Source organism: Loxodonta africana, chromosome 9 (assembly GCF_030014295.1).
Source record: "Loxodonta africana isolate mLoxAfr1 chromosome 9, mLoxAfr1.hap2, whole genome shotgun sequence".
Classification (NCBI taxonomy): Eukaryota; Metazoa; Chordata; class Mammalia; order Proboscidea; family Elephantidae; genus Loxodonta; species Loxodonta africana.
Genome location: NC_087350.1, coordinates 75,263,381 through 75,387,260, shown reverse-complemented (window position 1 = coordinate 75,387,260; position 123,880 = coordinate 75,263,381). Strand labels below are relative to the sequence as shown.

Sequence of the window (123,880 nt, the reverse complement as noted above, 5' to 3'; positions counted from 1 at the left end):
TTCCATAACTCAAGAAAAAAGCCAAGAAAAACGTAACGACTCAACTAACATAAAGTTAAACATTATGAAAATGAGGATCTCACAATCTACTAAGAAAAACGTCTCAGCACAAAAAAGTATGTGGAAAAATGAAATGGCCAACAACACTCATGAAAAGGCATCAAAATGACAGCACTAAAAACATATTTATCTATAATTACGCTGAATGTAAATGGACTAAATGCACCAATAAAGAGACAGAGAGTCACGGACTGGATAAAGAAACACGATCCATCTATATGCTGCCTACAAGAGACACACCTTAGACTTAGAGACACAAACAAACTAAAACTCACAGGATGGAAAAAAATATATCAAGCAAACAATAAGCAAAAAAGAAGAGGAGTAGCAATATTAATTTCTGACAAAATAGACTTTAGACTTAAATCCACCACAAAGGATAAAGAAGGACACTATATAATGATAAAAGGGACAATTGATCAGGAAGATATAACCATATTAAATATTTATGCACCCAATGACAGGGCTGCAAGATACATAAATCAAATTTTAACAGAATTGAAAAGTGAGATAGACACCTCCACATTTATAGTAGGAGACTTCAACACACCACTTTCGGAGAAGGACAGGACATCCAGTAAGAAGCTCAATAGAGACACGGAAGACCTACTTACAACAATCAACCAACTTGACCTCATTGACTTATACAGAACTCTCCACCCAACTGCTGCAAAATATACTTTTTTTTCTAGTGCACATGGAACATTCTCTAGAATAGACCACATATTAGGTCATAAAACAAATCTTTCCAGAATCCAAAACATCGAAATATTACAAAGCATCTTCTCAGACCACAAGGCAATGAAGCTAGAAATCAATAACAGAAAAACTAGGGAAAAGAAATCAAATACTTGGAAACTGAACAATACCCTCCTGAAAAAAGACTGGGTTATAGAAGACATCAAGGAGGGAATAAGGAAATTCATAGAAAGCAACGAGAATGAAAATACTTCCTATCAAAACCTTTGGGACACAGCAAAAGCAGTGCTCAGAGGCCAATTTATATCGATAAATGCACACATACAAAAAGAAGAGCCAAAATCAGAGAACTGTCCCAACAACTTGAACAAATAGAAAGTGAGCAACAAAAGAACCCATCAGGCACCAGAAGAAAACAAATAATAAAAATTAGAGCTGAACTAAATGAATTAGAGAACAGAAAAACAATTGAAAGAATTAACAAAGCCAAAAGCTGGTTCTTTGAAAAAATTAACAAAATTGATAAACCATTGGCTAGACTGACTAAAGAAAAACAGGAAAGTAAACAAATAACCTGAATAAGAAATGAGAAGGACCACATCACAACAGAGCCAAATGAAATTAAAAGAATCATTTCAGATTACTACGAAAAATTGTACTTTAACAAATTTGAAAACCTAGAAGAAATGGATAAATTCTTGGAAAAATACTACCTACCTAAACTAACACATTCAGAAGTAGAACAACTAAATAGACCCATAACAAAAAAAGAGATTGAAACGGTAATCAAAAAACTTCCAACAAAAAAAAGTCCTGGCCCGGACGGCTTCACTGCAGAGTTCTACCAAACCTTCAGAGAAGACTTAACTCCACTACTACTGAAGGTATTTCAAAGCATAGAAAAAGACGGAATATTACCCAACTCATTCTATGAAGCTACCATCTCCCTGATACCAAAACCAGGTAAAGACATTACAAAAAAAAGAAAATTACAGACCTGTATCCCTCATGAACATAGATGCAAAAATCCTCAACAAAATTCTAGCCAATAGAATCCAACAACACATCAAAAAAATAATTCACCCCGATCAAGTGGGATTTATACCAGGTATGCAAGGCTGGTTTAATATCAGAAAAACCATTAATGTAATCCATCACATAAATAAAACAAAAGATAAAAACCACATGAGCTTATCAATTGATGCAGAAAAGGCATTTGACAAAGTTCAACACCCATTTATGATAAAAACTCTTACCAAAATAGGGATTGAAGGAAAATTCCTCAACATAATAAAGGGCATCTATGCAAAGCCAACAGCCAATATCACTCTAAATGGAGAGAACCTGAAAGCATTTCCCTTGAGAACGGGAACCAGACAAGGATGCCCTTTATCACCGCTCTTATTCAACATCGTACTTGAAGTCCTAGCCAGGGCAATTAGGCTAGACAAAGAAATAAAGGGTATCCAGATTGGCAAGGAGGAAGTAAAGCTATCACTATTTGCAGATGACATGATCTTATACACAGAAAACCCTAAGGAATCCTCCAGAAAACTACTGAAACTAATAGAAGAGTTTGGCAGAGTCTCAGGTTATAAAATAAACATACAAAAATCACTTGGATTCCTCTACATCAACAAAAAGAACATCGAAGAGGAAATCACCAAATCAATACCATTCACAGTAGCCCCCAAGAAGATAAAATACTTAGGAATAAATCTTACCCAGGATGTAAAAGACCTATACAAAGAAAACTACAAAGCTCTGCTACAAGAAATTCAAAAGGACATACTTAAGTGGAAAAACATACCCTGCTCATGGATAGGAAGACTTAACATAGTAAAAATGTCTATTCTACCAAAAGCCATCTGTACATATAACGCACTTCCAATCCAAATTCCAATGTCATATTTTAAGGGGATAGAGAAACAAATCATCAATTTTATATGGAAGGGAAAGAACCCCCGGATAAGCAAAGCACTACTGAAAAAGAAGAAGAAAGTGGGAGGCCTCACTCTACCTGATTTCAGAACCTATTATACAGCTACAGTAGTCAAAACAGCCTGGTACTGGTACAGCAACAGGCACATAGACCAATGGAACAGAATTGAGAACCCAGATATAAATCCATCCATGTATGAGCAGCTGATATTTGACAAAGGACCAGTGTCAGTCAATTGGGGAAATGATAGTCTTTTTAACAAATGGTGCTGGCATAACTGGATATCCATTTGCAAAAGAATGAAACAGGACCCATACCTCACACCATGCACAAAAACTAACTCCAAGTGGATCAAAGACCTAAACATAAAGACTAAAACGATAAAGATCATGGAAGAAAAAATAGGGACAACCCTAGAAGCCCTAATACAGGGCATAAACAGAATACAAAACATTACCAAAAATGATGAAGAGAAACCAGATAACTGGGAGCTCCTAAAAATCAAACACCTATGCTCATCTAAAGACTTCACCAAAAGAGTAAAAAGACCACCTACAGACTGGGAAAGAATATTCAGCTATGACATCTCCAACCAGCGCCTGATCTCTAAAATCTACATGATTCTGTCAAAACTCAACCACAAAAAGACAAACAACCCAATCAAGAAGTGGGCAAAGGATATGAACACACATTTCACTAAAGAAGATATTCAGGCAGCCAACAGATACATGAGAAAATGCTCCCGATCATTAGCCATTAGAGAAATGCAAATTAAAACTACGATGAGATTCCATCTCACACCAACTAAACTAGACTGGCATTAATCCAAAAAACACAAAATAATAAATGTTGGAGAGGCTGCGGAGAGATTGGAACTCTCATACACTGCTGGTGGGACTGTAAAATGGTACAACCACTTTGGAAATCCATCTGGCGTTATCTTAAACAGTTAGAAATAGAACTACCACACAACCCAGAAATCCCACTCCTCGGAATATACCCTAGAGATACAAGAGCCTTCACACAAACAGATATATGCATACCCATGTTTATTGCAGCTCTGTTTACAATAGCAAAAAGCTGGAAGCGACCAAGGTGTCCGTCAACGGATGAATGGGTAAATAAATTGTGGTATATTCACACAATGGACTACTACGCATCGATAAAGAACAGTGACGAATCTCTGAAACATTTCATAACATGGAGGAATCTGGAAGGCATTATGCTGAGCGAAATGAGTCAGAGGCAAAAAGACAAATATTGTATAAGACCACTATTATAAGATCTTGAGAAATAGAAAAAACGGAGAAGAACACATACTTTTGTGGTTACAAAGGGGGGAGGGAGGGAGGGAGGGAGAGGGTTTTTTATTGATCAATCAGTAGATAAGAACTGCTTTGGGTGAAGGGAAAGACAACACTCAATACAAGGAAGGTCAGCCTAATTGGACTGGACTAAAAGCAAAGAGGTTTCCGGGATAAAATGAATGCTTCAAAGGTCAGCGGAGCAGGGGCTGGGGTCTCGGGAACATGGTTTGAGGGGACTTCTAAGTCAATGGGCAAAATAATTCTATTATGAAAACATTCTGCATCCCACTTTGAAATGTGGCATCTGGGGTCCTAAATGCCAACAAGTGACCATCTAAGATACATCAATTGGTCTCAACCCACCTGGAGCAAAGGCAAAGGAAGAACACCAAGGTCTCACGACAACTAAGAACCCAAGAGATAGAAAGGGACACATGAACCAGAGACCTACATTATCCTGAGACCAGAAGAACTAGTTGGTGCCCGGCCACAACCGATGTCTGCGCTGTCAGGGAGCACAACAGACAACTCCTGAGGGAACAGGAGATCAGTGGGATGCAGACCCCAAATTCTCATAAAAAGACCATACTTAATGGTCTAACTGCGACTAGAGGAATCCCGGCGGCCATGCTCCCCAGACCTTCTGATGGCACAGGACAGGAACCATCCCCGAAGACAACTCATCAGGCATGAAAAGGACTGGTCAGCGGGGGGGAGAGAGATGCTGATGAAGAGTGAGCTAATTAAATCAGGTGGACACTGAAGAGTGTGTTGGTAGCTCTTGACTGGAGGGGGGATGGGAAGATAGAGAGAGAGGGAAGATGGCAAAATTGGCACGAAACAAGAGACTGAAGGGGCTGACTCAATAGGGGGAGAGCAAGTGGGAGAAGGGAGTAAGATGTATGTAAACCTACATGTGACAGACTGATTGGAATGGTAAATGTTCACTTGAAGCTTAATAAAAATTAATTTAAAACAACAACAACAACAAAAAAACATATTACTAAAAATTTTCCAAACTGATGAAGCATCAATTCACAGATTCAAGAAACCCAGTGAATGGAAGCATATATATAAATACATATGCTTATATATAAGCCCGTATATAAACAGTTTATAGTGAAACTGTAGAATGACAACAAAGAGAAAAATCTTAAAAGCATCCAGAGAAATTTGATGACCTTCAAAGGAGCCACAGTCAGACTAAGCACTGACGTCTCAACAGCAACATCAGAAACCGGGAGAAAGTGGGATGGTATCACCAATGTGACATCAGAAACCGGGAGAAAGTGGGATGGTATCACCAATGTGACATCAGAAACCGGGAGAAAGTGGGATGGTATCACCAATGTGACATCAGAAACCGGGAGAAAGTGGGATGGTATCACCAATGTGACATCAGAAACCAGGAGAAAGTGGGATGGTATCACCAATGTGACAAAATAACTGCCAACATAGAATTCTATGCCCAGTGGAGATATACCTCAAGAATGAGGGAGAAATATTCTATTCAAAAGAAGGAAGGAAGGGGAGAAAAAGAAACATTGAAAAGGCAGAATAGATAGTACAAAAGAAGATGGTAGAAATAAATACAAAAACCCTAATTGTAAATGATTAAGATCTTCAATGAATATATCCTCAGTCTGGTTATAAAAATATATATATATATATAGTATATGCTGGTTATAAGCCACAGTTAAGACGTAACGAGTCAGAAAGATTCAGAGTAAAAGGATTGGAAGAAGTTGCCAGGCAAATAGTAACCAAACTAACCTGATATAGCTATATTAAGTTCAAAGTAGACAAAAGGTCTCTTTTCACCTGGAACAGCAGAGGAAGAAGTAGAGGAACAAAGAAAACATACACACATGTGCAAAGGCATTAATAGAGCTAGGGCTGGGTTACTACATAATGATAAAAGGATTTATTCAACATGAACAAGTAACTTTTACTTTATATTTAATGCAACTAATAACAGAACCTCAAAATACATTGAAAAATAGCTATCAGGGCAAACTGATCAGGATCTCAGTATAGATTTTATTCATACATTTTTTAGTAATCTTTTAAGGGTAAGGAAGATTTGACAGCATAGTTAGCAAGCTTGACCTAACAGAGCATTCACTCCATCCAGTAACACTGGAATACGCTTATTTATTTTTAGGGATGCTTAGAGCATTTACAAAGGAGCCCTGGTGGCACGACAGTTAAATACTGGCCTGCTAACCAAAAGGCTGGCGGTTCAAACCCACCCAGCAGCTCTTTGGGAGAAAGACCTGGCAATTTGCTCCTGTAAAGGTTATACCCGAGGAAACCCTATGGACAGCTCTGCTCTGTCAGGTGTGGTTGCTAAGAGTCAGAATCAACTCTACAGCACCTACCAACAACAGAACATTTACAAAAATTGACCACATCTCAGTCCATAATGTATGCCTCAGTAAACTCCAGAAGCCTGGGATATCATACAAAACCAAGTTCTTAAACTCAATACAAGTAAGATAGAAATCAATAACAACAACAACAAAAAAATCTATGCATTTGAAAATGAAGAAACATACTTCAGGATAATTCAGAGGCCAAGTAAACAATCAAAATTGAAATTAGAGAATATTTTGAACTAAATAATGAAAATGCTATGTATTCAAGGAAGAATGAAGAAAACTAAAGATACAAGGGAAAAATTACTCCAAAGGACTAATAGACCACGTCTACCATGGCCTCCACCCGACTGAGCCCAGTACAACTAGATGGTGCCCGGCTACCACCACTGACTGCTCTGACAGGGATCGCAATAGAGGGCCCCAGACAGACCTGGAGAAAAATGTAGAACAAAACTCTAACTCAAAAAGAAAGACCAGACTTGCTGGCCTGACAGAGACTGGAGAAACCCTGAGAGTATGGCTCCCAGACACCCTTTCAGCTCAGAAATGAAGTCACTCCTGAAGTTCACCCTTCCTCCAAAGATTGGACAGGCCCATAAAATGAGAAGGGGAGTGCTGACATGTTGTGGGGTCGTTAACTAATGTCATAAAACAATATGTGTACTAACTGTTTAATGAGAAACTAGTTTGTTCCATAAACTTTCATCTAAAGTACAATTTAAAAAGAAAAAAGAAAGAACATGCTGTGTATTAAAACTTTTGGGATGCAGCTAAAGTAAATAAATTTCTTTTTGCTTTAAATGCTTATATTAAATGTTTAAATGCTTATATCAAAAAATTAGTTGCAATAGAGGCACTCTCCACTCATGGTGACCCCATGGGTGTCAGATTAGAACTGTGCTCCATAGGATTTTCAATGGCTGATTTTTCAGGAGTAGATTGCCAGGCCTTTCTTTCAAAGTGCCTCTGGGTGGACTGCCAATCTTTAGGTTAGCAGCTGATGGCGTTAACCATTTGTACCAGCCAGGGACTCCAACTAACAAGAGCAACCTTGATACTGGACTGAAATGTCCTTGGTCGTGTATTATTATTGTTGTTGTTGTATGTCATTGAGTCGATTCTGACTCATAGTGACCCCATATGACAGGGCAGAGCTGCCCCATGGATTTCCTAGGCTGTAATCCTTATGGGAGCAGATCAATAGGTCTTTCCTCCTGTGGAAAGCTGCTGGGTTAAAACTGCTGACATTTCGGTTAGCAGCCAAATGTTTAACCACTGCACCACCAGGGCTCCTTGTATTATTATTAGTGTAATGCTATATTGTATCTATAATGTGCTAGAATTTTAAGTGAGGTTTTTATTAAGTGAAACTGGTCTATGCCTTTCTTTATTTGCTATCTTTGACAAGGTTTAGCATCAGGATTAGCTTTGTTAAATGTCCTGGAAAACTTTGCTTTTAGAAGTTGTGTTTTGAAACAATTAACATAAGTATTCCACTGGGGTGGGAGAAGTCAGTGGGACTACAAATGAAACAGGGTTGACCAAAAACTGATAAATATTGAAGATGTGTGAGGGCCAAACTGGGGTGGGAGAAGTCAGTGGGACTACAAATGAAACAGGATTGACCAAAAACTGATAAATATTGAAGATGTGTGAGGGCCAAATAGAGGGCTATTATGCTATTCTCTGTTTTTATATGCACTTGAATTTTTCTGTAATAAAGTTTCTTTAAAGACATAGGACTTATCTAGTTCTTAAAAATTTGAAAGAAATTATCAGTAAAACCACCTGAACTCTGTATCTGTCTACCATTTCCTCTTCCTCATTCCTTGTAAGTAACCAACTTCACTGTTTTTCTGGTTTATCATTCCTGGGCCTTTTTTTTTTTTTTTTTTAAGATAAGCAGATACATGTATGTTTTCTTAATTTCCGATCTTCCTTATGCAAAAGGTAGCATATTATGTAGAGAGTCTACACACCTAACTACCGGGCTTTTTTCAACCTGCTGTATAAGGACAGGAACGTCTGCTAATTACAGGCATCGAGCTGAGCATTTTATGAAGATTATCTTTTGCAATATCTTCAACTTTCAATGTATTTATTATCCCATTGTTATTGGGTAGGAAACAGGCTTTGTGAGGTTAAGAAAATTGTCCAGGTCTCGCAGTTTGTAAATCTCACAGTACAAATTAACTCAATACATGAGCCAGTTTCTGGAGACCCAGAAAGCATGGACACATGCCCAGTAAATTTTGATGGCAGAAGTAAGCCCAGGGAGGGGCAATCTTAGGTGGAGCACTGCAGTGAGAGAGTCTGAGGAGAAGGAACTGCAGAAGGGAGAATTAAGATAGCCTCCAAACCAACTTCACCAACTCCCAGTTTGGTCAAGATCCAGCCCTTTGCCAGCCTCTGTCAGGATGAAAATGTTTTCCCTCACAACTAGCCCCAAAGATGTCGTATCAGTCTACCCCTGACAGCCTAATGGCATAAAAGAATGAATCATGATTTCTTACCTGAAAGTTTCCAAGATGGATCAAAACCTATTACCTCCTTCCTCACTCCTAGCCTGGTGTTGGTGGGCCCATTGGTCTGGCCCAGCCAAGGTCCAGAGGATAGACCTAATATTTCTGGCTCATGGACCTTAACCCCTCAGCAGTTACTTTGAAAATTCACTATTTTACAAACACTTCTCTGAATTTTCTTAAGAGTGTCAGGACTCTTAACTTTCTTACCACTTAAAGCCTTTTAAGTGAACAGAAAGGAAGCCTGGTGGTGTAGTGTTAAAACACTTGGCTGCTAACTGAAAGGTCAGTAGTTCAAACCCACCAGCTGCTCCATGGGAGAAAGACACGTCAGTCTGCTTCTGTAAAGATTACAGGCTTGGAAACCCTATGGGGCAGTTCTGCTCTGTCCTATAGGGTCACTACTCGATGGCAGTGGGTTTGGTTTCTTTTCGCAAAGGCAAGAGAAAAACACTTGCTGTTGCCCAGCAGTTATTTTCTTTAATGAGTCACATGAATACTATAATGAAGCACAAATCAGGCTAGAGAATTTATCAAAACCGGTGGAAGTTCCAAATAAATTACATGTGAAGTATCACCTTCGTGGGCTGCTATTTGCTAATTTTGTTTTTTCAAAGCAGTGAATAATTCATTAATAAGTCATTGTGAAATGCTAAGCATATGTGAAGCTGTAAAAAAGATAAATAAAAATAATGTGTTAAGGAAGTCAAACCTTGTGCAGAAGTTTATGGTATAAACTCAGAACTTCAAAACATTTTAAGTCAAGGTTTTGGGTTTTTTTTTTAATAAACATAACCAAAGATCATACTAGAAAATTTGGAAATTACAAGCACATATGAATAGGAAAATTAAAATCATTCATAGCCCCAACATTCAGAGATAATCAGTGCAGATATTTATGTATATCTTTCCATTCAAGATTACATAGATAGACAGAAAGATAAATACTTTAAACAAAACCGAGTTAATACATTATGTTTTAGTTAGGGTTTCCCATGGAATGTGGCCATTCCCACAGTGCTAGCATAAGATGATGGAGAAAATTTAATTAAATACAATTCCTCTTAGGAAAGGAACCGTGTTTATTCGAGAATATAGCTGGGGATAGATGCTGGCATCTGAAGGGGTCTGATGATGTAGAGGACTGTTTTGCTCTAGAAAATAAAATAATTTTTTTCATTATAAGCAGGGAAGGAAGACTGAGAAAAAGAAAGTTTTGGTGAAAACCACAAGAAGACTATGTGAACAATGATGTAACCCAAGACGTGACTCTCAAATATTTAGTAAAGTCTACCAAAAACATTGAAAGACTCTGAGTGACTGGATGTTTTTTGAAACCCACATGCACAAAATTGGGTTGTCGTAATTCTTGATTCATACTGCACTTTCATCTTTGGCCTACGCACTGCCATATTTATTTGTTTGTTTTATTTGTGTGTGTATTGGAACTCACCACTGAACATAGACGATAGAACCGTGAGAATAATTTACATACCTCTGGGATTCTCTTCCACCCATCTCACTGCCTCCTCCATAGCACTAAACTTTACCCTGAATCTTATGTTGATGATTCCTGTGCTTTTAGAAATGTTTTCCTAAAAAGTATATTGCTTTTAACTAAAAAAAAGGCACTTACTTCTTTTTCACTAATGGTGGACTGAGTAATTTAAGCCATGCTTCCTACGGAGGACAACTTAAAAGGCTAGACAAGATATGTTAAAAACATACAAAACAATTTATTGGGAGACATCAGTGAGTAACAAGAAAGGGACAAATTAGATGGCTAGGATTCAAAGGAGGTTGGAGACAAGGGGAAGTAAGCCTGGCATCTGGGCCCCTTTTCCTCTGGTGGAAATTCCCAATCTTAGAAGGGGAAACTGAGAGGTGAAATGGATTTTAATTTTTGTATTCATACGTGCTTGTGTTTTCCAAATTGTCAAGGAACCAGAAGGAGAAGCAATGGAATCCAAAGGTGTTAAGCCTGTGTACTTAGCTTCTTCTCTTCACTCAGCCTTTCTATGATGGCAAGAAAATTCCTAAAGCAATGGCTGGTGGTGTGATTAGGAAAAGAGGTATTTTCCTTTACATCTGGCAGCAAATCAATGTTTATGATAAATCTAGAATCCTTGTATTCTATCAGATCACTCTGCCTCTGTGATTCCTGCCACTGCCAACGAAGAACCTGAAAACCAGAGTGTTGACCCAGAATGGTTTGCTCAGAGAAAAACCAAAACCCAGAGCAAGCAGTGGTCTTTTATCCCCTAGTGACCTCTTGTGGCTAACAGACTTAAAAAAAAAAAAAAAAAAACCTGTTGCTGTCAAGTTGATTCTGACTCTTGGTGACCCTATAGGACTACCCCATAGGGTTTCCAAGGAATGCCTAGTGGATTCAAACTGCCAACATTTTGGTTAGCAGCCATAGCACTTAACTACTATGCCACCAGGGTTTCCAGCTAACAGAATATCTTCTGGGAAACCTTCCTCAAGAGTATCCCTAGCTTGCTGCTTCCTGAATGCCCATCTCTGAACCAGAGGAAAAGGGCCACAGGGAGCCAGGGTTAGGAAATGAGATTTCAAAATTTCATTATGTCTCATACACACCAACATGCTCAGAACTAAGCAGAGGAAATGCAGAAATAGGAAATAACAGAAGAGAGCTGTGTTTTCTATTTCTTGGATGTGTCTTTCCTTCCTTCCTTTCTTCCTTTCTTCCTTCCTTCCTCCCTTCCTCCCTCCCTCCCTCCCTCCCTCCCTCTCTCTCTTCCTCCCTTTCTCCCTCCCTCTCTTCCTTCCTCCCTTTCTTCCTGCCTCTCTGCCTCCCTTTTTCTCTATCTTAATTTATATGATAAGAAAATACTGTAATGAAGCATAAATCAGTCTGGAGAAATAAATTATTGTCTGTTAGCTGCCTTTAAGTTGGCCTCTGACTCATGGTGACCCCATGTCCAATGGAAGAGAAATAAAGAGTGGTGCTTTAACAAGACCGGTGGTATAAAAGTGTTACAAGGGTGTTTACTATAAACATTTAATGTAAACATCCATGAGTAGGGGATTTTGTCTTAGTCATCTAGATACTACAAGTAGATGGCTTTAACAACAAGAAATTTATTTTCTCACAGTCTAGTTGGCTACAAGTCCAAATTCAGCATCAGGGGAAGTCTTTCTCTCTATTGGCTGTGGGGGAAGGTCCTTCTCACCAGTCTTCCCCTGGACTAGGAGCTTCTCCATGCAGGAACCCTGGGTCCAAAGGACGAGCTCTGCTCCTGGTGATTCTTTCTTTGTGGTATGAGGTTCCTCTCTTTGCTTGCTTCCCTTTCCTTTTATCTCTGTTTTTTTTTTTTTTTTAAGATAAAAGGTGGTACAGGCCACACTCCAGGGAAACTCCCTTTATATTGAATCAGGGATGTGAAGTTAGTAAGGGTGTTTCAATCCTGCCCTAATCCTATTTAAAATAAAATTTCAATCACAAAATGGAGGACAACCACACAATACTGGGAATCATGGCCTAACCAAGTTGACACATATTTTGGGGGGACACAATTCAATCCATGACAGATTTTTAAAGCAACTTTTACATTCATACAATGGAATATTATAAAGGCACTAAATGTGTATAGAGGGCCCTGGTAGCGCAATAGTTAAGTGCTTGGCTGATAACCAAAAGTTTGGCAGCTCAAACCCACATAGTCGCTCCATGGGAGGAAGACCTGGTGATCTGCCTCCTTAAAGATTACAGCCTAGAAAACCTTATGGGGAACTACACTCTGTCACATGGGCTCGGTATGAGTTAAAAATCGACTGGATGGCACACAACAACAAAATATGTACACATATGTTTTATAAAGAAATCAAGTTATAAAACAACTTGTATGATATCCTGGTTTTGTAACTCTGGTGCACATGTCCCTGCAAAGAGAGGGAAAAATCACCAAAATATTAGCAGTGGTGGTTATCTCTCGGAGGTGATATTATGTCATTTTTTTAAAAAAATATTCTTTGCATGCTTCTGTATTTCAGTGGTTCTCAACTTAGGCAGCACGTTAGAATCATCTGGGGCTCTGCTACAACGCTCACTGCTCAGACACACCCAGAACAGTTAAGTCAGAATCTCTAAGACTGAGGCCCAAGATTCAGTAACTAAGTTCCCCTAGGTGATTTCAATCATGCAGTCTAGTTTGAGAAGAAACGTTGCATTGTGGAATCATTTACAGTTAATGATTACTTTCACAAAGCGGCGAGGGGAGCCAAAGAAATCAATTTTTCATTTTGCCAGTTTATGTGTATGTGCATTGCATAGGCTGTTGCAATTGAATTAAGGCTAAAGCTGACGAAAATCCGAAGGAAAGTAGTAAATTAGCCTAATTAGATCATGGGAACCGAAATCAGAAAAACCTGGCATCGCTTCCTGGCTCTACTTCCTGGCTGTGTGACCTTGAGCAACTCATGCCACCTGTCTGAATGTCAGCTTCTTCATTTAGAAAAAGTGCAGACACAGATATCTGCCCCCAGAGAATTGTGAGAATTAAGTGGAATATTGCATGTGCAAGGGCTGTAGAAATTGTTAGTGCAATGTATGATGGAGAAAAAAATAGGAAAGAAAGTAGGAGAAATAAGAGCATTGCAAAATAAAACGGGGTCATCCCAAGAGTGTTAACATTTTATTATTTCTTCTCACGAATGTTTTCGTTCTTCTAACGAACACAGTTGCTGAGGGCCCATGGGGTAAGAGACGCTGTTATAACTAATGCAAGGGAGAGATGGGCTATAAACCAAAACCATAATGTGATAAGTGCTGTAAGAGCACTGTCCAGGGGAGTTAGGGAGTCTCTGCTTCTCTTTTTAAGAAGGGGAATAAGACCGCTATGAAGGTTAACAAGAAGGGAGCTCAGAATGGGAAAGTGGCCATGTGCTCTACCCTCTAGAGGGAGCTCAAGGCTTTCTCTTTGTGGTCTGAAAGAAATTAGTATTTCCAGTATTTCTATTATTAGCTGTGGACCAGTCAGCCTGGACTCATGGTGACCCCACACACAAGGAAATAAAACACTTCCTGGCTCTGCGCCATCCCCACGATCGGTTGCAGGCTGAACTGCTGTGATCCATAGGGTTGTACTGATTTTGGGGAATAGAGCGCCAGGCCTTTCTTCCCAGTCTATCTTAGTCTGGAAGCTCCACCGTCATTCTAGCCCTAGTCTGCACAAAGGATTGAGTTCTGCTAGTGTCCAGACCACTTTACTTCTCCGGTCAGTTTTTCATTCTGTGGTTGAGTTGCTATAGGCAGAACTGTCCGCTTTTTTCAAAGTAGTCCCAACTACACTGTATGTTGCAGAAATTCCCTAATCTGTACCATACAACTGACCAACGATAGAAAGAAAATGAACATAACCTTCAGTTGTCACCTGGTCAGTCCCCACGTGCAATTCAAGTTTTAATATCTGTACTTCCTTGAAGCTAGCAACAATGATCTTATTGTTTCCATGATGTTTCATGTTTAGTTGCTCAGATGTCCCCTCATATCAGAAAGAAAATACAATCTTATGAGCCTCTAGGACTCTGACAAGCTAGGCCTCTCAAAGACCTTTGATACTGCCAAACAATTCATCTGGCAGCAATTAAGAATTATCTTTTCAATAAGCTCCTATGACCTAATTATGTGATGATATTATGAAAAATTTCCTGTTGCTTCAACTTCTAAATTTTATGTAAGGTGGCAAGAGCAGGAAGGATATTACTACCCATCTTGTTTGGGTAGTAAGAACAGAGTCCTTGAGGTCAAAGAAGATAAGTCCCTACCCAAACTCTGAGAAATGAATTGTGATTGGTCTTAGCCCATATTTCTTGAATTGGTCTAAGTGGGCATGTGACCTAAATCTAGATGGCCAATGAGACAAAAGGAGACGTCTGCTGGGGGACTTCCTGAAAATTGTTCTTCCCGGAAAACAAAAACAAAACAAACACAGATTATCACAAGGAAAAAAAAATTTTATCCCAGTTTTTTTATTCCTTCCTGTTCTGAATACAGCCCTGCGAGGACTTGGTATTTGAAACTGTAGTAGCCACGAAGTGGCAAAGGATGTGGACGGACAGATGGGCTGAGTCTGGGTCCTTGGTGACACATCATCGAGCTACTGCAATTGCCTTCTCCAGACTCCTTGCCAGGTGAGGACATTAAACATTACAGTGTAAACCCCTGGAAGACTGCCTTCTGTCACCTGAAACTGAACGGGTCCCACCCAGTGCTGCAGATGTCTCAAGCATGCACTGAAACCGACTTGCAAAATTTACAACACAAACCTTCCCGATGTGTGGGGTGAGCGTGGAAAAGCACCCCAAACACCTCTTTTGGATATACACGTTAACACCCTTTTTCTTTTTGTCCCAGGTGTCCCAGCTTTAGTAAGAAGAATCAGAATTTTCATATACAAACCAACTTTTCCATTTCTCTACTGGCAAGTGGTTAGAAATTACTAGCTCGTGGATGCTTTTTAACTAGTTAAGAATATCAAGCCACTCTCATCATTGTGGGTTATTCTGCTGAGCTCATTCAGATGGGAAAATCCTTGAAGGTAAGTAGTTGAAGAGTTATGAACAATGGTTGTGAATTAAGAAATATTTAAAGAGGAGGAAGTATTTCACTTCAGTTCAATGAACCTTTATTATCTATAAGGTGTATACAAAGACAAACTTTGTTCCTATCCTCAAGGGGCATACAATCTAAAAATGGACAAAAATTTCTGAAGTAGTCTCTGAACCTATAAAGTATACCTTTTGTGATAGTTAAGGTTGTGTATCAACTTGGCTGGGCCATGATTCTCAGTGCTTTGGCAGTTATGTTGTAGTTTGGCAGCCGTATGATGATATGGTCATTTCCATGACGAGATTTGATATAATGTGATCCCCTCCATGATAGAATTTGCCCTGAGTAGACAAACAGCTGAAAGGGAGTTTCCTTGGGGGGTGTGGCCTACATCCAATATCGGTGGACTCTCTCACAAGGCTCAGGGGCCTTCGCTTGCTCCAGCTCCTGCAGCTGGCTCCTGGTTGTCTAAACTCTGGTTCTTGGGATTTGAGCTAGCAACTTACCTGCTATATTAAGTTTGAAGTCAGTCTTCACAGCCTGTGAGCAAGAACTCTGCTGTCTGACTTGCTGATCTTGGGTTCGCCAGCCCCTATGTGAATCAGGAGAAGCCTCCAGCCTGACCCACAAATTTGGGATGTACCAGCCTCTATAACTACGTGAGCCATTTCCTTAGTACAAATCTCTCTATATATTTACACACTTTACCGATTTTGCTTATCTAGGGAACCTAGCCTAAGACGCCCTTTAATGCTCAACTTGGAACCTCTTAGGTCTTTCCACTTTCCTTTTTTTTTTTTATTATGTCTGTTTCCCTCCTCCTGTGTTTGTCTATCTCACTCCCACCATTCCTTCCATATCCTTACATCTGGTTTCCCATCCCTTTGCTTAACTAACTATAGTATAGTTTTAATATTCATGGCCTTAAATGAATGAAGATATATGTTTCCATCTGTAATTTTGTGTAGGATATGTAAATATCATTCAGCTTAACTAACTTGAGTGGCTTAATTTTTACCAGTTGATGAGCTAATGAGAGATGACTAACGACCTGTAATGAACTCCACCAAACTGGTTTCTACCACCTTGACAACTCCTGACATGCCTGTTACTGAGGAGCTGGCTGGAGTAATACGTTATGTGCAGTGTATCACAACATGTAGAAGTCCAGTTTCCACCACAAGCTGTGGAAAGTTACTATTAGCAAAATGAGTCATCCTTGCTGGCAGAGACAAGACTGAGGAAAGTCTCATGAATCTCTTCAGGTTTATCCTACCTCCTTAAGATGGTCAGAGGCCCTGCTAGGAAACTCCTGAAACTCAGTGATCTGACCTGTTTATTTAAAAATTGATAACTTATTTTATTCTTCATGGAAACATTTGAATTATGCATTCTTTTTATCATTGATGTTGTAAAATAGAAAAAAAAATGGTGAGAATACTACAGTGTGATTGGAGAATATAAATTCGATGGGATTAATTTAATTTACCTGGGATGCACTCCTCATTTGGGAGAATGCTGTTAATTGTGCAGCAGCAGCTTAGCCAGTAATCTTTAGAGCCAGACTGGGGATTTGGACCAATGCAGTGTTTCAGTGGAGCTTGGTTATGAAAAAAATTAAAATGATTTTAAAAAGTAAAGGATTTTTTTTTCAGGCCTGGGGACCCATATGGCAACACCAATGCAAATAGGTAGAAGAAATACGTAGCCCTTGGTTAAAAACTCTTCAGAAGTGTGTTCTCTCACAACTTGTGATGCGAGAACTATAGTCATTCTGTGAGAAGCATAGACAGCTCCAGGAGACTGGATCCATAGGTTGCTAACTTGCGGTCAACCAGGGAGAATAACCAAACCCAACCCAACCTAACCTGTTGTCGTTGAGTGGATTCCAATTCATAGTGACCCTGTAGGACAGAGAACAACTGCCCCATATGGTTTCCAAGGAGTAGCTGATGGATTTCAACTGCCAAACTTTTGGTTAGCAGCCTAGCTCTTATCTACTGTGCCGCCAAGACTCCAACCATGGGGAACAGAGAATAGGAGATATGAAAACAACAGAAAGTAGAATGCCACAAGATTCAGAAAGGGCAATGAACCAGCAGAAAAGCTTTAGGGAGTAAGACTTACTTTGAGGGAGCAAGGACTACTGTGACCCACACAGCCCTTCCTCCGTTTGAGATCAGCAAGCAAGCTTTTGTCAGCAAAGTGGGCTGAACAAGAAAACAGCTGTGTGCATCTTTTCTTGATTCTTTTCTGAGAAAGGTGTGGCAAGTTGCTGCTAACAAAGTGATTCTTGGACAAGGAAGTTCTTTTAGAGTCCAGCGTTTGTGCAGATATGTTTGTGGCAAACATTTCCTTTGTTAGAGACTTCTTTGGTGGACCATGTTTTCCTCCACAAAGGGGGTTGCAAAGGAATTTGAGGTGATGCGGCTTTGGAGCAACTTATAGACAGCACCCTGTGATTCTGCCATCTTCCCACTCACCCCACCTTACTAACTCTCCATTGGAAGCCAAGCTTCTGACAGGCAGAGAGCATGTTTCATTCACTCATTCACTTTGTGCCCAGAACTCAGCACAGTACCTGTCACCCAGTAGGTACTTAATAAATATAAATTAATATGTGAGATAAGACACCAGGTGCCTTTTAGAGAGCAAAATTATTTTTTTCCTAAAGGGCCCCTGAGTGCAATTCTGAATTTTAGTATGTTTCCTCAGTGTGAGGGTTAATGCTTAAGTGTACCAGTGAGCAGTCAGTTTGGCTTAACTGGTACACTTTTTTTCCTCTGGTGTTCAGTGCAAAGATGAAAGATAATGTGACTCTCTTTAAAACCTTTTCTGTTTTAAATATGGGAGTGAGTTTCTGCAAGATTGTGGCATTTCAGCTAAAATTTTAACCAGACTTTAAAAAAAAAGAAAAACTGAGTCATCTGAATATATATTGCTAATATAATTTATGCATTCATTAAGATTGAAATAAACCATTATATGTGATTTTCTTACTCTTTTGATATATTCCCTTGCAGAGTAATACATGAACCATGATTTTGAATGTGATATAGATACGCCATTCTTAGTACTTTTAGAAGTTAGGTGCTTTCTCCTTTCATCATTCGAAAGGGGGGAGTACCCCATGTGTATGTTCCAGGAAGAAGATGGAATCCTTCTTTATTATTAACCTCAGAGGAGGGAAAGCTAGATGGAGGGTATGATTTTGCAGAAGCCCCGCTGGCTGTGGATTCTGGATGTATTGGCCTGGAGAGAAGTATAGTTGAAAAGGACAAGAGAAATTGCCCAAAAACGTTGCTAGAAAAAAAATCTACACGGACTTGTTGACTTGAGAGCCGGCTATCTTAGGAATGTTTTGCCCTGATTGGGGTAAAACATGGAAAAAGAGAATTCCACCTATGTGTGTGCCCTGGATTAATACGGAAGCTTTGAAAGACCTTCATTCTGTGTATATCTTTTCCAGGGGAGTTAAAATAGTGGCCGGTGTTTACAGAAAAAAAGCACAATAGGCAATTAGATATAGCTGTTCATTGCAAAAAGGAGCACTGGTGGCATTGTGCTTAAGTGCTTAGCTGCTAACCAAAAGGTCAGTCCATGGTTTGAACCCACCAGTCACTCCTCGGGAGAAAGATGTGGCAGTCTGCTTCCGTAAAGATTACATCCTTGGAAATACTGTGGAGCAGTTTTACTCTGACCTATAGAGTCACTATGAGTTGGAATCTACTCGACGGCAACCGGTTTGGTTTTATTTTTAGTTCACTTAAAAACTAGTAATTATTGAAAAATTAAAAATTGACAAAAATTTGTTGTCTTTCCTAAATGGACTCATTTGAATTATCCATTCTTTTATTGTCTCAGTTGTTAAAAGGAAAAATGGTGAGAATACTACAGTGTCGCTGAAGAATACAAATTTAATAGGATTAATTTAATTTACCTTGGATACACTCCTCACTTGGGAGAATTTATTTAATTGCCAACTTAATTTAGGTGGAGAGGCATTCTAATTGGATTTGATTACTGCGGGGTTTTGATATACACCACTATGTTCTGTGAGTTACAGCACTATATACTATAAAATCGGGTAATTTTAACCACATGAACTTTTTGGATGTTTTTACTGCAACTACAGTGGAATTTGCAGAGAAATGCTTATTAACTGGTACTGGATTTTTAAGTGGGATTTTATTTGGAAAACCTTTGGGACTATTCAGAGACGGGTGGAAATAGTTCTGGCGGCAAAAAATGTCCTTACTATTTTAGGACTGCAACGTGGATACACTGTGAGTTGTGGGCCACCCCAGTATCTGGACTGCAATGGTATTGTATCATTCTGCAATGAGTGGGTATTTTGGGTTTAGAATTTAACAAAATTTCCTGAAAGAAATATGGAAGAATGGTCTGATTCCAAAAAAAGCAACTACTTTACAATTTTGAGGTAAAAACAGCGGAGAAATCCAAAGGCGAGTGATACATTTTATAAAACAAAAACCAACCAAGGAACAGGTGGCATAAGTACATAGGAATAGGGTAGCTTTAAGATGTCAGAAAGACAGAACAGAATCTCAAATTCTTACGGACTCCAGACTTTCTGGAACCATGAGGGTTGGGTGAACCCCTGAAACTATTGTCCTGAGATAATCTTTAAACCTAAACCAAAAAATCCCCTGACATCGTCTTAAAACCAAGCAATGATTTAACTTAACTAGAAAAAAAGTCTGCCTTGAGCATTAGGCTCTTTTAAGAACTATCCATATGGGATCAAACTGACAACAGGAACTCAAAAGATAAGATACGAACCTTAGAGGGCAGTGTGTTTATGTTAATGGGAGAGGAATGACTCAGAAAAGAAGGGTGAGAATGGCTGCAAAACTTGAAGAATGTAATGTGTCATTAAATGGTACATGTAGAAACTGTTGTATATGTTTTACTGTGCATTTTCTCAGCAACAAAACTATTTTTTTAAAAAGACGTTAGAAAGATGGAAATGACAAAGAAGCCTAGCGAGGCTAAGGTCTCTACATCTATCAAGTTTTTATGTCTCAAACTCCTGTATGTAGTAAACCTTTTATCTGTGCCTCACTGTCATGAAATCTCTATGGGACCATTCTATGGAGAAAGCAAACAGTGGATAGTCAAGGCTCTGGAAAATAACTCATTACCCTGCTAGGAACTGGCTTCCCTTGAATTTAGAATAAACCCCTACCCTACCTCCCAGGTGACTTACATGATCTGACCTCTGCACACTCTCTGACCTCATCCCTTACCACCTCTGTCCTCATTTCCCAAGGCTGAACCACACTGGCTTGCTTTCAGTTCCTTGAACTTGCTATCCTCATTCTTACTGCAAGGCCTATTGCACTTGCCATTCCCTATCCGGAATAAGGTGAATCTTTTTTATAATTCAGGTCTCAGCTCAATTTTAATCTCCTGGAACAGACTTCCCGTCCTATCTAAAGCAGTCCTTCCCCTTTCTACCTTCCAATCCATCTATCACATTATCTGGTTTAATTCCTTCCAAACTTATTACCTGAAATTCTCTTTTTTCGTATTTTTTTCTCTATACCTTCCCCCACCCCCAAATATAAGCTCCACAGTGCCAGGGGTCTTTGTCTCACTCACTGCTGTACCCTACACCTAGAATAAAAAAAAAAAAAAAAATTTAGAATAGTGCCTTACAAATAGTAAGCAATGAATGAATGCGAGTAAAGGGACACATGGGAACTGCCCTTTATGAGAGGAATACTGGAAGAAGAGAAATGGGACCAGAGAGGGAAAACAGAAAGAAGAGTGGGGTCAGGTAGTAAGGGTTGGTTTTAACCTACAATTTTGGTCCGCGTAAAAAGTTTTTTACGTGCATTCCAGGCAGAGGAAATGTCTAATGCAAAGAACTTTCCAGCACCATCACCCGGCTGTTTTGTTTCTTGTGGCTTTGTTTCCTGTGTGTGTTAGAGGTATGGGGAAGGTTCGGGCCTTGGATGCCTGTGTGTCACCATCTGGGGAAGGCTAGGTTTTCTCTCTCAAGCTCAGGTGTTGCCAGTGGGAAGCACCTAGACACAACCACCATACAAGACAGCTCCGCAGTGTATTCTAGGGCTTTTAGACCTAGAGACAAGAAGGTGAGTGGAGGAACGACCAACACACTGCACCAGTGAACTCTTTCAAGTTTATGCTGGAAGGGGTGAGATGGTCAGAGTCTGACCACGTGGCTGAGTAGTGGTGGCGGTGGTGGGGATTATGACTTAGCATAAACCAAGGACAGAGGGGTAAATATTCCCAGAGACTGGAGTGGAGGAACTGGAAACTCTTTAAGGATCATTACTCTGGAACATGATTTTTGATGTTTTGTTTGTGCAGCTTTGTTTAAATGTGAACAAGTTCAGTCCTCTACAAAACTCATGCTCTTGCCATATGTTAAGACCAAAAACATGCCCCACATCAGTTAGTTATAATGGGATGTCATCCAGCAAGACTTAAGCCCAGGCACTGCTGTGACCCAGGGGCCTGTGACCACGGTTGCTTGTACAGTCAGCAGTCTGTATTTTGAATGACTACCTTGGGAGTCCACAACCATGTGTGTGGGTTGATGCTGTTTGCCACCTCAGGGAAATCCACCCACGGAAACAAGAGAGAACGAAAAATCTTCTCAGAAAATCTCAGTGGAACAGGTGATTTTATTTTAACTGATGTTTTTATGCAAATACACTCAGTCACAGTAGGGAGCTTCTTAGGCCTGATTATAATTTAAACTCAGAGAGAGGCTTAGCCCTCCCTGTAACCTAGGGAAGGGGATCTTAGTTCTTCTCCAGGTCCCTTGCTTAGGGTTAAATGAGAGACTTCAGCTTTGGTATAAAGCTGTCAGCTGCCCTGAACCAGGACAACATACAAAAATTAAGACTCGAGGAACAAGGGGCAAAAAGGAGGAAGACCTAAGAGTAAACAGGGAAAAAAGGGCAGAACTGAGCCTGCATCTACAGAAACTGTCAAAGGACAGCAGACCCTGGTCACGGTAAGGGGAGGAAGACATCTTAGTGCCTAAACACAAATAGGCCAGGGAAAAGATGGCCTTAGCTACCCAGAGTGGAGGAGTCAGAAGAGGGTACGTCTGCATGCAGTAAACACCTGAATTGGAAAGAACAGAAATCTAAACCAGCAATTATTCCCTATCTTGGGCCCAGCTAGCTTAGGCTTAGCTCTCCTGTCATTGGTCAAAAAACTTGCATGAGGTGACCCAATCAATCGTAAATGCAACAAATTCTAATGATCTCGATTCTAAAAGCTGGGGGTGGACTAGTTACTGGGAAAGGAGGAACAAAGGAGTGGGAGGGTAAGCTGAACATCTTGGTAAGTCATCCAGGAGTTCAGACCAGTGTAGACGTTGCCATGGGATACGTAACAGTTCACAGTAACAACACAACACAGACTTATACCTGTTCGTTCTCCAGGACCAACACGACAACAGGTTTCTTACATCTGTGCTTACAGACACATTTAGTCCAGGTTACAGTCAGATTTTACAAAGGGGACTTTAATCATATAGATATCTATAGAACTAACGTGGTTAAGAAAAAAAGAGCAGAGACTGGGAGTCAGAAGAGCTACGTTCTGGTCCTGGCTCAGCTGCTGTTCAGGTGTTGGAAACCGGAGAAGCCATTTAACTTCTCTGGGCCTCAATTTCTTTATTTGAAATATGTGGGTGATAAACCTCCATGGAAATTCCATCGGTGTTCTTAAGCGGATCCCAAGACGGAAGCTTGCTGTGAAAAATTTAAAAGCAACTGAAAGATGTGGCATTGAAACGAACTGGACAGTAGCTTGAACTCTCTAATATAATCTATTCTCATAAGGAACTTGCTGGCCACTGGTTTGATAAATACTGTCAAAAGACATTTATTTCTAATTTTTGAGGAAAGGAATTTTCAGGGGCTAGGCTTGGAATATGCTGGGCTGCTAACTGAAAGATGAGAAGTTTGAACCCACCAGCCGCTCTGCAGGAGAAGTAGCAGTCTGCTTCTGTAAAGATTTACAGCCTTGGAACTATGAGGGTGTTATGAGTTGAATTCCGACTGGACAGCAGTGGGTTTGGTTTTTTGGGTAGTTTTGGAATGAGCTCCAGAGGAGTCTTGGATCATTTTTAGTTTGAATGAATAATCCTTATTTGTGGCTTAGTTTCAAGGTGGGGCCAGATAAAAGCTGAGCTGTATATCCTTAAGAAGTCACAATGACAAGTCAGCCTTTATTCTAGCAGTGTTTGGTCTGGAAGAGCGGCTACATAGGTGTCAGCCCTGTGCCTGATCTCATACTTTAAACAACATACTAACATCTTTATCCAAAATACACTTAAATTTAATATGCTTTACAGGAGAGAAAAGAACATTTGCCATATGTCTTCTACAGACCAACCACTTGCTAGGTGTTGTACATATATTCTGTCATTTAATCCTTGAGGCAACTCTAAAAGGTAGACATTACTGTTCCCATTTTACAAGTAAAGAAACTGAGACTCAGAGTGGTTATATGACTTGCCCAAGGTCACACCACTAGAACATGGCAGATAGGAAAGAAAAATTCAGGTCTTTTGACTTCACAGTCCATATTTTTCCTTCTACAGCCTCATGCTACCTAGAATAAAAAGAAAAGAGGGTGAACTGTTAGCCAGCAAAACTAGGGAGACAGATATGCTATTAGTAAAGGGCTCATCCATGCCAAATCATCCTGAAATGTCCAACTTTCAAAGGATCGGAATATGACAGAACTATTCAATATTAAATTACTACGGAACACAGTCACAATCTGACTCTGATGATCCAGAAGGCACTTTCAGATCTTCCTGTGCCTTAAAGTTCTCACTAACAATAGCAGTTATCAGTGCACAGTAAATATGTGGGAAAAGAAAATGCCAGGTAAAAGAAGGCAGCTCATCTGCCCCGAAGACGTTGGGTACTGCACAACTTTTATCACAGTTTTTTATTATACCAGGTCAGAGAAATAAATGGAATCTATAAGCATGGGCCTGCCTTCATGGACATATAATCTGAACATATACCCATTCTCATACTCAATGGGAAAGAAATCAATTCAAAATGATCTTGCCTTTCACCAAACTCTATCCTTAAGATCCTAAAATAGTCACATCACTGGGCACAAGATTTTTGGCTGTCATAAGCTCTTTCATAAAGTAGAGTGAAAATAACTGGAGAATATAACTGGTATTTCAATGCACCCTCTTTGGGTGGGTCAGACTGCATGAGGCAGTGTGGCTGTGTGGAGGGAGAGAGGTCCAGACCTGTGGCAAACTGAGGTCCTTGATTTATATGCTGCTCAGGTGTCCCAGTCCCTATATCCCTAGCAACACTGAACAATCACGTATCTGCAAACAATCATGTCCAAATAAATAGCTCAATATTTGAATTTCCAGGAAGTAGCCAACTTCAGAAAGGCATCTGTTGACCCACTAGAGCAGTCTGGGATGAAAGTTGTACCGGAGGCTGGAGAACAGCCCAATGTGCTTCACAAGGTTAGGCTCTACCACATAGGCCCGCTCCCCCTTGGCCCTCAACAGTGAATACAGTGCCATGTCCTTGCCAAAGCCCTGGTGGCAGTACACCTGGGATAGATAGGTGAGGGTCCGGCGGGCTGCGGGGGCAGGAAAGAGCATGGCTGGGGTGCAGCACTGTGAAGCTGGAACCACGCTGTACAGCGAAGGACTCAGCCGCCGTAGTTCCAGGAAATAGTGCCGCCCAACGAGTTCAACAAGACCCATGCTATACAGGGAGAAGAAGAGCATCACGGGCCAGCTAAACCCTGGACGGCTGGCAAACCTCATGTATATCCAGGTTAGTAAGGGCCCCAGCAACATGCCCACACCAAGCCACTCCAGGATTCGCATGGGCTCTGGGTTGATGTAGTGCTGCAGCCTCTCAGGATGATAGAGCTTTAGATAAAGGGCATCTCTGAGGTGTGGCTCAGAGAAGCGAGCCCGCAGAAGGTGCTCCAAGACAGGGAAGATCTGCTCTTCTGGAACGGCGTCGTCTTCCACCATCAGGACGTAGTCTGGATTGTAGGTCTGCAGGGATGACTCCAGGCAATAGGCATAGTCCTGCTTCTCTTTCTCAAAGGAGTTGGTGGAAGGGTCATCACCATAATCATCCTCAGTGCCCTCATAGCGGTTGGCCACAGGGACATACTTGGATAGCAGCTTGGCATCGATGTGGCTCACACTACGCTCCACGTTGCACAGGAAGAGTTGGTGCCCCTCGCACTGGGGGCCGCACTGTTGAAGAAGCCGGTGGAACTGGGATACAACCTGCAAGACATAGTGGAAGCCAGGTTGCCTGTCCACAGTGATGATGGTAATCACCAGCCAGGGGCGGGGGGTGGCCTGCCAGACAATGGGCACTGAGCCGTTGGCAGAAGGCAGTTCCTCAAAGTAGTGGAGGGCAGCCTCCCCCTCTTTCAAACTTTGCTGCAGGAAATCTTGGCTCATTTGGTTCAGATGCCAATGGCGTAAATAGAAGTAAGAGTGCAGAAGCCGGTGACAGGCCAGAGGGGCCAGCAGGCCAAATGTCACCACCGTTAGGATGAAGAGTTGGACAGCAGTGCTGCTCCAGGAGAGTCGCCTCAGCCTCCGGAAGAGCATGGCAGCTGGAGAGGTTGATGTCCTCATGAGGTCAACTTCTGGTCATGTCTGGTCCCAAGAGCAAACCATCATAGAACTCAGATCAAAATCAGCACAAGTAAAACCTAAGCAGGGAGAAAGTAGAGAGTGGTGAAGAGGGCTTAAAAATAAAGTCTAGGGGCTGATTTCAGCATATATCAAACCGGAAATCCTAGTTCTAGGCCGTGTAGATATTAGAGACCTTAAAGTATTTCTTGCAGTAAACTGCTCTCTGGTTGTATCTGTTTATCTCTGGGATGCTTTTGTTATTTCTATGAGTAATGAAATCTTGGTGCTTCTAACCAAGTTTCCATGCCTAAAGATTAGGTTTACAGTGTGCTAGAAAATGACCAGCTTGGCTAGTAAAATCATTATTTGCATTCAGCAGCTGCATACGCATGAGTTCTTAAAATAGATGCACAAAAAGCAAGGCTTGACTTGACACGAAGAAAATAAACATTTAGTGTAGGCTCCAACGCAAGTGCACAGTAAGAACTTGTTGAGACTGTGCCTAGCAATTTCTGAAAACTTTGTCTTCTCTGCACATCCCAAAGAAACAAACAAGGAATATTTGAGATTTCTTGAAATGTCTTTGTTAAGTCTTCCATTCTTATTTCTTTACTCTCATGTAACCATACTTAAAATTACATATTAATTTAATCTTGATAAAAACCTATTTTATTTCTATAGAGCCATCATGGAAATCAGTGGGAGAAAAGATTTTCTATATGCAAGTAAACTCTAGAGACCCAGCCAGAGTTTGGTGGGGGTGGGGATGAGAACATCTGAAGCAAGGTCCACAAGCAGCTTTTCCATGAGGAGGGAAGGAGGTGGACAGAGGTAAAGGTGGGAGAGGCAGTTGCCCCCATGCTGGTCCAGAAAGGAATGCTGTGTGATGGGATGATTCAGAGCATGGACTCTGGTGTGGATCCAACTGTGCTCCTCGCTTGCTGGGGAAGTCTTTTCCCCTCTCCACATCTTGGATTCCTCACCTCTAAAATGGAGATAATAATCGTATCTACCTCATAGGTTACTTGTGAGGATTAAATGTGTTAGAAAGTAAAATAACAGAGTAAAAATGCCATTAAAATATATTCATATGTAAAAACTTCACTAATATTTTAGGAGTAAATAGGCCTTAATGATCTAGGGGAAAACAGACTCACACGAAAAAACGTAACTGAAGTACAAAGCTAGTATAAAACTGGTAAGGTCAATGTACAACTGAATAGTGTTTATAGTACAGAAAATAAACCTCTGACCTCAGAAACATAAGCTTTACACACATTTGGAAGAAAATTAACTACCTTATGCGTTATACTGAGGAAGGACTGCCCAGGCACCATACAAGGTATTTGTTCAGTCTGCTAAGGCTCTAATATCCATGTTCCCCTGGTCTTGGGCACACAGTAAGACCACATTTCCCAGCCTACCTTCTTCCAGATGGGGTTAAGTGAAAAGGGCTTGTGAGTAAAATGTAAGCAAAGTGACAGATGTCACATATGGGCCAAGGCCATTATGAGCAGAGGTACTTTCTTGACTTTCTCTTTTACCATTTGCCAACTGAATGGAGAGCCTCTGTGGATGTAGAGGAGGGTGGAGCCACCAGATGGAAGGAGCCTGGTTCCTTGAATGTCTGCATGGAACAGAGAGGTTCCTTCTACCGCTTACTTCTCAGCCCCCTCCAAACCAGAGTGGACTGTGTTGTGAGCAATAAATAGCCACTGTGTTTAATCACTAATTTTTGGACTTGTTTATTACAACAGTTAGCCTACTCTGCCCAATATAGTTGTGTAGGATACCAAACCTCTCTCTACGGTATGACATAGTAATTTACGGAAGTAGAAACACAAGTCTTATTTTAGCAATAGAGCCATATATAGCCAGTGGCTACCATATTGAACAGAGCAGCTTTAGACACATTGATCTTCTTTTGGATGATTGACCAGCTAAGCTCTTGCACACCTCATGGCCTTTGCTCGTGCAACTTGCTTTTCACCCACTTTCCCTCCCTCTTCACATTGTCAGCTCTTCCTCACCCTTTAGTATAATCTTCTTAAAAGGGCTGTCCCGCACCTATGTAACATAACCCACTCTAAAAAGAGTAACATAGGATACATTAAATGTAACATTAAAAAAAAAAATGTAACATAGGACACACTAAATAAGCACTCACATATTTTGCTAATAGGAGAATAAATTGATACAATCTCTGGGGAAGTAATTTGGGAATATCCTCTGAAACTAGACCCAGAAATTCCATGTCTAAGATTCTTTCCTAGGTATATATTCTCCTGTGGGACAAATGACTTGCAGCATCTTTTGTATAGGAAAATATTGCTAAGTGCCCATCAATTGAAGGTTGGTCAATAAATTATGCTACATCTAAACAATGGAAGAGTAAATGGCCATTAAAAATGAGTAAACTCTATATATAGATATGGAAAGATTTAAAGATATATTCTAAGTTAAAGAAGATGTAAGTATGTGTACTATACTACCATTTTTTGTTGTTGTTAGGTGCCATTGAGTCAGTTCTTACCCTAGCAACCCTATATACAACAGCACAAAACACTGCCTGGTCCTGCGCCATCCTTACAATCATTGCTCTTTGATCCCACTGTTGCAGCCACTGTGCCAATCCATCTTGTTGAGGGTCTTCCTCTTTTTTTTGCTGACCATCTACTTTACCAAGCATGGTATCCTTCTCCAGGGACTGGCTGCACCTGACAGCATGTCCAAAAGAGGAAGGGGAATATACTCATATGCACTCGTGTGTAAGAATCCATCTCTGGAAGGACACACAGGAACTGGAAACTTCGAATGCCTCCAGAGAGGAGTACTAGGTGGCTTAGGGACTGAGGTGGGATAGAACTTTTTCACTGAATACCTGTTTGTACGCTTTGTCCTAAAGGTACTGACTTAAAGGAAACAAAACTTAAATTTTGATATATATAGCATAAAAATCATTGGCCTACCACCAATATTATCTGAAATAGTAGCTTTTTCGATTCCTTCCTAGCCTTGGCTTTGGCTGGCCTCCTCCATTGGAACATACTGTCATGGAGGACAGTGAGCTTGTCTGTCCTAATCACCACCCAAAGACACAGACCCATTGCTGTCAAGTCAATTCTGACTAACAGACGCCCTAAAGACAGAGCAGAACTGCCCTATAGGGTTTCCAAGGAGTGGCTGGTGGATTCAAACTGCTGACCTCTTGTTTAGCAGCTATATAGCTCTTAACCATTGCACTCCCAGGGCTCCATCTTAATTGCCAACACCTTGTATTTGTTGAATAAACAAACCAATTGAGAGGACAACTTTAAACCCAGATGTGGGGAGGCCCCGAAAGCTAAATTCCTTCCAGTCCAGTGGCTTCCTGCTTTGTTTTCCAGGATCTTGCTAAAGGGTCATGTGCTTGCAGAGCTGGTTCCAGAATTTCTGTACAAAAAAGGTGTTTATATTCCAGGTAGACAGAAGAAAAGGACTTTTGTGAAGTGATGTTTGCAAAGCAAGTACGATGATTTTCCTCAGATTTCATTATTAATTTAGGGCAGCAGAGATGGAGATGTAAATTTTACTTGAGTCATCCCATGGTACTACTCTCTGGGCATGAAACCTGCTCTTCCAGCTCTGCTCTTCCCCATGACCCAGCACCACCCCAGAGAATACACCCCAGGCTCCTGCCTCTCTCCCATTCTGGGAGGTGGAACAGAGAATGAAGCAACTAGTTCTGAGATAAAAACCAAACCTACTGCCGCCGAGTCAATTCTGACTTCTAGCTACCCTACAGGACAAAGTAGAACTGCCCCATAAGCTTTCTAAGGCTGTAAATCTTCATGAAAGTAGGCTGCAACATCTTTTTCCTGCAGAGTGGCTCGTGAGTTCAAACCACTGACCTTTCAGTTAGCAGCTGAGCATTTAACCACTGCACTACCAAGGCTCCTATAAAGATGACCTTTAGTCCCAAGCAATTTCTCTATTGGGGGCAACAAAATCATTAATATCTCAAAAAGTCCCTTACTTCAAAGTTATGGCTGTGAGACTAAAGATCAGTGAAGGGGAGGGGTTCAGTTCAGGTGCACACGTCTTAAGTGCCTACTGGGCCTGGGCTAGGTGCTAAGGATACAAAAATGAACACACATGATCCTTGACTATACTGACCATCTTTTGTTGAAGTGATGAAGTGCCCCAAATCTTTGTGGTTTACAATAACAACATGCATATCTTGCTCACGGGTCTGTGAATAGTTGTGGCTCAGCACAAGTTAGATCCAGGTCATTTCACTTGCCTCTCATTCTAGGACAAGCTGCAGAACCAACAGTCACCTGAGGCGTGCTCTTGAGGTGGATGGAGCTGCACAAGAGGCCAAGTCAAAACATGCAGGTACACTTCTAGCCCTACTTAAGTGTGCCAAAAGTCAAATTCACTCATTGTCCATTGGCCAAAGCACGGGGGCAGGGAAGGTTACTCCACCCACAGAGCAAAGGAAGAGGAAAAGTGAAGATTCAATAGAAAGGGAAAGCAGCAGGCCAATTTCTAAGCCCTCAGGAGAAAAGAAAGGATCAGAGAATCTGAAAAATTTCTAGAATGCTCACAAGAGATACAACCCAGGTCCCCCACATTGTATCAGTCAAGATAGGCTGCAGTAATGATCCCAAAATCTCAGTGATTTATAAGACCTAAGGTTTAATTCTTGCTCATGTTATTTATCCATTATAGGTCAATTCTGGCTGTTCCATATCATCCACACTCCAGGACCCAGGCAGATGGAAATGCCTTTCTTGAATATTGCTGGTCTTGTGGCAGAGAGATAATGATCCACAAACTGGTTCTCAAAGCTACTGCTCAAACATGTTGTTTCTACCACATTACATGACTACATCAAATCATATAACCATTCCTGAACTCAAAAGGGCAGTTACATGATTTTCCTGCAAGAAGAGGGTACCACAAGACACAAAGCCCAGCCTGAAATCAATGACTGGAGAAGTTAATGTCTCTCCAGGGAAGGGCAGAAAATTTTTCGAACAAGAATGCACACCCACCTATGTTTTATTGACTATGCAAAGGCTTTGACTATGTGGATTATAACAAATTATGAATAACACTGAGAAGAATGGAAATTCTAGAACACCTAATTGTGCTCATGAGGAACCTGTACTTAGACCAAGAGGCAGTTGTTCAAACAGAACAATGAGATACTGCGTGTTTTAAAGTCAGGAACTGTGTGCATCAGGGTTGTATCCTTTCACCATATTTATTCAATCTGTATGCTGAGCAAATAATCTGAGAAGGTGGACTATATGAAGAGGAACATGGCATGAGGATTAGAGGAAGACTCATCAATAACCTGTGATATGCTGATGAAACAACCTTGCTTGCTAAAAGTGAGGAAAACTTGAAGCGCTTACTGACAAAGATCAAAGACTACAGCTTTCAGTATGGATTACACCTCAACAGAAAGAAAATATAAATCCTCATAACTGGACCAATAGGTAACATCATGATAAATGGAGAAAAGACTGAAGTTGTCAAAGATTTCATTTTGTCTGGATCCACAATGAACACCCATGGAAGCAACAGTCAAGAAATCAGACGATGTACTGCATTTGGCAAATCTGCTGCGGGAGATCTTTTTTTTTTTTTTTTAACTGTATTTTAAATGAAGATTTATAGAACAAACAAGTCTTTCATTAAACAGTACACATATTGTTTTATGACGTTGGTTAACAACCCCACAACATGTCAACACTTGCAAGAGATCTCTTTAAAGTGTTAAAAAGCAAAAATGTCACTTTAAGGACTAACGTGCACCTGACTCAAGTCATGATGTTTTCAATTACCTCATATTCATGCAAAAGCTGGACAATAAGGAAGACCAAAGAAGAACTGGTGCCTTTGAATTGTGGTGTGTTGGTGAAGAATACTGACTATACCATGGACTGGCAGAAGAATGAACAAATCCGTCTTGGAAGAAGTACACCCAGGATGCTCATTAGAAGCAAGGACGGCAAAACTTCATCTCACATACTTTGGACATGTTATGAGGAGGACCAGTCCCTGAAAAGGACATAATGCTTGGTAAAATAGAGGGTCAGCGAAAAAGAGGAAGACGCACAATGAGATGGACTGACATAGCGGCTGTAACGATGGGCTCAAATACAGCAATGATTGTGAGGATGGTGCAGGACTGGGCATTGTTTCATCCTGTTGTACGCAGGATCGCTCTGAGTTGGAATTGACTTGACGGCACCTAACAACACCTTGGGTCATGGGAGCTGGTGCCAGATCCTTCATTCAATTATCAAATGATTGGTTTGCCTAAAACTGAACCACACTGAGTTATGGTTATTTAAGATATTTGCCATTTAAAGCAATTTCCTGAAGAATTTTAACCAATTGTTGCACAGTAGAGTGTGGTGTCCAATACCAACTATAATTTATTTCACTCTTTTTATCAGGTTTTAGACAAATTGGCCTTAGGGGAACAGACCTAAAAACAGGATTTTCCATTGGTAGTCTAGAAGAGGGCGTTCCCTACTCCCAGCTCAATCAAAGGAGTGGGACAGGAGGAGGGCTATGTTCCTAGCATCCTACATTATAACTCTGATTGCCCTTTTACAGAATTCCATAGTCACCCATAATGTCAGGGCCCACAGCATCACCAGCTCAGGGCCACTCTCTCGTCACATTGCGAAGTAATTGGCATCTGTGGGCTGTCCTTGTAACAAATGCACCATTATAGCCCAGATTTTATGGAATAATATTAACTAAGTTTTTATCTATGCCTTACAAGTTCACTTTGAAACAACCATTTCTGCCTGTTACCACATCCAGCATGAAGTGCTCAGGGAAGACAGTAAAGGACAAAAACTCCAGTAAACGAGCATGAAATAGGGCCTGGATTCATAAATGGAGTGACAATGACAGTAACATTTTAGTGCAGCTTCTGAAAATTAAACTAAAGGAGCTTTAGGGTTATAAAAGGTAGAATGCCAGACTGAGCATCAGGAAATCAGCATTTAAGAATGTATCATGTTTCTCAAGTCTGTCCTCCTATGTGAATGGCATCACCACTCTCCCAGGCATCTGGGAACAAATATTAGTAAGTTCTGACTTCTCACCCCTATCCAGTCAATTCCACTTCCATGGTCTCTCATATTATGCCCCTCTTCTCCTTTCCCCTCCCCACTGCCATACTCCTCTTCACTGCCATGCCCTAGTTACCCCTTCAAGAGAATTAATACAGGTTCTTAACTGGGCTTCTGACTGCCAGAATGAGCAAGAGACTGGAAGATAAAGAGATCTGAGTTCCGTTCTGGTTCCACCACTAACTAATCTGATCAATTCGCATTAAGAAATTGTTTAACCTCTTTAAGCCTATTTCGCTTCTCTGAAAATAAAAATCTCAAGATATTGTCAAGAAATAAGAAATGAGAAATGGTTATAAAAGCCCTTTGTCAGACATAAAATGTTATGCAAATGATGGTAATGTTTTATATATATTAATATAATTAATTTATATTAATTATTAGTATCTGTCAGACACTCAAGCACAAGTCTGAACGTGGCCCTCTTTTATATAAACCATCTTCTATAATCCATTCAGTGATCCCCCAGTGACTATAGAATAAAGTCCATGGGATGCAGACCCCAAATTCTCATAAAAAGACCAGACTTAATGGTTTCACTGAGACTAGGAGGACTCCGGTGGTCATGGCCCCCAGACCTTCTATTGCCCCAGGACAGGAACCATCCCCAAAGCCAACTCCTTAGACAGGGATTGGACTGGACAACGGGTTGGAGAGGGATGCTGGTGAGGAGTGAGCTTCTTGGATCAGGTGGACGCTTGAGACTGTGTTGGCATCTGCTTCCTGGAGGGGAGATGAGAGGGTAGAGGGGGTTAGAAGCTGGGGAAATGGACATGAAAAGAGAGAGTGGAGGGAGGGAGCGGGCTGTCTCATTGGGGGGAGAGCAACTGGGAGTATGTAGCAAGGTGTATGTAAGTTTTTCTGTGAGAGACTGACTTGATTTGTAAACTTTCACTTAAAGCACAATAAAAATAAAAAAATAAAAAGAATAAAGTCCAAATTCCTTGCCAAGATTCTTCAGAATTCAGTTCCAACTGTCTTTGCAACCACAGTTCTTCTCACACAGGTTAAATCAACCTTTGATAATCAGCTTAAAAGTCACCTCTTCCACAAGCCAACCCTGATTTCCCCCAATCAGAAATAATCTTTTTTTCTCAAGCACTGGGCCCTTTCCCTGAACTCTTCCCCTCATGTATTCATTTTTTACTTCCTGCTTTAGACGGTACCTACCTGTAGCTACCACTTACTGATTCCCTATTACACACCCAAGTTCTGTGCTAGACCCAGGCATCTATTTCTTCTGACCAAAATAGCAACTCTCAAATAGCAGTGGAACTAATCCCATTTAGATTAAAAAAAAAAAAAAAAGCGACCGAATTGAAAGCAAGAAATTCAAATACAGGACAAATTTCAAAGCCCATATTTTCCTGTGATGTCAGCTGCCTTCTACAGCTTTATTCATGATCCTTGACTTACACCCCCTAGCTGGACTTACAAATTCCTTTTTAGAGAATTCAGACTGAATTTATCCTTGGTTATTCCTCACAGATGGAAACCTGGTGGTGCGGTGGTTAAGTATTTGGCTGCTAACCAAAGGGCTGGCGGTTCGAAAAGCCACCAGGGGCTCCATGGGAGAAAGATGTGGTAGTCTGCTTCCATAAAAATTTACAGCCTTGGAAACCCTACAGGGCAGTTGTACTCTGTCCTACAGAGTTGCTATGAGTGGGAACTGATTTAACAGCAGGGGGTTTAGGTTTGGGGATCCCTCACAGACCCAACACAGTACTCTATGCATAGAATAGGCTCAGTGTTTGTTGAGCAAACAAGTGACTATAGTTAAGCAATTTACCGTCTATGGGCTTCAATTCCTCTGCAACAAAGTCGGGAGTATAAAAGCCTGATCGCATAATGTGCAGAGATCAACTTATTTGCAAAAAAGAGTTTGCTGAGCATTTACTATGTGTCAGACACTATTCTAAGTGTGATGGTTAAGACTGTGTGTCAACTTGGCTTGGACATGTTTCTCATGTGATCACTCCCATGATTGAATCTGCTGTGAGTAGCCAATCAATTGAAAGGGGGTTTCCTTGGGGGTGTGGCCCGCATCCAAATATAAGCAGAAGTTCTGGTTTTTCTCCTCATTCTGGATCCTGCGCTGCCTCCTGTTTGTCTGACCTCTGGCTCGGGGCTTGAGCTACCAGCTTATCTGCAGATCTTGGAATTCACTGACCTTCACAGCCTAAGAGCGGGAGCCCCACTCTCCAACCTGCGCATCTTGGGTTTGCCAGCTCCTGTGGCTATGTGAATTGAGAGAAGCCTCTAATCCTGATACACAGGCTTCGGACGTTTCAGGCTCTATAGCTGTGTGAGCCGTTTCCTTGACATAAATCTCTCTATATATTTATATGCTTTACTGATTTTGCTTCTCTAGGGAACCCTGGTGGTGTAGTGGTTAAGTGCTCTGGCTGCTAACCAAAGGTCGGCAGTTCAAATCTGCCAGGTGCTCCTTGGAAACTCTATGGGGAAGTTCTACTCTGTCCTATAGGGTCACTGTTGAGTCGGAATCGACTCAACAGCAATGGGTTTGGTTTGGTTTAGAGAACCCAGCCTAAGACATTAAGCATCCCACCAATCCTCATAAAAAGCATATGAGTTAAGGTCTATTATTAAATCCATTTTATACGTGAAAAACTGAGGCACAATCTACTTGTACTCAAAGTTAACAAAACTTTTACATGGGGTGGCAAGACTTCAGCCCAGACAGACTGGTTGCAGAGTCCACGTTCTCAACCAATATACAATACTGCCTCTGCATAGATTGGAAGTCCAAGAAAGTCAGCTGAAGGACCATGAAAAAAAATAGTAACATTTTATTCAGCTATAAAGAGAAATAAAGTTCTGATACACGGCACCACCTGGATGAACCTTGAAAGCAATACGCTAAGCAAAAACAGACAAATATTGTATCACTCCACTTTTATGAGCTATCCAGAATAGGTAGATCCACCAAGACAAAAGAAGGCTTGTGGTTACCATGGAATGGGGGAAGGGGAGAATGGGGAATAAAAAATACATGCATTAAATAAAATAAATTAAAATCCAGTCAATAAAATATATTAAAATATTTTTTTTTAAAGCAAACAGACTTTGGTAACATGGTAACAGGATTAATATGCAATAATAATATATAAGTATATATACCCATTACATAAATACTTTCATCTAGTTAGACAATTACCAATTAATTAATGGAATAAAAGACCCCAGTCAAAATGGAAAACAAAAAGCTAAAGGACCTAGAAATAAATGATGAGAGACATGTAGAATATACACACATACTACATAACCCTATTGAAAGACATTTAAAAAGTCCATAGTAAAGGAAGAAAAATAATACTTTCCCAACTGGAGAGGCTAAGTAATAGAAAGAGGAGAAAGAGGTCCCTTTTCCCAAAATTAATCTCTATACTTAACATAATCTCAATTAAATTTCTTTACGACAGGGAGTGGCCCAGTTCTAGAAATGGGCCCTTTCATATTAACTGGTCTAATCTTTTGTAGGGAAAAACTGGGCAGTATCTATAAAAATTTTACATGTGCATTCCCTTTGACATAACCAGTCTCCTTCTAGGAATCCACCTTACGTGCTACACCAAAGATAGACAAGGAATGTTCACTGCAGTTGTGTTTATAATAGGGGGAGGGGGGCGATGGGGAGGAGGAAGGAAACAACAAAACAGAAAGCAAAGAAAAAACTCTAGGCAAACTAAATGCCCAGCAACAGGGAACAGATTTTTAGATCATTATACAAGGGAACACTATGTAGATATTAAAAAGCAAAAGAAAGGCTTAGGTACGTTGACATAAAAAGTATCTTAACTAGGTCTTTAATACAAACTATGTCAAAGATGTAGAAAAATGTAGCTATCATGATCTCATTTTATTTATTTTTATTGTGGTGAAAATATATACAGCAAAACATATGCCAATTCAACAATTTCTATATAATTCAGTGACATTGATTACATTCTTCAAGTTGTGCAACCATTCTCCCTATCCTTTTCCAAAGTATTCCACCACCATTAACATAAACTTAATGCCCTCTAAGCAAAACCCCCCATCCCCCGCTCCCTCCCACCCTGGCACCTACTAATAATCTCTGGTTTCTATGTATTCACTTATTTCACATAAGTGAGATAATACAATATTCATCCTTTTGTGACTGACTTATTTTGCTTGGCATAATGTTTGCAAGGTTCATCGATACTGCAGAATGAATCATGATTTAACTTCTCTTTACGGCTGAGTGGCATTCCATCATGTGTATATACCACATTTTGGTTGTTTCCACCTTCTGGCTCTTGTGAAAAACGCTGCAATCAACATTGGTGTGCAGGTTTCTGTTTGCAATTCTGTTTTCACTTCTGGGTATACACTTAGGACTGGGATTTCTAGGTCATACGGTAGTTCTATGGTCAACTTTTTAAGGGACCATAGAACGTTTCCACAGCATTTGTACCATTTTACATTTCTACCACCAATAGATGAGAGTTCCAGTTTCTCCACAACCTCACCAACACCTGTTGTTTTCCATTTTTTTAATCATTGCTGTTCTAATGGAGTGAGGTGGTATCTCACTGCGGTTTTGATTTGCATCTCCCTAATTAATTAATAGGGTCGCTATAGGGTGTCTACAAGTTGGAATCGAGTCAATGGCACTGGGTTTGGTTTTTGGTTTAATGGGCCCTGGTGGCACAGTAGTTAAGAGCTACAGCTGCAAACCAAAAGGTTGTCAGTTTGAATCTACCAGCCAGTCCTTGGAAACCCTATGGGGCAGTTGTACTCTGTCCAATACGGTCACTATGAGTCAGAATCAATGCAATGGGTTTTTTGATTTTTGGCTAATGGTCCCTGACTCATATAGTGTTGTTATGAGTCGGAACTGACTCAAGAGCAACAGGTTTGGTTTTGGTTTAATGATTCCTGGGTAGTGCAAATGGTTTGTGCTTGACTACTAACCTAAAGGTTTGTGGTTCGTACCCATCCAGCAGTACTATGGTAGAAGGCCTGTCAATCTGCTTCTGTAAAGATTACAGCCAAGAAAATCCTATGGGTCAGTTCTATTCTGTAACATATGGGGTCCCCATGAGTTGGAATCGACTTGGTGGCAGCAGGTTTTAGTTTTTAATGGCTAATGAAGTTTGGAGCCCTGGTGGTACAGTGTTAAGGGCTTGGCTGTTAACCAAAAGGCCAGCAGTTTGAATCCACCAGCTGCTCCTTGGAAACCCTACGGAGCAGTTCTACTGTCCTATAGGGTTGCTATGAGTCGGGCTTGACTCCATAGCAACGGATTTGGTTTTTGATTTTTGTTGGTTCAGATATATAAGGAGCCCTGGTGGAGCAGTGGTGAAGTAACTGACTGTAACCAGAAGGTTGGCGGTTGGAAACTACCTCCAGCTGCTTGGTGGAAGAAAGATGTGGCAGTCTGCTTCTGTATTTACAGCCTTGGAAACCCTGTGGGGTCAATATGAGTCGGAATTGATGCAACAGCAGTGGGCTTGGTTTGGAAGCAGCAGATAATATGGTTCCTCAAAATTTTTTTCCAATCTGTAGGATGTCTTTCCACTTTTAAAATAAATTCTTTGATAAATCTCATTTTATTTTTAACAGAGAATGTAATTTAGTAGAGAAGGGATGAAAGATAAGGAGTCAGTGGTTTTCAGTTTTGCTTTCTACACTTCTGCAAATAGCATGCATACATTTATCATCGTGCGTAAACATTCAATTCAACAGAGTCCTGTGCCAGGTACTGGAATGGTAAACAACAAGAGTGTAGGCTCCTGCTTCCAGGACCCTTGTTATCAAAAATACAATAGAAATCCAAACATGATCTTCCTTGTTTCTTTTGGCAGAGAGAGGGAAGGCTGGTAAAGTTGACTGTAGTATTCTAAAGATGATCTGGACTTGTGCTAGCTGCAGTCGAGTTGGTTTCTGACTCATGATGTATAACAGAACAAAACGTTGCCAGATCCTGTGCCATCATCATAATCATTGGTATGCTTGAGACCACTGTCGTGGCTACTTTGCCAATCCATCTCATTGATAGTTCCCCTTGTTTTCGCTGACCCTCTACTTTACCAAACATGATGTCCTTTTCTAGTGAAAAGGACTTTTCCATCTGGACTTAGATCCAGTAAAAACTGCCAGAAAATGCTTGCTTTCGTGGCATATATACTAAAATTGGAACGATACAAACAAGTTTCACATGACCCCTGTACAACAATGACATTAAGTTTATGAAGTATTCCACAATTTTTTATTGTGACAGTGGTTACATGGGTGTATAAATTTGTCAAAAGTCATTGGAGTGTACATTTGAATGGTGCATTTGACTATATGTAAACTATACCTCAATAAAGTTTATTTTAAAACAAAAGCCAGCAAAATTATGTTAGATAATAAAGAAGCTGCCTTACCAGATATTAAAACCTAATATAAAGTTTCACTAATTAAAATAACATGGTGCTGACATTAAAATATACAGATAGACAGATGCAAAAATCCACACTCAGATGCAAATATGAAATAATCTATCATAACTGTAGCAATCAGGGGTATGGGCTTTGCAGCAACTGATTACTTACATAGGGAAAATAAATTCTCTCTCCACTTTACAACTTAAACTAGGATAATAAATTCCACACCTAATTTTTTAAAAGAAAAACTTAAAAAGTATCCGAAGAAAATACAAGAGAACTTTATATAAACTTGGGTTACAGAAGGCCTTTCTCAGCAAGATCCACGAGCAGAAATCATAAAGAAAAGACTGACAGACTGAGCTAAATAAAAGTTAAACCTCTTTATGGTAAAAAAAAAAAAAAAAAAAAATCCGACAAAAACAATATTAAGCAAACTTGGAAAACTTGTGCAACATATATGACAGAGAATCACTAAAGAGTGTTTAGAAATCAGGAAGAGAAAGACACTCCAACAGAAAAATGGGCAAAAAGAATTACCAGTCAATTCACTCACACAAATGCAACAGGCCAGGAAAAGTGTTGACTCTCACGAGCAATCAAAGATGAAAATTCAAACAAGGTACCATTTTTGGGACCATGTTATTGGTGTAAAAGTTCACCTGTACGTATGTAGAAAAAAATTTAAGATATCCAGAAAATATTAATGTATAAAATGGGTTTTTAAGTTATCCTTATTTTCTCCTTTACATTTTTGTTTCCTAAATGTTTGGTAATAAGTTTATCTTTTAAAAAAAATTCGAATACATTAGATGTTAGACACGAAGTCTTCTCACTTCCCAAAGTACCTGGTGCAGTGCATTTTAGGAATACACCGCCCCCCTACCCCGTCCAAAAATTGCTGTTCCCCCTTACAAGAATTAGTTCGCTTGGAGAAACACAAACACACACGCGCACACACACCTGGTCTGCAGAGTGAGATCATCAATGGAGCAGCCCTGCGGTTCCCCGTGGGGTGCGTGGGCCGAGCTGGGGTGTCCCGGTCACGTCGACCCCGCAGGAGCTCACGCCCTGGGACACCGTGGGCGCAGTGCGGCGCCAGCGACGCCCGCGCCGCGAGGCCAGTAGGAGGGCAAGACAACCCAGTGGTCCTAACTAACCCTCTTGTAAAGAGAATCAGGGAGGAAGATCCAAGTCCCGGATCTGGCGTTTGCCGCTGACCTTGGGCAGTCCCCGCCGAGCTCGGGCCTCAGTTTCCCCACCGGTTAGGCCTTGGCTGGCCGTCCCGACGGTTCTTCCGAGAGCTAGCAAGGACGCCTTCCACTGCCCGGCCCCGGACTGAATGGTCGCCCGCAAAAATCCAACACGGTCCTCGCGCGACTTGGGCGTGCCGGATGGGCCCCAGGGGCGGACTCGCGGCGCAGTGCCGCCGCGTACGGACGGCCATTAGGCGAACCCGCCTGGCTAGGCCCAGCAGCAGCGGGGGCTTATCCGCTCTCCTTCGCGCCTAGGTCGCGCGCAACTGACGCGGACGAGGAGTGGGGAGGCGCCCTACCGCTACAGTCCCTCATCCCAGCGTTGACGCCGGCCCCGGCCGCGCGAGGAACGCCCCCTGGGGGACCCGGGTGCTGGGGCGGGCACCAGAGCGACCAGGGACGCGGGTGATCTCCCCGCAGTCCTCCGGCAGGAAACCGCTGCCGTCACGGGCGAGGCCGCAGCACAGCCCGCTTGTCCAGGCACACGGCCGGGGACGCAGGCGCCTCCCGAGCTGCCCCATCCCCCGCAGCTGCTCCCCAGTGCCAGCCACGACCACCCCTAATCCTCGTCCCCTCGCTGTGGTGTTTCTCCGGGGTGGGCGCCCCAGCCACCGTGCTAAAGAGGCTGGGCAGATCGTTCGCTGAGGAAACCTACCCAGTGGGGGCGGCTCTGTCGCCAGCGCATCCCGGGGGCCGCCTCTGGTGTCGCCCAGGCTGGCGGGCTTCATCCCCAAGGAGGCGCCATCTCTGGACGTGGAGCAGCGGGAGCAGCGCGGGCTGGGTGCCTCACCTCCTCCCGCAGCGCGGCGCCGGCGTGGGGCTCCCCTCGCTTCGGCAGGCCATGTGACCTGAGAGCTGCCGAGCGACCGTAGCCCCCAAAACAGGCTTGGGGGAAAGAAAACGGCAAAAGGCGCCAACTGAGGGGCAGAGAGGGAAAAGCAGGCTCAGGGCAAAGGAAGTTGAAATGCTGCAAGGATTAGGTCTCTTCACTGTTTAGAGCCCATGGACCTTAAGCATGCTTCTCTGCTGAAGAGATTTGCCATCACCTGTAATGACGGCACTGGGTTTTTTTTTTTGTTTATGATGATAATAGCTGGCACCACCCTCCGCCCCCCGCCCCCCGCCCCCCGCAATCACTACTGTAGCAAGCGTTATGCCAGGTGCCTTATGAACATTACTTCTAGCTCTCACCTCACTCCTGTATGTTAAGGATTATCATCCTCAATTTGCAAATGACAAAAAAGGATTTGAAAGGATAATTTGCCAAATACAACTGTTATTTCAAAAGCCCAAAAGTGAAACATCTCTTAAAAAGCAGAAAAGTTAGGCCTCACCGTATCAGTCAGGCATGGGTTTAGGTCAGTGGCTGTTTCTACTTCCGTGTCAGCCTCTCCTAGAACTGGTGGTTGATTTAATCAGCAGCAGTACCCTTCTTTATTCCCCAATTTTGACAGGTAGATAATACCCTACATTACAGACGGAAAAACTGAGGTTTGGCCAAACGCATGGTCTTGTCCAAGTGAAAGAACTGGGATCAAATCCAGTCTAGTCTACCAGCGTACAATAATTGAGCGCTTATTTGCTAAGAATTGTCCAAAATAGGCCATTTACATTATCTTTGTAGTCAAAATAATCTTCTCGGGTGGCTACTAGTGTTATTCCAAGTTAAGGAAACTGAGGTTCAGAGAGTATAAAAATGGCATGGGGGCTGTGTCTGACTTACTCTAACTTCACAAGGGGGAAGAAGAATCAAGATTAACAGTCCAAGGCTGAGTGCTATGAGGCAGAGGTCGGACATGCCGCCTCTCTCCGCCATCTTTACCAATTCTAACACCAACTGTCCCTCCCACAGCACTCTCTACTTCTCTGCTGGATTTGATAATTCATTGCAATGGCCACACAGAACTCAGAGACATCACTCAGTGATTACGAGTTTGTTAGGGAGGTAACAGGCTATAATTCAGGTTCAGGAGCTCTCAGGATACAGTTCTTTCATCAGGACAGTCTCTTCTCAGCTGCCTGGCTGTGAACTGGTTCTTCCGCCACTTGTCCTACTTGGACAAGTGTTACAGAGCTGTTTTAGCTCTGCTAATAATTTCCCAGAAGCACCCCACTCCACCAGTAAGCCTCAGCCGGAAGACACTCAGCTTTCTTGGTCTGTGGGGCTGGGAAGTCCGCTGTGCTGTCTCCTGCCAGTCTCTCCTGCTACTGTTTCTCTGCCACCTCTTCTCACCATCTTCAGTGTTACAGCTCTCTCTCTGTCTCCTGGTTGCAGGGATCCTGTGTCCAAAGGACGCCTTCCATTCTGGGCTCTTCTTCCTTAGTGGTGGTGAGATCCTTTCTCTGCTTTGGAATTGGCTCTCTTTTAAGCCTATCGGGATGGCAAAACTGACCAATCCCCTCGTTAGGGTTCCATACACCCTATTAGCATGGTCCCACTCAATCATTTGGTGGGAATTACAAGACCATAATGAGAAAATCCACATAAAAGCAATCCATCACATCACAGAGGGGTTATGAACTTGCTTAAGGTCACACAGCTATGGCAGAATTCAAATTCAAATCTAAGTCTTTTTTATCTCCAAAGTTAGGTTCTTTCTCTACACTATGCAACTTCTTGCTTTTAGGTTTTGCCAGTTGAATGGAGTTTCTAACCTGTATCCAGAGGCTCAGGGCATTAAAATAGCATGTACCCCAGCATTAAGCTCATTAGTCGTGGGATCTTCTGAATGATGTAAGCTGCCTTAATGAATTGAAGTCCTTATCAGCCAGAGGTTAGTCTTCTGTGCACAGGGCCCAGACCCTACCATTTATGGCTCCTGATGCTTCTCTTGAAGAGCACCCTGCTTCGGTTTCTAGGGGCACACCAAAGCTGGTACATTTCACTCGTAGTAAAAACCACAGTGCTTACAATTGCCAGTAAGGCCCTATAGGATCTGGTCACTGACTCTGGCTCTGGCGTCCTCTATGACCACTCTCCACCTTTGTCCTCTACTGTAGCCACACTGGTCCCTGCTGTTGCTCAAATACACTAAACCTACCCTACCTTACGGTCTTTGCACTTCCTGTCCCTCTTCCAGAAATATTTTTCCCCTTAATTTCCATGTGGCTTTGTCCTTCCCTGCCCCTGAGCATCTTCAATAACCCAGCCTCCATCCCTACATTACTATCTCTTTTGTTGTTGTTGGTTGCTGTCAATTTGATTCCGACTCATTTTTTTTTTTTTTTCATGTGTGCAGACTAGAACTACTCTGTAGGGTTTTCAAGGCTGTGGCCTTTTGGAAGCAGATCACCAGGCCTTCTGAGTTGCCTCTGGGTAGGTTTGAACTGCCAACCTTTGTTAGTAGTCAAACACTTAACTGTTTGTACCATGTAGGGACTTCATACTATCTCCTTTATGCCCCCTCTATCCTTCTCCACAGTGAATGAAGGAATGAATGAATAAATGTGAACTCCAGGTTCTACTCTTTATCGTCAACTCTTTCCACAGAGCATCTAGGAGAGAGGACTGAGCAAAGGGAGAATGGGATCATGAAAGTGATACCTGAAGAATGGTCATGATTATTAACCAAGGGTTTCATGTACTGGGAAGCATCATTTCTGAGCTTCACCTCTCAGAAATCATTCAGTTAATAGGTCACAGAATTTTAATAAAGACTCTACACATAGCTAGGTGATAGCTGAGCAAGATAACTTGGTGTTTACTGTAAAAGTGCTCGGTATTCACTAAGTGTGTAATAAATGCTGGTTTAGTTAAATGGTACTTGAAAATGTAATCTGTCATAAATTGTAACTTTTATTTCATTTACATATGGAAGTGCCTAAGAGCTAGGACTTCTTACAAGACCAGAGATCTCAAGGCAACTCTATCTCCAAATGAGAAGTGCAGAGGTCTTTCACAATATTCAAACAGATGTATGTCATCTGTTCCTGCCTTCAGGGTTGTCCCTAAGTCATGCAAACAGAAAGTGTGTTTTTTTGTGAGACAAATAGAAGCAAAAATTATATTTCATCAGGTATGCATATAAAGATTTATTTGCATTAATGAAACCATACCTCTTAATGCATGAAAGCCTTTTATTAGAAAGCTATTACTTTGAGTCCTGAATGTTTTTGACTCTTCAGGAAACCTTCTATTTAAACATAAATCATTCTGACAAAGATAATACTGGAAGTATGAGAAAATGTACACAGTGGTCAAGAACAATCCCTAAAGAAGAGAAACACAGGACACAGATGTGAAATTGCCCAGGAGAGGAAGAAGGTGGAGTTCAAAAAGAAAAGTGAAAGTTGGGTACATTCCACCTTGGTCTTTCCCTTCTTCCCAAGCCAGAGTTTTCACCACTACAGTTTTATTGGCTTTCTCAGTGCTTCTATTTCTGTGTCAGTTTGTCTTTCTAGATAAGGGGTCAGCAAACTATGGATTGGTTCCTGTTTGTGTACAGCCCATGAGCTAAGAATGGTTTCTACAATATGAAATTGTTTATCTCTACGAAGATCCGTTAGCTGCTTTTCAAATGGGATACAGTTGTCTGGAAAAGAGGCATTATTCCAAAATCCTAGGAGACCTACACTGTGATTCTCCTATTGGGACTTATCAGCGGCTCTGTAAGTTACCTCTGTATTCCACAGATACTTTCAATAATACCACTGAATGTGCTGGTCTTGAGTCACAGGTCCAAGTGATAGGGCAGCTTGCATTGACTGAAGCCTGAATCTGCTGCAGAGATTTTCTTGGTCTGGAACCACTCAAAATTGATAGCTTTGTGGGTGTGGTGTGACAGATCACTTTTGTGTGGCCTTTCTCGCCATGGTCTTATAACTCCCACCCAAGTGGTTGGGTGGGACTGTGCAAATAAGGTAATTGTGGCCCACCAAGGGGACTGGTTAGTTTTGCCATTCAGCAAGGCTTAAAAGAGGGCCAATTCCAGAGCAGATACAGGATCTCATCACCACCAAGGAAGAAAGGACAAGAGTGGAGTGCATTCTTTGAAACCAGGATCCCTGTGCTGAGAAGCTCCTGGAACCAGGAGACTGAGAGAGAGAGAGAGAGGGATAGAGCTGTAATACTGAAGATGGCAAGAAGCAGTAACAGAGAAACAGCAGCAGGAGAAAGAGACCGGCCGGAGATCAAGAAGTGGGCTTCTCTGCTCGCAGAGGAAGAAAGCTGAGTGCCTTGGGGTCAAGGGTTATTGGTGGGGTAGGGTGCCTCTGGGCATTTATTGGCAGGTTTAAAAGAGCTTTTTAACACTTTCCTGAGCAAAGCAGAGGCCGAGGGGCTAGAGAGAGGTGTGTCTGCGGCACAGCTTGAGTAGAAGCTGTCCTGACGGAAAAACTGTATCCTGAGTGTTCCTGAACCTGAATTGTAACCTGTTACTTCCCTAATAAACTCCATAATCGTAAGTACTGTCTATGAGTTCTGAATGACGATTGCAATGAATTATCAAACCCAGCAGAGAAGTAGAGAGTGCTGTGGGAGGGATGGTTGGTGTCAGAATTGGTAAAAATGACGGAGAGATGGGACATGTCTTACCTCTGCCTCTTAGGAATCAGCCCTGGGCTGTTGATCTTGAGTCTCCTTCCCCTTTGTGAAGTTAGATGAGGTCAGATGACCCTGCAACGATGCCATTTTTACAGTGGGCTACCAGGTAAGTGGATCAGAGCATTATGCCCAAATGGTAAATATAGCTTCCAAAATCCAAAGAGACCAATCACATAGAATCATTCTTTCTTCATAGTGGACAGTGCAGCAACCTGTTTCTCATTTTACAGGGGATATCTTAACACAGGCCAGACCACTGAACTTTGAGGATGTGGCAGAATCATTGCTGGAGCAGGCCCATGAATTTCCTTGAGCTTATGTCTTGTCATCTAGTACACATATTCTTTCTGAAGTATCTAGATGTTTGCTATTTCCTGTACACAATTAGCATGTACTAGACCAATATGATGTTCAGCAGGGTCTTGGTCATTCTGTTGCTCTCTTGCTTCTAGCATTTCCCCTTTAATTTTCCAGCTGTTCTGCAAGCACCGAACTATGTTTTCTGCCACCTCAAACTCGGCAAACTGTGGTTTTCTGCTTCAGGAGCTGTAGAGGTGAGAGAACACCCTTAGGCAAAGAAGCCATAAATTTACCAAGGGTAAGGAGCTCCTGGGTGGTGCAAATGGGTGCTCGACTGCTAACCAAAAGGTTGGAAGTTTGCATCCTCCAAGACATGCCTCAGGAGAAAGGCCTGGTGATCTACTTCTGAGAAATCAGCCACTGTAAACCCTGTGGAGCACAGTTCTACCCTGACGTACATGGGGTTGACGTGAGGTGGAATCAACTTGGTGGCAATTGATTATTTTATCAAGGGTAAATTCTCCTCCAATATCTGCCTGCTTTGGATTGCTTTCCAAATCCTTTTTATATTTTGTCCAGATCTTATAAAGGTTATCTGCGGGAGAGTTTGACTAACCTGTTCACTCCATCATTACTAGAAGGTAGAACTTCAATTAGTTAGGTATTTTATAGCCACTTCTGTTTTACTGTGTGTGTCATGCAGGCAAAAGCATATGAAGATAATGATTGTAAGTAGTATATTTAGTAGCCGATAAAATTACCTGTTGGTGATAGTACTGATTGACATTTCTATTTGTCTGCTTCCCTCATTCTTCTATAAACTTAAGGATTTTCTAAAATATATGGTTTACTTTTGATTATCAAAATTCATGTTAGGAATTGAATTGTGTCCTTCCAAAATATCTGTTATAAATCTTAACCCCCTGTAGGAGCCCTATTGTTGGCACATGACAACAACAACAACATAGGAGGTCTGGTGGTGAAATGGTTAAGTGCTTGGCTGCTAACTGGTGCTAACTGAAAGGTCAGCAACAGGTTCAAACACACCACCCACTTTGAGAGAGAAGACACCTGGTGATCTGCTCCTTTAAAGATTTTAGCTGAGGAAACCATGTGGGGCAATTCTACTCTGTACTATAGGGTCGCTATGAGTTGGAATTAATGGACACAACAAAAACAATACCATGAAAAAAATCTCATTTGGGAATAGGGTTTTCTTATGTTAATGAGGACATATCAGTGGAGGGTGTATCCTAAACCTAATCACTTCTGAGTTAAAAAACACCAGGTTAGACACAGAAAAAAAAAAAATTTAAGACACAGAAGCAAGCATATAATGGGGAAGACAGATACCATGTAAGAATCACCAAAGATCCAAAGAACCCGGGGGCTATAAAAGTTAAAAGAGACAGGGATCTTGAGCCAGTGCCCTGAATTTGGACTTCTAGCCTCCTGAACTGTGAGAAAATAAATTTGTGTTCTTTAAAGCACCCATTTGTGGTATTTCTGTTACAGCAGCACTAGGAAACTAAGACATCATATTATAAGCGAGGTTTCAGAAAATTCTAATTTTTATTTAGTGACAGTGAAGATATCAAATTTCACAGCATCACATTGAAAATTTTCGTACATCAATGACTTTAATGGCAAACAACGTGGACATCCTCAAACAGGCAGAGCTGTCAATAGCAAGCAAAATTACCATGAATGATGTAAGGTATAGAAATAGGGCAGGAGTTATGCTAATAAAATTTTGTATAGACCATGTTGTTACCGAATGCAGTGGGTTCACCGCTTGTACTCTTGTTAAGAATAACTGAGTCAAGTGGATTTAGAGCAAGGAGGCATATTTTATTACTTGTGACAAGGAGACAGGGAGATCACTCTCAAAGAACTGTCTCTTAGGACAAAGGGCTGAGAAAGGTTTTATACTACGCAGTAAAAAGGGAAGTTGTACATATTCATCAAACTTCTAACAAATAGCATGATTATTTTAAAAAAGGCTGGGCTGATACCTGGCACAGAAATGGGTGTCCGACTTCTCACTTCTGAATTGGGTCTGGCTACCGCCTGTTAACATGTGTCTGATTTTTTAGTTCCCTGACATGAGTTTCTTGGTTCCTAGGCAGGACTCATTATGGGATGGGGAAATCCAGTAGCCAACCAAATCATTTCTGTGCCTGCATGGGATTCTGGTTTTAGCTGGTTTGCCTGAAAAACAATCCTAAGATGAAGCATTATGGGAAATCTGGTTGCTTACCACTTAAAATTTAACCACAGGTTGAAATACAGGTTTCCTCATGTCTGGCCTATGCCATATCTTGATTGTTTTGGAATTTCCTACAGCCTCTGTTCACAAAAGGGTTAATTTTACTTCAGGACCCCAGACTTGCCTGGCTCCCCTGAGAAATTCACACTCCTCATTCTTGGGGGGTCTAAAGCCAAAGGTTTCTTCTTCTGAAACCACTTCCTGCTGAAAAAGGGTGCAGAGGTCTAAAGTCTAGAGGAGTGGAATTCTCATGCTGCCTGAGCTAACCTGCCATATTTCTCTGGGTTTCTCTCTTGGGGCCCTTTGTAATGTTGTTGTGTTTCCTCATGGAGTGGAATAGGCTGGAATCCCTGGGAGAGCATCATTTAGAAATGGAACTTTCTCAACATGGAAGATATAATCTTGACAAGCAAATTAAACAAATAGGGACCAAAAAGTAAGAGAAATAGGATTGCTATTAGTGGGCCCAGGAGGGGTAGGAACCATGTGACAGAGGGAAGCACACTTTTTTATTGCTTGCCATATGTCTTGGGTTCTCGATCCCTGATTAAACTTATGAAGACACTTAGCCTGGTAGATTTTTTGTTCTAATTTCTACCTCACAAGATAAAGGGAAAGTAAACCTCTTAGTCTGAGACTGTCTCGAGACTGTCGTTATCACACAATTTTGATTAGAGTTTGCCAATAGGTTTGTTTAAGACAGAGTAGGTGGCTCCCATAGCAAGTAAAAATTCAGTTTTCTTACCTGCCACATTGAAGGTAACCCAAGGTTCCACAGGGGTGATGGAGATCGGCTGTTTTGTTCATGGGGAGCCAGATGGTCCTCTGGGCTTCTTCACTCAGAGAGTTGTGGCAATTGCAGCTTGGGGTCATGATTAAGGTACCATCCTGGCCTTCCGATTTGAGGACAGCTTGGGCACTCCTGTTTCCGGTGCCCCTCCTTTTTGCAATATGCAGTGTTGGGGTCCCAGCTTTGCTGGTGACCCCGAACGGTGGCTCCAAGGTCTGTCAAGTCGGCCACTTACCTGTGATGGCCTGGGTCCCCAGGGTTTACTTCAAGGTAGCCCCTGAATAGCTGCGGCCAACAACTGGGCCTTTCTATCATCTTATCCTTTCTATCTTCTTACACCTTATCTCTGTTGTTAAAAACCTTAAAGGCTCCCTCCACTAGTTTGGACAGTGGGGTCTGGGGGCCAGCCTCTAACTTCTGAAGTTTCCTTCTAATGTTGGGGGCACTCTGGGTTATAAAATGCAAACCCAATAAGGGGGCAGACTCAGGTGCCTCTGGGTCTATGTTGGTAAAGCTTTTAAAGCTTTCTGTCAGCCTATTCAAAAAAGCCACAGGATTCTCATCTTTCCCTTGAGTTATTTCTTTGATCTTTGAGTAATTAACTGGCTTGTGAATGCGTTTCTGCATCCCTTCAACCATACAAGTGAGAAAACGTTTTATTCTTGCCTAATCTAGTTGGTCCTGGTAATCCCATTGAGGATATGTTCCTGGGACTGCTTTGTCCCCTGATCTCAGAATATTATGCTTGGGGGTAGTGGGAACAAAACTGTCAGCATGTTCCCTTGCCTTTGCCAATAGCCTGTTCTTCTCATTAGTGGTGCAGCACGTGGTTAAGATCACTATCACATCTTGTCAGCTAAGAACAAAGTTAAGGCCAAGCTTAAAAAACTCTTCTCTGAATCTTTCTCGGTTTTCTGAAAACTTACCCAGTTTTTCTTTGCACACACATAAATCTGAAACTGAAAAGGGAACCTGTACCCGAACCACCCCACCCTGTCCATCTACCACGTCTCGAAGGGGGTAAAGCTCATAATCATTGGCTGTGTTTGAATCCATTGTTGTAGCCACTGTGTCAATCCATCTCGTCTAGGGTCTTCCTCTTTTCTAGATAACCCTTCCTTGACTCACTCCATCATCTTATTTCCTGCATCACATCTGCTACTACTAACTCTGACACTCCTGCCTCCCTTTTACGAGGGCCCTTGTGACTACATTGGGCCCCTCTGGATAATCCAGGATAATCTCCCCATCTCAAAATCTGTTTTACTATGTAAGGTAACATATTCACAGGTCCTGGGAATTAGGACTTAAGACATATTTGGGGAGTTACTATTCAGCCTACCAGTCTTATGATATATAGTGTATTTTTGAAAGTCATTGTAAATCCTTTTGGAAAGAAGGTGGGAAAGGAAGAGAGGCAGGAAGAAGATAAAAAAGGTAAAATTAAAAGCCGAGGAGAATGAGGAGAGAGGGAAAGAAATCTATTAGTCTGCATTTCTGGTTTGGCAAATTACTGGAGCTTTAGGCCCCCTTCTTGAGAGGTGTAAGGAAAAAGGAAATCTGCCTTCAAATGCATCTATTTTTTCTTTTCTATTTTTTGTACTTTAGATGAAGGTTTACAGAACAAATTAGCTTCTCATTAAACAGTACACATAGTGTTTCATGGCTTTGGTTAACAAGCCCATGACATGTTAACACTGTCCTTTCTTGACCTTGGGTTCCCTGTTACCATCTTTCCTGTCCCCTACTGCCTTCTAGTCTTTGCCCCTGGGCTGGTGTGCCTCTTTAGTCTTGTTTTATAGGCCTGTGTAATTTTTGGCTGAAGGGTGAACCTCAGGAGTGACTTCATTACTGAGCTAAAAGACTGTCTGGGGGTCACACTCTCCGGGTTTCTCCAGTCTCTGTCAGGTCAGTAAGTCTGGTATTTTTTTTGTGTGAGTTAGAATTTTGTTCTACATTTTTCTCCAGCTCTGTCTGGGAGCCTCTATGGTGACAAATGGATCTATTTTTCAAAAGTGCTTAAATTCTAGGAAAATTTTGATGTTTCTGGTGGAGGGCTGTTAGAAAAGAGTGAATTCTACTTCATTAAATTCTATCCCAGTATACTGTTGTTAGGTGCCCTCGAGTAGGTTCCAACTCATGGCTACCCTATATACAACAGAAAGAAATGCTGCCCAGTCCTGTGCCATCCTCATAATCGTTGGCTCTGTTTGAGCCTATTGTTGTAGCCACTGTGTCAATCCATCCCATCTAGGGTCTTCCTCTTTTCTTGATAACCCTCTTACCTTACCAAGCATGATATCCTTCTCCAGGAACTGGTTCCTCCTGATAACATGTCCTAAGTACATGAGATGAAGTCTCGCCATCCTCACTTCCAAGGAGCACTCTGGCTGTATTTCCTCCAAGACAGACGTGTTCACTGTTCTGGCAGTCCCTGGTATATTCAATATTCTTTGCCAACACCATAATTCAAATATATCAAATCTTCTTTGGTCTTCCTTATTCATTGCCCAGCTTTTTGTATGTGAATGAAAATACTATGGTTTCGGTCAGGTGCACCTTAGTCCTCAAAGTGACATCTTTGCTTTTCAACACTTTAAAGAGGTTTTTTTTTTTTTTTTTTTTTTTTGCAGCAGATTTGCCCAATGCAGTGCATTGTTTGCTTTCTTGGCTGCTGCTTCCATAGCTGTTGATTGTAGACCCAAGTAAAATGAAATCCTTGACACCTTCAATCTTTTCTCCATTTATCATGATGTTGCTTATTGGTCCAGTTGTGAGGATTTTTCTTTTCTCTATGTTGAGGTGTAATTCATACTGAAGGCTGTGGTCTTTGATCTTCATCCGTAAGTGCTTCAAGTCCTCTTGGCTTTCAGCAAGCTAGGTTGTTTTATTTGCATATTATGGTTGTCAGTGAGTCTTCCTCCAATCCTGATGCCATGTTCTTCTTCCTATAGTCCGGTTTCTCAGATTATTTGCTCACCATACAGATCGAATAAGTATGCTGAAAGGATAAAACCCTGATGCACACTTTTTCTGGTTTTAAACACTCAGTGTTCCCTTGTTCTGTTCGAACAACTGCCTCTTGGTCTATGTACAGATTCCCCATGAGCACAATTAAGTGTTCTGGAATTCCCATTGTATGCAATGTTATCCCAGTGTAACAATTGTTAATTCCCTTCAAAGAATATACAGAGCTGCATCCCTTTGGATTTTTTTTTTTTCCTGCAAATTGATAAAACTCACCACTTTTTGCATCTCATTGTACAAAAAGTAATGGATTTGCTTAGTGCAAAGTAAAAATTGGGGTTTAAAAAGAAAACTTTTTCTCCTTCCAGGACATTCACAATGAAGCAATCTGATGTTCTCCTTGGTTCACAGATTGCAGTTTGATTCTTCTTAGGATTTTCCAATCCATGCTAATGCTGTTGCAATAGTGATGCTGTAGCAGCAACAGAAAATTCAGCCTCAGAATTAGCAAAGGGCAGAAGCTGAGCTGAGCTGAACCTGATGTCTGGACAATGGCAATATCATGGAGAGTGAAAATCACGCACAGCAGGAATAAGAGCCACCTGAAAGGAAGAATGTGATCCCTCAGATTTCCAGAGTTGGGTTTTTTGAGCATCAAGATGGATAACAATTTATAATTTTGAATCACACAGCAAGACACCCCCAAGGAAAAAACAAGAAGTCTCATCGATTCTCCTTTCTCCATCTTCTCTCATGCCCATCTGTCTAATTTAGAATTATATGGTCTTTTAAAAATACCAACACATCCTAGGGTAAGCCATTTTCTGTGGTCCCTAAACCCGTCGCATGGAGTCGATTCCAACTCATAGTGATCCTATAGGACAGAGTAGAACTGCTCCTAGTGTTACCAAGGAGCGGCTGGTGGATGTGAACTGCCAACATTTTGGTTAGCAGCTGACCTGTTAACTACTGTGCCACCAGAGCTCCCTGTGGTCCCTAGTGGATAAAATCCTTGGCTCTCCAGATAAAAATTGGACAGGTTGGGTTTGAAGGCACCCTCCTCTCTAAAAACCAAACCAAACCCTGTGCCATCGAGTTGATTGCGACTCATAACGACCCTATAGGACAGAGTAGAACTGCCCCATAGAGTTTCCAAGGAGGGCCTGGCAGATTTGAACTGCCAACCTTTAGGTTAGCAGCCGTAGCACTTAACCACTACACCACCAGGGTTTCCCCCTCCTCTCTAGACCCTAAATATTCCTGCTTTTAAATCTAGACTTTTTTTTAGGGGGAAGGGAAATCTAAAATTTCATTCTAGTGTCAAATTTTGAACTCCTTGTTAAAAAAAAAAAAGGCTGTGTCCTCAACGAAGTATTCTTTTCGGTTGGCCTGGCTTACCCCGACAAATCCAAATGATGAAAACTGTAAATGGCTGAGTTCCAATGGAAATCGTTCCTGTACTTGCAAAGCTAAAACCTAAGCCATGCTTTTGTATTCCCAGTGAGGAGAAACCCCAACCCCCAGCCAAATACCTCCAAGAATTTGCTAATTAGGGAATGAGATTGCCCATTGTGAGAGTTAAACTATAAAACTAATGTCATTCTGGAACTTGGCTGCTAACCAAAAGGTCGGCAGTTGAAATCCACCAGCCACCCCTTGAAAACCCTATGCGGCAGTTCTACTCTGTCCTATAGGATCGCTGAGTTGGAATTGACTCCAAAGCAATGGGTTTCATTTCAGTTTTTGGTTTGGAGGTGGGGGAAGCAAGCAAATGAACCTGAAAAGAAGGGATCTGTGATGCAGGCAGAAAAGCAGGTCAGGGTGACAGGTCACAGGAGCCAAGGGACAGTGCTTCGAGGAGCGATTGATCAACTGTGTCTTAAGAGTGTTAAAGATGAGGACACAAAATGGATTCAGCAACACGGACGGAATCTGTTGTGAGACTGATTACAGCAGTTTCTCAATGGAGCATGGGGCGGGGGGGAGCCAGACTGGAGAAGGTTGAAGGGGGAATGGGTAAAGATGATGTTAGAAAAGGAATGAGTTAGGCAAGGAGAAAAAAGCAACAGAATTGCGGGGCACAGAAAGCAGCTGGAGAAAGCAGAGGGTGCAGCTGGGTTGGCTGCAGGTTTTGCTCAGGTTCCCAACAAGTGCTGGACTAGGCCCATTGCCAGCTCCCTCCACTGAGAACAATCCTGGAGCAGCCAAGAAATGGCGAAAGCTCTTAGAACGCCTGGGGGTTGGATGGGAGGAAGTTTTGAACTGTAGGTATGTGTGGGGTGAGGACTTGCTACAGAATGATAAAATGGGAAAAGAACTGTGGGAATTCTGCTCTTGCTTCTCTCATTGCTTTGGGACAAACTAGGCTTGTGCCCCTACCTGCAGAGACTAGAGCTCTGGCCCAGACATCCTCAAGACTCAAATTAGGATAGAGCTTTATAAGGAGCTGAGGAAATACTAACTTTGGGCAGTCAATTTCCCACCCTTTCCCTTCTAAGCCCCAAGGCTGATGAGTTATAATTTTTGAAGTATGTCTGCCTAATGCTGCTTCTCTCTGGAGGCAAAGAGTGAAGCCCTAACCAGAGGAATTGTTCTGAAAGGTGAGTATGATGGGCTTAGATTTTTCTGGTGTCTGGGCTCACCACTCAAGGGCACATTCACCATAAACCAGGTGCTGACGTGAGGCCTGGCCTTTCCTCCAGTGCTTTGCCTGACATGTACCCAGGGAAAATAATCCCACAGGTCAAAAAAACAATATGCTTGAGAAGAACAACTACCTCAAAAGACAATATATTGGATTATAAATTGTCAGAAGAGATAATATTAGAACAGTTCAAATAATTTTAAACAGAATAAATATTCTAAAAGAGATAAGGGAAGATATTAATTTAACATGAATCAAGAACAAGAAAAGGTTAAAAAAGAACTAAGAAGAAATATTAGGTACGAAAAATAAGTGAAATGGCAGAATGGATAAAGCTGAGGAACGAATGAGGAGGACCAGATTGAGGAATTTTCGCAGAAGGAAGTGGGAAAGAAAGACATACAAAATATAAAAAAAAGCTAAAAGATATGGAGGATAGAAATGCACGTGTTAATACCTCCTTACATGTTTAGGTTTGTGCTTATGCATTAAACTACTCGGTTTATGCATTAAACTCCTTTCGTATTTATTTATATATAGTTAATAAAATATACTAACTAAAGAAACAGAATGAATGAGATATGAGGAAATAGGAATTCAAGTGGAGACAACTTGTGTATTAAACTGGTGAGTATATTGTTTTTTTTTTTCATTGTGGTAAAAATACATATAACAAAATATTTGTCATTTAAGTACATTGGTTTTATACACTTTTTTAAAATATATAAAAATGGATGCTATATATACATATTTAAAAAAATATATATATATATATTCCCGTAACCTGCTTGTCTAATTCAGCATTGTAAGTATCTTTCGATATTAAGAAATATAGCCTGACATCACAATTTTTTAATGGCTACGCAGCACTCTAAATTATGGATATACTATAATTTATTTAGGTTGACTATAAATTTTTAAAAGTATAAATAATGCATGATACATTTTTGTACAGTTACATTTACACAGTTAATTTTTTCTCCCTTAGAATACATAATTAGACCTGGAATTGCTGGATCATTGGGTATGGCTTATATTTTAAACTTTCAGTACAAGCTGACAAATTGATTGGCAGGGCAGTGTTTGCAAGAAAAGAAAAAGACAAAATTTTCAGTACCTCAGGGATTATAGCACTTACAACTTGAAGCCACACATCTCTTTGTTGTTATTCTAAATGGGAAGGTCACATTTCAAATGAGCTGATCGAATTTTAGGTTTGGTCATCACTCAGTTATAAGCGCACACACAGATAATTATTATATTACTAAAAACAAGCACAAGAAAGAAAAAGGGAACTGGGTTTCAAGGTTAACTGAAAATTTGAAATGTCAGTTCAGTTTCAAAATTTGCTCTATTGCTTAGACATGTTCTCTATGCTTTTGAAATCCCTATTACCCTGGCATCCAATTACTTCTAAAGCCTTATCCAATTACAAGCTGCAAACTAATCTAGCTCCTAGCTGGTGCATAGCTTGTAATTTGAGGCTTTAGTTTAACAAGTAAAACATAATGACTTAAACCATTATGAAAGGTAAATGTTACAAACCAAAACTATGCTTGGGAGGGTAGAAGAGGAGAGGAATGTCAGGAAATCCCTGAATCCCATCTGCTTTAAGTAAGATCATGTGTCTCCTGTTTTATAAACCTCTTCTATAGGAGACACTACCATTCTCCCGCGATAAAGACCGAGCTTCAGATGCAAATGGCTGTCTGTGAAAGGTAACACATGGACGTGCTTTGCGATATGTTAGCATGTGTATGCTTAAGGCCAGAGTGTTTCCTGAGATTCTGACATCAAGAGGAGAGGGAAGAATCCTCTGAGTATCAGAAGGGTGAATGGGGTAAGGGGAGAGGTAAGGGCCTGGCTGGGAGAGCTTCACTAGAGTGTGGAGGCTGGAGGCTGACCGCTGACTTCATAATTCTACCTGTAACTGGCTTAGTCCTTAGTGTAATCAGCCTAATTCTTTTCTCTTTGGTGGGGAAGGGGTGCTGATAAGCCAAGATTCTGACCATTCATAGGTTCTGGCCACCATAGACTACTGCTACAAGACCTCTTTTTACCTGGATTTGGCCATGTGATTCAGGTACCAAAAATTCATACAGGAAGGTACCAGAATAAACGTGTTGTTGTTGCTGTTGTGTGCCACTGGGTCAATTCTGACTCATAGTGACCCTGCAGGACAGAGTAGAACTGCCCCATAGGGTTTCCAAGGAGTGGCCAGTGGATTCAAACTGCCCACCTTTTGGTTAGCAGCCTGAGCTCTTAACCACTTCGCCAACAGGGCTCTGTATAAATGTAACATTTTAATGCATGTATGTAGTTTTTCTGGAGTCAACAGATGTTTAAATTGACACATTGTATCAGCTATATTCATATCAATTCTCCATCCTGATCTTAAAATAATGTAACAGCCAGGGAATGAAAAAGATTAGACAAAAGAAATAATCACAAAATACACACACACTCTTAACTAAAATGAATGTTTCTCAAACTTAAGTAATGTATAGACACCTTTTAAAGGAAAATAAAATTCTCATGGGCTACCTAGTGTTTATCTAAATTATTTCTATTATAATGTTACTTAAAAAATGCATAAACATAAACTTGGTATAAATGCCTTATGCTTATACAGCTATAAAAATCAAAACACATTCACAAATTAAACATGAACAGAGCTAACAAAGCCAAATAAAATTCAAATTTACAAAATTTATTTAACATGACACCTGATGTTGTTTTGCTGAAATTAAGACCCTGTTTGCAATGTGAATACATCATGATATAGATACTTTGGAGTTCCATGATCCATTTTATCACTCTTGACTGCCCATTGGGAAAGATGCTGATCTCTGTCCATGTGGTTCTCTCCAGACTCCTAGAAACTCCAGGGGTGAGGAAGAATGTGTCTAGAACCCTAATTAGGCACTGATGCCCCAAACCTGTACTAGGAGGAGCTGAGTTGAACAAGTACTCTGGGCTAGGATAATGGTTACTGCATTTCTTTAATTAAAAAAAAAAATGAAAATGAGATCACTCTGTTGTAAGTAAGGTTGCTGTCTTAGTTTCCTAGTGCTGCTGTAACAGAAATACCACAAAATAGTGGCTTTAAAGAACAGAAATTTGAGAGGCAGAGCCAAGATGGCAGAATAGACAGACGCTTCAGTTGAGCCCTCTTTACAACAAAGACCCTAAAAAAAAAAGTGAAACGAGTATATTTGTGACAAGCTGGGAGCCCTGAGCATCAAAGGCAAGCTTAGACAATGAACTGAGGGGCAGGGGGAGGAAGAGGTTGTTCAGAAGTGGAGAGGAGTTACCGGACCTGAATCGCGGGGAGCCCTCAGGCACCATTCTGGGAGCAGTGGCACCGGTGGCAGCAGCGGGCTGGTCCTAGCCTTCGGCCGCAGTTTCCTCAGGGAGAAGCAGCCAGCCGCACAGCCCACTCACACCTCCGGAACCTGAGCAGAAGGGCGCTCTCGGCAAAAGCTAAGTACTTGCGTATATTTTACTGCCCCCCCCCCCACTCCCAACCCAGCTTCAGCAGCTGAATCCCTAGGCCTGAGATAGACCCTGGTGGGCACCTGGAGCCGTCCTCCCCGCCTTGGGAAGGAAAAAAATTGCAGCCGGTGGGGGGAAGATAATTTGCTAGCTCCATTAACCAGAGGAGCTCAGGACATAAGCGGCTCCTGTGCAGGCATAAACCGTCCATGGACCTTGAGCACCTTTCCCTTCTCCATGGACCTGTGTGAGCTTATTTCGGGAGAATAGGCCCTTGTTGGCAAACTCCAACCATTTCAGCTGTGCGGTGGAGAGGTGGGTGTTTGACGTTTGACATTGCTTTGCCTATTAAACAAGGTCCTCACCTACCCACATCAGGGACCCAAGGACTGGTAGCTCCACTCAGGTCACCCAGCCTCCCGTGACAGGGGTCCAAAGATAACTGGTACCTCCCAGTCCTTACAACAAAAACTTTGGGTGCCCATGGTCCCTCTGCAGAACCCACCCACCAGCACACTCTAGGGAACAGAGATGCGTTTTCCTCAGAGCCACTTGGGGGGTCGGTTCTCAGCCCCCTGCCTTGTTCAGAGCGTGACACCCTGCCGCGATCAGATACTGGTATATACACCAATCACCCCTGCCCCTCTAAGACTGTAGGACAGAGCCTGTACCACACACTTGATATCAGCTACCTGGAAACCTGAGCTGAATTCATACAAGAAAACTGAATGGACTCCCAGACTGATATACCTGATAACAGCTCTAGCCAGCTGCGGACAGGACACCAGAGCTCCAAAGGCGAAAATAATCAAGCTAGCTCACTCAAGCAACCCATAGGGGTATGCCAAAGCAAAACAAAGCAAGCAGCTACGGTACAGTAAGCAAGCATAAACTAATACAATAACTTATAGATGGTTCAGAGACAACAGTCAATATCAAGTCACATAAAGAAACAGGCCATGACCACCTCAACAGGCTCTCAAAACAAAGAATCCAGAGATCTTTTAGATGAAAGTACATTCCTGGAATTACCAGATGCAGAATACAAAAGTTTAATATACAGAACCCTTCAAGACATCAGGAAAGAAATGAGGCAATACGCAGAACAAGCCAAGGAACACACAGATAAAGCAACTGAAAAAATTAGAAAGATTATTCAGGAACATAAGGAAAAGTTTAATAAGCTGGAAAAATCCATACACAGACAGCAATCAGAAATTCAGAAGATTAACAATAAAATTACAGAATTAGATAACTCAATAGAAAGTCAGAGGAGCAGAATTGAGCAAGTAGAAGCTAGAATTTCAGAACTCGAAGATAAATCACATGGCACTAATATATTTGAAGAAAAATCAAAGAATTAAAAAAAATGAGGAAACCTTAAGAATCATGTGGGACTCTATCAAGAGAAATAAGCTACGAGTGATTGGAGTACCACAACAGGGAGGGATAACAGAAAATACAGAGAAAATTGTTGAGGATTTGTTGGCAGAAAACTTCCCTGATGTTGTGAAAGATGAGAAGATATCTATCCAAGATGCTCATTGAACTCCACATAAGGTAGATCTTAAAAGAAAGTCACCAAGACATATTATAATCAAGCTTGCCAAAACCAAAGATAAAGAGATAATTATAAGAGCAGCAAGGGATAAAAGAAAAGTCACCTACAAAGGAGAGCCAATAAGAATAAGCTCAGACTACTCGGCAGAAACCATGCAGGCAAGAAGGCAATGGGATGACATATTTAAAAAACTGAAGGAAAAAAACTGCCTGCCAAGAATCATATATCCATCAAAACTGTCTCTTAAATATGAAGGTGAAATTAAGACATTTCCAGGTAAACACAAGTTGAGGGAATTGGTAAAAACCAAACCAAAACTACAAGAAATACTAAAGGGAGTTCTTTGGTTAGAAAATCAATAGTATCAGGTATCAACCCAAGTCTAGAACACTGGGCAGAGCAACCAGAAGTCAACCCAGGCAGGGATATCTAAAAACACAAAGCAAGATTTAAAAAAAAAAAAAAAAAAGGCCAACACAGGGTAATGGTGATGCTATTATATAAAAGAATACGTTAAAATAATAAAGAGGAACTAAGAAATATAATCACACACCTTCCATATGAAGAGGAAGATACAGTGATACAAAGAAATAAAAGTTAGTTTTAAACTTAGAAAAATAGGGGTAAATAATAAGGTAACCGCAAAGGAGACAAACTATCCTACTCATCAAAATAAAATACAAGTGCAAAATACAGACTCAGCAGAAACATAATCAACAACAATAAATATGAGGAAAGGACAATAAATAAAGAAAATCTACTCAGCACATAAAATCAAGTGGGAAAAAGAAACTGTCAACACACACAAAAAGACATCAAAATGATAGCACTAAATTCATACCTATCCATAATTACCCTGAATGTAAATGGACTAAATGCACCAATAAAAGAGACAGAGAGTGGCAAAATGGACTAAAAAACAAGATCCATCTATATGCTGCCTACAAGAGACACACCTTAGACTTAGAGACACAAACAAACTAAAACTCAAAGGATGGAAAAAAAATATATCAAGCAAACAACAATCAAAAAAGAGCAGGAATGTTAAAATTAATTTCTGACAAAATAGACTTTAAAGTTAAATCCATCAGAAAGGATAAGGAAGGACACTATAATGATTAAACGGACAATACATCAAGAAGATATAACCATATTAAATATTTAAACACCCAATGACAGGGCTGCAAGATACATAAAACAAACTCTATCAGCATTGAAAAGTGAGATAGACAGCTCCACAATAATAGTAGGAGACTTCAACAAACCACTTTCGGTGAAGGACAGGACATCCAGAAAGTAGCTCAATAAAGACACGGAAGATCTAAATGCCACAATCAACCAACTTGACCTCGTAGACATATACAGAACACTCCACCCAACAGCAACCAACTATACTTTGTTTTCTAGTGCACAAGGAACATTCTTTAGAAGAGACCACATACTAGGTCATAAAGCAAGCCTTAGCAGAATCCAAAACATTGAAATATTACAAAGCATCTTCTCTGACCATAAGGCCATAAAAGTGGAATATCAGTAACAGAAAAAGCAGGGAAAAGAAATCAAACACTTGGAAACTGAACAATACCCTGCTGAAAAAAAAAACTGGATTATAGAAAACATTAAGGATAGAATAAAGAAATTCAGAGAATCCAATGAGAATGAAAACACTTACTATCAGAACCTTTGGGACACAGCAAAAGCGGTGCTCAGAGGCCAATTTATATCAATAAATGCACACATCCAAGAAGAAGAAAGGGCCAAAATCAAAGAATTATGCCTACAACTTGAACAAATAGAGAGCAACAAAAGAAACCCACAGGCACCAGAAAAAAATAAATAATAAAAATTAGAGCTGAACTAAATGAAATAGAAAACAGAAAAACAATTGAAAGAATTAACAAGACCAAAAGCTGGTTTTTTGCAAAACTCAACAAAATTGATAAACCACTGGCCAAACTGACAAAAGAAAAACAGGAGAGGAAGCAAATAACCTGAATAAGAAATGAAATGGGCGATATTACAACAGACCCAACTGAAATTAAAAGAATCATATCAGATTACTATGAAAAACTATACTCAAACGAATTTGAAAATCTAGAAGAAATGGATGAATTCCTAGAAACACACTACCTACCTAGACTAACACAAACAGAGGTAAAAAGGTAGAACAACTAAATAGACCCATAACAAAAGAAGAGATTGAAAAGGTAATCAAAAAACTCCCAACAAAAAAAAGCCCTGGTCCGGACGGCTTCACTGCAGAGTTCTACCAAACCTTCAGAGAAGAGTTAACACCACTACTACTAAAGGTATTTCAGAACATAGAAAAGGATGGAATACTACCAAACTCATTCTATGAAGCCACCATATTCCTGATACCAAACCAGGTAAAGACACCACAAGAAAAGAAAATTATAGATCTATATCCCTCATGAATGTAGATGCAAAAATCCTCAACAAAATTCTAAAGCCAATAGAATTTAACAACATATCAAAAAAATAATTCACCATGACCAAGTGGGATTCATAACAGGTATGCAGGGATTGTTCAACATTAGAAAAACAATTAATGTAATCCACCGCATAAATAAAAGACAAGAATCACATGATTTTATCAATTGATGCAGAAAAGGCATTTGACAAAGTTCAACACTCATTCATGATAAAAACTCTCAGCAAAATAGGAATAGAAGGAAATTTCTCAACATAATGAAGGGCATTTATACAAAGCTAACAGCCAACATCACCCTAAATGGAGAGAGCCTGAAAACATTCCCACTGAGATCGGGAACCAGGCAAGGATGCCCTTTATCACCGCTCTTATTCAACATTGTGCTGGAAGTCCTAGCCAGAGCAATTAGGCTAAAGAAATAAAGCGCATCCAGATTGGCAAGGAAGAAGTCAAAGTATCTCTATTTGCAGATGACATGATCTTATACACAGAAAATCCTAAGGAATCCTCCAGAAAACTACTGAAACTAATAGAAGAGTTCAGCAGAGTATCGGGATACAAGATAAATATATAAAAATCAGATGGATTCCTCTACACCAACAAAAAGAACATCAAAGAGGTAATCACCAAATCAATGCCATTTACAGTAGCCCCCAAGAAAATAAAATACTTAGGAATAAGTCTTACCAGAGATATAAAACAGTTATACAAAGAAAACTACAGTACACTTCTGCAAGAAACCAACAGAGACTTATATAAGTGGAAGAACATACCTTGCTCGTGGAAAGGAAGACTTAACATTATAAAAATGTCTATTCTGCCAAAAGCGATCTATATATTTAATGCAATTCTGATCCAAATCCCAAGGACATTCTTTAATGAGATGGAGAAACAAATCACCAATTTCACACGGAAGGGAAAGAGGGCCCGGATAAATGAGGGATTACTGAAAAAGAAGAACAAAATGGGAGGCCTTCCTTTACCTGATTTTAGAACCTACTGATACCACCACTGTAGTCAAAACAGCCTGGTACTGGTACGACAACAGATACATGGACCAGTGGAACAGAATTGAGAATCTAGACATAAATCCATCCACATATGAGCAGTTGATATTTGACAAAGGCCCCAAAACAGTTAAATGGGGAAAAGACAGTCTTTTAAACAAATGGTGCTGGCATAACTGGATATCCATCTGCAAAAAAATGAAACAAGACCCGTACCTCACTCCATGCACAAAAACTAACTCAAAATGGATCAAAGACCTAAATATAAAATCTAAAACGATAAAGATCATGGAAGAAAAAATAAGGACATTAGGAGCCCTGATACGTGGCATAAACAGTATACAAAACATTATACAGAATGCAGAAGAAAAACTAGATAACTGGGAGCTCCTAAAAATCAAACACCTATGCTCATCCAAAGACTTTACCAAAAAAAGTACAAAGACTACCTACAGACTGGGAAAAAGTTTTTAGCTATGACATTTCTGATCAGCACCTGATCTCTAAAATCTACATGATATTGCAAAAACTCAACTGCAAAAAGACAAATAACCCAATTAAAAAATGGGCAAAAGGTATGAATAGACACTTCACTAAAGAAGGCATTCAGGTAGCTAACAGATATATGAGGAAATGTTCACGATCATTAGCCATTAGAGAAATGCAGATCAAAACTACAATGAGATTTCATCTCACTCTAACAATCCAAACCCAGACCCAGTGCCAACAAGGCTGGCATTAATCCAAAAACACAAAATAATAAATGTTGGAGAGGCTGTGGAGAGATTGGAACACTTATACACTGCTGGTGGGAATGTAAAATGGTACAACCACTTTGGAAATCAATTTGGCATTTCCTTAAAAAGCTAGAAATAGAACTACCATACGATCCAGCAATCCCACTCCTTGGAATATACCCTAGAGAAATAAGAGCCTTTACATGAACAGATATATGCACACCCATGTTTACTGCAGCACTGTTTACAATAGCAAAAAGATCAAAGCAATCAAGGTGCCCATCAACGGATGAATGGATAAATAAATTATGGCATATTCACACAATGGAATACTATGCATCAATAAAGAACAATGAGGAATCTGTGAAACATTTCATAACATGGAGGAACCTGGAAGGCATCATGCTGAGTGAAATCAGTCAGTTGTAAAAGGACAAATATTGTATAAGACCACCATTACAAGAATTTGAGAAATAGTTTAAAGCGAGAAGAAAACATTCTTTTGTGGTTACGAGAGGGGGAGGGAGGAAGGGTGGGAGAGGGATAGTCACTAATTAGATAGTTGATAAGAACTACTTTAGGTGAAGGGAAAGACAGCACACAATACAGGGGAGGTCAGCACAATTGGACTAAACCAAAAGCAAAGAAGTTTCCTGAATAAACTGAATGCTTCGAAGGCCAGCATAGCAGGGGCAGGGGTCTGGGGACCATGGTTTCAGGGGACATCTAAGTCTATCGGCATAATAAAATCTATTAAGAAAACATTCTGCATACCACTTTGAAGAGTGGCGTCTGGGGTCTTAAATGCTAGCAAGCAGCTATCTAAGATGCATCAATTGGTCTCAACCCACCTGGATCAAAGGAGAGTGAAGAACACCAAGGACACAAGGTGATTAAGAGCCCAAGAGACAGAAAGGGCCACATGAACCAGCGACTACATCATTCTGAGACCAGAACTAGATGGTGCCCAGCTACAACTGAGGACTGCTCTGACAGGGAACACAACAGAGGACCCTTGAGGGAGCAGGAGAGCAGTGGGATGCAGACCCCAAATTCTCATAAAAAGACCTGACTTAAGGATCTGACTGAGACTAGAAGGACCCCAGTGGTCATGGCCCCCAGATCTTCTGTTGCCCCAGGGCCGAAGCCAACTCTTCAGACATGGATTGGACTGGACAATGGGTTGGAGAGGGATGCTGGTGAGGAGCGAGCTTCTCGGATCAGGCGGACACTTGAGACTATGTTGGCATCTCCTGCCTGGAGGGGACATGAGAGGGTGGAGGGGGTTAGAAGCTGGCAAAATGGACACAAAAAGACAGAGTGGAGGGAGAGAGCAGGCTGTCTCATTAGGGGGAGAGTAATTGGGAGTGTGTAGCAAGGTGTATATGGGTTTTTGTGTGAGAGACTGACTTGATTTGTAAACTTACACTTAAAAAATTTTTTTTTTTTTACTTAAAGCACAAGAAAAATTATTAAAAAAACACAAAAAAACAAACAAAGAAAAAAAGAACAGAAATTTATTTTCTCACAGTTTGGGAGTCTAGAAGTCCAAATTCAGAGCGTGACTCTAGGTTGGTGGTCTGAATCTATTCACAGGTGCCTTGGAAGAAAGGCCTTGTGATCTACTTCTGAAAGACCATGGCCACTGAAAACCTTATGGAACGCTGTTCCACTCTCAAACACATGAGGTTGCCCTGAGTTGGAATCAACTCAATGGCAACTGTTTTCTTTTTTTTTGGAATGTAGACACAATGCAGCTTTTTAGGGGAGATTTAAATAAAGTGAGGGTCCCCTGACAATTTGACTACATATCACTTCTCATGTTTGCACAGACCCTGTTGGGACTCCCTGTCCCCATTCTCAGAGGATGAGAGGACTTGCTGTGGCTCCTGGCCTAAGCTATGACCCTGGTCCCTAGAAAACACAAAGCAGGGGACAGGGGACATGGCACAACGTAGTGGCCAAAGTGATCCTGGGAGAGGGAGACAGAGGTGTGAAGATGAATTGCAGATGTGGCACTGGTGAAGGGTTATAGAGTAGGAGAAGCTGAGGACAAAAACGGGACTGGTTTCTGCAGGACACTCTCAGGCGCAGCTGGACATCATCACCTAGGGTAGTGTTCTTCAGACTTGTCTAGGTAGGACGTGTAATTACAAAAGTAAGAACTTCCATTTTCAGATCCTTCTTTGCAGATTCTAACTAAGTCTGGAGCAAACTCTGTGGAATCTGTATGTGTCTGTTTAAAAAGCGATGCCACACCAGATGAAATACAGCAGCTGTCTAAGTAAGAGATAAATAAGGGGCTGCCAGAATTATGCATAGCACACAACCCAATACAGAGTTTGTGGAATGTCTGAATGAATGGAGGTATAACAATTTTACAGCTGAACACCCGCAGGAAGAATAGAAAAAGTATTTTTGACAAAGTTTTGGTAAATAAAAATAAAGAAATATTTTAATTTGAGTGCATTAAGCCCACCCTAAGTAGCAGCTGTCCAGGTTTTAGAGAGTTAAATTGAAGACTTGACTGGTAAGTACAGTACTTTCCAACCACCAACTATAAAGCGGAATGGATAAGAGGCATGTGCCCTGCTGCCACCTTGTGGCGGAATTGTGTAGTTAACATAGAAGGACTGGAAATCTGAAAACTTTGGTCCTTTAATTAAGACAAATACTTGCTCAGTAATTTGGAACAATCACTTGAAACTTCTGAGTCTGTTTTATCACTTTTAAAAAAGCATTACTGTTATACTTATTATAGTTACTCAAATTATAATGTTGCTGAGATGATCAATAAGAGCTTTTAAACAAAAGTATTCTAAATCCTAAGTATTCTGTTAGCATTGCTAATGCTGTTCTCTGTTTATGAGTATGAGAAAACCTCACTTCTTTGGGGTTACTCCTTTTTCTCTTAAGATAATGAACAGGTGGTGGTTTGTCAGAATGGGGAATGCAGTCAGTGAGAAAGGTCTCCTGCTTCCTCCTCTCCCCACTCCATTTGTCCCAATTCTCTAGGATCAGGCCAGGTTACTGTGAATGTATCAAATGACTGGGTGGGGTTTTCAGAGAAGATAGTTCTCTCTAGTAGCTGGAGAATATGGTTACCTACATGGCAAGAGCTGAAGGGTCCTAAAAAGTTTTTTTTTTCCCTCTCCGTATCTTCTTAGCACCCTTAAGTGTGGGTTGAAGTTAGGGATGACCTGAGTTGACTAGCTCCATTTCCCTGAGATTCTCTTGGTTCTGCCTTCCTCTGTGGGTTGACTCCGTTCTCAAACTGGTGGCAAAGGGGCTGCAACAGTTTCAGGCCTCACACAAAAAACTCAGAGAAAAGAAGATAGTTTTAGTCCTAATATTCCTAGAGATTCACCCTGACTAGACAACCCTTTACTGAGCCTAGGAGCATGGCTTGGAGAAAGGGATTTACTACTTATTTTAAGACAATCCTTGGAGATGGGGGTGGAGTCAGATTCCCCCAAGACATACAGAATCAAGATGACTAAATAGCGAATAAAATCCTAGTTCTGTTAAGGGTGGAATAGACACTGGGTTGTTATTGTGTGCCATCGATTCCAACTCATAGCCATCCTATGTGACAGAGTAGAACTGCCCCATAGGATTTTTTTCTTGGCTGTAATCTTTACAGAAGCAGATAGACAGGTCTTTCTCCCAAGGAACTGCTGAGTGGGTTCAAACTGCCAACCTTTAGGTTAGCAGCCAAGCACTTAACCACTGTGTCACCAGGGCTCCTTGGATACTATATAGGCAACTGTTATGGACTGAACGTGTCTTCCCAAAACATGTGTTATAATTCCTAACTCCTGGGTGGTACAAATGGTTAAGCGCTGGACTACTAGCCTAAAAGTCGAGTTTGAACTTCTCAGAGGTGCCTCAGAAGACAGATGATCTGCTTCTGAAAAGTCACAGCCTTGAAAACCTAACAGAGCAGTTCTCTTCTGCACACATGGGTTGCCAAGAGCTGGAATGGACTCCACAGACAGATACGTATGGATGTAATCTCATTTAGGAATGAATCGGGTTTTCTTTGTTACATTAATGAGACCATGTCAGTGTAGGGTGTCTCAAACCTACTCACTTTTGATATATAAAATGAGTAGATTAAGCACAGAGAAATAAGCACAAACTGACAGTCAAGGCATCAGAGAATGCCGGGTCTACAGAAACTGAATGAGATCTTACCCCAAAGACGATAGAGAGCGAGGCTTGCCTTAGAACCAGTGCCCTGAATTTGGACTCTAGTCTTCTAACCTGTGAGAAAACACATTTCTGTTCTTCAAAACTACTCACTTGTGGTGTTTCTGTTACAGCAGCACTAAGAAACTAAGACAGCAACCAACAATGCTCAATGATTGTTTATCGTTACACAGTGCATGGTGAGAGCATTCAAACGAAACTCACCCTTAGTGTCAGAATTGATAAGTAGGTGGCGCAGCAGTTAAAGAACTTGTCTGCTAACCAAAAGGTCCTGCAGGGTCCCTATGAGCCGGCATTGACTCAACAGCAATGGGTTTGGTTTTTTTTTTCTGGAGTGAGGATTATGGCAAACCAGAGAAATATGCTCCATTAATAAAACAGAAGCCACTATTCAGCTGTAGGCAATGTTGCCAGGCAAGACTATAAGCCCAGTGTTGCTAGATCTTCAAAAATTTCAAAATAAATTGATAATCTGGATTTTTATGTAAAATGTCCACATTTGAAATGTTAACAAGTCAGTTTTGTGTGTGTGTTTTAAACCACCCGGGGTGGCCAACAGTGTCCAAACCAAACAAACCTTATTATCTGTTGGCCAAAAACAGCCTGTGAAGCTCTGGTTTACAAGCTCAAGGCTAGTAGAGGCACTGCAGTAAAATTCTGCCATTCAGTGGTTGTAAATATAAGTCTTGCCAAGAGTAGATTAGTTAAAGCAGGAGATCAGAGAACCGGTGTCACTGTCATATACAACGCTTTTCAGCAGGTTGGTTCCCAAACATGGGTTCTCAGGCCTCTGTGAAACCCAATGAAATGTGAAGTCCATTTGGAGCCAGTTACTTCTTTCCAGGCCAGGCATGGTGTTCTAGTACCAGGCACCAGAAACACGTTTTTTTCCCATTGTTCACCTTATTTCATCCACAGGTCAAGACCCAGTAGGTACAGGGAAGTCTTCACACTACCAGAAATCCAGTGTAAATTTGGTTTGATCTTTTTTTCAATAATGCCCAAATTTCTTTGAGCCCTCATCTGATATAATTAGGCAGTTTTTCTTAATTCTGCGAAGCACAGAGCTTTAGTGATAGGGTTAGATTGATTACCTTCTCTATCATTAAAGAATAAAACATTTAATTGAACAGAAAACAGCTGTTTGTCACTGACAAAAATCAATGCTAATTAGCTTAAAATAGATTAGTGTTGAGATCAGAGACTGCCTCTTGATTTGCGATTCTTTTTCCTGGTCAATTTCTTGTTTCAATATGGCACAAGAGAATTAGACATATTAGAATCACAGGGGAGAGGGGGTAGGGTTTGTTGAAGATGCTTTTTAAAAGAGTGTCAATATCCAGACCCTACCCTAAAACCCATTGGGGTCCAGTCCATTATGACTCATAGTGACCCTACAGGACAGAGCAGAATCGCCACATGCTGTTCCCAAGGAGCAGCTGGTGGACTGGATGGTGGGTTCCAACCGCCCACCTTTTGGTTAGCAGCTGTAGTTCTTAACCATGATGCCACCAGGGTTTCCGGCCCCACCCTAGAGGAACTAAGAAATCAGTTCGTTCAGTCAATTCCGACTCATAGCGACCCTATAGGACAGAGTAGAACAGCCCCCTAGGGTTTCCAAGGAGCAGCTGGTGGATTCCAACTATCAATCTTGGGTTAGCAGCCAAGAGCTTAACCACCGCGCCACCAGGGCGCCGAAGCTCCCCAAATGATTCTATTATGTAGACAAGGCCGGATATTGTTCCCTGTAAGAAAAATCTAAAAGCGTGGAAACCCTTCAAATCCCTTGTATTTTCTCCAGAACTCTTTTTCAGCACCAAGGAGTTCCGCGAAACATTTCCCAGAGGTGTCTGAGGCTTAGTTCTTGCCAACCCGGAGATTGACGGGACCGTCAGCCAATCAGGCGTGTGAACGACTCTCTCTAGAACCAAGAACAGGCAAAACAATCAGGCACTTTCACTCAGCAGAAATATCCAAGATCGCAGTATTAAAGGCCAACAAACCTACAAAAGTCAGGGACGCTCCCTCCAGCTTCGGCGAGTCCCAGATACACGGAGAGTTCTCACTGTAGAGAGACCCTCCCCCGCCCGCCTCCAGCCTGGCTAATAACGCCGCGCTTATCCTGGCCGCTCGGCGCCCCCGCGTGGCGTCACTTCCGCCCGGGCCGGGTTGAAGCGATTTCCTCTTTCCTTTCCCTTCTTTCTCTAGCCCCGCCCCCCGGAAGCTCCGCTCGGTCACCGCCCGCGGGTCAGGGGTGAGAGGTGGGAGGGCGCCGCGGGCCTCGGTGAGTAACTGCCGCGAGTTCTGCTCCCGGGCGGCGCGAGTTGAAGGAACCAGGTTAGATGACGGCTGAGGGCGCGACGGGACTGTGCGGGCCCTCGGGAATCTCCAGCCTCTGCGGTTTCGGGGCTCCTCTTCCCCAGGCTTGCAATTGGCAGCGCCGGTGGCAGGGTTCCTGGCCCCTCTCGAGTTGGATTGCGGCTCTAGTCGCTGCTCCTCTGTTTCCTCTCCACCTCAGGTCTATAGGCTCTGTGATGGCAGGGCGGCTGCTTAACGTAACCAAAGTGCTTTAGTATCCATTCCGCCTCCTTTGACCTCCGAAACCCTGCGGGTAAGGTAGGGCAGATGAAATTGTTATTCGCCTTCATTGAACTGAAGCTCTTGGAGAACTCACTCTTTCAAGGCAACAAGGCTCCCTGAGAGGTAGAACTGGGATTCGCTCCTGGGGATTCTAGCTTCCCTAGGTTTGCACAGAGTCGTGGGGAGAGAATTTGGAAGTAGGAGAGAAACTGCACACATAAAAAGGAGAGCTAGCATTTCTGAGTGCTTACTTCATGTCTGGCAGGGTGTTGAGTTCTTTCTGTAATTATATCACTCAATCCTTGTCATAAGCATAGGAAGAAACAAACCCAAACCCAGTGCTGTCGAGTCGATTCCGACTCATAGCGACCCTATAGGAAGTATATGCCGTTATTTTTAGTTTAGGAAACTGAGGCTCAGAGATGATAAATGACTTGTCCAGTATTAGTGACTTGCTAGACATCTCCCAGATCTCTTCAGCTCTTTGGTTCTTCCAACATCATACAGTTAATTTCCATCCTAAACAAACTGTACCTTTCTGATTTTGACATCTCGGGAAGTCAAAGGAAGTAAGGGATAACTTCCTGAAATTTTTTCTTGGTCTGTTCATCCTTTGCCTATTGTTTTACTTATCAGCAGTCTATTTAGAAATCTGTGGTCATGTAATTCAGCCCTGACTCTTACTCCACAATTTACTTCTTTCCCAAGAGGAAATTAAGGATTGTGTTCCTTGGTCTGAAATCAACGGTTGTAGGTTAAAAGGCTGCCTGGAAAAATTGCTAATTTTTGCATCATAGGTGGTCTCTTTTTGGACGTTTTTAATTGCCTCTCTGCGTATCTTACCACAGTTTCTGCTTTTTTTTTTTCCCCTCCAGGAAAGCAGCCGTCATCTTGTGCCAGGATGTCAGGAACTGGGAATAAAAGAGCAGCCGGAGAGCCTGGCACATCTGCGCCTCCAGAGAAGAAGACAGCTGTTGAGGATTCAGGGACCACCGTGGAAACAATTAAGCTAGGAGGTGTCTCTTCAACGGTATGTGGTGAAAATCCTAACTGTACTTTTCTAGTCAGTTGTGATCTGAAACTGAGAATTTATGGAAGAATACAGTGCCAGGTATAAAAGGAAGTAGAACACAGTTGTTAAGAGTGTGGTGAAGGGTGAGGGTCTGAAGCCAGACTGCCAGGGGTTAACTCTCAGCTCTCCCGCTTTTAAGCTGTGTGACCTTTTATTATCTTCCCTGTGCATCTGTATCCTTGTCTGTAAAATGTAATTACGATACCTACGTCACTAGGTTGTTGTGAGAATAAAATGAGAGTCCATGTAAAGGCTTACAGCATTGCCTTTGACAAAGTAAGTACTCCGTAAATGTGAACTATTAATAGTTATTATTGGGCTAAATAATATGAATATAATGGTAAGTGAAATAGCTATTATTTTTGCCCTTATGGACCTGACAATTTCATTAGATGGTTTTATTTTGCAAGCTCATTGTAATTTTATATATCCATTAGATGTCAGAAGCTAATGTTCTTGATATCAATCAGAGTTCTGTGTTTTGGGGCTCAGCCATGGGGATATGGTGTTAAGACACTTCAGGTTTGTATAGCTTACAAAACCACATCTATTTTCTGTTTGATTGTGAGGCTGAGGCTTAGAGAAGCTGATTTTGTTTTCAGAGTCAGGAAGAATACTAGGAACATTCGGAGCAAATTGTCACTGAAGTGCCATTTCTGAGGCCATCTGTGGATCAGCTACACCAAACTGCTGCCAGGGAGTGGTTTTTGTCTTAGCATTGCCTCACGTCATGCACCCAAAGAACATTTATTCACTTGATGAATATAAATATTTATGGAGTATCTATTATTTGCCAGGCACTGTGCTTTACACTGAGGACAGCCCTGAACTTCAGTTTGTCAGGTGGTGCTATTATAATATAAGGGGATGCACTGTTAAGATGAGTTGGATATGTGCTGTGGGGCAGTTCTACTGTGTCCTACAGGGTTGCTATGAGTCAGGATCGACTCGACAGCAACGAGTTTGGTTTTGGTTTTGATGTGCTGTTTATTGTGGTAAGCAAGGCTCTAGGGAATCACGTAGCACCCAGGTTGGACGTCATCCAGAAGGCATTGAAGAGCCACTGAAAGATATTACGTGGGGAAGTGACATGCTCTGAGTTAGGTTTGGAGAATACATGTAGAGGAGGAAGGGTTATGAGCAGGAGTCCAGTTAGCAGGATGGTCCCCTTTTTGCCCTTCCCCTTGTTGTCCCACCTCTTCAAGGGTAGGAAGCTGGGGCATGATCCACTGATTCTGCCCTCATTGTTTGAAGGTTGCCCTTGGAGGCAGTAACTCATCTCCTTCAGGGTTCTGTGGTGAACCAGCTGAGATTGTAGGACTGAAAAACTGAGAGACTCCAACGTGTGGTTGAAGTGGTAACACTGGCAGTGTGAGTGGAGCTGTCCGCCACACATGTGCTGAAATCTGGTGGGCCGACGGGTCATATCATGAGGCACAAAAGTGTCTGCTACAGGAGGGTATTGTAGTGACCTTGATGATTGACTTGAACCCCATGTGGAGGTAGTGTTGACAGGATTTGCTGATGAATTGGACAAAGCATGTGAGGGAAAGGAGGCAAGATCACCTGAGGATTTTCAAGTAACAATTTCCAGTAAATGAGCTGGGGACCATATGAGAAGGGGAGATTTTAGGAAGATACGGAGGGTGAATCATGAGTTTGGTTTTGGGAATGTAAGTTTGAGATAGCTGTTAGACTTCTGAGTGGATAGCAGTTGGATATAGTAATCTGGAGTCTGGAAAGAAGTCTGGAAGTCATTATTTCATAGGTGATATTTAGATGCAAGAGACCAAGGTTTTTCCCTACAGAATGAGCATAGATAGAAAGGGGCTTGAGGACAGAGCTGTAGGGCTCTGCAACATTTTTACATCAAATAGATGAGAAGACACAGTAAAAGAGGGGCCAGTGAGGTAGGAGGAGAACAAGAGAGACTGTGGTCCCGGAAGCCAAATGGAGAAAGTGTTTCAAGGAGTTGATCAGGTGCTGCTGATGGATGGAGTAAGGTGAGGACTAACACGATCATTAAATTTGGCAACGGAGAGTTCACCGGAGACGTAACAAGAACTGTACTGGTAGAGTGGTGAGGGTGGAAACCTCATTGCAATCAATGTAGGACAACATGAGAGGAGAGGAATTGGGGAAAAGAGTAGTACTGCTGTAAAGTAGAGCAAAGAAATGGGGCAGTAGCCAGACAGGAATGTGGGGCTGAGGGAAGATTTTTTGTTGATTTTTTAAGGTAGGAGATACTACAGCCTGTTTTTCTGTTGATTGTAATGATTTGGTAGAAAGGATAAACTTGATGATGTGGCAGAAAGAGGAGACAGTTACTGGTGTGATATCCTTGAATGGGAGAGAGGGAATGTAATGTAATGTTCAAGTTCTTATCAGGCAGGAGTGAGGAAGGAGGGATATGGGTTCATACATAGGCTGGTAGCTGTGGCTGTGGAAGGTAGGTGTGGACGCTGTCTTCTGATTGCTTTTATTTTTTTTTCAGTGAAATCAGAATCAAGACTCGTCTGAGAGTGAGGATGAGGGAGGAAGTTTTGGAGGTTTGAAGAGACAGGAGAAGGTATGAAGTAGTCATCTTGAAGAGAGAATGGGCTAGAGAGATGTAGTAGGACTGCTGGGCAGCTCTGAGGGCCCACTTGAGGTTTGTGATCATGAGTTTAAAGTGAGACTAATCAGCACGGTGCTTTATTTGTTCCAGTTGCCGCCGTGCACATTTAGCTGCATGGTTGTCATCTTGGCACAGTTGGAGAGTTGGGTGTTACCAGAGTTGGAGGTTCTTATCAGAGAGATGTGATGAAGGAGCAAGGAAAGAGGTGGAGATATATAAAAGGGGTGATTATAATGACTCATCATGGAGTTTAAGATTGGTAAAGAAGGAAGTGAGAGGAATGAAGGTGAGACCAATGGATCGTCGAGCATGGTGGAATTGGGGAATTGTTGGAGTCTGGAAACTAAAGAGAAGTGATCGGGAAAAATAAGTGGTAGTTGTGGAGAATGGGGAACATGAAATTGTGTTGATAGAGAATGTGCAGGTACTGCTGAGAAGAAGAATACCTGGGAGTTGGTGAGTGAGGGAGGTAGAGGACAAGCTCCTTGGAGGAGAGGAGGTCAACAAATTGATAATCCTAGATGTTGGAAGGATCACTTTTGTGGGAATCGAAATTAGTAAGAATATAACAGGAGTAGTATTGGAGAAAGTAATATAAGCTAGGACGTGACCTACACATTTGTAGATGACTGAAACAAGGCAGGTGGCAGGTGGTACAGACCAGTGGCATGCATAGCAAAGCTAAAAGGTTTTAGGGAGGAGGGTGGCCTATAAGTGCCAGTGGAGAACAAGGAGAACAACCAGTTGCTTTGAGGCACAGGGGCTCAGGGGGTGTGGGAGAGAACACCCACCACTTTAGAGGGTTTCAGGGTTCAGTTAAAGCAAGAAGGGAGGAAGGTGGTATTCAGAGAAAAGTTTGAGGATATAGTTTATCAATAGCCTTAATAAACTGGTACTGTTGGGAAACTGTGGACTATTTTGATTTATCAAGGTTGTTTTAGCCAGAATGGAAGAAAGAAAAGTGAAACAAGAAATTGGTGCCCTAATAAATAATTCTCACCTTAAAGTATTCATTAATTCCTAGATGAAGTATGCACATAAGCCTTTCCACTTGTAGTTTCCAATGCCTGTGGTACCTCTTCCCCTTGTCCTAGGTCATTTAGACTTTTAGATCTCGAAGTTGATTCTCCAGAAGCCCTTCTCCATTTTCCACTCCTTAGCAGGCGTTCCTTGGAAACTCTATGGGGCAGTTCTACTCTGACCTGTAGGGTCGCTATAAGTCGGAATCGACTCGATGGCGCTGGGTGGTGTTTTTTAGCTTCACATGTCATGGCCTTTATTGTATTGTATTGAAATTTGCCTTTGTAAATGCATGCTTTTTCTCCTGCATTGGACGGTGGCCTCAGAGGGCAGACACTGCCGTTATCTTGTTAACTCTTATATCCCCTGTGTTTAACACAGTGCCGTACAATTACCCAAAAAACAAACCCAGTGCCGTCAAGTTGATTCTGACTCATAGCGACCCTGTACAATTAGAAATCCTCAAATAGTTATTGCATTAATGAAATAAGACTGAAAAAGAACACCTAGAGAAATAGGGAGAAAACCAGTATAGTGGTATTCATATGAGCCAACAGAAGAAAGCATTTGAAGAGGAAAGGAGTGGTTAGTAATGTCACCTCCTGCACAGAGGTTAAATAAGGTCTGAAAATCGCTTGTGGATATAAAAGTAAGATGGGCTGCAGTGACTTTGAAAACTGTGCCAATGGATTGGTAGTGGCTGAAGCAACACTGCAGTGGATTAAAGAGCGAGTGGCAGGGTGAAAGCGATAGACCAGTTCTGGTTGATGAATTTGGGGTCTTGTTGGGGAGAAGTCGAGAAGTGGCCAGAGGGGGACATAGGGTTAGAGGAAAGGTTTTGTTTTACTTTTTGGATTTTTTGTTGTTAGTTTTTAAAGCCAGAGATTTAAATGCTGATGAGAAGGAGCTAAGAGAGAGGTTAAAGATAGCGAGTGGGATGCAGAATTATTGATGGAGTGAGGTTTTTGCAGAAACAGATGAGAAGAAGATCCTGAGCATAGGTTGAGGTTTTAAGAATGTGCATCGTTTGGTAAGTTGTTCCCATGGGTCTAAGAGATGGGAAGTAGAACTTTCTCTCTGATGGATTCTATTTTCTCTTTGAAATAGAAAGCAAAGTCATTGGCTTAGTGGGATGTGAAAGGAGACAGGGGTTGGTAGAGTTTGATATTGTCTCTATGGAGATTGGTAGATAAATGACTTGTTAAACATTTCTGGACAAATTACAAGACCTATTCAAGTTAGGAAGTCATTTTGTAAAGGCCTCAGACTCCGTGGTGTATTGATCTTATCTAGTAGCTCTCAGCATCTTGGGTATAGGAGTGGAATGGTCAGATGTTGGGATTAATTCAGACTGGGATTTGTTCACAAAGGTAGAGTAAAAGAACTAAGGGTAGAGAAATGAGGATGCTGATAGGCAGGTGTTTGAGGAAATGTGCTATGAGGTGTAGTCAAGATATGAAAGGAAGAGATAGAGGGGACTGAGAAGGAGTCAGGGAATTCATAATTCTGGAGGTCTAGATGAGGTCATATATTGGGAATAAGGAAAGATAAGGGTTTGTTCAAGGAGTGGGAAGTTGGAATTTAAGATTTCATATAATACAGAAGTCCAGAATGTGGCTTTTGAAACACATTGCTGAAGTGCAGTGGAGTTGTTAATCCAAGTTAAAGAATCCAAGACGCTGACAAGCCAGATGCTAGAGGATTAGATGGTTTGTCCTTGTAAATATTGAACCCACTGGAGATGATGGCAGGGATGGGCTAGAGAAGGAGCCAGGTGCCGAAGCCTTGAGTGAATGTAGAGCAGTGCTCAGGAGATGACAGTGGTGATTGGAGCAGAGGGTGATCTAGCTGGATGGTGGAGCCTCAAAGTAGCAGTACTTTGTGGATGTACATGTGAATAGAATAATGATGTGGGTGAGGGTGAAGTTCTAGTATATTTGTGGGTATCATTCTTTCCTCACATTATCGTACACCCTTTCCTTTATCCCTTGTGCACCTACTTCATATCTAATTATATTGCTATGAGTTTTTTTTTTTTTTAAAAGAACAACATTATTCACAGGAAATACTAATGAAGTAATGTGATCTTGTTGAGTTTAACAGTGGATTTGTATGATTTCTTTGTGGAGACTAATAATGTTGGTTTCCTGGGGCAGGAGGAGTTAGACATTCGAACGCTGCAAACCAAAAATCGCAAGTTGGCAGAAATGCTGGATCAACGGCAGGCCATTGAAGATGAACTCCGTGAGCACATTGAAAAACTGGAACGACGACAGGCCACTGATGATGCCTCACTATTGATTGTCAACCGGTACTGGAGTCAGGTTAGCTAACTGCTCAGATTTTTATTTGAGCGTTTTAGTTCTATTTTAGTGCTCTCCTTACTTCCAAAGTTGTATCCTTTTGTTTTTTAAATAATTGTATCTACCCTTCTCCAGTTTGATGAAAACATCCGTATCATCCTTAAACGTTACGATCTGGAGCAGGGCTTGGGAGACCTACTCACAGAAAGAAAAGCCCTTGTTGTGCCTGAACCAGAACCAGACTCTGATAGCAATCAGGAACGTAAAGATGACCGAGAGAGAGGTGAGTGTTTGTGAAGAATTCTACCACCGCATGTCATCTGGGTTTTTGAAGTAGAGCTTTGCTTTGAGGCTGTCCATTGGAGGGGAAAAAATGGATTTTGATACTTCCAGTTTTATAATTTTGGTGGGCTTTTTTTTTCCCCCGTGTCCTCAGGGGAAGGGCAAGAGCCAGCTTTCTCTTTCCTTGCTACTTTGGCCAGCAGTTCCAGTGAAGAGATGGAATCTCAGCTGCAGGAGCGTGTAGAGTCTTCCCGCCGAGCTGTGTCTCAGATTGTGACTGTCTATGATAAATTGCAAGAAAAAGTGGAGCTCTTATCCCGGAAGCTAAATAGTGGAGGTAAGGCAAGAACCAGGAGATGGGGAAGAGAGGAGGAGGAAGAAGAACTCACCTTTGATACTGTGCTTGCTGATTTGTAGTACACGAGCCTACCTACTTACTTTTAATTAAATCTTTTGAATCCTAATATTCCGCATCACCAGTAATGCCTTTACTATGGTATGTTAATATCTTACGAGTGCTTCATATGGTATTTATGCTGAGCCACATGACAGTCCTGTAAGAAGTTGAGGAAAGATTTTATCAGCCCTCTTCTGGTACTCTTAGATTTCAAAGAATCAGTTTTTAATGTTCTTATGTTTTTTTCATTATCTAATATTTTCAAAAAGAGCTCAGGTTTAACAGTTGTTAGATGACCTCTGGGTTTAAAAAAATACAAAATAAAAAATATTATATGGATGGAGAAGTATTTGAAAGGAAAGTATTATTTGAAATAATTACGATATTATTCAGGGCTGAGCAGAGATTTAGATTTGTACAGTATTTGTGATACAGGAAGGTGTAGCTAAGTTGTATTTCTTTTAGTCATTTGTGATGTAAAATGCTGCTCAGATGCAAGTAAGTGTCCTGATTTTATGTTTTCAACAAATCATGGTCTATTTGCAATATCTTAATTTTTCTGATTACCATTAAGAAATAATATTGTCTGAAAGTAATAGGCTGAATGTAATGGAGGTTGGATCATTGGTGAACATGCAGGGATTGTATTACTCTAATTTTGTTTTTAAGGATACTGGGGTTAGATTATCAACAGAATTAAAAGAAGCAGCATGCAAAAGGCGTGTAAAAATTGTGCAGACAAAGTAATTGGGCCGATAAGGGATCCTTTTTGCTTTTTCATTAGTGTTTGTGTATTTGTGTATGATTAGAATAACACATACTTGTTTTAAAACATACAAATCAAAGTACATAAAAGTAGTCCATAAAAATCCTTCCATCTCACTTGAGATAAACATGGTAAATAATTTGTTTCATGTCCTTCTAGACTTTTGTAGTCATACATCACATCTGCATATATATGGGTTCCCAACTAAACTGTCTCTTGGTGCACACCTTGGCTCACTCCTTCTTGTTTCTCCAGTTCCTAGCTCTGTACTTGGCATCAGTGAGTGCTTAAGTTATGCTGAATGAATGTGAGTTCTCCCAGACACCTAATGTAAACAGAGCCATGTGCTATCTCTTTCTCCCTTGGCTGTCCTTGAGTGGTTAGTTAGAAGATTCTGTTAAATTCTAGTAATGGAGGTAATACACTGTATACAGAGACTGTGTTAATGTTACATTGTTAAATTAATTTTAAATAAGTTCAAGTAAAATAATTGCTGTATTTAGAAAGGAACTAAAACTAGTAGTATACTAAACAGTACTTTAAATTATTCTTCTTGATGGCATGCATTTTAAGGTAGGGTTTAAGTTACACATTAAAAACATCAATTACATAAACCGAATGCTTTGGAGGCCAGAGTAGCAGGGGCGGGGGCTTGGGGACCGTGGTTTTAGGGGATGTCTAGGTCAGTTGGCATAATAAAATCTATTAAGAAAATATTCTGCACCCCACTTTGGTGAGTGCCGTCTGGGGTCTTAAATGCAGAATATTATCTGCATTACTAGCAAACAGCCATCTAAGATGCATCAATTGGTCTTAACACCCCTGGAGCAAAGGAGAATGAAGAACACCAAAGACACAAGGTATTATGAGCCCAAGAGGCAGAAAGGGCCACATAGACCAGAGACTACATCAGTCTGTGACCAGAAGAACTAGGTGGTGCCCAGCTACAAACAATGACTGCCCTGACAGGGAATACAACAGAGAATCCCTGATGGAGCAGGAGAGCAGTGGGATGCAGACCTCAAATTCTCATAAAAAACCATACTTAGTGTTCTAACTGAGACTAGAAGGATCCCAGAGGTCATGATCCCCAGGCCTTCTGTTATCCCAAGACTAGAACCATTCTCAAAGCCAGCTCTTCAGACCGGGATTGGACTAGACTATAAGATAGAAAATGATACTGGTGAGGAGTGAGCTTCTTGGCTCAAGTAGACCCATGAGACTATGTGGGCAGCTTCTGTCTGCAGGGGACATGAGAAGGCAGAGGGTGACAGGAGCTGACTGAATGGACACAGGAATACAGGGTGGAGAGAAGGAGTGTGCTGTCTCATTAGGGAAAGAGCAACTAGGAGTATATAGCAAGGTGTGTATGAAATTTGTATGAGAGACTGACGTGATTTGTAAACTTAAAGCACAATAAAAATTAAAAAAAAATTATAAATTACTAAGCTATTATTTTTTTCATAGTACAGCAGTCAAAGCGATTGATTGCTAACCAAAAGGCTGGCAGTTTGAAACCACCCATCACTCCATGGGAGAAAGATGTGGCAGTTTGCTTCCATAGAGGTTTATAGCCTTAGAAACCCTATAGGGTCTCTCTGAGTCAGAATTCACTCGATGGCAGTAAGTTTTATTTTTTTTGGAAGCTGTTATTTATAACACAAAAGGCAACGCCATTGATAAGCAGAACATTCTAAGAGGTACAGGTATATAAGGTATGAATTGTAGTGTCAACTAGAAATTTTTTTGGAGTTCATTTTTCTCCTGTGTTTATTTGGTTCCTGATTCAAAAGACTTGAATTCACTAAACATTTATTAAGCTGTTCTCATTACTTAGGATATTGAAAAAAAAGAAAATTCAGACCCTAGTTCTTAACTTGGGTTATGCATCAGAATCACCTGGGGAGTTTTTTGGACAGACATTTTTTTGGCCCTGCTTTGGAGACTCTGGGAGCTCTGGCCGTGCAATGGTAAAGTGTTTGGCTCCTAACCAAAAGGTTGGTGGTTCGAACTCCCCCAGCAGCTCTGAGGGAGGAAGACCTGGTGATCTACCCCTATAAAGATTATAACCAAGAAAATCCTATGGGGCAGTTCTACTCTGTCATACCGGTTCACTTTGAGTCAGAATAAACTTGCCAGTACCCAACAACAACAATAGCATGTTTGATCTCCGTAACATGGAGATTCTGATTTAATAGGTATGGAATGGGTCCTAGGAAAGCGTTCAGTTTAAATTCCACAAGTGATTCTGCTGGGCAGTACTGGTGGAAGATCCCTGGTCCAGGTCCTGTTCTTCCTGACAGCTCTTTCTGAAGGGCAGGTAAATATCCTCAGGGTACCTGGTTTTATTTAATAACATTTGGGATTTGAGTTATAGTATTTGTGACTCTAATTTTAAACATATTAACTCTGTAAAATAGGTTCTCTAGATTTACCTACCTGCTTTGTAAATAGTCGACAGCACTGGGTTTTTGTTTGTAAATAGTCGATGGCACTGGGTTTTTTTTTGTAAATAGTAGGGTACATTTTATTTTTTGAGCTTCAGGATTGTCCCTAACGTAGTATTCTAGAATATAATAAGTGATTTTGTGTTCTTATCTTTATTCTTCATGATTTTATAGATGGTTATTTGAAGAAGAATATTTCTGCTCACCGATCCCCTTCTCTCTCCCAACAGAGAGATATGCTTTATGTTGGTAGTTGATAATAGAAATTTGTGATAGCCTTGTAAAATACAATTATATTGCTGTTTAGACTGACACTGATTAGAGATACCTCTGTCTTATCTGCAATCTAGAACAAAGTTTTCTGGGACTGTACCGTATATGAATAAAATTATAGACCCATTATTTCTGTTTTCCAGACATTTTGGCTTTATAGAAAGAGATGGGAGTTGGGTGACATAGGCTGTTTGTTTACAGAAGTGCAGAGTTGACTCATTTCTTTAAGAAAATCATCTAAACTCTGGGTATTTCATTTTGATCACATGAGGATAATAATAACCAGCCTACTTCATGGAGTTTTGAGGAAAAGGAAGTAAGCTAGTATGTTAATGTGGGGTATACAATTTTAAAATTTTACGCTATAGATAACTAAACTACAGTTCTTCTTCCTTAGATAATCTGATAGTAGAGGAAGCAGTGCAGGAGTTGAATTCCTTTCTCACACAAGAGAATATGCGGCTACAGGAATTGACAGACCTTCTTCAGGAGAAACACCGCACCATGTCACAGGAGGTACTTGACCAGAAAGCAGAGATGGCTCTTTCTGGTAGCTTATGGCAGGCTTCGACTCGGAATTCTGAGTGCTTCAAGGATTACCTTACTCTAGAAAGCCTGTTTTTACATTTAAGGGCATACAGAGCAGGGTAAAGTAGCAACCAGCTCTGAAGAATCAAAGTCTGAGGAAAGGTTAAGGGAAGAAAATAATTTAATGTTTCTCCTTTACTGTTGTTGTTGTTAGGTGCTGTTGAGTTAGTTCCGATGAAACACTGCCAAGTCCTGTACCATCCTCAAAATTGTTGCTGTGCTTGAGTCCGTCTTTGCAGCCACTGTGTCAGTCCGCCTCATTGAGAGTCTTCCTTTTTTTTGCTGACCCTCTACTTTACCAAGCATGATGTCCTTCTCCAGGGACTGGTCCCTCCTGGTAATATATCCAAAGTCTGTGAGATGAAGCCTCACTGTCCTTGATTCTAAGGAGCATTCTGGCTGTGCTTCTTCCAAGACAGATTTGTTCATTCTCCTGGCAGTCCATGGTGTATTCAGTGTTCTTTCCCAACACCATAATTCAATGCGCCAGTTCTTCATCAGTCTTCCTTATTCATTATCCAGCTTTCATGTGCATATTAGGTGATTGAAAACACCATGGCTTGGGTCAGGCGCATCTTAGTCCTTAAAGTGACATCTTTGCTTTTTAGCACTTTGAAGAGGTCTTTTGCAGCAGATTTGCCCAATGCAATGCATCCTTTGATTTCTTGACTGCTGTTTTCATGGGTGTTGATTGTGGATTCAAGTAAAATGAAATCCTTGACAGCTTCAATCTTTTCTCAGTTTATCATGATGTTGCTCATTGGTCCAGTTGTGAGGATTTTTGTTTTCTTTATGTTGAGCTGTAATCCATCCTGAAGACTGTTGTCTTTGATCTTCACCAGCAAGTGCTTCAAGTCCTCTTCACTTCACTAGGCCTCTGTTTGAACATACATTTGAGGATATTAGTCTTTAGGAAGAAGTAGCATCATGTGGGCTTTTAAAAAAACAGAACCAAAACCAAACCCCCAAATAATAAATTACTCCAGATAAAAAAGACCATGCACAATGTTACTGAGGAAAGAATTCGTAGAAATTTAACAGAGAATAAGTTAGTAGAAACTACTGCATAGATGATGGCCTAACAACTTGTGGGAAGTAGGTTTTCAATCCAAACTTGGGCACAAATAGTACCAAACTTTGCCAAGATTTGGGCATTTATTCATTCATTTAAAATGATTGCAATAAAGGGGTGATAGGCCTCCTAAGACTCATCTGACACTACTGACGATCATTTTGGTTTAGTTTAAAGGATGTGCTTCTGAGATTTGGCCTACTTAGTTTGGCCCCCCAACTCTCATGCTGATTAGTAAGTTAGTAGTTACCATTTACCTAGTGCCTCGCACTTAAACACATTATGGATGTTATCTCTAGTGGTCAAACCACTACCATTTTATTGCTAAGGAAAAAAGTTCAAAGAGGTTGAGTGACTAGTCCAAAAGCACACAACCAGAAGGTGATTGAGCTGTGGTTTGCATGCAGTTCCTTTTTAGCTTCAAAGCCCATGTTTCTTATTATAACCGTGCTTCCCAAACTCCAGTGCCAAGGTCCATGCTGGGCTGGTTGCATGAAGATCATCCTGGGAGTTTGCTGATGAATGTAGAGTCTCATCAACCTTCAAAAGGGTTCGAATATAGCGGCACTTATTAAAAAAATTGGGGCATGGTAAGAAAATAGAACAATCTTCTGTCACGTTTTAAGGCATAAAATAGTTGCTACCAAGGTGGAAAGCGCTTCCTTTTCTGGCCCTTTCCTAAATCTCAGCATTACTAAGCTAAAGAGACATGTCGTTTTGGTCAGTGGGACTGATGTCCAAGATAACTCTCATGGCTGAGTGTTGATGCTGCCTGTCATCTGGGAGCTCAGCTTAGTTGTTCACTGGAACACCAGCATGTGGCCTCCCTGGCATGGCATTCTCGGAGAAGTCGGACTTCTAACATGGTGGCTGGTTTCTCCCAGAGAATGAGAGTCCCAAGAGCACCAGGCAGAGCCTGCCTGGCCTTTCTGATACAGACTCAGAAGTTATGTAGTGTCATTTCTAATGGGTCACTAAAGATGACCCACATTCAAGAGGCAGGGTCTTCAATTTTGGGACTGTGTTTTAAAACTATCACAAAGGGTATATTTAGATTAATGGGAACGTAGGAGCCCTGGTGGCGAAGTGGTTAAGAGCTCAGGCTGCTAACCAAAAGGTCGGCAGTTTGAACCCACCAGCCGCTCCTTGGAAACCCTATGGGGCAGTTCTACTCTGTCCTTTAGGGTTGCTATCAGTCGGAAGTGACTTGACGGCACAGAACAACAACAACAATAATATGAACATGTAACAATTTTATAATTATAAAATACTAAATTGCTTTAGTTGGTGTATAGCTCCTAAATAAACAAAACAACAAAGGTTTTAAAATACCTTTGTGGTATCTGATTCTAGATTGCTCTAGGATCGACTTAAAAAAGAGAATGGACGTTTTCCATTTGTTCTATATGGAATATCATTTGTGGGAATGTGGGGAATGGAAGCTGGAGGTAAAGACAGCTGTTTTTTCTTAATGTACATTTGAATTTTTATCTTCTAAAATATTTATCTGGTAAAATGAAGAGATTATCTTCTAACCAAAACCCAAAAACACAGTGCCGTCGAGTCGATTCAGACTCATAGCGACCCTATAGGACAGAGTAGAACTGCCCCATAGAGTTTCCAAGGAGCACCTGGCAGATTCAAACTGCCGACCCTTTGGTTAGCAGCCCTAGCACTTAACCGCTATGCCACCAGAGTTTCTGGATTATCTTCTGTCTCTTAGAGACAGATTATCTTCTGTCTCTTAAAAAATATACTTTTTCTGGTGGTTTGTGGTCTATCTAAGGAAATGGTGTTTTTCAGAGGTAGAAAATTTATTGAACCTTATGTCATCTTTTCCTTGTGGGAGAGTTATTGTAGACTTCTACAGTTTTCATGATTGAAGCTGACCCAGAACTTTTAAAAGAATCTGTGATTTCATTTTTGTAGAGGGTGAAGCATCTTCGGTTTAAATCTTTTCTGTAATAATGCATAAGCAGGGGTTAATTTTGTGGGATTCCTTTTCTAACTTGGTCTTTTTTCTCTAAAATTTTTTTGAATGTTTGTCTTCGGGATGTAGTTCTCCAAGTTGCAGAGTAAAGTGGAGATGGCTGAGTCAAGAGTGTCTGTCCTGGAGTCCATGATTGATGACTTGCAGTGGGATATTGACAAAATTCGAAAGAGGGAACAGCGACTCAACCGACACTTAGCAGAAGTCCTAGAACGAGTGAGTGCTATTTTATTCATAGTTTAGAAGCTACAGTCATTTTAAGGAGGTTCCCCAGATAGTGTAAACTTAGCTAGTGGTGCCTGGGGGCAAAATTGAGTTCTTTAAAAGTGCTATGGTTATAAGACTAAAATCTTAAGGTCTCTCACTAAAGAATCTTGTTTTTCACTGTAGGTGAATTCAAAAGGTTATAAGGTGTATGGCGCTGGGAGCAGCCTCTATGGTGGCACAATCACTATCAATGCCCGGAAGGTAAAATCGGTGATTCACGCAGGAAATGTTTTTGGAGCCTGCTGTCAGGCACTGGGCTAGGAATTTAGGATTTTGTTCTCAAGTGGCCAGGTGGGATCTTGCAGAAGAGTGAATCAGTGGAGACTGGAAGCTTAGAAATGGGAATGGTTTGAGAACTATTTTTCTTTATTCTCATTTCACTATTCCTTCTCTCCAGTTTGAGGAAATGAACGCCGAGCTTGAGGAGAACAAAGAATTGGCTCAGAACCGTCACTGTGAGCTGGAGAAACTTCGGCAGGACTTAGAGGAGGTCACCACGCAAAATGAGAAGCTGAAGGTAGAAGAAGCATCTCTGAGGGGTGGTAAAATCAGACTTTTAGCTGACTTACTCACATGCATACTTATGAACCTTTGTAATTTATGAGGGAAAAGAAAAGTGTAAGTTTTGTTTCTGTATCTTTTTATTTATAGTATGTTTACTTAATTGTACTCTGCCTTGTTCCAAAAAGGATTTAAAGCAACTCACAGAGATACACAGAATAAATCAAGGCACTCTAACTTAGGAGTTGTTGAGAAAAATGAGGAGTAGGGCTAACTAGGTTGAGGATCCAAAATGGATTGAAAAAAAACGGGTCCTGCCTGCAAGATACATGCAAGGAGCACGTATGTACGTACTGTGGGAGGGTAGGCTGCTCATATGGCAGTAATTGCCGCAGATTTCTAGCTGTCAAAACAGAAAGAAACGTGATAGTGATCTTGTTAGTTTTCAAACATCCCCAACATAATTTTCCCTTCTCAGGTTCTTGGGAGAAAGGGGAATTCTGGGAGTCTCCTCCTCCTTGTTTTAAACATAGCTGTCTGTCTTTTATAATTTGATTTGTTTTCAGGTAAATATATGAATAAAGATGTTTGAACTGAAGAAACAAAACAAAAAACCTGGATTAATTAAAGAGTTTGAATAATTTAAGCAAACAGTCGCTTAGGAGAAGCATGACTTTTCGACATAATGTTAAAAATATTTTTCTTTGTGACTGTTAATAAAGAGAACATGTTAGGGGCCAGAGCCCTCCACTGTGTTCTTAAAATAAACATCTTGACAATTTCATAGGGTTCGTCTAGTGTGCTTGGGTCTAGGTTGACAGCATAATGCAAAAACATATAAATTAAAATAATTCTTGAGGGAAGAGTACTGTGTATCCAGGTATTGCCTGTGGGTGCTCAGATTTTATCTAGGATAGATTTTATGTAACAAGAGGAATGGGTAGATATACCTCAGATGGTCCTTCGTAAAGATGGTTTCAATTGTGCAGGACATCAGTGAGTTCAAGATTTTATTAGTATCTGGGGCACTGATGCTAAATTCTGTTCTTTTTTTTCTTTGGGCCTTCCTAAGGTGGAATTACGGAGTGCAGTGGAGGAAGTGGTTAAGGAGACTCCGGAATACCGCTGCATGCAGTCACAGTTCTCCGTCCTGTACAATGAGAGCCTGCAGTTGAAAGCACACTTGGATGAGGCTCGGACCCTGCTTCATGGCACCAGGGGCACCCACCAGCGTCAGGTTGAGCTCATTGAGGTAACACCCTTACTTTGTCTTCTGTATATAAGCATTTCTGACTCATAAATTATACTCTCTTATGCTCAAGTTTCTCTCTCATTCATTCAGCAAACATTTACAGAGTGGTCGTGTATCTTTACTTTGCTAGATGCTGGAGATACAAAGATGAGACAACAGAGTTTCTGACCTCAAGGATCTTATAGTCTAGTGGGGAGAAAAGTATCCCTTAAAGTACAGTGTGGTATAATGGAGGCACCACACAAGGTACCGTGATGAAGGAGATAGAGCATCTCATTTAACTGTGGAGGCTTCCTGGTTTAACTGTGGAACCCTCCTGATTCCATGTGAGGACGTGAAATGAGAGTTTTAAGAATAAAAAGTTTACTGGAAGCCAGAAATAGGGGAAGGGCATTCGCAGCAGTGAGAACAGTGTGTATAAAAATGTGAGAGAGCACGGCAAGTGCTGTAGTATGGCTGAAGCCTTAGGTATATGAGGAGAAGGTTGGGTACACACTGCATCACTACGTACCATTATAGCACATAATGACATGTAGGTAATTTTTTTTAGAGGCAGAAACTGTTTTATTCATACATCCACTTCTGTGTTTCTCATAGTCCTTAAGGTAATGCTTTATAGTAGGTCTTGTAACAGATCTCTTTGAATAGTAGAATTTGATGTATCTTACTTTATGTGTGTTTATGTACTATTCGTGTGGTTTAGTTCTCCATCTAAATTGTAACATTCTCAGAGTTAGGGTCCATTTCCTTTATTTATTCAGTATCCCGCCAGTTCCCAGTTCAGTGTTTTGTAGCTGGCCATTGCTCATTCAGTATTGATTGAATTAGAACATTGCAAAATAATTCCTTCTTTTCTTGGGATTTTTTTTTTTCTCTTCCCAGTTCATATAGATCAAATTTAGAAACAGAATAATAGAATATGATGATATTTCCATATTTTGATAAGAATTTCTGATTGGTTCCTTTTTCTATGTGTAGCGAGATGAGGTTAGTCTTCACAAGAAGTTGAGGACTGAAGTGATCCAGCTCGAAGATACCCTGGCCCAGGTCCGCAAGGAGTATGAAATGCTGAGGATAGAATTTGAGCAGACGCTCGCTGCCAACGAACAAGCAGGTATAATTATTCTCACTCCACCCTGCAGTGGTCTGCTGTGAATGCCTACCTTGGAAGATACAATGTAGTCACGAGGATTTGTTAGTATTCACTGGAGCTCAGAAGTCCTAAAGCACCTTAAATCAAATCCTGTTACTGATTTTGGTTCACAGCCTGGGTGTTTGTTTTTTAACTCAAGTTGACCAGTTTTATTTTCATCTCCTGAGAAGGAATCTTTCTGGGTAATTCTCCCTATTTCTTAGAGGTTCCTGATGTGTTCCGCACTTTCTCTCCTTGTGCCTTTGCCCATATCACAGTTCCTCATAACATTGCTGTTGCTGTATTTAAGGCCCTATAAATCGAGAGATGCGCCACCTCATCAGTAGCCTCCAGAATCACAATCACCAGCTGAAGGGGGAGGTCCTACGATACAAGCGGAAATTGAGAGAAGCCCAGTCTGATTTGAACAAGGTACCAGGAAGGGTAGAATTAGTATTATTTGTATTTAAGTTTTCAGAGTTATTTTAGAGTAAGGAAAGCATTGTGGTTACCGTAAGCTATGTGCATCTCCTCTTTCTTTGTCCTCCCAGACACGGCTACGCAGCGGCAGTGCACTTCTGCAGTCTCAATCGAGTACTGAGGACCCTAAGGATGAGCCTGCAGAGTTGAAACAGGATCCTGAGGACTTATCAACACAGTCCTCAGCATCAAAGTCATCACAGGAGGAAGTCAATGAAGTTAAGTCCAAACGGGATGAAGAAGAACGCGAACGAGAACGGAGGGAGAAAGAGAGGGAGCGAGAAAAAGAAAGAGAACGGGAGAAGGAAAAGGAGAGAGAACGAGAGAAGCAGAAACTAAAAGAGTCAGAAAAAGAAAGAGATTCTGCCAAGGAGAAAGAAAAGGGGAAACATGATGATGGAAGGAAAAAGGAAGCAGAAATTATCAAACAATTGAAGATTGAACTCAAGTAAGAACAACGTTTAGAATAACTGTTTCTCACTCAAAAGCTAAGATTAGGACATCATGCATGAATTGTTTGGTTGATGGCAGGGCATCTGATGATTGTAATATTTTGAGTATAATGTACAATTAATGTGGCCTCAGCTTTTGATCAGGTGTACAGCCAAAGTGGCCTGCATGGCTAAGGTGTGGCCTGGTTCAGGATCAGGTATCAATAAACCCTGTGGCTGTAGCCTTATTCTTCATGAATCCAAATTAAAGGAAGGGGTGTCATAATTGGAAGTAACATTCATGAGAATTATTGGAAATTAATTACTGCTACTTTCTGGATTTGGGCAGATTACTGGCATTAACTATAATTTGATTATACTGGGTGGAATGTGTATCACTATAATTTGAACAGTACCTGATCTGTTTGCCTGAAAGTTAGCTTGTGTATATGCCAGGTCATTTTAAAAGATGTTTTAGGTTTACTCCTATAGGCTTTGAAGCAGTACCTTTGTCATAACCTCACATGTTGTCCCTTCTAATGGGTAACCAGTAACTTCTCTGATAGCAGTGGTTAAGCTCGATACTTCTTGCTGTCCATTTTTCATGGTTTTCTCTTTTTGATCTTCGAATTTAGGGTACTACTGTGTTTAAAACACCTGAACTCTTTTTGTATATAAAAGTATGGATAAGAGGTTTGATAATTTAGTACAAGATGAAGTTTTCATCTTCAGCTGATCATTAATCCTTCAGCTATCAAATCTAGGATTAGTAGTATAATTTTAAACTTTTAAATGTCTCCTCTTTTTTTTCCTTCCTTTTGATCTCTTTTTCAAGCATGGTATCAGAATCATCTGTATGATGATTTGTTTGAAATAGATACCTGGCCCCTATCCCAGACCTGGAGCCCTGGAGGTGCAGTGGTTAAGAGTTTGGCTGCTAACCAAAAAGTCAGCAGTTTGCATCCAGCCACTTGTTGGAAACACTATGGGGCAGTTGCTATGAGTTGGAATTGACTTGCTGGCAACGGGTTTGGTTTTTTGATCCCAGACTTACTGAATCTCAGTTTTTAACACTGAGGCCCCAGAAATTTGCTTGCTTATTACAGTGATTTTTTTTTTTTTTTATAACTCTGTTGGAGAATTTTATTTAAAGGGAGAAATAATTCATTAATATAATTTAATCTTCTATACTTTTTGAGTATATCCAGAAGTTTCTTGATAGGTCTGTGCAAAAATTTTGTCTTTTAGATGTGTGATATAAAGTGTAAAATAAAATTGTTTTAACGTATTCTGCTTGATTCACAATTTCCTTGCTCTGATGCCCTTTGTTTTCTCATTATGCCATTCCTTCCCCTCTATCATCCTCTACCCTCCTCCCCCCACCCCCCGCCGCCCATCATAGGAAGGCACAGGAGAGCCAGAAGGAAATGAAACTATTACTAGATATGTACCGCTCTGCCCCAAAGGAACAAAGGGACAAAGTTCAACTGATGGCAGCTGAGAAGAAGTCTAAGGCAGAGGTAGTCTAGTCTAGTTTTACCTGTCATTCTGGTTAAAATCTTCACTTGTGGGATTTTCTTTTACTTCTGAAGGTTATAGTGTCTTTAACTTCGAAGTTAGTATTTAACTCAGCAACATTTTCTACTCCTTCAGAGACCACTAAATTAGAGATTTTCAGATTCTCTGTAAGGAGGTAAGGTATATTAGAATTACTGGGGATAGGAATAGCTTTGTCAAAGCTTTTATTACCCCTTCTTCTCATATAAATCCTTGCTATAGTGATTCTTTTTTTCTGATTACTTATGGGAAGAATGTCTCATAATCTTAAAAAATATGGGGCCTAGAAGAAAAAGGGCAAGAGCCACTATCCTAAAGGAAGGTGTATGTGTACTCCTCAAAAATGTTGCTGGTGGAGGCATGTGTTGTTGGAATGCAGTGATGTTAAAACAGTGTTGTCGTGTGCTGTATGTATATCATTTAGTCCTTTGTTCTGTAGTTTTGTAAAGGTTCTTTTGGTGTGTGGGCCCTCCACTTGTGCACAGTATTAGTTTTTAATATTGTAATATAACTTATTCTTCATTTTTGTGTGATTGCTTTCCTCCTCTAGTTGGAAGATCTGAGGCAAAGACTCAAGGATCTGGAGGATAAGGAGAAAAAAGAGAACAAGAAAATGGCTGATGAGGATGCTTTGAGGAAGATCCGGGCGGTAGAGGAGCAGATAGAATACCTGCAGAAGAAGCTGGCCATGGCCAAGCAGGTGGGCACACTTTCTTCATTTGACTGGCTCTTTAAATAAATGTTACTTGACGAGAGGAAGTCATTGCCAGTGAAATTTGCTCTTTCATTCCAGTCTTTTTTTTTTTTTTAATATTTTTTTTCTCTTATGTATTTTCTTATTCATTTGCTTACATTGAAATTCTCACCTATCTGTTATTTTGTTTCATGATTTTTGTGAGGCAGAAAGTTTACCTTTTTTTTCAAGTGGATAGCCAGTTGTTCAAACATTGTTTATTGAGGAATCTGTCCTTTCCCTGCTGATCTGAAAGCAGGGGATAGTGTGAATATAAAATGCGAAAAATATGTATATAAAATTTTATACACTTTATGATTATAAGTAGATGAAACCAAGAGAACTATGCCCTAAGTAAAAAATTATAAATAAATAACCAGCATGTTAACTATAGGAGGAAATTTTCTTCTTATAATAAACATGTGTATCTTAATTTTTAAGTGCCAGTTAATTTTATTAACGTTCAATAATAAAGATACCAAAAATGGTTAGAAAAAGCATATGCAGTGAAACTGTGAGTCGGGACTCGACAGGACTGCATTGTTTTCCCAGGTCTTGCGAGTTTTCCACCTTTGACAGGGTACAGTCACCACTTACCTGTCACTCTCTATTTAGTGGAAAATATTTGAGTTTTTTCCTCTGGCAGGTTTCTGCCTTATACAGCTTCCGTCTTTCACAGGTTTCATGATACATGCTCGCTGTTAGGAATACCTTTACTGTTCCTAAGAAATACCATAATGATAATGAGATGAAGAAGTTTTCTGTTGACTTGATCATTAAGTACCTTGAAAAGAGGAACTTCACTAGGTTCTGTCCATATTCTTTTTTAAAAAATGATATTTTGGCTCTTCTTAAATTTGTTGATTGCCCCTTTGTTTAAAAAAAAAGTCAGGAAATGTACTACCACGGTTTCTAGAACAAGTGGAAGGAAAGAAAGACATACTGTGTTATTGTATAGCACAAACTCACTATCTTAAAAATGTTAGTTCTCCCTAAGTTAATGTGCAAATTTAATGCAAACCCAATAAAAATACTGATTTCCTTTTGTTTTTGTTTATTTTGGTACTAGACAAACTGAATTTAAATTACATATGGAAAAGTAAGCAAAAACAGCTAGGAAAACTGGAAGAGAAGACCAGTAGTCGTGGGGAGGGAGGGGATTCCAAAAGTTTCAGTAAATACAATAGCATGGAACTAGTAGACTATTGGAAGCCCTGGTGGCGTAGTGGTTAAATGCTACAGCTGCTAACCAAAAAGCTGGCAGTTCGAATCCACTAGGCACTCCCTGAAAACTCTATGAGGCAGTTCTGCTCTGTTCTACAGGGTTACTATGAGTCAGAATCGACTCGAAGGCAATGGGTTTTTTGGAGTAGACTATTAGAACTGAATAGAAAGTCTAGAAATAGACCAGGGTACATATAAGTACTGTAATATATGATTTAATTTTAAATTAGTGGGGAAAAAGATTATTACATGTGATGGGGCAAAAATATTATTGGAAAAATATTGGATGCATACTTGAACACTTAATACTTAGGATAATTTCCAAATAGATCATAGATACAGTATTAAAAAAGCGAATCCATAAAAGAGCTAGAAGAAACATAGGTAAATCCCTTTATAAATTTGGAGTGGAGAAGACCTTTCTAACAATTAGTAAAAGGCTAGAAAACATGAAAGAAAAGATTGATAATTTTGTCTTACGGAAAACAAAACAAAACAACTTCTGCATGGCAAAAATCGTTACCAAAGCCAAAAGAAAATATAAACAGGAAAAATATTTTTAACTCATGTCATAAAAGGACTTAACTTTCTAATATATGAAAAAGCTACAAACATTGATAGTGTGGAAAACCCCACAACCCAATAGAAATACAGGCAAGGGAGATGAATAGTTCACAGAAAAGAATACAAATGACTCTTAAACATGAAAAGATGCTCCGACAAATGTAAATTAAGGCTATTGTTAGCTAACCATTCTTTACCTATCAGTTTGTTATGAAACTGGATTTTTGCAATACTACTGGAAAGGTTGTAGATTGAATTCAGTATTATAATTGTGGAAAACTGTGAGAAGAAGTGAGGTTTTATGATACAAGTTCTCTTAACGAGCATCACTCTATCAGTTTGTAGATTAAACTTTGTGTAATTTTTGCCTGCTTTAATTGATTCTGAGTATGGATCAGCTACTGAGTATCAGACCCATAATCAGTGTCAGTAGCTTCAGATAACAGGGCTTTTTCTGTATTGCTAGGGCTAACTTAGTGACAAAACCAAACTTCTTAAAACTAAGTTTCTCCCTGTTACTAACCCAAGCCAAACCCACTGTCGTTGATTTTGCCCAAAGCGCCCCTACAGGATACCCTTTGGATTTCCAAGGCTGCAAGTCTTTATGGAAGCAGACTGCCACAGCAGAGCAGAGCAGCTGGTGGGTTTGAACTGCCAGCCTTTTGGTTAGCAGCCGAGTGCTTAACCACTGTGCCACCAGGGCTCCTGTTATCTCAATGAACAGTGGAAAGTTTAGTTTCCTGTGCTCATTTCTTTGGACTTAGAAATGAGTTAGTCTTTTTTTAGGCATGCCTGACCAGTCCAGTGCTATTGAAATAAAGGTTTTTCTTCCTTATGTTAGGAGGAAGAAGCTCTCCTGTCTGAGATGGATGTCACAGGGCAGGCCTTTGAAGACATGCAGGAACAAAATATCCGTTTGATGCAGCAGTTGCGAGAGAAGGATGACGCAAATTTCAAGCTCATGTCAGAACGTATCAAGTCCAATCAGATTCACAAATTGCTTAAAGAGGAGAAGGAGGAGCTAGCAGATCAGGTTTTGACTCTGAAGACTCAGGTAATTAGGATGAATAGAACATTGCATTCTGTTCAGTCAGAGTACTTTCTGCAGGAAGATACATGTATAAAAGAATGATGACTGTGGCATTACTTGTAATAGGAGGAAAAACATGGAAAATAAAACAATCATCGTTAAATAAATCATGCATCCCTACAAAGGACTGCAGTGTAGCTGTTAAAACTATATATCTGTTAATATGGAAAAAATGTCTAAAACATCATTAAGTGATTTATTTTATGACTCCTTTTATGTTTAAAAAAAAAAAAGATAAAGTGTGTGTGTATTTGTGTGCACAGACTATGTATTTAGAAAATTTCTGGAAGGCTCTGTGAGAAACTATAAGAGTGATTACCTAGCAACCACAGGATGTTGGGATGGGAGTTTGTGGGTTGGTGTATGATTTTACTTTTTTACTCTTTAATATTGTTTGATTCTACTTTGTACATATATTTCAAGAAAAAGTACTTTTTTTAAAGACCTCTAGCCATTCTGAAAGAGATGCACCTAGACTTTTATTGGAGCTATAACTTGCAGGCCATTTGTTCTACTGTGAACTGCCAGGCTTTGAAGTTTCACATAGTGCGAGAAGAGAGACATCTGTATGTAATTTCCTCGATTCTTGGCAATCTTTACGGTGGTTTCCCAGACTCTTATTTGAATCTTCAGCAGTGTTTTATATTGAAAGTGAAGCTTCTAATTATTGTAGCTTGCATGTATTTTGAAGAGTTCGTGGGTAAAATCAGTAATAGTTTGAGATTTCTAACATACTCTATTTTGTGGGCCTATGAATTAACAGAGCGTAGTCAGTTTTATTTTTTTCTTATTTCCTGTTTATGTTAGAGTCTGATTTTTCCTTCCAAGGTCGATGCGCAATTACAGGTAGTAAGAAAACTGGAAGAGAAGGAGCATCTGCTGCAGAGCAACATTGGCACGGGGGAGAAGGAGCTGGGTCTTAGGACCCAAGCCTTGGAGATGAATAAGCGTAAGGTACGATTGATTGCTGTGTGATCTGAAGAGGTGGTTTCTTTCAGAGAACAAATCAGTATAACACATATTACCTTTTGTTCTTGGTCTTGGATTAACATTTTGCCCCATTGGAAATACAGATGATGAGATGATGTTGTTGGTACATCCCCCACAGGCAATGGAAGCAGCCCAGCTTGCAGATGACCTCAAAGCACAACTGGAGTTGGCTCAGAAGAAGCTACATGATTTTCAGGATGAGATCGTGGAGAATAGTGTCACCAAAGAAAAGGACATGTTCAATTTCAAACGCGCCCAGGCAAGAGCAATTGTCTTTCCTTTCATTTTACCTTTTAGGTGTTTGCTGAGCTTTGAAGTGATCTATAATATGAAAGAGTCCGTGTAATATATGTCATCTGTTAGACTGTAAGTTTCTTGAGGGAAAAGATAGAGTGTGTTTTCTTCACTGCTGTATCCCCCAAACCTGTCATGGTGCCTAGCACCTTGTAGGCATGAAATTTTATTAAATGAATGAGTTGGTGAATTATTAAAGAAGTAGCAGCGTAATAAGATTGGAGGATTTTAGTGTTCTCCTATAATTTATTTTTCGAATGTCACCTATTTCCCATGTTGCCTTTTAATCCTTATCCATAAGTCTATAAATTATTTTAACCCAGTGTACCTTTAGCTTAAAATAAAATGGCCTATGAGATTTTTACCTTTTTTTTTTTTTTTAAATTCTACCCGTCTGAACTCTTAAGACTGTATTTTCATAGGACTGAACTGGCAGTAGTTAGATACAGCTCTAGTTCTGGGATATGATCACGGTTGCCTGTTCTCAAACAAAGTGTCTTGCCATTTGCAATTCTCCACATTTCTTAAGGATAGTTGGACACGAAAGGACAGAAAGTTCAAGTTGCAGTAGTTATTTTTCTCAAAAATGGCAGGTGTGAGGAAGTATGTCTAATGGTATGCTTTTCTACCACAGGAGGACATCTCTAGACTTCGAAGGAAGCTGGAGACCACAAAGAAACCAGACAATGTGCCCAAATGTGACGAAATTCTGATGGAGGAGATTAAGGATTACAAGGTTAGAAAAACCGCCTTAGTGATTTCCTCGTGTTGTTTGTCAAGGCCTGAAATGGCCTACTAAGAAACTGGGAGAATAAATACTGGACTTTTTTTTTACCTGTAGGTAATCGGAGAATGGTTTGTTTTTGGGGGAAAGAAAGTGGTACTCTTGTCTTAGGTCTTTGTCGGGGTTTTCTTCTTGTTATTGTTGTTTGTTTACTTACATGTGAGAGTCATTGGATCATAAACTTAAGGTTGCTCAGACTCTGACCATTTATCTTTTTTAGGCACGCCTGACCTGTCCGTGTTGCAACATGCGTAAAAAGGATGCTGTACTTACCAAGTGTTTTCATGTTTTCTGCTTTGAGTGTGTGAAAACTCGCTATGACACCCGACAGCGTAAATGTCCCAAGTGTAATGCTGCTTTTGGTGCCAATGATTTCCATCGCATCTACATTGGTTGAGCCAAGTCAAGAGAAGAAGAGAGGCTGGCTGGACAGGCACTTATTCATTAACTACCAAACCTCTACCTCTTTTCTCCTTGACTGTCACCTACAGGGCAGTTTGTCAACCATCTTTACTCCACAGACTTTACCTGCAGAGTCTCCTCTCTAATAGCTAGATGACTGTAGAGGAGAGGACTGGTAAATGCAAGTCTTGGCTTTAGGATGAATTAGAAACAAACAACTCTTATTTGTCTTCCCTACCAGCTTTGTTTATTTCCTGCCTTTACACTCTTGGACATTTTCTTCTTTGGGCCCACTGTATAATCCTGGATTGTTCATTCCTCCTGAAGAAGTCAGGTTTGTGTTTTTGACTTGGAAAAGGGGGCAAAGAAGAGTGGGAACACATGGCTGTTTTGGGGAGTGATGCTTTAGAAATAAGCTATCTGTGGGTACAACCTTTTCTTGATTTGGGTAGTAAACTTTTTGTAAACTTGGATTATAAAATGGTGTAATTGTGCTACTCTTTCCTGGATGGTTTGAGGCCTTAATGAAATTACGTCCAGGATGATTTCCCTTTCGCTAGCAGAGTAACTTGTTAAGATCAGCTGGCTTTCTTGTTAAAGTTTAAGTTTTGAATGTTCTACTAATTAAAGTCTTTAAGTTTCTTGAGGCCAGAATAGTCTCAAATAATATAGCTCTTTTTATCTTCTAATGAAATCAAGATTGGAAAGGATGGGGAACAGGGCTGAGATGGTGAAGACATTTTCTGGGCACTCTGGAACTCCGTACAGAGAGACTTTGGTGAGCCACAAATTGGACTCATTCTCCTCCCGACAGAGATTGTTCCAGAAGATCCTCTGTAATGTTTCTGTAGGACTTTATATTTTACAAGCTTCAATTAAAGCAGGATTCAGTTTGCTTTTGTGTTTGTGATTCTTTTTTTTAATGCCTTTGAAACTTTTATCTTTGTAATTTTTAGTTGATATTACATCCGCTGTCCTGGACTTGAATTCTCTCAAACCGAAGTAATCAATTTAGTTTAAAAGGCTGGCTGTGTTTAAAGTATTTAGTTCTTTGATTAATCGAAGCACTGTTTTCCCAGTTGTTTTATTGAGTCTGTTCTGAGGAGAGATTATGCCTAAAAGATAACAGTGTATTTGACTACTCAATTCTCTTCTGTAGTTCATTAAGGGGGTAAGAGATTGCGATTTATTTTCCAGGAAGTATAATGCTGCCTGGCACTTCAGGTTGAGAGTTCATGAATTAAAAATTTTAATAGTAAACTAATCCAGAGGTTTTATATATCCCTGGTAAGGTGCTATGCAATGTGTGTTTATTCTTGATTGCACCTGTCCTAGAAGATAGGTAAGGGCAAATTCCATGTCCTTTGTGGCCACCACCTGTTATCAGCATTGTCACCTATTGCTATGCATTCTACAAAGTCATGTGGTATGGGTTAAGAAATTGGTCTAATTGGGGAATGTTACGAGGCAAAAGTCCTCAAGAGAGTTCACGGGTGCCTTGATCCCTTTCTCCAACCTCCCCTCCCCTGCTCCCACAGAGCCATGGCGGTGCCAGGTGCTGCTGCAAGACACATAGTGGGTTTGCATTCTGTTGATAGGACAGTCTAACAAGTTCCTGTCTCCTTATGGGACAAACATGAGTGTAACTTTGTTGGTTGAGGAAAAGGAGACAGTTGACTTGGGCAGCGGCTGGTTTTTGGATAGTAGCTGTTTATGACTATTGTCTGGGGAAGTCAGCTGCCCAGCACCAGGGGCCTGTGGAATGTTGTGGAAGAAGCCACTAGTCCTGTGGGAAGCTCCTCCAGTTGGGAAGAGCAGGGAACCCCTAGCTTGAGATCCAGGCAATCCAAGGTGAGCTCCCAAAATTGTTTTTGGATAATGACCAAAGATAGTTGTGATTTTTGGGCAGTTCGGCTTCTCTCGCTACAAAAGAAGTTAATGAATGGGCTTCAGTAATATCTCCCAAATTGCATACCAGATTTCATTTGTGTGGTATGTACATTGTCCACAGTTTCTTTTAGATCCCTCAAGGAATTTTGGAATTTCATAAATCTCAGAAAAGTTAATAACCATTGCTCTAGATCTTAGAAATGTAAGGCACTTTAAAAGATTATTTTTTAAAAAAGTAATGCTATTAATGCCAATTTCAAAAGTTATTAGTAATGGAGGTCTCCCTCTCTTTTTCTTTTTTTAAATACTTTTGTTACCTTGGAAATGTTTTGGGGTTTGTGACGAAAATCAGGGTTGATATGCTCTAAGGCATGTGCTTTAGCTGTATGGCTTGGCTCTTAACTACCATAGGGATCTTTTTCAAAAGTATTGAGCTGTTTCTGCTGACTGTTGCATTCTTACATGAATTTCCATAGGCACTGCTTGTTTTATCTTATTCTCTGCCCAAATCCATAGGCATCCTTGTTCAAGGCAGGAGCTCTGTGCACACAGTACCATGTGTGTGCCACTTGAACCATGAGTGTAATTTGATATTGTGGTGATTCGTGGGAAGATTCTGGACAGTAAAGAAATGATCACCTGTGTTCTTTTAGATCTACTGGGATGTGATACCCAGTTCTCACAGGAAGTTATATGCTGCTCTCATCTCTTTCTATTACCATTTTCCGGTGTGGAATGCCTTTTAATTTTTGTCCCTTACGATTTTTCCTGAAGATTGTCAACTGTTTGATAAACCCAGGTACCAATGGGTCTGTAGAAAAGTTTTGACTGTTTCTTGACACAAAAGTCTACTTAACTGACCTAGACAGCTACACTGATAGTAAGTAGGAAGTTGGTGGGTTGTGTGTATTTTGAATTAGGTTTACACAGTGGGAAATCCCTGGCATGGGAATACTTAAAACTTTCCTGGATCTGTAACTATCACATCACAGTGGAAAATTGAGCTTTACCTTCTGGGGATTTCTACCCAAGTTTGGTCTCTTCCTAATGTTAGATATTTAGGTTTTATTTATAATGTACTTCACAATTACTAAAATTAGGACAGGGAAAGGATGCTGTTTTATCAATCTAATCCCCAATATTTAGCATAGGGCCTGGCACATTACATTCAGTAAAGGTGTGCATGATTAATTAAGTTAAGGCACCTCCATGCTTCTGCTAGATCTTCAGAAGTCTGTTTTATTGGACCAATGTGTGGATTCAAACCTTATCATTTCCTTTATTTTTTTTTCCTAAGTGGAAACAGCCTTTCCTCATATATTAGAATAACTTCAAATATGGATTGTTCTAAAATGTATGACTATTTTTAGATTTCTTTGTGTTGATAACAAAGGGATTATCATGAATTCTGACACACTGCCATTAGAGGAAACCCATGGCAGCTGGAGTTTCTCATATTGTAGGTTTAGCTTTTTTTTTTTTTCCTGAGGGACGTTGTACACAAAATTGGAACCATTGTATATTCACATTAATATAATATGCTCTGAGGATTACAAGTTTCTGAAATTTATATAGTGGAATGACTTGAAAGGTAGGATGTGAGAACTGAAGGGGACCTTGAACCATATCCTTATTTTAGAGATGAAGACAGCCCAAGGTTACTCAGTTTAGCCATCGAATCAAAACCGTAACTCAGACATTTATGTTCTTTTTTTTAACCTAAATGGAGACCTATAACTATAGAGTGGTTATCATCAGGAAGATCATAAATGGAATTATCTGAGTTATTTTGAAGTTTTTCTGAAGATTTACATAAACCTAGCATGTTTATCCTTGATACCGCTAGTATAAATAGGAACCCTGTCCAAGCCCTAGATAGTTGTTGTTGTTAGGTGCCTTCGGGTCGGTTCTGACTCAGCGACCCTGTGTACAGCAGGACAAAACACTGCCTGATCCTGCGCCGTCTTCACAGTCATTGCTATCTTTGAGCCCATTGTTGCGGCCACCGTATCTGTCAGTCCATCTTGTTGAGGGTCTTCCTCTGTTTCACTGACCCTCTACCTTACCAAGCATGATGTCCTTCTCCAGGGACTGGTTCCTTCTGATAACTTGTCCAAAGTACATGAGACAAAGTCCTGCCATCCTCACTTCCAAGGGGCACTCTGGCTGTACTTCTTCCAAGACAGATTTGTTCATTCTTCTGGCAGTCCAAAGTATATTCAATATCCTTCACCAGCACCATAATTCAAATGCATCAATTCTTCTTTGGTCTTCCTTATTCATTGTCCAGCTTTTGCATGCATATAAGGTGATTGAAAATATCACAGCTTGGGTCAGGTGCACCTGAGTCCTCAACGTGACATCTTTGCTGTTTAAAACTTTAAAGAAGTCTTTTGCAGCAGATCTGCCCAATGCAAAATACATCATTTGATTTCTTAACTGCTGCTTCCATGAGCGTTGATTGTGGATCCAAGTAAAATAAAATCCTTGACAGTTTTTTCCTTTTATCTTGATGGTGTATATCATCAGTAAGTGCTTTAAGTCTTGTTCACTTTCAGCATGCAAGGTTTTTTCTTCTGCATATTGCAGGTTGTTAATGAGTCTTCCACCAGTCCTGATGCTGCATTCTTGTTCATATAGCCCAGCTTCTTTCAGATTATTTGCTCAGTATACAGATTGCATAGGTGTGTTGAAAGGATACAACCCTGACGCACACCTTCCCTGATTTTAAACCATGCAGTATCCCCTTGTTCTGTTAGAACAACTGCCTCTTGGTCTATGTACAGGTTCCGCATGAGCACAATTAAGTGTTCTGGAATTCCCATTCTTCACAATGTTACCCATGATTTCTTATGGTCCACACAGTCAAATGCCTTTGCACAGTTAATGAACAAACCTCTTTCTGATATTCTCTGCTTTCAGCCAAGATCTCTCTGACGTCAGCAGTGATATCCCTTGTTCCATGTCCTTTTCTCACTCAGGTTTGAATTTTGGACAGTTCCTTGTAGATGTACTGCTGCAACCATTTTCAAGTTATCTTTAGCAAAATTTTACTTGTGTGTGATATTAATGATGTTGTTTTGATAATTTCTGCATTCTGTTGTATGACCTTTGTTTGGAATAGGCACAAATATGAATCTCTTCCGGTTGGCCGACCAGGTAGCCGTCTTCAAAATTTTTTGGCATAAAAGAATGAGCACCTCCAGTGCTGCATCCGTTTGTTGAAACATCTCAACTGATATTTCATCAATTCCTGGAGCCTTGTTTTTCTTGAGTGCTTCGTGCAGCTTGGGCTTCTTTCTTCAGTACCATCAGTTGATCATAAGCTACCTCCTGAAATGGCTGAATGTCGACCAATTCTTTTTGTCCCTAGCTTCTCTTAAAATTCTCTATCTTTGGTTTTGGCAAGTTTGATTATAATATGTCTTCTTTTGGGATCTACCTTATGTGGGGTTTGATGAGCATCTTAGATAGCTTCTCATCTTTCATGATATCAGGAAGTTTTCTGCCAGTAGGTCTTGAACAATTCTCTGTATTTTCTGTTCTTCCTCCCTGTTCTGGTGCTCCGGTCACTTGTAGGTTATTTCTTTTGATGGAGTCCCACGTGATTCTTAAGGCTTCTTCATTTTTTAAAATTCTTTTAACTGATTTTTCTTCAAATATATTGGTGCCAAGTGTTTTATCTTCAGCCTCACTAGTTCTGACTTCTGTTTCCTCAATTCTGCTCCTCTGACTTTATATTGAGTTGTCTAATTCTGAATTTTTATTGTTAATCTTCTCAATTTCTAATTGCTGTCCCTCTGTGGTTTCTTGCAGCATTTTTAAATTTGTCATTATGGTCTTGAATAATCTTAATTTCCTCAACTGCTTTATCTGTGTGTTCTTGGCTTGTTCTGTGTTTTGCCTGATCTCCTTACTGATCTCTTCAAGAGTTCTGTATATTAATGTTTTGTATTCTGCCTCTGGTAATTCCAGGAGTATCTCTTCATCTGGAAGATTCCTTGATTCTTTGTTCTGGGAGCTTGTTGAAGCGATCATGGTCTGCTCCTTTGTGTGATTTGATACGACCATTATCTCCAAGCCATCTATAAGTTATTGTATAAATTTTTGTTTGCTGACTATGTCCTAGCTTCTTTGATTTGTTTTGATATGCCCAAATAGGCTGCTTGAGTGAGCTATCTTGATTATTTGCACCTTTGAAGCTCTAATGTCCTGTCACCAGATGGCTAGAGCTGTTACCAGGTATATAAGCCTAGGAGTCCATTCGCTTTTCTTATATGGATTCAACTCAGGTGTCCAGGTAGTTGGTTACCAAGTGTGTGGTGCAGGCTCTCTCCTACAGTCTTAGAGGAGCAGGGGTGATTGGTGTAGGAACAGGTATTTGGTTGCAGCAGGGGGTCATGCTCTGAGCAAGGCAGGGGGCTGACAACTGTCCCAGGTGTCTGTGAGGAAAGCACATCCCTGTTCCCTAGAGCACACAGGTGGGTGGGCTCTGCAGCCAGAATATGGGTACCCAATGCTTTTAGCTGTAACGACTGGGAGGTACCACTTATCCTTGGAGCCCTGTCAGGGGTGGCTAGGTGGCGTGGGCAGAGCCACCAGACCTCAGACCCCTGATATGGGTAGGTGAGAACCCTGCTTAATAGGCAGAGCGGTGTCAAATGTCAAAAACCTGCCTCTCCACTGCACAGCTGAAACAGCTGCCGTCAGCCTTAAGGCACATACACTGTTGCACTCTGCCGTTAAGGCCTATGCTGCTGAAATGGGCCCACACAGGTCCATGCAGGGGTGAAAGGCATTCCAAGTCCATGGACCATTTGTGCCTGGACAGGAGCCACTTCTGCCCTGAGTTCCCAGTTTAGGGGAGCTGGCAGACTATTTTTTCCCCATTTGTTCTTTCTCTAAGGCCGGGAGAATGGCTCAGGGCATGCAGCAAGACCTATCTCAGGCCCAGGGAAATCGACAGCCACTGAAGCTGGCTTGGGGGCTAGGGTAGAGGGTGGAGGGATCAGATCAATGCGAGAGAGTTATTTCCCAAGGGATGCTGTTTGATCCTCAAAGTTAGACGCAAGCACTTATCTTTTGCTGAGAGCGCTGTTCTTCACTGATTCCAGAGGCATGAGTAGACTCTGTGCAGCTTACTCTGTCTCCCTGAGGAAACTGTGTCCTGAACACTACTGCCAGCCCCACTGCAGTCACACCAGGGGATCGTGCCTGAGGGGCGCCAGTTCCTGCCAAGTCAGGTCCGGCAACTCCTCACCACTTCTGAACCATCTCTCCCTCCCCCTGCTGCTCAGTCCGATTTCTTAACTTTGCCTTTGATGTTCAGGGCTCCTAGCTTGTCATATATATATAATCGATTCACTTGTTTTTTGGGGTCTTTGTTGTAAGAGGGATCATTGGAGGCATCTGACTACTCCACCATCTTGGCCCTGTTTGACCAATTTTTTTTGGTAGTGACTCTGTATTCCTTCTATTTTCTTTTGATGATTCCTGTGTCATTCAGTATTTTACCCATAGGATCCTTCAAAATTGCAACTTGAGGCTTGAATTTTTTCTTCAGTTCTTTCAGCTTGAGAAATATTGAGTGCATTGTTCTCTTTTGGTTTTCTAACTCCAAGTCTTTGTATGTTTCATTTTAATTAGGACTGTTTTCTTCCTATATTCTTTTGAGAGTTCCTATAGCACTTTGTTCTAGAGTAGAATTGAACCAAAGAGACCTCTCTGCTTATGCCATCCTAGTATGTATTTGTCGAGTGTGTATTATGCTTCCTGTACTGTTTTAAGCATATTTCTCATGGAGTCAGACTTGCCTGGGTATGGTCATGCCATTTACTTGCAAATTCCTTTGACCTCTCTATGCTTCAGTTTCTTTGTAATATCGTAACAATTACCTTATAGGGTGGTATTGAGGATTAAATGACTCAATATCTATGCAAAGCATTTAGCATAGTGCCTGGTACATTGTAGATGCTCAGTAAAATATTAACTTTTATTATTGTTGCAGATAAAGAAATTGAATGGTCAGGTAACTTGTGCCTTCTCTTCCTCTACGTTTTCTCCCCATTTTTAGGAAAAAATAAAACTTGACTTCCTCCCTGAAATCCAGGCCATGTGTGTTTATCTATCTGTCTCTGGTTTGCATGTCATAATTAAATGGTGTCATGACCAAGTCGTTCTAGAACATCAAGTATTTAATATCATCTGCCCCATTGCCTCACATACAAACAAAATTCATATGAATGACAGCCAGTTCCACTTAGTGGTAAGGATTCTGATCTTTTAAAAAGTCTCTCCTCAGCTTAAAATTCTTTAATGGGTTCCTATTGTCTTTGAGATACAGATCCTATCTAGCACAGTGGTCATACCTCTGCTTTTTTCTTTCTAGTCATTATAGATTGTCATTTACCTTGTGCTTTATGCTTCTGTAATACTGAACTATTTAAAGTACCTGAATTCCTTGAATGTCATGGATTCCCCACTCTGGAACTTTGCAGATGCTGTTTCTTCTACCTGGGATGCCTGTTATCCTCTAACCAACCTCTTCCATCCTACCTACCTGCCTACCTACACACACACACACACCCTCTGCTCCCGTAATGCCCAATGTGCATTTCTTCATCAGAGTACATGCCACACTGCGCTGCCAGTTTATCCATGTTCCCCGCACCCCCACCCTGATAGCTCATGGGCTCAGAAACTGCTCTTTTTATCTTTCCATCTCCAGAAGCTAGTCCAAACCCCGGTTCATAATAGTGTCCAATAAATCAATGACTGAATGATGCAAAATATCCTTGGGTAAGTTTTCAGTTGAATTAGACCATATTGGGTTTATGTTTTTGAGATTTGACTTGGTTATTTTCCAAAACAGTGATTGTGAAGAATTCACCAGGCTAGCAGACTCATGAAGGGAAGTTTGCCTGGACTATCAGAAACCGCAAGGTACCCGAGACTGCTGAGTGATTTGCAACTGTGTTTGCACCAATTCTTGGTTGGACTAGAAAGCAGAAAGAAAAGAGACACTGAAACACTATTTATGTGAGACTCAGGGGCGGCTACAGTGTTAAGTGGACCAATGCAGGTGTTGTGACCACATTAGCTTCCCTCTTTGTTCTGTGGAGCTGGGGGCCAGGCTGAGGCAATAATGCCAAAAGGCTACAAGGAGATTGGAGAAACAAGAAGTTGTAAGGCAGTGATCAGAATCCTGACAGTGTAGTTATGGTCGTTCTGGAATTGCACTGCCAGACTACGCATCTTTTCTACTGTTCGTAGCTGTATTACCCCTGGACAAGTTACATAATTTCTCTGGCCCTTGGTTTTCTCATCTGTAAACTAAAGGTAATACTAGTGCCTATCTTGTGACGTTGTTATGAAGATTAAATGAGATCATGGTTTATATTAAGTGTTCAATAAATGTTGGCTTTTTTATATTGCTTATTTAGAGGTTGCGAAAAAGTCAGATTGTGAGAAGGTCCCTGGGGTTAGAGACCATACCCATTTTATTCACTGTTATGTGTGCACCACTTGACACATAAATAGAAGATGCTTGGCAAGTGTTTGTTGAATTACTAAATGAGGGTGGTCAGGGCAGAGTTTTTCAGAAATCTCTTAATATTTATGGCTTTTCCTAGAATCTTGCCCTCAGATTAAGCCATTTCAATCCTACTTCATGATGTGTAGGCTTTGAGTTTTCTCAGTGTACCTTGTGCTACTTGTTTGGACTATAACAAAGAAATAAGCATAAATCATAGCATCAGTCACAGCACCAGTGGGTCTCCTGTTAGAAAGGGACTGGTACCATATCAATATTGAAATCCCCAGAGACAGTGCCAGCAGTACATCCAAAGTGAAGTTTTTATCTGAACATTTATTCCACAGTCATAGAAACTGGAGATGGAAAAGACCTGAGGACATCTAGTCCATCCACGGGGTTGTACAAGAAAAGTGGCTGGAGCAAAACAGCCCGATCACTTCATGCTCACAAGACAGCATTTCAGTTCTTCCTGGAGCGGAGCAATTGCAAACACATTAAAATGAAGACACAATGCAAACATTCTTCACAAACTTTAAGAAAATACCGTAAGTTATTTTCATAAAATGATTAGTAACTTAAAAAACAGTGAAGGAATCCAGGATTACACGGATGGTTTCGGTGGGTGAAGAAAGGAATATAGTAACTAAATAGCACAGATAGTGAAGTGGTTTTGATGACCAGAAAGCAGTTTCTTCTGAAGGTGGGATAGGTTTGCCTATCAAAGGTATGAGTTGGGAGAAAGAGAGGCTCTAAAGTAGTTTCTTTCCCCTTCGTTCTTTATCACACCAAGGAAGTGCTTACTTGCTCCAAGGCCTTAACAGACCCAGCACTAGCACTGAGCATTCTTCCCCTTTTGCTAAAGCTCTGTTCTGCTTGGCAGTTGCTCCACTTACCACTTCTCTGGTTGGAATGGAAGCAGCAGCTCCTACATAGGATTTGTGCAACAGCAAGATCCATCAAGAAGGGCCAGTTGCCTCCAGGCACATTAAAGACCTCCACTCTGGGTCCCTGTGGCTGCCTCGCTTATCCATTCTAGTCATTCTTCCAACTTATCTCTAATTGTGGGAGGAATCCCCATTCTCCTCTCCCTTGAGGTATACACACTCTGAGGTCATTATTATTGTTATTTACATGAACCAAGTAGTCATATTTGTTTCAACTCACCCAATTATACTTTATCACATGCCTCCAGTGCCAGGAACTCCCCTCGTGGTGTGTGACACAGTCACGTCATGCTCCAGGTCTCTGAGCACCAGAGCTTAGAAAAGAATTGAGGCCTTCCTATCTCGTGAAATAGTAGTCCACAAAAGGAGGCAAGGTAGCATCCCTACTTTCTTCTTTACCAAATACCACGCTCTACCTCTACTGGTCTTTGTGTTTTTTGAGCCTGAGGGGAGTTGAGAGAACAGAGGTGGAACAGAACAGAAAGGAGGTTTTCAAAGGACCCACGACTTCATGAATTCTTTTTACAAAACACAGCACACTGTTTCACGAATTGGAAAACACTGTTCAATTACTACCATTGCTATTTAACATGAAGACGGCTTCATTTCACCACAAGCAATCATGGTTTGTTCTTTACTCAGAACATGAAGGCATCTCAAGCAATGTTGAAGGCCGTATGCCTGCTTTCAGCCCCTGCTGCTCTTTGCGGCACCCTGACCACCATTTTGGCCAGGAGACTCAAGGAAAGGTGCACTGGTCATCTATGTTGTGGACAGGCAGGGCGGCCTGGCACATGATCACCACTGCTCAGAATGCCTCAGTAGAGAAGCTTAAGGTAAACTTGATATACAAAAATCCAAACTTACAAAACAGATACATTAAGGGATAATTAACTGCATTACAAAAGGATTCTTTACAAAAGAATTCACCTCTGGGTTCCCTTAAATAGCTAGCTTCTCAAGTACAGTTAGAATATGATTTGATTTATAAAAATGTCCATATACAACTTCTCAGGAGCGTGGCTGTTACGTGAATCGAGGTACACCTGTACATCAGCCTTCCGGTTCAGGGGTGGGAAGAGCATGATGGCAGAGTCTCTACAGCGTCCTTAGCGGTTGCAGATGGGCGGGGATGGCTAAGGGGCATAATCTTCCAAGGCAGTTGCAGAAGTATGTCTGGGCCTGGGGTGAGAGGGTATTCAAAGCAGAATTTCTGTTTCTGTTTCCAGGGCTCACCGATTCCTTCACTGACCTGTTTGTTTTCGAGGTTGATGAAGTGGAACTTTAGAACCCTCCCACTTCTGTTACCAGTACCTCTGTGCCCACCTCCACCTGTGGGTTTTCACAGACAATTAATTAATTGCTAAAGTGTTATCAAATTCAGCTTAAAGTGTTATCTTTCCCTACAGGAATAGGTAACTCTCGGTAAAATGCAGGCATTGTATCCAGAGGTGGTGGTGGTTGTGTGCCAGGGAGTCGATTCTGACTTACAGCAACCTGGTGTGAGCGTAGAACTGCCCCCATAGGGCTTCCTAGGCTGTAATCTTTATGGGAGCAGATCACCAGGTCTTTTCTCCCCTGGAACAGCAGGCGGCTTGTACCTATGACCTTTCAGTTAGCAGCCGAGCTCTTAACAATTATGTCACCAGGTTGGGGGGAGGCGGGATTTCGTGGTTTAAGAGTTTTTCCAATTATCTGCAGCTGTTACAGAGAGCACAGTGCTTGGCCCAGTGCTGAACTCAACTCACTGCAAGTGAACGAATTGATGGGGGAGGAGCAATGGGTACCAAAAAGATAAAGCAAGTAACTAATGAACAATGAAGTCTAGTCTTAGATGGTGCCCCAGGGGTGGAGGTAGCAGGAGGGAAGATGAATTAGCAGGTGTATGCTTAAGTTAAAAAAAAAAAAAAAAAAAACCTCTCAAAAAAGTTCTCTCTCCTTACTTCTCCCTATGCTTCAGGCAGCCAAACTTCCAGAACAGAGTTTCTCAAAAAGTAACTTTTGGATCATATGTAGCAGTCATCTGGGGGTGCTGGTTTTGAGTAGATTTCTGAGCCCACCTCCAGGACATGCCATTCCTCCCCAACCCCAGTAATCCCTGGGAAAGGGCCTGGCAATCAGTGTTTTAATGAGTTCCCCAGGTGATTCTTATGTACACTAACGTTCAGGAACTGAAGTTCTAGAGTTCTCACATTCCTTTTCCTTCCAGCGGTTGTGCAGTGGGGAAGGGACACCTAAGCAGGGGGTTAGCTGGGTTACTTATATATCAATTTTTCAGGGGCTTAGATGGAGCCTGGAGGAAAATCAGAGGGACCAAAACCTATTCATAGATCCCCAGAGATGTGTGGGTGTGAGGATGGGAGATTGATTTGGTAATTATCAATACATATATGAAAAGCACAGGACAGATTACTGAATGTTGAAGCTTGTGATGCTCAGACTCGAAGCTGACTTCTGGGGTTCCTACAGCTAAGAGATGGGTGACTGCAGATCAGAACATGGCCTGATACATGGCTTGCAGAACATTTCCCCTTAACCCACAGTGACAGCTCACATACCCTGTTATAAGCAATACCTGCCCCAAAAAAACCCATTGCTGTTGAGTCAATTCTGACTCATAGCGACCCTACAGGACAGAGTAGAGCTGCCCCATAGGGTTTCCAAGGCTGTTATCTTTACAGAAATAGACTGCCACATCTTTCTCCTGCAGAGCAGCTGGTGGAGTCTAACCGCCAACCTTTTGGTTAGCAGCCAAGTGTTTAACCACTGTGTCACCAGGGCTTCATTGTTATAAGCAATAAACACTATTTCAGTTTCATGCTAATGCCAAATCCTTGATTTGCTTTTCTCTATTTTTTTTCCTTTATAAAAGGCACACACTATAGTGGAGATGCTTAGTTAGATTAGAAAGATAGTCCTAGTCGTTCCTTAGCCAAATTGCCTCTCTGGTGCACAGCTTTTGTTCTAAAAGCAAGGTGTACATTTTTAGTGCCTCTTCTGCCTGCCTTTGTTCCCACTCACTGTATCCCTGTCCCCTTTCATACTGGCATGTAAACATATTCCTACTAAATATTAGTTGGGATGGGGTCAGGAACATTGGCATCTTATCAAAAACATGGCTCAGGCTGCTATGATATTAGTGAGTTCAGTTAATTTTATAAGTACCCACCCTTCCATCCTAAGTTTTTCCAGCTCTTACCCTGCTCCCCATTCGGAACAAGTCTAGACTGAGGAGTTGTATCAAAAGCCACAACCCTGGATAATCTTGTTGTATACTAAGAGTAAAACCACCAACCTAGTAAGACACAAGTATGAATGACAATTTTATCTCCTGTTGATAGTGCAGAGAAAGGGCTAAAAACCAGAAATATTACCGTGGCACCTGGTGAAAAGATTACCAGGAGCTGGGGCTGTCTGGTTGGTTATTCAGGTCCCTTACTCCTGACTTCTGTGAGATTCCTGCTCTGAAAAAGACTCTCAGGCCTGGGGAGTGAGCTTGGGAAGAGTTGCTGCTGCTTTCTAGGCTAGGGAGAGCAGACTTGACCTCTGAGAAGACCTAGACCTCAGCTTGTCAGTAGTTACAAAAGAGCATTACAAAGTGTCTCAAGGGCTCAGAGGAATGCCAGGAACTGAGAAAGGGGTGTTCGTGACCACCTAGGACTCCTAAGTCCGGTTTGTCCTTTGATATTCTTCTAGCTCTGTCTTCCTGCTCACAGCCAGCTGCAGCTCCTGGCGGATCACCTGGATCTGCTTCTCCAGCTCCGAGAGTTCCTGCATCACTGAGTTCCGCGCTACATTGAGGGAATCTGCTTTCCCATTGGTGGTCATTGGAGGGAGAGGGATGTCCTGGTGGATCTGGAGGCCCACCTGGTTTTGGCCTCCCTCATCATTCAAGATGTATTTGCACCGGTTGTCAAGACTCGGATTGGAAGTATTCCACACGGCAAGCTGATGGGGTCCCATGTTGGACCTACGAAACAAAGAGATATTTTAGATTTAGCTTCCATTCTGCAGCTCCTCAAGGTGCTGTTTGCCATCTGTCGTCCATTTTCTGTGTGAAAAATGTGGAGCTGGTAGGCACTTTAGAGATCAAGTAACAAAGTCCTGGACAGACTGCCTGCTACAGTGCCGTGGGGCCAATAGGAGCTAATAAAATTCTTTTCAACTGAAGTTCAAGGTCTTATCAAGTCTTATGCTGCTCTGAAGCTGGAATGTGTGTATTATCTGAAGGGCCGGTGGACAGCTATGGCACATTCTTTTGTGATGAACTTTTTTATTCCCTTTCTGCCAAGTGAGGCTCAGAAGGCAGCACTGCCTTGAGACTTTCTATGGCCATAAAGGTGGTGCTTTAGTAAAAACGAAAATCTGTCAGCTGTTAAGCATGAGCCTGCTCATAGATCTTATAATATGGCTCCTGCTTAGTCCCACAGCACCACCCTGATATTTGCTACTTGATTTAAGGGAGAATAAAAGCATGCAGGCAGCAGGTTTAAGAAAAGTTTCCCATTATAGAGATGACTTTATGTGGGTTGAAAATGACAGGTCAGGTCTGAAGCTTAAAAAAAGAATCTCAGGAAAGCTCTCAAATTCTTGCTGGGATAACAAAAGTCAAATAGAAACCGATCTGCAATCCTCTTTCAGGCTTGCATCCTACCACCTACCCACATCACAGGGATATGCCTGTAGACAGCGAAGGGGTTATTGCTAGGTAGGCACAGGAGGAGGGTGACCCTGTTTCAGATACAATGAGAAGAATTTCTTGCTACAAAAACAGACAGAAGGCCCAAAACAGCATAGCTGCTGATTTCTTCTAGTCTCGTTAAAGGAGGAAGAGGAAAAAGGAAGTGGAGAAGGTAGAGGATATGACCACTTCCCATCTACCACAGGGCAAATAGAATCACTGCATGAAATTCTTGTGCTTTTGTTTCTGCGCTCTTACTCTTGCCAGGAGGAGGAGTGGGAAGGGAAAGAGGGAGGGATAATAAAGTCTTGATTCAGTTACATTGATGAGATCAGCCAAGCCTGGCCCAGATCAGCAAACCGCCCAGCTGACCCAAAGATTCATGAGCAACTTGCTGTGTTTGAAACATTAAATATTGAGATGATTTCCCATACAGCAAAAACATGTCCCAAACCATTAAAATACACAAACACCAAACCACCCTGAAGTTCGTTAACATTTCTCATAGTTCACCTCTTATATAAATCAGCAGGGTATACCAGAGCTCAGTTTTTGTATGTTCTGGGCTGGATAAATGTTCTATAATGAACACACTTATAGCTCCCTTGGACTTAGACCTGAATCAAAGGGAAGATGCAATCATGATTTGCCTTCCAGCCTTAGAGCTCCCTTTAATTTTTCTTTCAAGTATTTTCATACTGAATTTCAATAGTTTCAAACCAATCTTCTTGGTGGTATGCATTATATGGTTGGTATTTTTTGTGTGTCTTGCTTGGAGTGAGAGGAAAGAGAAAAGGGAGGGCATGTATCAAGCACCCAGTGGGGTGAAAGATAGAAACCAAAACTTAGAAATCACATTTTGAATATACCAAGGACTACAAATAAATAGGCTCTTCTTGTAATATCCACTCTTTTTTCTGTACATTAAATAAAACAGGAGCAATATCTGCTTCCATACCATGATCCAAAATTCCTCAAACTCATACCTTAGCAATTCATTCATTCCTTTATCTAGTCTTTTATTCACTCAGTAAACATGGAGAACAGGGGAGGGGTGTCAAGTTGTAGCAGATATGGGCATTTGCACAGATATTCTTCCAAAAGAAGAAGACAGTTTTCAAGCCAACAAACCTAACTCCAGTATCAGAGAATGACTTATACTGGGGAAAACCTGGGGTAGAGCAACTACATATTTTCCTGGACAATCCAGGCAACCACAATGAGCAGGGAAGTAGAACTAGCCTATCTGGTTTTCTCCAGAGCTTTGTATATCGATCTGGGAATACAGAAGGATGAGCAAGAACTGGACTCCATGACAAACTCTAGTTGCTGGCATCACAAGTGCTCTGATAACTGATGTATAGCCCTGGCCACTTACGAATGCAAAGTGACAGATGCTGCATGTCAGATTTAGTGCCTCTTTTGAAGGTGTGAGTGTGTTATACTGTTGACCTCAATTATGTTTAACTTTAGAGTCCTTGGGTGGTGAACAGCGCTTGACCGCTGGCTGAAAGGTTGGCAGCTCAAACCCACCCAGAGGCTCCTCCGAAGACAGACCTTCCGAAAAGGTCACATCCTTGAAAATCCTATGGAGCAGCTCTACTCTGTACATATGGGGTCACCATGAGTCAAAATCGACTTGAGGGAAACTAATGACATGTTTAAGTTGTGATATGTATCAGGCCTTCCTCAGTCTTAGAGTTATTCTTCTCTGTATAATACGACCAGTGAGTGAGCTGTATTTAACCCTAAAAATGAAAAAGCTCTCACACAGCAACTAGGTAACATTGAGGTTCAATACTTCACTGGACCATTCATAGGACAGATAACTGGTAGGACCCCAAATGCTCATTGTGTTTGAAAAGTTGCAGGTGTTGGGTTGCATGGAGGTGGGCACAGGAAACAGGGGCTCAAGATAAGCCAGAAGGGCATGTTCTGCCTTCAAAAAAACCAAAACCTGTGGCCATCAAGGTGATTCCGACTCAGAGCAACCTTATAGGACAGAGTAGAACTGCCCCATAGGGTTTCCAAGGAGTGGCTGGTGGATTCGAACTGCCCATTTTTTTGATTAGCAGCCAAATGCTTAACCACTGTGCCACCAGGGCCCCTGTTCTGCCTTAGCTCCTTCTTAAAATATGAGATTCAAGAAGGGGCTCTACCAAGAAAAATGAGTAAATTGAGTGAAAAGGCACATTTGGTTCTCAATTTCGGTGAGAGAGATGGGAATATGAATCACATCACAGCTGGGATGGTATCACTGGGCTCCGTTTCTATTAGAGCTGGAAAACAAACGTTTTCTCATTATAAGCTGATGTCTTTGCTGCTGTAACGTCTTCCTGTGTTACTCTGGTTTAAAATTTACGTTAAAAATAATTACAGAAAAAATATATGTACGATGACATGGAACAGCTGTGACCTGATTAGTCTGCAGCTTGTCACTAACAGGGTTGCAGTATGACAGAGGAATACCACAGACTGAGAGGAAGGGGGGCAGTGGGCTCACTGAGTGGAAAGAGACTTTAAGCAGTAACGGAAATGATTCTGACAAGCTAGATACAAACTGGAGAGGAGTATAGCAGTCCCAGAGAAGATGAAAACAATGAAAACAAATCATGTTTTACACCCCTTCCCCCCCATTATGAATAATTGGTGTGTATCAGATTTTAAAATTGCCCAGAAAGCCAAGCTTTGAGCTGAAGCTATAACATAGATGACAGAGTTGCTTGGAGGTGATACCCCAAACTGAGATCTCTGGGCATATGAAAGAAGCAGGAGGATGTCTTAGGCAGCATCCAGTAGAGGCCAGTGAGGAACCAGGCCCAAATGCTTTGATGGACTGAATGCTTGTTACTTCCTGTTAATGACCTGTTCTTTTGTAGGGACTTGGTAGTAACAGTGCTAGGAAACAGATTAGGCAGAACATGTCTGTTGCATATTTCAAATATTCCTGGGAGTGCTGGAAAGGGGTGGGGAGTGGAAACACACCAACAGAAGCAGTATCACGTGAAATTAATTGCCTGCAGTACTTGTGAATTGAGTCTCACATATATTTGGTACATAATCATAACGGTTAACATTTATTAGAGATTTGCTTTGTTTTCAGGGCTTTACATATATAATCTCATTTAATCCTTAGAAAACCTATACGAAGTGGGGGCTGCTCTTATCTTGGTTTTACAAATGAGAAGACTGAGGCCTCACCCATTGCCGTTGAGTCGATTCCGATTTATGGAGACTCTATAGGACAGAGTAGGACTGCCCCAAGGGGTTTCCAAGGCTGTAATCTTTACGGAAGAAGACTGCCATATCTTTCTCCCACATCTTTCTCCTGCAGAGCAGCTGATGGGTTTGAATAGCCGACCTTTTGGTTAGCAGTACAGTGTTTAACCGCTGTGCCACCAGGGCTCCTTAACTGAGGCAAGAGAAGTTAACTAAGTAACTTGTCACACATGAGTGTCTAAGGTAGGATTTGAATCCAGGATGCTGCACTAGAGTCCATGCTCACGCTTTTAACCATGACAACGTGTTGCCTATACTGCATTTCACTGTCTGTGTCTGTATGTATATTTATTTTATCTGCTCTATTTCTATCTGAAACTACGTGTATTTACACTGATTTTGTTTAATAGCCTGGTCCTGATTGGAGCTGAATTATTTATACATAATTTCCCCTTTGAGCATGGAGTCTCAGCTACATCTTTAAACTTTATTTTAGCAAGTATAAAGACAGCCGGCATTGGCCTCTTACCTCCTTTCCACACGTTTCGTCTTGAAGCACTGCTGCTTTTCCTCTACGAAGGATGTGTTTAGTGCTCTATGTAATCTCTGGTGGAAAGAACAGATTCACAGGTGGAGGTCATTAGAAACACGCTTGTGTCAGGGGCCAAACTATTGCCAGAGGCTTCAAGGTGTATTGGGTCACTACAAACCTTGGTAAGTGATATAAAGGAGCTGTCATACATAATGTGTAGCAAAAGGCTTTGTACAGTTGCCAGAGGTGAGTCACAAAGTTAAGTCTGAACTTCTTAGCAGTCAAAACAAAGAAGGGAAGACCCTGAGAGTTAAACTAATCATACTGATATACAGTGGAAGAGATCAGTTGTCTGCAAAGTTTTAGGAGACAAAATACTTTTAGGAGACAAAATACTTCTTAGGCTGAAAGTAGGAAGGCCAAGGTTCCACTGCAACCAAATCAATAATAGTGACCTATCTATGAAAAAAAAAAAAAAAAAGTACTGTGTTAACAAAAAGTTCCCTAGGTGGCACAAGTGGTTTGCACTTGACTATTAGCCTAAAGGTTAGTGATTTAAACCCAACTAGTGGCACTGCAGAAGAAAGGCCTGGTCATTTGCTTCCGTAAAGATTACAGCCAAGAAAACCCTATGGGCAGTTCTACTCTATGACATATGGGGCTGCCATGAGTCAGAATTGACTTGACGGCAATGGGTTTGGTTTTTTGGTTTGTGTTAACAGAAGCGGGAGGTCACCATGAGAATAGATGCATAGGGTAAAAGGGGCAGAACTGGCACCTCACTGCTGGGAAGAGAGGAGGGATACTGTCACTGGGAGGATAGGATGGCTCCCCCAGCCTCACCGTGGTCAGGTCAAGCATCCTTAAGACAACTTCCTGCTCCCTTTGCTAGAGTCCTCCCAAGACTATATTTTAGCTCTCCATATCAATTTCCTTCAGGGGGAAATGGGCAAATAAGGCACTTGAATGTCTGATCTGCTAGACAGATTCAGTCCTCCCCATAAACCAGCGTATGTTGGGTGTCTGGATTACATGAAAAAACTGTGATCCTATTAGGCTTCGCCTAGGCACCAGTGGACTTCAAACCTATGGACCAAGGAAAAAGCAGAGAGAACAGGGAAAGGTGAGTTCACCCTAAAGGGGAACAGGGACTTTGAGGTCTTCAAGCTTATTTAAACCATTGCCATTGAGTCAATTTCGATTCACAGTGATCAGGTAAGATAGAGTAGAACTGCCCCATAGTGTTTCCAAGGCTGTAATCTTTATGGAAGCAGATTGCTACATCTTTCTCCTGTGGAGCAGCTGGTGGGTTCAAACTGCCCACCAGCTAAAGCATGCAGCCGCATGCTTAACCACTTCACCGCCAGGACTCCTTCCAAGCTCATTTAAAGGGCTTCAATTCTGGCGAGAAAAGAATCTGTGGGAAACAATCTTCCACCATCATCTCTTCAAATTCTTACTACTGAGTAAAAGCCAAGTCAAAAAAATTTTTTTATTGCTTCCATTATGGCAACAGTGAAGTGTTATATAAAAGGAAGAGGCCCTGGGTGGCCTAATTTAAGGGGAAAATGAATTAACGGGATACAAGGAACTCTACAATCTATATTCAGTGTGTCTGCATCACCCTCATTCTCTTGGTAACTTGTCCTTTATAAATCTGACCTAGGGCTTAGTAATGGTATCCTCCCGTTACTGGGAATTCTGAAGTATAAGAACATTGAACAAGAGCCCTGTGGCACTCACCTGGCTGGTGTGGAGCCAGTATTTCAGCTTGGATTTATTTTTGATTCGTGGTAGCAGCAGCCTGTACACTATGTGCTCACCAATGGTTGTCAAGATGGACAACCCAAATCCAATGCACAGCAGCACGAAGAGTCCAGAGAAGTGTTTGATGCCCATCTGCAAAGTCTGTGGCAGAACATGAAAAGGAAAGGCCATGAATGTGATGCTCCATCTGGCTCCACGCTTGCTCACTCTTAGACTCAGAGTCTTTGTTTCTGGGACCAAAGGAAGCTGGAGACGCTCCCTCCCCTCCCTGTGTGCTCTGCAGACTTCACTGTACAACACCGTGAAAGGTATTCAGCCTGTGCTGGACTGAGAGCTGCCACAGAGCACTCTCCCTGGGTCCCTATCCACATATTAGTCCCACTGTATGAATGTTCCCCGGAGTTGTGTGGAGGCCTTGGACCTGGACCACCCTATATTCTCTTCCCTGAGAGAGGAAGTGAAAGAGAGAGAAAAATTTTAGTATATAAAAGCACTGAATAGTCATCAATGGAAAGCTCTTTCCTCATGGACACGGAATCAATAGCGTTAGGAGGAAAAGATGATGAGTTCAATAATTCTGGAGTTTAGAACTGGTGGAAGCAGCCCTGGTGGTGCAGTGGTAAAAGTGATCAACTGCTCACTGAAAGGTCAGCTGTGGAAACCACCAGCGGCTCTGTGGAAGAAAGATGTGGCAGTCTGCTTCCATAGAGATTTACAGCCTTGGAAACCCTATGGGGTTGCTATGAGTCAGAATTGACTCGGTGGCAGTGCGTTAGAGCTGGTAGGGAGCATGGAGATCATCTAGTCCAGCCTCCTTATTTTGTAGATAAGGAAGCTGGAACCAGAAAAATTAAATAAATTGAGCCTGGTCATAAATGTAGGTAACCATAGAGGAGAAGGAGATGGAACTTAATAATATCTATTGATTGCTTACTTTTCCCCAGGAATTTTGCATTGAGGTAGGTATAAACTCCATGATGGGGCAAATGGTTAATGCCATTGGCTACTAACTGCTAACTGTAAGGTTGGAGGTACCAGAGGCACCTTGGAAGAAAGGCCTGGTGATCTGCTTCTGGAAAGAAATCAGTCACTGAAATTTCTACTCTGACACACGTGGGGTCATCATGAGTTGGAGCTGACTCGATGGCAACTGGTTACTGATTATAGTTGAGGAAAATGAACTTCCAGCAGCTTTTATGTGACAAAATTGGTCTATAAATCCATGTCTGTTTAGCTTCAAAACCTAGACTCTTTCTGCTATACGATAAAACAACAGTGGTTATAGCAACAATAGTTCCAATAACAGTATTGTGACCGGCATTTTGCTAAGTGACTTACATATGTCTCTGTATGAAATAGGTATTATTCAGTCACTGACATTCATCCTGACGTTTGATATATTGCCTGTCTACTATGTGCCAGGCACTCTTCTGAGTGAGATAAAACCTACTGCTGTCAAGTCGATTCTGACTCATGATGACCCTATAGACAGAGTAGAACTGCCCCGCAGGGTTTCCAAGGAATGGCTGGTGGATTCAAACTGCCGACCCTGTGGTTAGCAGCCAAGAACTTAACCACTGCACCACCAGGGCTCCAAGCAGTGATAAATCCACTGCCGTTGAGTCGATTCTGACTCATAGCGACGCTATAGGACAGAGTAGAACTGCCCCACAGAGTTTCCAAGGAGTGCCTGGTAGATTCAAACTGCTGATATTTTGGTTAGAAGCTGTAGCACTTAACCACTATGCCACCTGGGTTTCCCTGAGCAGTGATAAGAGGGAGTTATGTCCCTGCCTTTAAGCAGCTTGAGTCTACAGAGGAAGCAAACATATTTAGTACATGATATAATTGAGCCATACTTTCCCGACTTTTGTGAAGAAGCTGACTCATAAGATTTGAAGTAAGAGAGGTAAAAGGGGGAGGCTGGAGTGGGAGCAAACACTCAAGGCTGAGGGCAGCATAAACAAAGAAGGAAAGACGTGACGTTCCCGCACGGTGGTGTAGGGGTTGTGAAATAGACTGCTGTGGCTTAGGAGTAGGGTATAAGGCATGTGCAGGGAGAGGAAACATGGCCACACTATGGAAGTCCTTGAATGCCAAGGCAATGAAGCTTGGGTGTTATCCCTTTGATGAAGGCTTTTGGTCATCATCATCATCAACAAAAATTAATTAGCACTTAATGTGTTTAAAGCATAGTTTTAAGCACTTTATCAATATACAATTTGCTTGTTACGCATTGATTGAATTGTGCCCCCCCACCAATATGTGTTGGAATTTTAATCCCTATACCTGTGGACTAATCCCAGTTGGGAGTAGGGTTTTCTTTGTTATATTAATGAAGTCATACCAGCGTAGGGTATGTCCTAAACCTAATCACTTCTGAGTTCTAAAAAGAAGAGATTAGACACAGGAGCAAGCACAGATGGGTGAAGATAGATGCCACTTAAAGATCACCAAGGAACCAAGGAACACTACAGAAGCAGAAAGAGATAAGGACCTTTCCCCCATAGCTAACAGAGGGAGAACCTTCCCCTAGACGCAATGCCCTGAATTCAGACTTCTAGCCTCCTGAACTATGAGAAAATAAATTTCTGTTGTTCAAAGCCATCCATTTATGGCATTTCTGTTACAATAGTACTGGATAACTAAGGCATTGCTTAATCTCCATAATGACCTATGAGATAGGTACTGTTACTATCTCCATTTTATAGATGAGGAAATTTAGGAACAAAGAAATTAAGTAACTTGTTCAAAGTCACATAGCTAGTAAGGGTTAAGGCTGGGATTCGAACCCAGGCAGTCTGGCTTCAAAGCCCACACTCTTAACTGCCTCCTCTGACCGAAATGAATGATCCTCCATTTCTCCTTAAGGTGTCTTCTTAAGGCAAATTCTTCCCCCTCTATCCATCCCAGTCCTGAAGAAACAGCCAGCCAGTCATGGCTCAGGCAATGGATGCTCGGGAGGTTGATCTGAAGGTAGGGCTCAGGGGCAGAACTTGGGGATTTCAGGCTTTGGTGGAACTGGGGCATGGATTTTCTTTCCTCCATGACAGTATTAAGGCAGTGGCCATGGACCAAAGACCAGTGCTGGAACACTTGGAGAAGAAAAGACAAGAGCTGAACTGGGGCTCAAAGAATACACCAGCTCTAGGAGACTTGAGTCACAGGCAGGAAAACTGGGCAGAGAGCCTGAGAATGCAGGCAGAGGCCCAGCCCCAGGGAACAAGAAATGCTGGTCTAGGAAAGTGTTTGGTGGGGAGGTGCATGGGGCGCTAGGGACAATACAGGTATGAGTGCTTTTCCCATACAAGTGGTGACCAATTATATAACCTTGGCCTCCTGAAAGTACAAACATGTTTGAAAATAGCCCTTGGCCTGGACCGGTTGAACTGTGTATATAGGATATGACTATTGTAGAAGAATTCAATGACTTATTATATTATTGCTGTGAATTATGATCAAACTAGGAAAATCCATTCTGGACTTTAACGCTAACATTATCAAATATTCACTGAAACTGTAAACAGGTGGGTACTGCTTTCTTATAAGGCACTGCCAAACTGAGAAAGAAAAATGTAATTTACAGTGAGTCATCTTGCCTTTACACACATGGCTTTCCCCTCTTTTATTGTGCATAACAATGATTGGTCTCATTTTCCTCTTATTACCCTGATAACAAGCTGTATTCCATTTGTAGTAATTACATATCTTTCCATAATATCGTGTTGTTTATACCCACACTCTAATAGGTTAATGAAAGTATTTACTGTTTCTTTATTGAGCATCTAATACGTGCTCACGCACATACATAGATAATCTTACAACAGAACCTATAAGCTAAAAATTATCCCCATTTCACATTTGAGGAAACTAAGTCTCACAGAGATTGATTTCTTTACTTGAGATTACACAGTCTAGCAAGTAGGCGAGCCAGGATCTGGACCCAGAACTGCCTAATGAAAAAGCTGGCACCGCTTCTCACGCAAACACCGTTTATGGTATCTGTATCCCTTGCCATCTGAATTCTCGCTGCTTATTCACTATAAAAACTTGCAAAATTTTTTAATTCAAAATTCACCATGTGAATTGAAAATCCACTATAATTGGCTGTGAGCACATTGTGTCTGAGTCTGGGAGATAAGATGTACGGCACAGTTATGATTCAGCTGTTCTTCCCACAGGGGCATGTTGGTTTTAATCCTGTTATGCATTACAGATTTGCACCTTCCCATATTACCAGGTGAAAACTTTTTTCTAGTAAAATGAAACTTGCTCAACTAAATACTCATCACTGGTCAGAGGAAAAGGAAGAGGAAGAAGAGGAGTATTCAATGTCAAATTGTTGAAGTAAATTTAGATTATGCAAACAACATGATTGCTGTTGCAAGTGACAGGGCAGAAACATTACATCCCGAAATGCAATTACAGGCCCAGTCTCAGGTTTTCAAGAGCTGTATAAATGAGAGCAAAGAGAAAGCAAACAGACGTTAAGTGTTGTTTTTTTTTTTTTTTCATCCCATTGCTTCATCTGCAGCTTCAATAGATCACTCACAGCCACACACTTCCAGAGTCTCAACTGAGAGAAGAAAACATTGTCCAACGGTTCCTGGGAATTGTTGTTGCTGTTAGATGCCATCGAGTCGATTCCGACTCCTAACAATCCTGTGCACAACAGAACAAAATACTGCCTAGTCTTGCACCATCCTCACAGTCATTTCTATGTTTGAGCCCATTGTTGTAGCCACTGGTCCCTCCTGATAACATGTCCAAAGTATGTGAGATGCAGTCTCGCCATCCTCAAATCCAAGGAGCACTCTGGCTATATTTCTTCCAAACAGACTTGTTTGTTCTTCTGGCAGTCCATCGTATATTCACTATTTTTTGCCAACACCATAATTTAGAGGCATCAATTCTTCTTTGGTCTTCCTTCTTCATTGTCCAGCTTTCACACACATATAAGGTGACTGAAAATAGCACGGTTTGGGTCAGGTGCACCTTAGTCCTTAAAGTTACATCTTTGCTTTTTAATACTTTAAAGAGGTCTTTTGCAGCAGATTTGCCCAATGCAATACATTGTTTGATTTCCTAACTGCTGCTTCCATGGGCATTAATGGTGGATCCAAGTAAAGGAAAATTCTTGACAATGTCAATCTTTTCTCCGTTTATCTTGATATTGCTTATTTGTCCAGTTGAAGGATTTTTGTTTTCTTTATGTTGAGGTGTAATCCATACTAAGGTGTAGTCTTTCATTTTCATCA

The 123,880-nt window shown here is 41.2% G+C and overlaps 2 protein-coding genes and 1 non-coding gene across 19 annotated transcripts; 2 read left to right on the top strand and 1 right to left on the bottom strand.

Moving 5' to 3' along the window:
• Positions 1 to 19,194: 19,194 nt before the first annotated feature.
• Positions 19,195 to 71,118, bottom strand: PGAP4 (post-GPI attachment to proteins GalNAc transferase 4). 14 transcript variants are annotated; one of them, XM_064291652.1, is made up of 5 exons: positions 70,951 to 71,118; positions 68,933 to 69,001; positions 56,601 to 56,747; positions 46,505 to 53,441; positions 19,195 to 26,231 (listed from the first exon to the last, which is right to left on the bottom strand). In XM_064291652.1, the coding sequence occupies exon 5, from the start codon at positions 26,152 to 26,154 to the stop codon at positions 24,943 to 24,945; it is 1,212 nt and encodes a 403-aa protein (XP_064147722.1). In that variant the 5' UTR covers positions 26,155 to 26,231; positions 46,505 to 53,441; positions 56,601 to 56,747; positions 68,933 to 69,001; positions 70,951 to 71,118; the 3' UTR covers positions 19,195 to 24,942. The 14 variants fall into 14 exon arrangements, with proteins under 14 accessions (XP_064147722.1, XP_064147723.1, XP_064147716.1 ...); XM_064291653.1 differs by having other exon boundaries at positions 70,955 to 71,118; XM_064291646.1 differs by having other exon boundaries at positions 68,933 to 71,118.
• Positions 39,450 to 39,555, top strand: LOC111749908 (U6 spliceosomal RNA). Its single transcript, XR_002785080.1, has one exon. It is a non-coding gene; the product is annotated as a U6 spliceosomal RNA (small nuclear RNA).
• A 34-nt stretch (positions 71,119 to 71,152) lies between the features above and the next one.
• On the top strand, positions 71,153 to 98,950 carry RNF20 (ring finger protein 20). 4 transcript variants are annotated; one of them, XM_003407829.4, is made up of 20 exons: positions 71,153 to 71,284; positions 72,403 to 72,557; positions 78,393 to 78,560; positions 78,675 to 78,822; positions 78,976 to 79,158; positions 83,102 to 83,220; positions 86,424 to 86,570; positions 86,745 to 86,822; positions 87,019 to 87,138; positions 88,195 to 88,374; positions 89,353 to 89,488; positions 89,817 to 89,938; positions 90,058 to 90,434; positions 91,820 to 91,937; positions 92,525 to 92,674; positions 95,337 to 95,549; positions 96,414 to 96,539; positions 96,694 to 96,834; positions 97,504 to 97,605; positions 97,874 to 98,950. In XM_003407829.4, the coding sequence occupies exons 2-20, from the start codon at positions 72,429 to 72,431 to the stop codon at positions 98,048 to 98,050; spliced, it is 2,934 nt and encodes a 977-aa protein (XP_003407877.1). In that variant the 5' UTR covers positions 71,153 to 71,284; positions 72,403 to 72,428; the 3' UTR covers positions 98,051 to 98,950. The 4 variants fall into 4 exon arrangements, with proteins under 4 accessions (XP_003407877.1, XP_023400852.1, XP_023400853.1 ...); XM_023545084.2 differs by having other exon boundaries at positions 71,182 to 71,231; XM_023545085.2 differs by lacking the exon at positions 71,153 to 71,284 and adding an exon at positions 71,293 to 71,563.
• Positions 98,951 to 123,880: the final 24,930 nt, after the last annotated feature.

Bases quoted from the DNA above. Each gene is read 5' to 3' on its own strand.
- PGAP4 (XM_064291646.1), bottom strand. From the start codon at position 26,154: ATGAGGACATCAACCTCTCCAGCTGCCATGCTCTTCCGGAGGCTGAGG.
- RNF20 (XM_003407829.4), top strand. From the start codon at position 72,429: ATGTCAGGAACTGGGAATAAAAGAGCAGCCGGAGAGCCTGGCACATCT. The intron at 89,939-90,057 runs GTACCAGGAAGG...TTGTCCTCCCAG, and splicing joins CCCAGTCTGATTTGAACAAG to ACACGGCTACGCAGCGGCAG. The intron at 96,835-97,503 runs GCAAGAGCAATT...TTTCTACCACAG, and splicing joins TCAATTTCAAACGCGCCCAG to GAGGACATCTCTAGACTTCG.